Below are 144,179 nucleotides of genomic sequence, written 5' to 3' on the forward strand. Positions count from 1 at the left end.
ACACCGTTTGAGAAGTTTCTGATGTTCGATGACTGACCGGCAAATGTTACATATGCACATCTGCCTGCTACATAGTTTGCCGGCCACCTTTTTGTGTGATTGTGCATGTTTGTGTTGGATATTTTGTTTGTGAGGTTGTGGTGAGGGATGGCATCAAAAGCTTTGCTAATGTCTAGTGTGACTAGGAGTGTTCTGTGTGGTGCTTGAAGCTGTCTCACATGACTTCAGAAATGGACTCTCATGGGAGATGTTGCATTCTGATGACTTGGTATTGATTGTAGAGAATGAAAGGGAGGCAGAGGAAAGAGAAAATGGAAAGACGGAATGGGTACAAGGATTCGAAAGTGACTGGCTAAAACAAAAGTGATGATATCTAGGGCTGGTGGCAGTATGGTCAAAGCAGAGGGAGGGTGGTCATGTGTTTGCCACAAGGGTGTGGGAAGTAATTCTATCTTGTGCAGTGTTTGCAATAAGTGTGTGGATAAGAGATGTACTGGTATTAGAGGTAGACTGCAAGATAATGCTGATTTTGTGTGTGCAGTGTCAGACAGAGCATGTAGAGATTGTCGGGCATGAAAGTATAGACCTTGCTGGTGAATCTCTTGAGTGTGTGGAGGTGTTTTGTTATTTGGGGGATATGTTTGTGTTGGAGGTGGGGCTAGTCCTGGCTAAGGTAAGGGGTGGTTGTAGGAAATTCAAGGAGCTGTTGCCTCTCCTGACATTAAGGGGGCTCTCCCTTCTTGCTAAGGGATCTTTCTATGCAGCATGTGTTAGTAGTGTAATGCTGTATGGTAGTGAGACCTGGGCATTAAAGGAAGAAGATATTCATAGGCTCAAACATACAGAAATAACAGTGGATGTATAATGCATCCTTGAATGTGAGGAATGGGGGATCTAGGATTAAGGTTGAAGAGTTGAGAAGACTGGAATGTATTGGTGTTGTGATGAAGAGAGAGAGACTGAAATGGTTTGGGCATATTGAGAGGATGGAGGATGACAGTTGGGTGAGGAAGGTGAGAAATGTAAAGGTTGGAGATAGGGCTGCAAGAGGTAGGCCAAAGAAAACCTGGAACTAGGTAATAGAATGTGACCTCAGGGATGAGGGACTCAATAAGAATGCTGCCAAAGATCGAGCAATGAGGAGTACCACAATTACGTGACCAAGGGCAACACAGCATTCACGTTGGAGCTTTTATAAACGATACAAATCATACAATGATTTCTCTTCTCACTTTCAAGATTGCTCATAGGTATACCCTAATACTATTTTTTATGACACTTTTTTCATATCCATTCTCTTTCTGTAATCATACTGAGCACAATCTCCTGTCAATAGAACACTTGAAGAAGGATAGAATGGACTCTGGTCCATAAGAATGTTCAGGAGGGAATTAAAAAAAGGATAAGAATGTTCAGGAGGGAATGAAAAAAAAATGGAATATGGAACAATTACAAAGGTGATGAGAGCACTGAGAAGGTTATTGAGAATATTAAGAGAAGTCATAGGCACCTGGTGGCCTAATGGTGAAAATGCCTGTTAAAGTGATGGCCTTGATAAAAATAAAGGTTCAATCATGCAATGCCATCAAGTGAAGTAGCCAGTCATCCGTCCCTAAAAGTACAGGACCACGGTACCCTAGCCTCAGACCCCTAAACCTTACAGGGGAAATATGGCATTGGCTGCTAATGTAAATGGAAGCACTTAGAGTGAATAAAGAGTAATGAAAGAGGAACAATGAGGACTGAGGGAGGGATTATGGAGGTATGGGGGAAGTGGTTGGTGAGTGGTTAATGAGATTTTTTTTCTAACAGAAGATGAACAGAGGAAGGAAAAACAAATAAAAAAATAATCCATGCACCAAATTATGGGTGTCCTCCATTCATAAAAAATCTGTAACATTTGGACATGAACTGGTGTAGGTTGAAGGCTGGGGGGGAAACTATTCTGGGGAAGCAAGTTCCAAAGAGAAGCAGTTCAGGGAGTAAAAGAATTATGATAGGCAGTGATTCTACATTATGGCAGTGTGACAGTCCAGTCATGAATGCTACCAGATACCTGTGTAACATGAAGGAAGGCATGGAGAGGTGGCACAGTGGATGCAACATCGTCTGAGCATTTACCATACAAGTATCTGTAAAATAATGCAACCTTACTTGTAGGGGTGGTAGTTCATTTGTAGCTGCTGGGTTTTTAATAATTCTTATAGTGTTGTTCTGATTTCTGTCCAATTGGTATGGTGCAACCTCTCCACATCCATTCCACAAGAATGAGCAATATATATGCTGAGAGTGCACATGACTCTTGAAAATTTTAGCTATCTGCCCACAGTGAAGTTACAGATTCTATGCTATAGTCCAAGTTTCTTTGCAGCAGAGTTAGCAAGTGATCTAATATGAGAAGTACAATTGATGGTACTGTTAAGTGAAACACCGAGAATATCAATACTTTTAGAGGTAGGAAGAAAGGTTGCTGGTACTTTGACAGCAGTGGTCAGTAACAAGGAAGTGAGCATGGAAGTGAAAATGTTACTGCATGACAGTCTTGTGATACCAACTCTAACAAATGGAAGTGAAGCTTGGACCTTGGTGAAGACACAGAAGTCAAGAGTGAGAGCCATGGAAATGAGTTATTTGAGAGGAGCATGTGGAATCATATAGAAAAACAGACTGACACATGAGGAAGTGAAGGAACATTGTGGTGTGGATGTGGATGTGATAGGAAGTATTAGGAGAAACACACTGAGGTGTTTTGGCCACATGGAGAGGATGGAGTGAGAAACTGACGAGGGGAGTGTATGTGAGTGAGGTGGAGGGGGGGAGAGGGAAGGGGAGGCCAAGGATGAGTTGGAGGGATGGAGTGGAGAGGTATATGAGAGAGGGGTGTGTGAGCAGGGAGCAGGGCAGTGAAATGGTGGAGGACAGGGTGACATGGAGGTGATTTGTTTGTGGCCACCTCTTATGGGATTAAGGCATCTGGCAATAGATAGACAGATAGAATATTGGTTGCACTGGAGGTAATATAGGAATCAGGCAGTACCTGTCTATTAGTAAATTGTGTATATTTGGATTTCCCTGCATTAAATGAGACAGTGGTATTTTGTCCCCATTCAGTGATCTTAGATAAGTCTTGATTTATGGAGGTTGCTGTACTGAGTTGGGGGTTAAAGATATCAAACTTTGTGAATGGGTGTTTAAGTGCAAAGGAATTGTAAAGCACTGTGTTATCTCCTATGAGTGAATGTGATTATGGTTGACAGACAAGAGAACATCAGTATTATGTAGGAACAAGGTCGGATCTAGGACTGATCCTTATGGCACACTGGCATTAACCAAGTGGATGTATGTGGAATAACTGAAACAAAATGGAGAGGAGAAAGTGTGAGAGAATGGGAGTATGGATGGGGTATATGTGCAGGAGTAGGTGAGAATGAGAGGGCAAAGGAAGGAGTATGTATAGTTGTGAGTAAAAGATGGAAGAAGAGCATAAGACAGTATGGATCAGTTGGGTCAAGGATTGTGTGGGTAAAGTTGAAAGTTGGAATACAAATGTGGGCGATTGTGTGTGTGTATGCGCCAACGCAAGATCGTGCTAGCAGAGTGAGAGAGGAGTTCTGGACAAATGTGGAAGTGTGCATGGAAAAGTTTGGAAGAAATGAGAGAGTGTTTTTGATCGGTGATATGAATGGTAAAGTAGGGAATGTGAAGGTGGATGGAACAGTTGGTGAGTGGGGTGTGCCTGCTGAGATAGATGAGAATGGCAGTGCGTTAGTGGACATTTGTGCTGGGAGGGGGTTGGTGATAGCCAATACCCTCTTCAGGCATAAAATGATCCACAGGTATACATGGCGAGTGATGAGAAGGGTGGGTGGTGAACTGAATGAAAGGAAGGCAATGATTGAATATGTGTGTGTGGATGAAAGGATGCGAAGATGTGTAATGGATGCAAGAGTTTATAGAGGTTGGGGGAGTGGACTTTCTGACCACTACTTGGTGGTGGCCAGAATTAGGATTCAAGTAAGATGGAGGAATAGAAGAAGGGAAAGACGAGAGGAAGGAGTAGTTGCAAGGAGAGTGGAAAGGTTACAGGAGGATGAGAAAAAGGCAGAGTATTAGAGAGAAGTGGAGGAACGATTGGGCAAATATGAATTGGAGCAGATGGGAGACGTGGAAGGTGTGTGTAGGATATTTACAGAAGAAATATGTGCAGCATGTGATGTGGTGTGTGGAAGGAAGAGAAGATGGAAGGGGGTGCAAGGAACAGCGTGGTGGACTGAAGAGGTGAGACAGGCTGTAGCACGAAAGAAGAAAGCATACAATGAATGGATGAGAAATAGGGGCGTGGAAGAAGTTGAGAGGCGGAAGAGAGAGTTATATGTAGAAAGAAAGAGAGAGGTGAAAAGATTAGTAAGAGAGAGAGTAAGAAGAAAGTGGATGAGGAATTTGGAAGGAATTTGAGTGTAAAGTGGAGGGACTGTAAGAAAATGTTCTGGAAAGAGGTGAAAAGAGTAAGACAGGGTGGAAGTGAAGTTAGCAGGGGAGTGAAAGATAAAAATGGTAGATTACTAGTGGAGAAGGGAGAAAAAGTGAGCAGACGGAGAGAACACTTTAAGGAATTGTTGAACATAGAGGATGGAAGTAATGCGAGTATAAGTGGCTGGGGAATGGCTGGGAGAAGGAGGGAGGTGAGAAGACAGGAAGAGATCAGTAGGATAGAAGTTGTGGAAGCAATGAAGAAAGTTAAATCGGGGAAAGCCCCAGGAATTGATGGAGTGTGTGGTGAAATGCTGAAGCATGGGGGAGAGATAGTAGTAGAATGGATGTGGAAGATGTGCGGATTGGCCTGGGAGGAAGGTAGAGTCCTGGAGGATTGGAAGTCAGGTATAATTATTCCCTTGTACAAAGGAAAAGGGGAAAAAGAAGTGTGTGGTAATCATAGGGGCATTTGTCTTCTTAGTATAATAGGAAAATTGCATGGTAGGACACTTATTGACAGAGTTAGAGAAAGAACAGGGAGGCTTTAGGAAGGGAAGAGGTTGTGTAGATCAGATATTCAGTCTTAGATCTTTAGTGGAAAAGTGTCTAGAGAAGGGAAAGAAGTTGTATGTGGCTTTCATGGATTTGGAGAAAGCATATGACAGGGTGGATAGACAAGGATTGTGGAAAGTATTAAGAGTATATGGAGTAGATGGGAAGTTGTTGAATGCTGTGAAGAGTATGTGTATGTATGATGGTGCGAAGGCTGCAGTGCGTGTGGATGGTGAACTAAGTGAATTTTTCTTCTTGAAAGTTGGGTTGAAACAGGGATGTGTCATGTCTCCATGGTTGTTCAATCTGTACATGGATGGGGTAATAAAAGAGGTACAAGGTAGGACAGTGGATGTTGGAGTGGCCCTGGTGAGAGAGGATAGTGTTTGGAAACTCCCTGTACTGTTGTTTGCAGATGATACTGTGTTGTTGAGTGAAGACGAAGGGGAGCTGCAAGGCTTGGTGGATGAGTTTGGGAGAGTGTGTAAGAAACGAAATCTAAAGGTGAATGTAGGGAAGAGTAAAGTCATGGTCTTTGAGAGAGGTGAAGTCAGTGAATGTACAGCGAGGTTGGATGGTGAGGAATTGAAAAATGTGAGTATGGTTAAGTACTTGAGTAGTGTGATGAGTAAGGATGGAGGTTTGGAGGGTGAAGTGCTTGAAAGGGTACAGCAGGGAAGAAATGTTGCTGGTTCTTTGAAAGCAGTGATAAGAAACAGGGAAGTGAGCATGGAAGTGAAAAAGTTACTACATGACAGTATTGTGATACCAACTCTAACGTATGGAAGTGAAGCTTGGACGTTGTTGGAAGGACACAAGTCAAGAGTGAGAGCAGTGGAAATGAGTTATTTAAGAGGAGCCTGTGGAGTCACATGGAGACAGGCTGACGAATGAGGATAGAAAGGAGCGTTGTGGTGTGGATGTGGATGTGATAGGAAGCGTTATGAGAAACACACTGAGGTGGTTTGGCCATGTGGAGAGGATGAAGGGTGAAAGACTGACGAAGAGAGTGTATGTGAGTGAGGTGGCTGGGGGAAGAGGGAGGGGGAGGCCGAGGATGAGATGGAGGGATGGGGTGGAGAGAGATATGAGAGAGGGGGGTGCGAGTTGGGAGCAGGGCAGTGAAATGGCAGGGGACAGGGTGACTTGGAGGCGATTTGTTTGTGGCCACCCCAAACGGGATTGAGGCGTCTGGCAATAGACAGATAGATAGAAATTGGAATATAGATCATCTACTTTTACTCTTATCTTTCTGTTGCTGAGATATGAGAAAATCAGTGGAATAAAAGATGGTAAGCCATGGCAAGGGAGTTTAGATTGCAGGGAACAGTGCCACACTCTGTCAAAAGCTTTAAAAATATCGAGGGATACTGCATAGGTTTCTCCATGTTGGTCAGTTGACTGATGGATGGTATGAGTCAAGACACTGAGTATGTCAACAGTGGATCTTTCATGGCAAAAACTATACTGTCTGTCGCTAATTAAGTTGTTGGATTCAATGTGCTTATAATAAAAATCTCAAATGCTTTACCAAGAGAGGATGTGATCGCTATTGGTATGTAATCAGTGGGGTCCGAGGAGCTTCCTTTCTTCGGAGCTGGGTGAATATTGGCTTCTTTCCAAGAATTAGGGAAAGAAAAAGTGCATATGCATAGTCTGAACAATTTAGCTAAAACAGTATCAAGTTCTGGTAACACTTTTTAAAAATGATTGGAGGAATTCCATCTGAACTTGGAGCTTTTTGTGGTTGATAAATTGTCTAAGATGGATTTTATACATCTAGTCTGTATCTTTAGTGAAGCAGTTTCAGGAGTGTCAAGTTCTAGTACAGGAACGTTCTGATTGATTTCCTCTACGGTAGAATTTCTGGCAAACGTAATAGCAAGGATATTTGCTTTTCCACGCGGGTCATTTATAGTGTTTCCATCTGAAGGTGGGAATGGTGGTAGACTTGTTAAAGTTTACTGAAAGAACTGATGGTTGACTAGAACATTCTACTGTCATTAGGATTATTTAATAGTTACTGTAGGATGCTTGGCTGTGAAAAAAGTCTGATGTGGCAAGATATTTTACTGCATTTGCATGGTTTGTAGCAATTTTAAATTGACTGAGGGATTTGGTTGTTTTTTATTTTAAATAAGAGTTACATGCTAAGAACATTTTGGATAATTGCTGTGGCACAGTTACTGTCAGACCATTTGAAATGACATGAATTTGACACCAGACTGAAATTGGAAAGATTTGATGAATTTCTTTAAAACAAAATTTATTAATCTTTCACAAGATCGACTGACATGTCATAAATGCAACCCCTGCAAATACCAGTGCACTGGTCCTGAATGAGATAGCCCTAGCATATGTTCAATATTTACACCAGGTATTAGTGTCAAAGTGGTGACATGTAGGAGAACTGCTGGGTGTCAGGGAACAGGATGTTCCCAGAGTCGGACATATAAAAAAAAGTCGGGGGGGGGAGGTTCAGAATTTCCGAGCAAAAAGATTTTATCAATAAGGACAAATTTGTAAATGCAAGCACAGGAAATTATACTGTATGGTGTTTCAAGATTTGTGGTGGGGATGGGGGGGCAGGTTCAGAATTTCCGAACAAAAAGATTTATCAATAAGGACAAATTTGTACATGCAAGCACAGGAAATTATACTGTATTGTGTTCCAAGACTTTTGTATACTCAATATAGATATGTATTGGCTGTTCATACTGACAAAAGTAAATCTGGTGGCCTGTAAGAAACATGGCACAGCTGAAAAAAAAAAAGAGTTCAGACTTCCTTCCTGCATCACCACTGTAGAAAGTTGGTAATCATAATGATGATGATCCATCCATCCATCCATCATCCAATCCTACGTTGCCCCATGAAGAGCGTAGGAGCCCGGGGCTAGGCAGTTGGTCTGGACATTTAAGATGAGAGTGACCAGCCTCACTCATCCCTGAGTGGCATTACATGAGCAATCAACCCCAACCATCCCTTGGATATAAACCTTCACCGGCTCAAGCCGACTGGTGCCAAAATTTGGTTATATGGTTACCACCCAGCATAGTAAATGGTTTCCTGGTGTACAGGAAACCATTTGGCTTGTCACTCAGTGTAAAGTCACCCGCAGGCAGAAGGAAAAGGAAAGAATGAAGGAAATAAAGACAGAAGAGGGAGTGTACAGTCACCCATAGGCAGAGGGACAAGGAAAGAATGAAGGAAAGAAAGACAGAAGAGGATGGAAGGAAAGATGAATGGAAGAGAGGAAAGGCCAGACAACCGAAAGCAGCACTACATCGAGTGAGTGGATGGTGAGCTTATTATTATTATTGTTGTGGCCTGGCTCATCTGGATCTACCAGATGGACTGCAGGAAACTAGGCATTTCAGCAGAGTATTCCAGGAGTGATATTATTGGCACTGAAGGGTTGTCTGTATTGTGAGAGTGAGGTGCATGAGGTGAATAACTGTATTAAGCTGTGAGGGACTGACTTGCAGAGATGGGATATATACTTTACTTACCATGAGAGACACAAGTTTGAATCTTTACTGGTGGAGGACAGTCTCACACCTCATCCACATATCAGGGCTGGGTCCAGCATTCTACAAAAGGGGTGTGTGATTCCTAGCAGAACTACCACAAGTTTGATTTCATCCTGACACATCATTAAAATGTATTATAGTAAAACCTTACTATAAAAGACTAATTGGGGCCCAAGGCATTTCGAAAAATGCAAAACTCCAATAAAAGTGACACACAGACTTCCCCCTGCTAACCCGGACTTTTTCTGGTATATCAGACATTAGTCCAGATTGCACCAACAGTTTTTAAACTGTTTTCACAACCATTGCAGTAATGTACTGTATTATACATTCACTACAATAATCAAATGGTATATTATATATAATAATACTGTACATTACACTGATAGACACGAGTTTTACTTTATTGTGACGAACATAGCTGAAGTGGTCAGGCAGTCAGGACTGCTTCTGATTTTATCGGACTTTTTCCAATATAGCATATAAGAAATTTGTCCGGTAGCTCCTAGATTCTGATACAAGCAAATTCCGGTCTATTGAAGTCCATCATTTTGAGGTTTTACTGTACCAATGTATTACTAAATGACTCATTCAGTGAGATTACTTTATGATAACATTTCTGTAAGATATTAATTGCATATATTTGGTACGTTTTACTGTAAATAATCATTGGTCAGCCAAAAACAGAGGAAGGGGTGGGGGAGATGCCTGCATATGATTACCAACAAGGCAGTAAGATAAACCTGGGTATGACATTCTGTTAATCCTGAATAGGACTATCGCCCTCTCTGTCTTAAATCAGACTGAGGACATTAACCCCTTCAGTTCAATAACATTTCATATTTCATGACGTGCTTAACGGCAGTACTTGCCTTCATAACTTAAAAGCTTTGAGCCTGTCGTGGGTTATTCACTCACTCTCATGGGATACAAGGCCACTGAATCATGCAGGTTACCACAGTTACCAGTACTTCCCCTTCGATGTGACCTTAGGGTCTCATTTATACTATACCTTGATAATGAACATGTAGATTTTTAAAATTTTCAATGAATAATACACTACAGAAAAAACTATTTAGTAGAAATTATTTTTCTATTTACTGCTGCTCATGTGGTTATTCAGTCAGCCATAGCAATACCTTATTAAACTGACTCATTGTTCAGTTTATGCAATGTTTATTTGGTAGGGCCCAGGTGGTTATTATATCTGAAGTTTGGGTTATAAGATCTAGTACAGCATGACCTTACTGTCTTCTTCTTCTGTCCCGAAACTCTTCTGAATATGAACTGGGTGGACTGCAGGTTGAAGTTACCTTTCTCCTGCAGTCTACCATCCTCCTCTCAGGAGATAAGGATGAAATTGAGGGATGTGTGTGTGTGTGTGTGTGTGTGTGTGTGTGTGTGTGTGTGTGTGTGTGTGTGTGTGTGTGTGTGTGTGTGTGTGTGTGTGTGTGTGTGTGTGTACAGATATAATGAATTAAAAGATTGGCTGTTGGATTCAAAATTCAGGCTATATACTGTATAAAGAGAAAGAAAAGGGAGGAAAGGGAGGGAGAGGACACTGAGAGGAACAGAAGAGAAAGGGAAGGAGAGAACACTGGGGAAGGAAGGGGAAAGCAAGGGAATGAGAGATAAGAGACTCTTGTGAGAGGAAAGGAGTGAAAAGGAAATGTATCTCGCAAGAGAAGAGGTCCATTACAGAAAAAGGGGTAAATGATGGGCACTGAGGAAGGAAGGAAAGTAAAGATGTATTGAATCATGAAGAGAGAGGTGCTAAAATAGGAAGAAAAGGGAGGCTTTGGTACTGAGAGAGGAAGGAATGGAATTTGAGGTGGTACAGAAAAGAGGGAAAGGAAAAGACAATGAGGAGAAAAAAGGAATTAAGAGATGAACACAGGGATGAAAAGAAGGGAGAGAAGAAGAGGGAAGAAGGGAATGGAAGGGAGAAGAGAAAGGAGGGAACAAGAGGGAAGAAAGGAATGGCAGGGAGAAGAGAAGGGAGGGAACAAGAGGGAAGAAGGGAATGGAAGGGAGAAAGGAAAAGAATTGAGGATCACTCAAGGATGAAGAGAAAAAGAGGGAAGGAAGAAAAGAGGGAAAGTCACTGAGAAAGGAAAGCAAATGGAGCAGAAACAGACTGGTTCATTAGATTGGCCTGGGCAAAATTTAATTAGGTCAGCCCACACTTTTAAATGGTGCAAAGCTGTAAGTGTGTGTGTGTGTGTGTGTGTGTGTGTGTGTGTGTGTGTGTGTGTGTGTGTGTGTGTGTGTGTGTGTGTGTGTGTGTGTGTGTGTGTGTGTGTGTGTGTGTGAGAGAGAGAGAGAGTGAGTGCGTGCGTGCGTGCATGCGTGTGTGTGTGTGTGTGTGAGAGAGAGAGTGAGTGCGTGCGTGCGTGTGTGTGTGTGAGGACTGAGTGAGTGAATAAATGATGAATGGGGAGTATGTGAATCAGTGAGTAGGGAGTGAGTCAGGAATGAGTTAGTGAACTTGTGAGTGAGTGGGGTTATTGAGTGAATATGTGAATAAGAAACTGGGCACTGAGTGAGTGTGTGAATGAATGTGAGTGAGTAATTGAGGGTGAATCCCCTGAGCTAGGACCAATGGACCATACAGCTCTTCTGGGCAAGGAGAGATCCTTGGAGAGACTGCTATATCTCTCACCAGAAATACGCTACCCTGGTGCAAGCTCAAACTGCCAACCCTACTGTTGTGAAGCGTGGGTGCTACCACTGAGCTATTCTGATCCCCGGGTGAGTAATTAATGAAATGGGAAAGGAGGTAGAAAATGAGTGCCCACACACCAGAAAACCTTAAGCTAACTGTTCGACCGTGGTTAACAAATCTTAAGCTAATGGTTGGATGGTGGTTAGTCTATGGTTTGGTTAGATTAGATTTAACAATGTGCAGGCATAATGTAAACAATCAGTTTATACCTGATTTTTTGCTGACATGGGGTAGGGATGTCATAGGTGAGCAGTGTGTGAAGAATAATGAAGGAAAGGCAGTGGTGAACAGTGGGAATATTAAAGATGCCTGGAGACAGCATTACAACCGGTTGTTGAGTGAGGAGTTTAACTGGGACAGGGAAGGTTTGGAGCCAAAAGATGCAGTGTCTGACCCTTGGCCTTTGATTGACACTGCTACTGTGAGCAGGATGCAGGTGGGGAAGGCAGCAAGTGTGCCTGAGTTTTGAGTGCTGAAATGTTAAAAGCCTCAGGAGATACAGGAGTGGGGTCAGTCACTGACCTGATAAATACGATTATTGTATATAGGAGTGTGTTGTCCCAAGTGATTGGCTGAAGAGTGTAACTGTAAATGTGTACAAGGGGAAGGGTGATGCCCTGGAAAGAGGAAATTATAGAGGCAAAAAGCTTTTGGACCAGATAATAAAGGTAATGGTGAGAGTTCTAGAAGATATGATCAGAGAAAGAATGACTATTGATGAGATGCAGTTTGGGTTTATGCCAGGCAGAGGGACCACTGATGCCATATTCATTGTCTAACAGCTTCAGGAAAAATATAAAGGAAAGAAACGAGAACTGTACTTTTTTTTTTTCTTGATTAGGAAAAGACTTTTGACAGAGTCCCTAGAGAGGTGGTGAAATGGGCAATGAGAAAGCTTGGGATCGAGAAGTGGCTGGTTAGGATGGTTATATGGCCATATATGTGAGTGATCGCACCCAGGTAAGGGTGAATGAAGATTTGAGTGATGAGTTTTCCATGAATATTGGTGTGCACCAGGGGGCAATTTTGAGCCCACTGTTGTTTATTGTGGTACCTGAAGCCCTCTCACGTGACTTCAGAAATGGACTCCCATGGGAGATGTTGTATGCTGATGATTTGGTGTTGACTGCGGAGAAGGAAAAGGAGCTGGAGGAAAAATTTAGGAAGTGGAGAGATGGTATGGGGCACAAGGGCTTGACAGTAAATGAAGAAAAACAAAAGTGATGGTATCTAGGGCTGGTGGCAGTGCTGTCAAAGATGAGGATGAGTGCCCAGGTACGATTTGCCACAAGGGTGTGGGAAGTAATTCCATCTTGTGCAGTGTTTGTGATAAGTGGGTGCATGAGAGCTGTAGTGGTATTAGAGGTAGACTGCAAGACAATGATGATTTCATGTGTGTCGTGTCTCGGAGAAAGCATGTAGAGATTGCCAGGCATGAAAGGACTGAACTTGTTCGTGAGTCTCTTCAGTGTGTGGAAGAGTTTAGTTATTTGGGAGACATGTGCTATGCTGGAGGTGGGACTGGAGCTAGCTCTGTGGCTAGAGTGAGGAGTGGTTGGAAGAAGTTCAGGGAGCCATTGCCTCTCCTGACACTGGGAGGGCTCTCCTTCCATGCTAAGGGATCTTTGTGTGTGGCATGTGTTAGGAGTGTAATGCTGTATGGTAATGACCCCTGGACAGTAAAGGAAGAGGATATTCACAGGCTCAGACATACAGATAAGGCAATGATTAGGTGGATGTGCAATGTGTCCCTCAGTGTGAGACCTGGGGGGGGGGGGCTAGGTTTACGATGGAAGAGTTGAGAGGTAGGATGGGACTGGAGTGTGTTGGCGTTGTGATAGAGAGGTAGATTGAGGTGGTTTGGGCATGCGGAGAGGATGGGGGATGATAACTGGGTGCAGAAAGTGAGAAGTGTTAATGTTAGGGGTAGGGAAGTGAGGTAGACCACAGAAGACCTGGGACGAGGTCACTGAGTGTGACCTCAGGGATAAGGGACTGAACAGGGAAGCTGCCAGAGATAGAACAGCACGGAAAGCCGCCATCAGGTGACTAAGACCAACGCATGCATGTTGCAGCCTTCAAAAATTAAATGAAATGAAATGATCTCTCGTGAGAAATTCTAGGTGATTTTCTCACTGCTGAAGCCATGCTTCATACACACCTGTCTTTGCAAGTTGCACAGTTTGTCCTGACCTACCTCACCATCTACAAATATTCCAGTCTATTCTCTCCACTTTCTCCACCCCCACCCCTTTTTTTTTTTTTTGCTCCTTCATTGAACATCCTGTTTCTCAGTAATCATTGGGCTAAGCAAATGTTAATTCTGCTCATGGTAGCAGAACCTGTTGTTCGACTCATTTTGTTTACACTGAAAGATTAGCTTTGGTGGCCACAATGGTTTACGTGAATTGTTTTCTTAACCCCTTCAGTTCTATGATCTATTAGTTAAATAAGACCACCGTCAGACTATTTTATTCATCCTAGGAAAGAACTCTTAAGTTTATTAAAATGTAAATGAGTTTTATATGTAACGCCACAGTTTCGAGAAAGCCATTTCTGTGCAGTATTCCAAACTGAGCTAAAGGATCTGGGGATATTTGAAGAATAAACTATATGCATCATTATAGTGAAAGGGTAAAGGTTACACATCCAACATTTCTGGGGCCATACTCCATCCCCACTTCATGTATGCAACTGGTCAACTCTGGAACTGTCTTCCTCTCTCAGCATTTTCTTCTGCCTATGACCTCCAGTCTTTTATGCGCAATGTGTGGTGGCAACCATCATCCACTTACTTGATGTACTGTAGTGCAGCCTACTTCTTCCTTAGCTTTTATCCTTCTTTTTCTGTGCCTGCCCTCCTCTCTTCCTATATCTCCCATCTTTCCTGTCACTTTTCTTTCCTTTACAGGTGGCTTTACATTGAGTGACAAGCCAAATGGTTTCCTGTAAGCCAAGAAACCATTTACAACGCTTGGTGGTAACCATATAACCAAACCATACATGCTTCCTACGTGTCAACAAGTGGGTTGGTGTAGGTGTAGTGCCCCTCTCCGTAAAACAAATAACTTAGAGTCAAATGGCCATCCCTTACGGGATTATGGCATCTGGCAATAGATAGATAGATAGATAGTGTCCAGACATAGTGAAATGAACGGATTCTGATTTTTCTTCTTCCATGGAAAGAACAATTCTGCATTTTCTCCTACCTTGGAAAAAAAAAAAAAAAATTACCCTGAGGACCCCACATCCGGTGCCTTGCTTATATTCATCTTGTAGAGGCGCTGACGAGGAACCTACACATACAGTACATACTGGCACTGTGCATCCTGGGTGGAGCAAATGCAGTGTCCACCCAGGAGCCAACCCTCATATTTCTAGGCACCTTGTAGGGATAAGGTCCCACGCTGGCACTCAAGGTTCTGTATACTACTAGGGTGCTGGTTCCCTGCACGTTGTACAGGTACGTACTGTACTGTACCTGCATAACGGGCCCGTAGAAGCAGCTGCTTACCTGAGGTTGACGGGTCTGCTTGGCCAGACATACCGGCCTGGGTTAACAACTCTTGCTGATATTTTTGCAGGTGTTCCTGAACATAGTCAGTAGACCAGGAACAAGAAATGATCTGGTAAGAATGTGCTTCTACTGTCTCAAATAAAGCTTATATCTACGGTATATTCTTATGTTTTAAGTTACTTTTCATTTAAACTTTCAGCCGCCACTTCATGATTTTACTTACTAGGCAGAAATATTAATTTTGTAACCTTATCCCTGTACTTAATACCAAAGATAGTGTTATAATGAAGTGCTGCTTAGAGTAGCGTATAGGCCAAGTTTATGAAAAAGTGTTTCATGCACCATAGCCATGAATACCGAGGAGTGGTTTATTCTAAACACTAATCTCAAATAACATCCTGCTCTGCGGTGTTTGTAATAACGAGGTGGAGATAGAGAGGCATACGCCACCGATTATATCGGTATAAGTTACTCTAGGACAATGAACGGAAGTGAAGTATACTGAATGCTGCAGTGTTTGTAACATCCTATATCATTATGATATGATATGAAGAGTGGTCCGCATACACCTTCATCGACTTTAACGCTGTATGTACATAATGCTTGTAAGCTATGCAGACACGAGATCTTAGTCGTTTTGCAGATACATCATTCTCTGATTATTTATGGTTTACTGGGGATCACATGTGTTCTTCTATACAATGATTGATTTACGTGTATACACAGGTGTTCCTAATAAAAATACTTTGAATGTGGCGGTGTTGGCGCCAAACTAAGTGTAAAGCCGTGAGTGGCTGGCGTGGCACGAGCGAAACCAATGGTGGCCGGCCACCACAGAGAGATAGCTGGATGATTACTGTAGAATTTGGCAGAAAATAATTAATCTCTCATTGCTTCCATGTTCGTTTTTAAATAACCTTATATGCATGTAACGAACAACTGATTATATGTCTTTGCAATTTAGTATATTGTTAAAGAATGCCCGTTTAAGTAATGAAATATGGATCTTTTATAAATGCACCGGCATCTCCAACTCTGGCTCGCCATCCTAGGCCGGCATTTAAACAGTCGACGTACTGAAGCGGAGAGGGAGGGACGTACACCTGGGAAAATGACTTCAAGATTGCTAGTCCTTTTGGCCCTGGTGGCTGCAGTTTTAGCCGATGATGTCCCAGAGTACGAGGACAGTGATTTTGACCAGAAAGTTGGGAGTCATGAAACAGTTTTAGTAATGTTTTACGCCCCCTGGTAAGTTATATCACGAATGTTTGTGTAGGTGTTTTGCTTCTCAAGCTGCGTTTATAGTCTCTTCATATTAAGGAACTTTGGAGTAGTTAATGAATGTTGGCTGGAGCCGTAATTGGCAACGAAAACCTCTGAAGGGATTTGTACGAATACGTTCGGGTGGTAAAAAGGACAAAGTTAAGTGTAAACATCCTTTCGGAGGACAATTTTCTAGTTTGTTCCTTAAGATTTCTACCAGGTTTTGATAATTTTTTGTCTCTAGTAAGAGGGGATGCATGACTGCCTGGATATTTGCAGCATATGACATCGTTGAGGATTAGTTGCATTAACTGAATGCAGTTTGAGCTTGAGGTTTGTGCCGTATGAGGTGTGCAGTTATTAGCGTTTGGAGTAACAAGGCTCGTGACACTTTGAGCTATAATTTCACTGGATATAATGAAACATTGAGAAGTGTAACATGTGCAGAAAACTGAATTCTACTGTAGTTAGACAGTTTAAGATTAAACATAAGTTGCATCTCTTAATATTGTATGCGGTCCTTGTTATTGTTTAGATATCACACAAAACCGAACGGGATCAAAGATGGGAAAGCCACATCCTTTTTTAACCTGGGCATTCTTTGGCCTTTACCAGGACATGGATATAAAACTTAGTCATTATTTTGATCTGATATCTTAAAACAGATTGCAGCCCCTAGATATTATTTCCTTCATTTTTCTCCCTTCTGAATGTGCAAAGTACCGTAAAGATTGTTAAAATGAATTGTTTACAACCTATTAGCATTTTTTTTTTTCCCCCACTATCTCGGTTTCATTTGCCTAACCTTTTGATGAATCTAGATTTTATTTTGTATTGGACGTAAGACAAAATAGTACCAGTAACGTACCTGTACTTTTAGGTAGTGACAGTTAAACTCCATTAGCCTCTTCATAATCAGTACCTTCCCGAAGTTGAATAACATCACCTGAAGATATCAAGAACAAAAATATAGGTAGTTTGATTATTGCTGTAAACATTGTCATTAAACTTGTTAATGGGTAGGCTTTGCAGGTGTATTACCTCTTCCATGCCTCATCCTCATGCAGTGCCAGTCTGTGTTCAAGTCCCACCCTGCCCCATCACCTTCTTTTTAACTCTACCCTTTTCTGCACTCGCACTGAGTAGGACTTGTCATCTGCCAGTGCTGCCACTACTGCAGTGACAGTCTGACTGTCAAGGGTGTAGTAATGACACCCTGCTTCACCCACAGTTCTCAATCTATCCTACCCATTGGGACCCACTCCTCACCCCACATGGTCTTTAAAAAAAGAAAAAAGAAAAAAAATGGCCAGGGGCTGGATTCTGTTCATAAGCTTTGGTACCTAACTTAGATCCTGTATGGTACACATTATTAAAACACCATAACAAACTGCAGTTTGGTATTCACTAAAGTTTTTAATGGCTCCTTACCCCTGTTCATAAATTTGGCCCACCTGATGTGGCTGTTAGCTACAAAAGCATCTTTGGCACAATTAGCCAGTCATAAAGCCCTCTATCGTCAGCTGTTTGGCATCGTGTAAAAACGATGTTTGTGTCCACTAGCTACTGTAATATTGGAAAGAACACAACTAGATCAACAGTTAAACCAGTGGCAACATGAAGAGGGAAAGAAATATTCCCAGCCCAACAGAACCTTTCCCCTTTTTTCTGTGATGGACTAGTAAACTGCTATGACACGGAGTTTTTTTTTTTTTAATGCCAACATGTTTATTCTCTTCAGGTGCCTTGATGAATAGCTGTAGTTCCAATCAGTGCTACTAGTTACCCCTGGAAATATACTTGAGATATTCATCATTCTAAATTATCTCCTTCACTGTTCTGGTATTCTTAATTCTAGCTTTTGTGTACAGCAGAACTCCTAGATGATTACACAACACTAGAATGGGTTAGTCCTGTGGAAGAACCAGCAGCTAACCTAAGCTGACATAACTTTACATAACCCAACCAATCCTGACAGAACCTGCAATATTAAACGTAGATTCCATACCAGGGACAGAAAACTTAACCTGACTGTCCAGACCTGTGGTACTTAATGCAACTTTAACTTATTTGACAAGGATTTAATTAAATATAATCAGACCTCTACTGAAATTTAATGTAGCTGCTGTAATAATAACCTAATTTAATGTACAGTAAATGCAATATCAGGGAGTTAGCCTAACCTAACCAGACCTATTTATCTTTAGCCAGATGCCATAATCCTTTAAGGGGTGGCCGTTTGAGTTTTACAGGAAGAGGCATAAACCCTCCACCACCCACTTATTGACACGTAGGGAACATGTATGGGTTGGTTATGTGGCTACCACCCAGTGAAGTAAATGATTTCCTGGCTTACAAGAAAGTTAGGCTTCTCACTCAATGTAAAGCCACCTGAAAAGGAAAAGGTAAAAAGTAACAAGAAAGATGAGAGAAATTGGAAAAGAGGACAGATAGAGAAAAGGAATGGTGAAAGAAGTAGGTAGCACTACATTAAGTGGATGATAACCAGACCTGCCTAACCTTACTGTAACGTAGGTACCATGAGAGGGAGATAACTTAATTAGTTTTCTATCTATCTATCTATTGCCAGACGCCTCTATCCCGTTTGGGGTGGCCGCAAACATCGCCTCCAAGTCGCCCTGTCCCCTGCCATTTCACTGCCTTGCTCCCAACTCACACCCCCCTCTCTCATATACCTCTCCACCCCATCCCTCCATCTCATCCTCGGCCTCCCCCTCCCTCTTCCCCCCTCCACCTCACTCACATACTCTCTTTGTCAGTCTTTCACCCTCCATCCTCTCCACATGGCCAAACCACCTCAGTGTGTTCCTCATAACGCTTCCTATCACATGCACATCCACACCACAACGCTCCTTTATATCCTCATTCATCAGCCTGTCTCTCCATGTGGCTCCACAGGCTCCTCTTAAATAACTCATTTCCACTGCTCTCACTCTCGACTTTTGTCCTTCCAACAACGTCCAAGCTTCACTTCCATACGTTAGAGTTGGTATCACAATACTGTCATGTAGTAACTTTTTCACTTCCATGCTCACTTCCCTGTTTCTTATCACTGCTTTCAAAGAACCAGCGACCTCTCTTCCCTGCTGTATCCTTTCAAGCACTTCACCCTCCAAACCTCCATCCTTACTCATCACACTACCCAAGTACTTAAACGTACTCACATTTTCCAATTCCTCGCCATCCAACCTCGCTGTACATTCACTGACTTCACCTCTCTCAAAGACCATCACTTTACTCTTCCCTACATTCACCTTTAGATTCAGTTTCTTACACACACTCCCAAACTCATCCATCAAGCCTTGCAGCTCCCCTTCGTCTTCACTCAACAACACAGTATCATCTGCAAACAACAGTACAGGAGTTTCCAAACACTGTCCTCTCTCACCAGGGCCACTCCAACATCCACTACCCTACCTTGTACCTCTTTTATTATCCCATCCATGTACAGATTGAACAGCCATGGAGACATGACACATCCGTTTCAACCCAACTTTCAAAGAGAAAAATTCACTTAGTTCACCATCCACACGCACTGCAGCCTTCGCACCATCGTACATACTCCTCACAGCATTCAGCAACTTCCCATCTACTCCATATATTCTTAACACTTTCCACAATCCTTGTCTATCCACCCTGTCATATGCTTTCTCCAAATCCATGAAAGCCGCATACAACTTCTTTCCCTTCTGTAGAAACTTTTCCACTAAAGATCTAAGAATGAATATCTAATCTACACAACCTCTTCCCTTCCTAAAGCCTCCCTGTTCTTCTCCAACTACTTTCTCTGTTCTTTCTCTAACTCTGTCAATAAGTATCCTACCATACACTTTTCCTGTTATACTAAGAAGACAAATGCCCTTATGATTACCACACACTTCTTTTTCCCCATTTCCTTTGTACAAGGGAATAATTATACCTGACTTCCAATCCTTCCTCCCAGGCCAATCTGCACATCTTCCACATCCATTCTACTACTATCTCTCCCCCATGCTTCAGCATTTCACCACACACTCCATCAATTCCTGGGGCTTTCCCCGATTTAACTTTCTTCATTGCTTCCACAACTTCTATCCTACTGATTTCTTCCTGTCTTCTCACCTTCCTCCTCCTCCCAGCCATTCATATTTACTGATATTTTTTCCATCTTTATTGAATATTTTTTGAATGTTGAAGGAGGTCAGGAACTTAACCCCCCTATTTCTTAACAATCTTATGAGGAAAAATTGGTTCGTTATTCAACCACTTTTTATGGAATGCATCCCTGTCGAATAGTGGGGGAGAGGTTTGGGTCAAGTGGAATTGCTCACGACACATGCTCAGCCTGTAATATAGGCCCACGTGATAAGATAATGTATTGCACAGCACAGGTCCTACCAGTAGTAAGGTGTAGACATATTAGCAGTACAGTATATGGAACGTGTGGGACGGTCCTATAGGACATGCATGTGACTTCACCCATGATTACAATGGTGTTTATCTGCCTTACTGGACAGTATGAAGGCAGGTTTTGGGCTTGAATGAATGGCTGAATATGTATTAGTGGGGGAGTGGGTATTCCTTGCCCATGGTTATTTTGTTTGGCAATCTGTCGTACAGATCTTTAGGATAAACCTTGGTAGGTAGTGTCCTTGTCAAAACGTAGTTGTTAGGTTTTGGTCGGATGCCCATCCTTTATGCTGTAGGAACATTCTCATGTACTTTAATTTATTGAATTTGATAATGATTATTGTGGGGCACTACTATAGCAGATTTTGACAATCTTGAATAGCTTGCATGACCTTAGCGGGTCATTCCCTCTCAACGTGTGGTTAGGTTAGGTTGTGGACGATTTCTTGTAATGCACTTTATGAACATTTACCCGTTATTTCATTCTTGCGTTCTAATTTAAGAAATACAGTAAATATGATAAAGAATTAACATGGGCACAGCTAGAGCTGGATTTTTACATTCTTCAATAATTACCTGCATCACCCAACCTCCACTGGCCCTGTTTTCTTGTCAAGGGATGGATGTTCCTCAACCATAGGCCTTAAAGACTTTTTCCTGTTATACATGTACTCTGTTGTTCAGAATGATTGTGTACCATGAGGCACAATTTTTATTGATTATTACCACAAAATTTGCCGTGAACTGCTTTGACGACCTAACCTTGACGAGTTCTGTATGTCCCCAAGAAAACATGGTTAGGGTATGGTTAGTTCTCCATTTTGCATGCATTTAAGACATTTATATATTTTGTACATATACTTTAGTTTATTGAGTGGATGTACGAAAGAATTTGTGTGACACTGCTGTGGCTAAATTTTAATTAATTGTTTTTGCTACAAGTCGCACAAGAATAGTGTAGCTTATTCTGAAACTGCCACTTTGTCATTTGCAAAACAGTAAACATTTGCAGCCATAGAACTCAAACTGTGTATTATTTGTTATTTGGCAATAAATAGGCTCGGATATATACAGTAGCCTCTCGGTTATGTGTCACAGTGTCCGTCATATTGCACTGTTGCATCTTTATCTCATATATCACTGTTTCAATGGTCACTGCCCCTCTGAACTGTCGGCTTGCATCCCTTCACCACAATGGCAGGTGCATAGCACCCCTCTAGCAACAAACTCATCCCTTTTCTGTCTGACTGTCTAATGCAAGAATTAACCGTTACTCCCAGTCCTTCATTTATGCAACAGATCAACTTGGGAAATGTCTCCCTCCGTCTGTATTTCCTACTGTCAACAATCTCCGGTCTTTTAAATGTAGTGTGTCCAGGCATCTCAAAATGAACAGATCTTGATTTTGGCTCTGTTATCCTGTTTGTTTTTTCATGGAGGGAACAATTTTGCAGGCTCTTGGCCTTTGGTTCATTCTTCCTTGCAAAAAAAAAAAGGGGGGGGGGCTCTATTAAAACAGCATCCGGCAAAATTTGGCAATATCCAGTTCAAAAACGGGAAGCAGTCGGCAGTACAATAGTTGTGATATAAGACAAATGGAAGCGATGATCTTACAATAATACAAGCATTTAGTTTCTTCTTTAATTATTCAGTAACACGTTAATCACTTAATTGTGTGGGAAAAGCTCAGTGGTAAGTGGGTGCATGTAGGAAATAGTTTAACAGATACAGGTAGCTGCATTTGTTTTACAATTCATGCGTTTTACTTTTGTCGTTCACTGATGAAGTGGTTCGACAGTGACCCATGTCCCATACCTGCCACTGCCTGCCTCAGTTGTTGTTGTTGTTGTTGTTGTTGTTTAGAAGCAGTTACCTGTTTTTATTTACTCGTTCATTTCATATCAGCTCTGAGCACGTGGTTCCAAACTAACTTCATTTGTGCAGAAGCAACCTGAAAGTGTTAAGAATGCAAGAAAAGCATTTATTTGTTTTGTTTAGCTTCGTTTGTAAAGGGTCCGAAGAAAAAGTAAAATTGTTGGACGAAGTGGCGTGTGATATGGGAGCTTAATATGAACAAGAGTAACATTGTCAGATAAAATGAGTCTCATGTTTAGAGAGAAAACTGAAAATGTTCGTAACAAGGGAGCAGTAAAACTCAAGTTTTCATGTTTAGTGCAATGTGTGAAAAGGGATTTGTGACTGAACTTTATGAACTGACGGACGCAGGGCTAGAAAATTTGGCTCTTATGGTATGTGAAGACTACGTTGACTTAAGAAGTTTGGTAAGATAATTGCTAGTTCAGTTATTTTGCACTAAATCATACAAATTAAACTGCTTGACTGGCTTACTGTTCAGGGTGACTGTAGTTGTTTGTATCAGAAGAGTGGTATGCCATTGCTCCATGCTGACTTTTGGTATATATTTTTTATTTATTGTCAGTGACTAATGATACTTCAAAAAGTTTCACATTGTGCATTTTTTTAATGACTGCACCAAAAGTACATCTTGGTGATGTAAGCTGGGCAGCAATTTTTCAAGTGTTGATTAGGTTAGAAGTTTTTGCCTGGTTGGTACTGGGTGCTTTCAAGGTTAGGCATAGTAGTGGTAGTCCATGGTGGTTGAAATTATGGGGTGTATTGGAGGGCAAAACTTCTTGGTTAGGCTAGGTAAGGATGCACTGATGTGTCCAGTCAACGAGATCATAATTATGTTAACAGACTGTAATGGGTGTCTTAGGCCAACGGTAGGTTAGTATGATTAAGATTAGATTATGTACTGTACTGTACTGTACATACTGTATGAATGCTAAATTGTATTTTATGCTTGATTTTAATCTTTTACTCATGGGTAACATTGTTGGAAAGTTTTTAGGAAAGAGGGTCGAACTGGATAGCTTAAGGTGATTATGTTATCTGGCTCAGTGCCGAATGGGCATCCAGTTTTGGGTACCTGTGCTGTATCTGGCATTTGCAATACAGTATCCAGTGGGGGGTTTAGCTGAATTATACCAGATAATTGAGATTACTGTAACTGGACAATGTCTTGCTGTAAAGTCTTTGATTGTGGAAACCTTTGCTTTAAAGGGGCATTGTAAATCTGAACATGTGAAGAGATAAGAGATGAAAAAAAGTTGAGGACCATCACCATTAAACAGCTGTATCTTTTAAGTATCCAGTTATAGTAGACCTTTGATTAAACCTACCTGAATGCACCGGATATTGGATTTAACCCGTTAACTGCTCTATACAGCCTGGGCTGTTCCGAGTGCGACTGCTCAATACAGCCCTGGCTGCACAGATGAATTTCGAATATAGTGCCATGGTGACCAAGGCCGACCCATACAAGCATGTTTGAACCTTCAAAACCGAAAACGAAAACGAAAACCATACATTCCAATAGGGAATCAGACACTTCGATGTTCATCCATGGCTTTACCAAGGTAAATATTGAGCTAATATTTCGCTGCTATATACTTTGGCATATGTTCTCTCAATTCATAAGACAAAATTTGGTCTTTGGGAAATTTCATTTTTACCCCTATGTCTGCGCACCAGACACCTCCAAATAACCGCCATGCGCAGTTAATGGGTTAATGGACACTAAGGAGCCACCCGATTTTCTTTGGCTATAATAGTGATGGTTAAATTGGGTGCAGTGGGTCGCAGTACATGTTTCGTACTCTTTTTACTCCAACCTGGCCTGAAATTACCTTCCCTTTGTGATTGCAGTTGTAATATGACTATAGTAATACTGTACTAATCATGAAATGCAATGAGTAGGATGTGAAAAACTGCTAAAGGGCAAAATTGTGGGCCAGGTTTGTGTAAAATGGGTATAGAATTCATTCTTAATGGTAGAATATACTGTTCTTATTTTTAAATGTGCTTGAAATCCCACATCAAGGGGGGACCATTGGAATTAACAGATCATTGGCTTTACTAGATCAGGCTTACCCCCTGGTAGTCAGTTGTAGGGAGGTTCTACTGAATTGCAAAAATTCAGTTTCTGCACCAGTAGTCTGGCATGTTTCTCTGTGGAATATTGTTCTTCCTAGACGGTTTAGTCATGACATTAATTGGCTCAAAATAGTTGAATGTTTAGAATTTTTTTTTTTTTTCCCCCGTTTACCAGTAATTTATCAGTCTCCATACTGTATTTTCCCATGTTTTTGTTGTGTGGGCATTCTGATAATAAAATGAAACACTGCCATTATCTCATTGGGGCACTTTAAGTTTTTCTGTAAAATGTACTGTACGTAATGTAAGTTGTTAGGTATAGCTTGTAATCTTTCGAGTTACGTTACTCACGATAAATCTTGTCTTCTAAGTGTACTTTTGCACGAGCATGTATTTTTGTAGACGGGTTCCAGACCTTGGAACTTTCCACATGAGATCAGTGACCCATCCCTCCGTGAACTGCTTGTAGGTTTCTCAGCTTTTATGTGGCTTAATTTCCTTCTATATAATAGAACTGCTTGTATTTGAGGTAATTACACACGGCATAAGGGAAGTCCAGCAGATCTTCAAAGGTCAGGGTAGGCCAATTTTGACAGATCTTCAGTTTCATATTCCCCCAGCCATTTTTTCTGGAACAGTTTGGAGGCAAATTGTAGGGTCTCATCACACCCAAGTACTTTTTTCTGAGTAATGACACCTCATTTCTAAATGTTCCAGGATCCTGTAAAGCTGAGCAGTTGACGCACACATCACGTTGTTTAGTTTGCAGTTAAATGATACTCATATTCGAAGTTAGTGCTCATGTTTCTGCCATCCAGCATTGAGTCATACACAAACCCTGGTCATGTGAAAGCAATTCTTTACAGGGGCAGTTGCTTATCTGCAGTTGATGAGTCTGCTTAATCACAGATTGGGTTTGAGCAACATTAAAAAATAATGTATCAGGCCTATTTTGGGTCTTGTATCTTAGAGTGACAGGTACTGTAGGTACTTGATTGATGAATTGCTCTGTGGTACAGTGGTAGAATGTGCATTTTTGTACATGGGAAAACGAGGGTTCTCGCCCCGCCAGGGTAATAAACTTTGGGAGTGTTCATTCAGCCAGGCACTGCTTTGGCGAACATAAGGGGTGCTGTGGTTGAACCAGTGTTGCATACTATAAAGTATGCTTACAACCAGTTGGCTTGCACGGGCTGATTACACTTGGTTCACAAACTACATATACACACACTCTGACATTAGTCACACTTACAAGCACTTTTCACCCTATATACAATCTTGACCAGACAGCCTGTCACATGGTAGAGATACATAGGCTGTATCGTCCCCACTTCGGGTTGGGATAAGCCAGTCCTGCAGTGGACACTTTACGGTTGATGATTATGGAAAAAAAAATGAGTAGACAGTTGCACCAGTTGAGCAGGGCAGTATTCCCAAAGTGGATGGAAAGCTGATGACAGGGAGAGCTGGTGCTTCCGTTATATCAGCCTTCGGGACTAGTACCCTTTGCTGAACTTTCTCATTGTTTCAGTAACACAGAGAGCAGGCCAGCATGCTCTCCAATACAAGTTTCTCTGTCAACAGCAAACTACATGCACATTACACATTACACTTCCTTTTCAAAAAAAAAAAAAAAAAAAAAAATAATAATAATAATAAAATTGCATTTAATAACAAGCCTCTGAGTCTGACGGGGGAGGGGGGACCATAAATGCCCCCACCTTCTGCCCCTCTCCTGGTGATGACTGAACAAGCTGCCTGGAACTACTGTCTGATTCGCTTCTTCATTTCTGCAACATTTGCTGCCTTTCCTCTAACTTTCTGTTGAGCACCACCTCTCTTCCTCTAAACCTTACATTCTCTTCTTAACTGAGACTTAGCTCTCTGATCCAACTGATAGCAAACTCTTTTCTGTATCTTCCTACTTTCTCTATACAGTGCTCATTTCAATGCCAAAGGTGGCTGTTGTATATACGTACGTAACAACTTATCCTCTCATGTTCCTGAACTTGACTCTTCTGAATTCTCAACTTTTTGTCTTTGGACTTCCTGTCATTCCCTGGCTAAATATATCTGCGCTTTTTACTTATCCCCTAATTCTGCTGACTGAAAAATTCCTCGACTAAATTCCTCGACTATCTTCTACGATGGAACACAACCTATCCATTTCTCATTTCTCTGAAATCTCCATTCTAGTAGATTTCAGTGTTCACCACCACCTTTGGCTTTTCACTCCATTCACAAATCCACCTGGTGGACAGGCCTACATCTTTTCTATCTTTGATGACCTAGAGCCGCTAGTACAGCACCCTACCCGTATCCCTGACCAGCTTGAAGAAAGTTCCAACATTCTTGACCTCTTCCTTACAACTAATTCTTCTGCTTACTCTTAATCTTTCATCTCCGTTGGGCTCCTCCGATCACAACCTTGTTCACCTTAACCTGTCCTGTTGCACCAGTATGGCCTGTTGACCCTCCAAAGAAATGTCAATTGTGGCACTGGAGCTGCTGATTGGGAGGCCTTCAAGCAGTACTTCTTTGATTTCCCCCGGAATGATTATCGCTTTCATGGCCAGGAGCCATCTGAGCTTGCCTTGCGCATTATGGAAGTTATTCTCATGGGCATGGTAGCATACATTCTCTCATATCCATTTAACTAATGCAAAAAAGCCTTGGTTTAATCATGCTTGTTCTAATGTTATCCACAACAAGAAGGCCTACAAAAGGTACCAGAGCTAACCCACCCCTGAATCACATTTTTTTTTTTTTTTTTTTTTTCTGCCTTGAATCAAATTAAGTTTGTTCTTCGCTTTACTGAAAATAATTTCATCCGTACTAAATGCTCTCAACTCTCCTGCTCTAACTCTTCCTGCTCCTTCTGGCACCTTGCCAAAAACTTTCCTAACACCATTGCTGCTTCATCATCCTTCCCTCCTCTTTTCTACTCTGATGGCTCTGTAGCTACTGATAATGCAGAACTCTTCACTCGGACTTTCTCCTCCAATTCCACCCTAGATTACTCCGGTGCTGTTCCTCCATCACTTCCCCCCTTCGACTTACTCATGACTGATATTAAAATTTCCTGAATGGATGTATTTTGTGCCATTAATCGCCTCAATACTGCCAAGGCATATGGGCCTGATGGGGTCCCTCCTGTTGTCCTCAAGAACTGTGCTTCTGTGCATACACCTTGCCTAGGTAAACTGTTTCGCCTTTGTCTTTCAATTTGTACACTGGAAGTTTGCTCTCATTCAGCCAGTCCCAAAGAAGGGTGACCATTCCCAACCTTCTAACTATTGTCTGGTTGTTTTAACATCCTTTGTCTCAAAAGTTTTTGAGTCTGTTCTTAACAGAAAAGTTTTCAAGCATTTTTCCTATCACAACCTTTTTTCTGATCATAAGTATGGGTTCCGTCAGGGTTGCTCCACTGGCAATCTTTTCACCTACCTCTTGGACTCCTGGTCATCCTCCTTTTCGGACTTTGGCGAAAGCTTTGCCGTTGCACTTGACATCTGAGGCATTCGATCCAGTCTGGCATAAATCTTTAATTTCCAGACTGCCCTCTAAGATTTCTGTCTTATCTGTGCCATCATCTACAGCTTCCTTTCTGGTTGTTCTATAGCTGCTGTTGTAGATTACCACCATTCTCCTGGATCTATCAACAGTAGTGTTCCTCAGAGCTCCGTCCTATCAACTCTCTTCCTTTTATTCATCAGTGACCTAAGCTGTACATCAGACCCTACCCACTCATATGCTGACGATTCCACCCTTCACCTTTCCATTTGGTTACTGCAATGTCCATCTCAGCAGTTACTTCAACAAACAAGGGATGAGGCTATGGCACACCTAATGTCTGACTTGGTTTGTATCTCTGACTGAGTAAAAGTAATTTTGTTGTTTTTAATGCATCAGAGAGACTGTTCTTACACCTACCAACTACAGAATCGCCCACAGGAGTAACCACTAATGTTTAATAATATCCAGCTCAATCCTGCATCATCATTAAACATAGTTGGGGTTCCATTCTCTCGGGACTTATCTTGGAAAGTTCATGCAACATCTCTTGTAAAATCTGCTTCCAAGAAATTAGGTGTGCTAAGCTGACTCCATACCTTCTTTACCCCTGCACAGTTGTTGACTTCATACACAGGTTTTATTCGCCCTTGTGTAGAGTACAACTCTCATGTATGGGGAGGCTCCCCACATACATCCCTTCTCGAAAGGGAGTCAAAGGCTTTTAGTCTCATTAACTCTCCTCCTCTTACTGGCTCCCTTCAACCTCTGTGTCTTTGCTGCTCTGTTGCATCTTTATCTATTCTGTCACTGCTTCAATAGTCAGTGCTTCTCAGAACTGTCTGATTGCATCCCTCCACCTGTGCAATGGGTTTGTAGCAACTGTCTTGCAACAAACTCTCATCCCTTTTCTGGCCAACTCTTTAATGCAAGAATTAACTATTACTCCCAGTCCTTCATTTATGCAACAGGTCAACTCTGGAGCTGCCTCCCGATGTCTGTATTTCCTACTTCCTCTATCTCCAGTCTTTCAAACTCGGTGTGTCCAGGCATCTTGAAATGGAACGAATCTTGAATTTGGCTTTTTTGTTGTTGTTGTTGTATTGTTTTTGCTTTTTTCTTGTAAGGAACAGTTTCTGGGCTCCTGGCCTTTGGTTCCTTCTGCCATGCATTAAAAAAAAAAAAAAAAAAAAAAAAAAAAATCCTGCGTTCTCTCCCTCCTTCAGAGACATGAAATAACATTTGAGGCGAATTGAATCGGTACAGTATCAAATGATTCTTTCTCCAAAGTTGTGACTGAAGATTGTTAGGCAAAGCAAAAAAGAGGATTTCGTTTTCATATTACTGTAGTTTATGATTATGTATTGGTGCACTTTGTGCAAAATAGACTGGCAAAAGAGGATAGATGTCATGTAGTTTTGTCCAGTTTGTGATGGCCAGTATAGCTTAGTGACATTTGTCATGCATAGTATATTTATTAGTCACATGAAGAAGTTATATACAGTAATAATTTTCTGTAGGCTACTCCTTTATAACTTCTTTAATAGTGTTGTAGCTTGGAATCTTATGTATAGTCGTTGGTCTGGCACATCTGAAGGTGAGAAGGGGGGTTTGGAAGATTGTCAGTATAATGGTAAATATACAGTGATAATTGGTGTTACAAATGGAATGGCATAACCTAAGTTACTATATGAATAGTTCTTTCTGTGCTGTTTGGGGCAGCTTTGTTAATGTTTTTGAAGTTTAATCACTTGCATATAATTGTACTACCGGTAGCTTTATTAAAGTGTTCATGATAGCATTGTGTTGGCTTATGAAAGTTTTTACCATACATTTGTAGAGGATAACTTGTTAGCTTATACAGATTTCAGCCTTACATTTGTCAAGATAGAGACTTAACATTCATCGTTCAACTTAACAGGTGTGGACATTGCAAACGTTTGAAACCAGAATTTGAGAAGGCTGGACCCATCCTGAAGGCCAATGATCCTCCAGTCATCTTAGCAAAGGTCAGAATTGCCTATGTATTTCATGAAATTGCCATGTACTGTGTGACCTTGATCAATCATCATTCATCATTCATTGTTCATCAGTCATCGTTCATCATTAGTCATCGTTCATCATTCATCATCACTCATCTTTCACAATAATTCATCATTTGCAGTAATTCATCATTCGTCGTAAGTCATCATTCATCATTCGTCATCATTCATTCATCATTCATCATCCATAATCTTCATTTTCATCATCCAACATTATCATCCATCCATTCATCATCCATCATCCATCCATTCATCATCCATCATCCATCCATTCATCATCCATCATCCATCCATCCATCATCCATCCATTCATCCATCCATTCATCATCCATTCATCCATTCATCATCCATTCATCATCCATCCATTCATCCATTCATCATCCATCCATTCATCCAGTCATCATCCATCCATTCATCATCCATCATCCATCCATTCATCATCCATTCATCATCCATCGTCCATCCATTAATTCATCCATCGTCCATCAACCGTAATCCATCAACATTCATCATCATCTAATTGGTACAGCTAATTATTGTGGTGTGGGCTGCCAGGAATCTAAATTGTGAACATGAGATTAACCATACAGTACCAGTGTACAGTATACTGCTCTGTGTCTGGTACATAGAAGGTGGAAATATTTTTGGTATCAGGTAGAGTGCAAGATAATGCTGATTTCATGTGTTCAGCGTTTCAGGGAGAGCAGGTGGAGATTGTCAGGCATGAAAGGATTGAACTTGCTGGTGAATCTCTTGAGTGTGTGTAAGAGTTTTGTTATTTGGGAGACATGTGTGCTGGAGGTGGGGCTGGAGCTAGCTCTGTGACTAGGGTGAGAAGTAGTTGGAGAAGTTCAGGGAGCTGTTGCCTCTCCTGACATTGAGAGGACTCTCCCTACGTGCTAAGGGGTCTTTGTATGCAGCGTGTGCTAGGAGTGTTATGCTGTATGGTAGTGAGACCTGGGCAGTAAAGGAGGAGGATATTCGCAGGCTCAGACGTACAGAAATGACAATGATTAGGTGGATTTGTAGTGCGTCCCTGTGTGCAAGGTCTGGGGGGACTGGGTTTATGATGGAAGAGGTGAGAGGTAGGATGAGACTGGAGTGTATTGGTGTTGTAATGAGGAGAGATAGATTGAGATGGTTTGGGCATGTGGAGAGGTTGGGGGATGATAATTGGGTGCAGAAGGTGAGACGTGTTAATATTGGTGGTGGGGTTATGAGGAGTATACCGAGAAAGACATGGGACAAGGTCATTAAGTGTGACCTCAGGGTTAAGGGACTGAATAGGGAGGCTGCAATAGATCGTGAAGCATGGAGAGCCGCCATTAGGTGACCAAGATCGACGCATGCAAGCATGTTGGAGCTTTTAAAAATGAAACTAAACGAAACACATTTGTACACCTCAGGAGATGTATTGGTGAGCTTATTGTTTATATAATGGTTGTTAAGGATTGGTTACTTCAGTATTTAGCTCTTAAATGACAGAATTAGGACTTCCTACCCTACCCATGGCATATGAAACCCATAATTTTTCTAAAAAATAATTTCACCATGTTTAAGCATGAGTATGGTAGGTTATACGAGGCACTTAAAATAATGTCTCTAGTGCAGTTTTTTAAACAAGAAAAATGTCGAGGAGACTTTTAAACATCTCAGGAACTTGGATATTGCATTGCTCTTTGTATCTAAATGTAGTGCAAGGTTTCAGCTATAAAATATCATTTACATGAGAGAGAGAGAGAGAGAGAGAGAGAAAGTAAATTTTTTCACATACACAGGATACACTACAGTTTCAAACACATGCATAGACTCAATTTTACTGTCATTATGAACTTTTATCACCAAAGTCATTATAATAGTTATCATTATTACTGAAATTTTTGTCATGTTCCCATTATGTGCTTATTATTGCCTATACAATAATCCCTCGATTATCCAAAGGTATGTCCGGAAAGTAGGTCAGTACAGATAATAGACTTCTTCCCTGGCCCCCCTTTGTACATAACCTAACTTTTAAGTCATTGTAAAAGGCCACTGCAGTACGTCATACAACACTTGTTCCTTTTGTTTACCATTGTCTGGTTAAGCAGACCTATAAACCACAGCCAAGCAGTTACCATGGTCAAACAGACCCATCAACCATAGACAAGCAGTAACCACTGCATGACCATACCCTGCAGGGACATGAAAAAAGCATGAAAAAAATTGCTACACAAGAAAAATGCAGTGGGCACTCAGAACATAATGGTAAAATGGTCATAAGTGGTAGGTGGGGGCACTCATCATCCACTCACTCGATGTAGTGCTGCTCTCGGGTGTCTGGCCTTTCCTCTCCTCCATCCTTCTTTCCTTCCATCCTCTTCTGTCTTTCTTTCATTAATTCTTTCCTCCTCCTTCTGCCTGCAGGTGACTTTACACTCCCTCCTCTGTCTTTCCTTCCTTCAGTTTTTCCTCTTCCTTCCACTTATGGGTGACTCTACACTGAGTGACAAACCTAATGGTTTCCTGTACACCTGGAAACCATTTACAATGCTGGGTGGTAACCACATAATCAATTTTGGCGCCTGGTGGTTTAATAGGTAATTACGGCACTCAAATCAGATTGAGCTGGTGAAGGTTTTTATCCAAGGGATGGTTGGGGTTTATTGCTCACGTAATGCCACTGATGGATGAGTGAGGCTGATCACTCTCGTCTTAAATGTCAGGACCAATTTGCCTAGCCCTGGGCTCCTATGCTTCTCATGGGGCATCGTAGGATTGGATGGATGGATGGAATAAAATCATGTTAAAATAGTATAAAATCATGGCACAGTACAGTAAGCTAGAATGAAATCAGCACTGAAGATTCTTCGCTGGGCGTCTTGCTGAATAACCTGCTAGTACCATGACTGACTGTTGCACTGCGGCAGGCTAAGCTGTTGCACTGCACAGTACATCCTGTGTGGTCTTGTGGTGTAACCAGGTGAGCCTGAAGCAGGTAAGGAACATCCACAAAAGCCACCACATATGCTGCCATAACTGTCATAGAGGAGCTGTTCACTACATGGACGCTGGGTGGGAACTGGGAACGACTGAGGGGCTCTCTAGTGGACGCTGGGTAAACTACAGTAAAAGTCTTGTACACCTCTCCCCCACTATTCGTCAGGGATGCGTTTCATTAAAAGTGGTTGATTAATGAATTGGTTGAACAACAAACCTATTTTTTCCATTAGAATAAGAAATCGGGGGGTTAGGTTCCTGACCACCTTCATCATTCAGAAAATATTCAGTGAACAGAAAAATATCAAAAATGGCACAGGGATTTGAGCTGTTTTCCTATAGACTTACTTTCTCAGGGAAAATTATTTTAGTACTACATAAATCTCGGATGATTGACATTTGATTTTTGATTAAAAAAACAAATATTGGAGAACAAACGAATTATACCTACTTAACGATATTACAGAAAGCCACTTGAACTCCTCTGATAGCGTGTGTACTGCCAATCCTGTGAACTGGACATGGTCACCACACCAAAACAAACTCAATTGTATACAATTTAAAACCATAAATAGCAGTGGAAGCCTAACTGGAAGTACTAAAACTTAACTGGGGGGCTTTCCCCCAAAGACCCCCCAGTGACTATAACCTACCTAACCTAGTGCAAACTAAGATGTGAATTATGTAAAACTGGCATCAAAACAGTATCTTGCATTAAGAGCATTTATTAATCATTGGTGCAGTCATCTCTGACCATGCGATGGCAAAACAATCAGGTTGGTGTGCATGTGACTTCACTTGACGGGCAAGTAGGGGTCTTGGGTGGAGCCATTGTGGTGCTGTAGTATTCCATGTGGACAAACAGAAATGTAGATGGATGAAGAGGCAAGCGATCAGCAGGGCAGAACGCAGGAGATTGAGGGAGCTCAGTCCATCTGACTGTGTGTGGTTTGAATTGTCGAAATGGCGGGAATAATCATGTTGAACAACGAAAAAGGGTATAGATTTATAAATGCCAAAACAACCATTTGTCGAATAATGATTGGTCAAAAAATGATGGCCTGGTGTAATCCAAAACAGGGGACTGAGGGTCTTTTGAACTTTTTTTTTTTTTTTTTTTTTTTTTTTTTTTGAGGGACCTCTGAAAACATTAGAAACATGTACATGACCATTAACACTTTCCAGTTTGCTGATACTATTTTAATTCATGAGAAAATTTGAAAACGACCAAAAAAACACATAGAAAAGAAAAAGTGGGATAAAAATATTTAGGTGCTCTTTCAACATGAATTAGTCACATCTGTTTTACTTCATGCAGTATCACTTTTTTTTCCATTCATCTTGTTCTACAAAGCCTCAGCTTTCTAACAGTGTGAAAACAAATCCGCTAATCCAAATATGTCAGGGGGAGAAAATGATTAGAAAAGAAAAAAAAAAAAAATCATGAGCAGTGGCAGGGTAGTAGGGAGGGAGTGGGAAGGGAGGGAAAGTAGGAGGGTTCTGCTGGCTGAAGGGGGGTCAGGCCTGTTATCACTTACTGTGTTACATGCATTTGTTTAGCAGTTTTTTCCACCACTACTTGCAGGTGTGGGAGCCATTGTTGCTTTGTTGTAGTCTGTTGTTGGTCCAAAAATAGAGTGGAATTATCGGAGGAGCGTCTGACTGGGCACAGATTTAATCTGAAAATGGCTGTCCTCCCCACATGCTTCCACTCTGTGCCACTAGCGGGACTTTGAAGCCACCTTGAAAAATTTGGAGTACAGTATTGGGTTATACGGTTATTGGTGGTCGGATTAAAGGACTTTCACTTTACCAAGCCAGACAACGCGAGCCACTGGGCTGTTCTCACCTGTGGGTGGAAATATGTGATGATAATTTCCTCCTGGACGCAAGCATTCTTTCCGGATAAAATGGAAAAATGTACATGTAATGGTTTAATAAAGCCAGATCGGTGTTTGGGTAATGGATCGTCAGGATAATGGACATACGAATAATCGAGGGTTGTGCATGTGTAGATGCCTCTACGTGAGTTTGTAACCATGTGAGTTATAATTGTGTGTGTGTGTGTGTGTGTACAGTAAAAGTCCTCCACTCCAATCGCCTAAAATCCTAATATCCCAGTGCTCCAGACTTTTCAAGGCGAAAGTCTTCAAAAGTTTTTTTTTTTTTTTTTTCTGGGCTTTTCATTTTTTTCTGGGCTTTTTTATTGTTTTATTTCTGGTCTTTTTTTATCTTCTCTGGGCATTTTTTTATTTCTTCTGGTCTTTTTTCTATTTCTTTTTGTCCTTTTTAGAGTTTTTCTAGTCCTTTTTTTCTGGGCTTTTTTATTTTTATGCTTTTTTTTCTATTTTCTGGGCCTTTTTAGATTTTGGGGGTCTTTTTTTTATTTTATTTTTTTTTCCAGGCATTAAATTTTTTTTTTTTTTTTTTTCTGATTTTTCTGGGCTTTTTTTGATATTTTTTCAGGGATTTTTAAAGATTTATCTGGCTTGGGCCTGCCCTTGGACTTGGATGTACAGGCAAACCCTGTTTTAATGATGCAACTGGTTGAGTATAAGCCCGCCTCTAGGCGGGGTATCGTATCTCGGTGTGGACCCAACATGTTAAGTACAGTATAGTTCTGCATCTTTGAGCCTTGGGTTTCCCCCCAACCAAGTCCTAAACCCACCCAAATGAGTCCAAAAACAAGTTTAAAGGCAATCTAAATGGCCTTACAACTGTACAAGAAGCTAACCTAAGCCTAAAACCAGTGCCTTTCTCATTTGTACCCTGCCCAGGTCACTCGAGAGGGCGATCTCCGACTCTTATTCAAACTAGCAGCAGCATTGTATAAAGTATAATCCCACCATCAGATGGTCCTGGGACAATTTAAACAAACATCTGTCATGCATAATGTATGAATGACACAGAATCATCCCAGATACGAATTGTTGTGACTGAGAATCGTTGGTATTTTGATGGGGAATTTCTTGATGGGGAATGAGATTGATGATGCGATCAGGATAGCCTTTTCAACGGCCCTTCTTTGTCGTTTTAGTTACTGTTCTGGTTGCATTGCACCTTTATTTTCTTCACTTATTTTCCAACATTTATTTGGAAATTCCTTTGTAGTTTCAAAGTGTTTTGCCTTGAACAGTCCGAATGTAAAAACAATTTATCGATCGATGCTGCAACCTGGATAACCTTTTTAATGGCACCTCTTTGTTTTAGTTACTGTTCTGGTTGCTTAGCTCCTTTATTTTTTTTATTTTCTAACATTAATTTAGAGATTCCTTTGGATTTCCAGAGTTTTTCCTTGAACAGCCTGAATGTTATTTTGTGTGTGTGTGTGTGTGTCCAACTCTGGGCAAAGGCTTCAGGGCCTATTCCCAAGTCCCAGTAATCCTCTTTGGGGCCCAGTAGTCCTCCTACATCTCCATATGTCACCACTTTGGCATTAACACCCACCATCCATATTGAATACATGCTAGGACTGTCTCATACAGGGCTGGTGTATTGGTATTAGCGGGGGTATTTTTACGACGTGTCGGCGGGTCGTCTGGTAGATCAGGAAAGTCTGCTTTTAGGAAATTCAGTTCCTTAAACTGTTCCCTGCCCCAGCCGGGATTCAAACCTGGGTCCATTAGGACTGCAGGCCGCCTCTCTACCGATTCAGCCACCACTTTCATAATTGTTAATATTTATTTAAAATTAGTATTCCATGATAGGTTAGATGTTTAAAGGTCAGACACGAAATATTCTTTGAGTTGCCTAGTTGTCCACACTGCTTGTACCTCATCTGATGGGCAAGAATCCATACCCCAAATGAGTGTTCACTCCACCTATGACTAAAACATATTAATTTTAGTCAAAAAACAGTCTATAAATCAACCAAAACACAAAATTTGTCTAAAATATCAAAATCTGGAAGAAAAAAAAAAAATCGTCAACCATTGCAAAACCGGGGGTAGGCCTGCGATAGTTTGGGTAGGGTGTTATTTCTACCCCCATCACTATTCTTGGGTATCGTATCTAGGGGTATCGTAAAGTGGGGTTTGCCTGTACCTGCCTGCAACTATTCAGCTACTTTTCTATGCATTTCTGGTGTCAAACAATAACCCATATCATCATATATTTATGTAATGATCACGTACATATTTCTGTTTTCAAAGGTCCCCCCCCCCCAGTAGTCCAAGAACAATAGTCCAAAAGACCATTGGTTCCCTGCCATTTGGATTACAGGACTTTTACTGTGTAAGTGAAATAAAATTTGTTTCTCCATATCGTGAAAATGATAGGATTCTTTAGCTCAGACCTTACACTACATTTAGAAACAAAAAGCAATGCAGTATGTCTTACTTCCTGATATATACGTTCAGTATTTAAAAGTTGCTGGACTTTGAAGGCATTTTTCTTGGTTTTTAAGAAAATGCAAATGGGACATTCTTCGAAGAACCTCATATCTGATACTAAGAGTATCTTTGTTTAATCATAGTTGTTCCAGGGATATTGTTCAGTTGAAACAAATGGTGAATTATTTATATCATGAGAGCTTATTTTAAAGTACAGTATGTATGTATGTCAGTTTTTGGTTGTCTACCATAGTGTGGTCAGGGGGGCCTGCAAGACTAGAACAGCAGGAGGAACAACTTAAAAATACATGGTGGAGGTGGGGGGGGATAGATTTAGGGAGTGCCTGGGAGCTCTAGATGTCCGTTATTTTTAAAAAGTTAACTGTTTGCACTAGAATGAATCACAGAAAATTATTCAGACCAAGTGATGTATGTTGGGTCTCCCACTGGGCATCAAGCGATGAATGTTGCACTTCTGTGGTTAAGATGTCTGGAAAAAACATTCTATACTTTTTAAATTGTGATCTGATCATTCTTTCCCAGTGTCCTGTAATGTATTCACTAAAAACAAATTCCATGACAAAATTTATTAAATGCAGGGATTTGAAGTATACTCATAGCATATGTTAGGTTTCAAATTTGCTTTGTATGTATGCACTTCAAAGCACAAGATAGCTTGGAGCCTGGTTGCAAGTAAGCTGTTAGTTTGTCAGTATTGCAGCATCAGTGTATCATATGAGGTCTGCTCAGAAAGTATCCGACTTCAGGCTTAAAAAAAATAAATAGCAATAAATAGCTAACCTGTTTAGCTAGGACGCTAATTCCCCTCACAGTGGCCCATTCTGAGTTGACACGTAGCCCATGGTTCTTTCCACTCCCTGACGCGTTTTTCAGAGTTGGTTTTCAGTATCTCCTGCAGGTGCTTTGTTGCATTCATCATGATCACTTCTCTTGGATGAACATTGCTCAAGACATATTGGAGCATGCAAATCGGGATCCAGACTTTCTGAAGACTTATCACTGGGGACGAGACTTGGGTGTACAGGTGCGACCTAGAAACAAAAGCACAGTCGTCCCAGTGGAAGCATGCAAGAAAGCAGGATCGGTCCACAGCAAAGTGAAGTGCACTCGCATTTTGACAGTTTTTTTGTTTGACCACCGTAGTGTTGTGCATCACGAATATGCATCAGAAGGTCAGACTGTTAACAAACATTACTACTTCACAGTTATCAGTCTTTTTTGTGACAGTTTGGTGGAAGAGACCAGACCTTTGGAAAGTGGCAGGTTGGAAGCTGCACCATGACAGTGCCTCTGCCCATTCTTATCAACTGATTCAGGAATTTTCGGCCAAGCACAACATCCTGCAGGTCTGGGAGGTGCCCTGTTTCTCAGACATGGCATTGTGTGACTTTTGGTCATTTCCGAAGCTCAGAGCTCTGCTGAAATGTTCTCGAACTGAAACTAGATCATGAATGTGATGAAGCGCCTACAGGAGATAACAAAAACAGACTTTGAGAAATGTATCGGGTAGTGGAAAGAATGCTGGCCTGAGTGTCAAGTCAGAAGGGAGTACTTTGAGGAGGAATTAATGTCCTGGCTCAGAAAGCTATTTATTTATTTATTTTTTTTATTTATATATTTTTTAAAAACTAAGGTTGGATACTTTCTGAACAGACCTCATACATGAGGATATTGATTAAGGATGTAAGCTTGAAAAAATACTAAGACATTTTTTAAGCGTAAAAATCCAGTGTTTTACATGGTAAGCACTCTAATCTTAAATGTCAGGACTAATTTGCCTAGCCCCAGGCTCCTGTGCTCCTCTTGGGGCAACATAGGATTGGATGATGGATGGATGGATGTCCATGATGTACAGCTTATTACTGTACTGTATTGTTACATCATTAGAATGGCCTATGTAGGAAAGATGTTAGTTAAAATTTTTTTAAATCCCCAGGTTGACTGTACGAGTTCAGGAAAAGACACGTGTGGTAGGTTTAGTGTGTCGGGCTACCCTACGCTAAAAATCTTCAAAGGTGGGGAATTGTCTGCAGACTATAATGGGCCACGTGAAGCAAGTAAGTATGGAGGAGTTTTGTAGTACAGTAATACCTCGATATGATACCCTGCCTTAACGGGGATAGAAATACCACCATACTCAATCTAACGGCCAAACCCTGGTTTAACTATGGGTTTATTTACTTATTTTTTATTTTTACCAATTTTGATGATACTATAGACTAAAATTGTGTGTTTAGATTGATTTATAAACAGTTTTTAGACTTAATGTGTTTCAGCCATAGGTGGAGTGAACAGTGTCTTTTTGGGGTACAGTTTACTGTTTGATTTTTTCCAGACTTATATTTTGATTTGAGATATGAATGGAAAAGTAGGGAATGTGAAGGTGGATGGAGTAGTTGGTAAGGGGTGTGTGGCTGCAGAGATGGATGAGAATGGCATTGCTTTAGTGGATGTTTGTGCCGGGAGAGGGTGGGTGAGCGCTCATACCCTCTTCAGGCACAAATGATCTATAGGTATACATGTCGAGTGATGAGAAGGATGGATGGTGAACTGAATGAACGGAAGGCAATGATTGATCATGTGTGTGTGTGTGGATGAAAGGATGAGAAGGTGTGTAATGGATGCAAGAATATGTAGAGTTTGGGGGAGTGGACTTTCTGAAGTCCAAATGAAATGGAGAAATAGATGAAAAGGACAGGAGGAAGTAGTTCATACAAAGAGGGTAGAAAAGTTACAAAAGGATGGCAAGAAGGCAGAATATATGAGAAGTGGAGGAACAATTGGGTAAGTATGGATTGGAGCAGATGGGGGACATGGAAGATGTGTGCAAGGTATTCACAAAAAAATCTGCGCAGCATGTGAGGTGATGTGTGGGGTGAGTAGAAGATGAAAGGGGGTGCAGGGAACAGCATGGTGGAATGAAGAGGTGAGAGAGGCAGTGGCACAAAAGAAGAAAGCACATAGTAAGTGGATGAGAAACGGGCATGGAAGAAGTTGAGATGGAAGAGAGAGTTACTGGTATATGTAGAGAGGAAGAGAGAAATGAAAAGATTAGTAATGGAGAGTAAGAAGAGAGTGGATGAGGAATTTGGAAGGAACTTGAGTGTGAATTGGAGGGAATGTAAAAAAATGTTCTTGAAAGAGGTAAAGAGAGCTAGACAGGATGCCAAAGAAGTTGGCTGGGGAGTGAAAGATAAAAATGTTAGATTACTAGTGGAGAAGGGAGAAAAAATGAGCAGATGGAGAGAGCACTTTAAGGAATTGTCGAACATAGATAATGAAAATAATGCAAGTATAAGTGGCTGGGGAATGGCTGGGAGGAGGAGGAGGGATGTGAGAAGAGAGGAAGTAATCAGTAGGATGGAAGTTGTGGAAGCAGTGAAGAAAGTTAAAATGAGGAAAGCCCCAGGAATTGATGGAGTGTGTGGTGAAAGGCTGAAGCATGGGGGAGAGATAGTAGTAGAATGGATGTGAAGATGTGCAGATAGACCGGGGGGGGAAGATAGAGTTCCGGAGGATTGGAAGTCGGGTACAATTATTCCCCTGCACAAAGGAAAAGGGGAAAAAGAAGTGTGTGGTGATCATAGGGGCATTTGTCTTCATAGTGTAATAGGAAAAGTATATGGTAGGATATGGTACTTGTTGACAGAGTTAGGGAAATAACAGAGAAAATACTTGAAGAACAGGGAGGTTTTAGGAAGGGAAGAGGTTGTTTAGAGAAAATATTTGTTCTTAGATCTTTTGTGAAAAAGTTTCTAGATAAGGGAAGGAAGTTGTATGCAGCCTTCATGGATTTGGAGAAAGCATTATGACAGGGTGAATAGACAAGGATTGTGGAAAGTATTAAGGATATGTGGAGTAGATGGGAAGGTGTTGAAGGCCGTTACGAGTATGTATGAGGGTGCTAAGGCTGCAGTGTGTGTGGATAGTGAACCGAGTGAATTTTTCTATTTGAAGGTTGGATTGAAGTATGGATGTCATGTCTACATGGTTGTTCAATATGTATATGGATGGAGTTATAAGAGATACAAGGCAAGGCAGTGGATGTTGTAGCAGCCCTAGTGAGAGAGGGCACTGTTTGGAAACTCCTTGTACTGTTGTTTGCAGATGATATTGTGTTCAGTGAAGACAGAGGGGAGCTGCAAGGCTTGGTGGATGAGTTTGGGAGAGTGTGGGAGAAACATAATCTAAAGGTGAATGTAGGGATGAGTAAGTTATGGTCTTCAAGAGAAGTGAAGTCAGTATGTACAGTGAGGTTGGATGAGGAGGAAATGGAAAATGTGAGTGCAAAAGTACTTGGATAGTGTGATGAGTAAGGATGGAAGTATAGAGGGCTAGGTGCTTGAAAAGGTGCATCAGGGAAGAAAGGTTGCAGGTTCCTTGAAAGCAGTGATAAGAAACAGGGAAATGAGCATGGAAGTTAAAAAGCTACTACATGACAGTATTGTGATACCAACTGTAACATATGGAAGTGAAGCTTGGACGTTGTCGGAGGGACAGAAGTCAAGAGTGAGAGCAGTGGAAATGAGCTATTTGAGAGGAGCATGTGGAGTCGCGTGGAGATACAGATCGACAATTGAGAAGTGAAGTGTTGTGATGTGGATGTGATAGGAAGTGTTAAGAGAAACGTTCTGAGGTGGTTTGGCCATGTGGAGAGGATAAAGAGTGAGAGACTGATGAGGAGAGTGTATGTGAGTGAGGTGGAGGAGGGGAGAGGTAGGGGGAGGCCAAGGATGAGATTGAGGGATGGAGAGGAGAGGTATATGACAGAGGGGGGGGTGAACTGGGAGCAGGGCAATGAAATGGCAGGGGACAGGGCGACATGGAGGAGATTTGTTTGTGGCCACCCCTTACGGGATTAAGGTGTCTGGAAATAGATAGATATTTTATGGTGTTCAGAATAATATTTGTTGGTTTTAGTGAGTTATTTACAGGTGTTAGGCTTAGGTTAGCTTCTTTTACAGCTGTTAGGCTATTTAGATTGACTTTGAACTTGATTTTGGGCTCATTTGGATAGGCTTTGGAGTTGGTTGGGGGCAAACCCAAGGCTGAAAAATGCATTCCATAGCTTTACATGTTAAAACTACCCCGATATACGATAACCCACTAACGATGGGTTTTTTACCTAACCAATTGCATCGTTAAACCGGGGTATACCTGTAGTACTGGTACTTTAAAATTGCTCAATTGTTTTATTTTTTATCATTTTTTTTTTTTGACTGACCTGTAATTTATTCCATGACAGATGGCATTGTGAAGTACATGAGATCTCAGGTTGGACCAGCATCAAAGGAGCTGTCGTCGGTTGATGTTGCTGAGGCTTTCCTCGCAGCGCCTGAAGTCAGTGTGGTCTTCTTTGGAGAAGAATCAAAGCTCAAAGGTGAATAGAATTGGAAGCTGAAGAGAATGGCTTAGCTTTGTTGTTCCTGGCCTGAGAGAGAGTATGTGTGTGTGTGGGGCATGCATTGTGTGTGCTTGCACACATGGGTGCATGTGTGGGTGTGGGTGTGCACATGTGTGTGTGTGTGTGTGTGTGTGTGTGTGTGTGCATGCATTGTGTGCATGCATGTGGGTGTGTGTGTGTGCGTGTGCACGCATGCGAGCAACTCTGGGCAAAGGCTTCAGGGCCTATTCCAAGGCCCCGTAGCCCTTCTACACACCTCCACATGTCACCACTTTGGTGCTAACACTCACCTTCCATATTGAATACATGCTAGGGCTGTCTCATACAGGACTGATGTACAGGTTTACTCCTAGATGCGATACCCTGGCTTAGCGATGGGGGTAGAAGTACCACGACACCCTGCATAACGATGGCAAAGTCCCAGTTTAACAGTGGATTTTTTTTACCTATTTTGATGGTATTTTAGACATCAGTTTTGTGTTGAAGTTGATTTATAAGCTGTTTTTAAATTCACTCGTCTTAAATGTCAAGACCAACCGCCTAGCCCCGGGCTTCTACGCTCCTCATGGGGCAACAGAGGATTGGATGATGGATGGATGGATGGATTTTAGACTTAAATTGTGTTTTAGTCATAGGTGGGGTGAACATTGTCATTTTTGGGTACAGTTTGTTTTATTTTTTCCAGACATATTTGATGATTTTGAAATTTCATTTTTTTACTCTCTCTCATCATAAATGTCGGGACCAACTGCCTAGCCCCGGGCTCCTATGCTCCTCATGGCACAATGTATGATTGGATAATGGATGAATGCTTTAGGTGAGTTATAAACTGCTTTAAGACTTAGTTTAGCTTATTTAGTTTGGGGGTTTAGGTTAGCTAGATACTTGTTTTTGGACTCATTTGGGTGGGTTTAGGGCTTGGTTGGGGGTGGGGGGAACCGAAGACTAGAAATCGCATCCCTATACTTTACGTGTTAAATTAGCCCTGAGATACGATACCCCTCCTAGCAGTGGGGTTTTACTTAACCAGTTGTCATTACATAAGAACTGAATATATTGAGAGCAAGAAGCATGTGAAGACTAGTGAAGAGGAAAACAGAGGAGGTAAATGATGATCTAGGAAGAAAAATGAAAGCGAACTACTCTGAAATAGGAAGTTATTCTGGAAAGAGGTGCGGAAATGTAGAAGTGAAAGTGGAAAGAAATGTGAAGGTGTGAAAGATGCAGGTGGTAGAAGATTGACCCATAGGGATGAAGTAAGGACAAGAAGAAAAGGATATTTTCAAAGCCCGATGGATGGGAATAGAGAGAGCAGAGCCACTGTAAACTTGATTGGTTTTGGGAGTGTGCAGAGAAGGAATGCAGTGTCAGGAAATGTGACTCTTGCACATGGGAAGAGTGCTGTGAAGTGGCTGAAAAATGAGAAAGGAGCTGGGGTTGATGAGGTGTATGCAGAGATGGTTAAGCGTATTGGAGAGAGTGGAATGAAGTGCTTGTTGGAGATATGTAAGAAGGCATGGATGAGTGAAACTGTGCCAGCAGTGTGGTAAAAGGCTGTGATTGTACCCATGTACAAAAATAATGGTGAGCGAAGTGAGTGCAAGAATTGTCGTGGCATAAGATTGAGTGTGGTAGGGAAGCTACATGAAAGAATCGTGATATAGAAAGTAAGAGATATATCAAAAGTCCTAGTGAGCGATGAACAGGAGTGGCAGAGGATGTGAGGATCAAATATTTGCAGTGAGACAGATAGTAGAGAAGGCTTGTGAAAAGGACTATAAGGTGCTCATGGCATTCGTTTTGTTTCTTTTTTCAAGGCTCCAGCATGCTTGCATGCTTCGGCCTTGGTCACCTAATGGTGGCTCTCCATGCTGCACGAACTATTCCAGCCTCCCTGTTCAGTCCCATAACCCTGAGGTCACACTTGATGACCTCGTCCCATGTCTTTCTCAGTCTGCTTCTCTTAACCCCACCACCAATATTAACACTTCTCACCTTCTGCACCCAATTATCATCCCCCATCCTCTCCACATGCCCAGACCACCGCAATCTACCTCTCCTAATCACAACACCAATACACTCCAGTCCCATCCTACCTCTTAACTCTTCCATCGTAAACCCAGCCCCCCAGACCTTGCACGCAGGGACGGACTACACATCCACCTAATCATTGTCATTTCTGTACGTCGGAGTCTGCGAATATCCTCCTCCTTTACTGCCCAGGTCTCACTACCATACAGCATTACACTCCTAGCACATGGTGCATACAAAGACCCCTTAGCACGTAGGGAGAGTCCTCTCAATGTCAGGAGAGGCAACAGCTCCTTGAACTTCTTCCAACCACTTCTCACCCAAGCCACAGAGCTAGCTGCAGCCCCACCTCCAGCACATGTCTCCCAAATAATAAAACTCTTCCACACACTCGAGAGATTCACAAGCAAGTTCAATCCTTTCACGCCTGACAATCTCCACCTGCTCTCCTCGACACGCCGTACACATAAAATCAGCATTATCTCAGTCTGCCTCTGATACCAATGTATCTCTTATGGGCCCATTTATCACAAACACCGCACAAGATGGAATTATTTCTCACGCCCTTGTGGCAAACTGCGCATGGCCACTCTCCCTCGCCTTTGACAGTACCGCCACCAACACTAGATATCAATTTTTTGTTTTATCTGCATTTCCCTTAAGCCTTTGTGCCCAATACCATCTCTCCACTTCCTAAATCTTTCCTCCACCTCCCTTTAGTTCTCTGCAATCAACACCAAATCATCAGCATACATCTCCCACAGGAGTCCGTTTCTGAAGTCACGTGAGAGGGCTTAATGTATCATGATAAAACAACAAGGGGCTCGAAAATGACCCCTGATGCACACCAACGTTCACGAAAAACTCATCACTCAAATTCCATTCACTCTTACCTGGGTGCGAGCACCCTCATACATAGCCATAACCACCCTAACCAGCCACTCCTCCAACCCAAGCTTTCTCATTGCCCACTTCACCACCTCTCTAGGGACTCTGTCAAAGGCCTTTTCCAAATTAACAAAAACAAAATACAGATCCCATTTCTTCCCAATATATTTTAACTGAAACTGTCGTACAATGAATATGGCATGAGTGGTCCCCCTACCTGGCATCAACCCAAATTGCATCTCGTCAATATTCACTCTCTCTAATCATACCTTCTAAAACTCCATTACCTTCATTATCTGATCTAAAAGCTTTATACCTCTATAATTTCCTCTTTCCAGAGCATCACCCTTCCCCTCATACACATTTACAATTACACTCTTCAGTCAGTCATCTGGGACATCACACTTATTAATAATCATATTTATCAGGTCAGTGACTAACCTCACCCCTATATCTCCTGAGGCCTTCAGCATTTTGGCAGTCAACCCAGACACACCTGCTGCCTTACCCACCTTCATCCTGCCTATTACCTCACTCACAGTAGTAGCATCAATCAAAGGCCAAGGGCCAAACACTGGATCTGCTGACTCCAAACCTTCCTTGTCCCAGTCAAACTCCTCATTCAACATCCAGCTATAATGCTGTCTCCATGCATCTTTAACCCCTAAAACGCGGCTGTGTACGGGCGATCCCCCCGCTGTGGCGGGGTTGTAGCGGGGTCTGAGTACCTGTGGAAAAATATTTGCCAAAAATCATAGATTAACCCTAGAGCATTAAAATTTTTATGGCATATAGTACTTACATTCAGCTTTCTCCTGAGCCACATGTTGAGCCTTCGTTGACTACCAAAGGACTTGTGAAGACTTGCAAAGTTGGGTAACAAAGTCTTCACTCTCACACCTCCAGAAACCCGGTTTTCTTTCTACCACAGCCTCAATCTGTCACAGTACACTTTATACAACAACGTACAGGTTGTTTGGAATCCGTATTTGTAAATAAGCACTGAAAATAAGGCTAAAATGAACGGAGCGCACGGCTGACATGCAGCGCGGTGGCGATCTTCCCGTCAATATTGTCACATTTGCCTTTTCTCGGCAAAAAACACGTATACTACATTTTTTTTCATCATAGGACTTCGCAAACGTTTGCCTGTCACTATTACGGCCATAAAAATCACTGTCACTGCCAGTATTGTGGATTGGGACTGAGGAAGACCACCGCGGCGCGAGTTTATTCAGCCTTACAGCAGGCACTTTATTCTCGCTCCTGTCGGCCACTCGCACTTCATTTCTATCGCTCACTTTCACTGTATCTGTTCTTTTTTTTGCCTTATTCATCAGTGTCACTGTCCAGTGTTATAAAAATAATATTTTCTACACAGCAAACTGTCACTGTCAGAACATAGAATAGGAAAATATGCTTTCATCTTCTTACACTGGAGTGACTGTCACTCGCAATACTTATATTATTACTATGTACAATTATTTACACCAAAAAACACTGTCACTGTCAGCGCTTTTACAAGTACATACACTAATTTACACTCATCAGGCTGTCACTGTCAGCACGTAAAAGAAAACTAAACAATATTATCACTGTCACTCTCAGTATTATTTCAAAGATTCTTACCCTTATTTTCAAAATCTACTTAGGCTGTGGTAGTCAAAGAAACACAGGTAAGCACAGAGGGGAACTTTGCACTCTTTGCACTGCAAGGAGGTGCGCCTAAAGGTTCTTTCCTGCCTGGTAGTGTGGCAGCACACATGACACCTCCTCAGTGCTTTCTCCCTCTTTGCAGTGGCTGGCAGTGGCTCCAGGCGGTGTCGCTGAAGGTAGGCCGTACACTGTAGGCGGTTTGGAGGTGTGTGAGGGTGGCGTTTGGGACCTGTAGAAAGAACCTGGCCGTAACGCTGAAGCAGCTGGTAGACACAAGTCTTGGAAAATCGTCTGAGAGAGTAGTTGGCTGGCTTCCTGTTCTTGATTTTATACAGGATGAAGGCGTTCAACATACACATATCAATCAAGTGCAAGAACACCTTCCTGTACCAACGACGATTTTTCCTCAGGCAGTCAATCTCTCCAATCATCATATCAGACTTGTCCACCAGCCGCATATTGACATTATAGTCTATGACAGCATCAGGCTTCTTCACAGGCTCGCCAGTCCTTCTGTCGACCTTCCCTGTTGCCAGCATTTCACCCTTGTGTACTGTGGTGAGCATGTTCACGACTCTCTTATCATGCCACCTGATCGCAAGCATCTTGTCAGATTTCTTCAGGTGCACGTCTCCCCGCTTTGACTTTTCAGCCTCGGGGAAGGCAGGGTAATGTGCCCTTTTACTTCTGACAGTGCCACAGGAGCCGACGCCGTGTTCAGAAAGGTACTTGGCGAGTTTAGGAGCGGTATAGTAATTGTCCGTATACAGGACATGATTCTTGCCAAAGTACTTTTCCAAAAGCACTTTCACCACAGAACCAGAGAATCCAAGGGGGTCAGTCTTATCCAGATCGACATTGCTGGCGGTGTAAATGACGAAGTCAAGGATGAACCCCGTCTTGCAGTCGCACAGCACGAAAAACTTGATTCCAAAGCGGTGGCGTTTGCTTGGAATGTACTGGACGAACCGAAGACGGCCCCTGAACAATACCAAAGACTCGTCAATCACGACTTTCTTGAACGGGCGCAAGAACCTCGTAAACTTATCCTTGATCATGTTCAGGATTCCCCTCACTTTCCTTAATGGGTCAGTTTGGGAAGGCTCATCATTGTTCGCGAAGTGAAGATAAGTCATCAGCTGCCTAAAACGATCGCGGCTCATGTATTTATTGAAAATGGGTGTTGGGCACAGCTCATCGGAAGTCCAGTATTCTTCTAACTTGTGTTTCCAGTTGTGCGGCATTAGCAACATCAATCCAATAAATACAAAAAGCTCGCGGATCGTAAGAGGCACCCGTGCTGCCATCCGCTACGTGGATGGCGTGGCCGCCTCACCTTCTCCTTCGCGAACTGGAGCACATTGCCCCTCGTACCTGTTTGTCTCGGTACAGATGCGCTCCACAACCTTGTCGTCAAGGAAGGCCAACAGGTAGTCAAGGCATTCACCATCCTCATCCACAGGGAAGTCAGCCTGAAGTCCACACTCACTGTCGTCAAAGGGCAGATCCTCAGGCACAAAATCTGATCCCTCTGACCACACGAAGGCATCCAGCGTTCCCTGCCTAGGCTGGGAGGTGCTTGGGGCGGCGGGGGGTGAGGCAGGTCGTGTGGGAGTGGGTGAGGCAGGCGGGGCAACAGTAGGTGAGGCAGAGGCTATCCCAGGTCGTGTTGGTGTTGTGGTGGTGGTGGTGGGAGGGACATTATCACTGGGCTCAAGGTCACTCGCGGTGGCGTGACTGCTGAGTTGCCTAGTGCGAGTAAGCCTTATACTAGGGGACTTAACTCTAGGGGACACGAACACTAGGCCTACGAAAACCTCTCAAACGTAAAGATGCTCGTTTACTTCCCTTTCTCGGTGGTGAAGGAGACTCCGACGACTCAGGAGACAGGACAGCAGAGGAGGAGGACGAGAGAACAGGGCTGGGAGTACGTGGCGGGCTTGTGGTGGCGTGACGTGGCGTAGGGGACAATGGCGGTGAGCTGGGGTCACCGCTCCTTTTCCGTTTTTCCCCCTTCCCATACTCGAGGCCCCTTCTCACCGGAGCCTTCCCTGCTGAGGTGCTGGGCACTGACACAGTCTCCTCTGGTACAGAAACAATCACTTCTGGCCCGGGCTCTGCACTGGATTGTGTGTCAGACTCAGCCAGGCTCGACCACACACCGACGTCACTGCCATAGTCCATTGAGGCTTTCAAAAGTTCTGAGGCTATTGCAGAGTCACTTAGCCCCTTAGTAGTTCCTGGTAAGGTTTTGAAGGGGGTTGAGGTCACAAAACCCTTTTTCGGAGGGCTAGAAGGCACAGACTCGGAAGAGCTCGAGTTAGACATGGTGTCACCGTGGCAGATTTGCGTGGACTGACGCTATTCTGGGACAAACCGCGCGAAAAAATGACAGTGTGACAACTGGGGAACAAGCGTTTCCCAGTAGCAAAAAGTGCTTGCGAGATGACGGCGCAGATTGACACGTATCAGCCGTCCACGCGTTGCTATATCGCACGACGAGGGAGGGCCGCGCATCGGTGCGTCGGTGGGTAAAAAAAATGAGACTTGGCAACAACCGAGGTCAGTAGTACAAAGGTCAAGCGTGCTAAACGTAGCTCACGGGTGGCGGGACTGATAGACAATACCAGCTGGAGCATGCTTGCCCGCAGTTATTCAAAATTAACTCAAATCGCAAACGCAACGACCCGCCGTTCTGCCCTTTGGGCCGACCGTCGCAAATGCGACGATCCGCGTTTTAGGGGTTAATATCCTCACTGTTCACCACTACCCTTCCTTCATCATGTGCAGTGTAAATGGTAAGCTACTAGGTGCCGTCAAGAGTTTTTATGATGGTAATGAAGCATGTGTAAGGGTTAATGAGCATCTAAGTGAATTGTTCACACTGTGTGGATGTGTGTCAAGGTTGTGTGATGTCCTCATGGTTTTTCTATATACTGTATATGGATGGGGTGATAAGAGAAGTAAAAACATGAGTAATGGAGAGGGGGATGGCATTAGTAATGAATGGTGATCGATGGAATATCTCAAATTTGTTCTATGCTGATGATGCAGTACTGTTTGCAAATACTGGACAAGAACTTGGTAGACTAGTGTAAAGTTTTGCTTATGTCGGTGAGTGTCGTGCATTGAGAGTAAGTGTAGAAAAAAGTAAAGTGATGGTTATTGAGAGAAGGTGACTCCCAGTGCAATGTTGCAGTGAATGGAGAGAGAGTTGAATTGGTGAGAGTTTAAATACCTTGATACAGTGATAAAAAAAAAAAAAAGAGGAAAATGTGCTAAAGAAGTGGAAAGAGTGACACAAAGAAGGAAAGTGGCTGGTGCAATGAAGGCCTTGATAAGAAACAGAGGCTTGAGTGTTGCAGCTGCACGAGGCTTGCATGAAGGAGTGTCAATGCCAACTTTAACATATGGATGTGAGACTATGGTGTGGCATGAAAAGAAAAGTCAAGAGTGAGGCCAGTGGAGATGGGACTGCTGGGGAATGTATCTGGAGTACAGAGTGGATAGGATACAAAATAGTGTGATTGGTGAAAGATCTGGAGTGAGGAAGTCTAAGGACAGCAGAATCAGAAAGTGTGTACTGAGATGGTATGGTCATGTGGAGAGAATGGATAACAATAGAGTGGTGAAAAAGGTATATCTGAGTGACTTTGAAGGAGGGAGGAGCGGAGGTAGGCCAAAGTGAAGGTGGAGGGATATGGTGGGTGAGTACACGAGGAAGAGAGGTTTGAAATCGGTGAGGCTAGGGGACTGACGAGATCGAGCTGGCTGGATGAATGTTGTGAGGAGAAGTGCATGATCAGGGATTTGGCACCCATTTTTAATGTGACAGCGTCTGGATTGACCGTCTGATCCCTGTATGTGAAGCTGCAGAACGTGGTGAATGTTTTTGGCGAATCAGATAGAGCTAGGATTCTGAGGGCTTGAATGGTGAGTGAATGGAAGTGTGGCCCATTGGATTGGTCAAATTTGGGCTGTCTGGACATTGCTACTCCCCACCCTGCCCTAAGGTGGGAAAGGAGATCTGGATTATGATGATGAATGATACCTGTACGGTATTGGTGGGGGTATTTTTGACATGTCAGTGGTCTTCTGGTAGATAATTAGTCATGCTTTTATGGAATTCAAATCCTTAAACTGTTCCTGCCCCAGTCGGGATTTGATCCTGGGTCCATTAGGATTGCAGTTTGCTTCTCTACCGGTTAAGCCACCGCCTCTCCCAAATATTAACCTAGACTTGCCATGAGCTTGAACCAGACTGGTTACTAGGGTTGAAGGACCAAAATCTCTAGGTCATGACATGAGCTTCTAGAACAAGGTTCTTGGGGAATTAATGAGCCTGGCAGTGATCATGCTTCTCCGTGGGTGGCATTGTGAGCAGTAATATCCAACCATCCCTCAGATTGTAGTAATCATGGGCCACATCCAGTTGGAGTGCCTTCACCCACTACATTAGACAGACTGAGGAGGACATGGAACAAGCTGGAGTGTGTTCATCTTACATCCAAGTGTTTTAATAGAGCTGGTGCAGAGCAGAGCAAATTGGTGTTATCCATTGAATCTGTTTGACTATTTGTACATGGAAAATGGACTTAAATCTGAATGAAAGGTGAACATAGTCACTTCAAAGTAGCACTGAGTGAGTGTATGAGAGGTGCCCCCACTTTTAAGGCTATAGGACCTTCATGTGGCAGTGTGCTAACATGAAAAATACAGGTATTCTCTAACCCAGGCAACTATGTACTGAAATGAGTGAGAAAGGTGTATGGAGTACGAAAGAAGATGAACAGAATTGTAGACAGTAGATTAAATGAAGGTTGATTTAGAAAGGGGGCACTGTAGATCTGAAGTTTATATTTTTAGGTTGTAAAAAGAAATACGTAACAAAATAAAGCTTTGAATGTGGAAAAGGTGTATGATGGAATGGCGTGGGATAGATTATAGAAGTTGTTGAAAGGTGATTGGTTATTTGGTAGCAGTGAATGAATTATGAAGAAATAGATTTATGCAGTAGTAGAGCTGCATGTGAGAACAGCAAACCATCCATCCATCATCCATTCCTTTACAACCCATCAGGAGTGTAGGGGCCTGGGGCTGAAAGACATTTAAGGTGAGGGTAAAATAGACATCAAACTGAATTAAAGCTAGAAGGGCACTTCATCTGTCTGCTTGTGCAGTAGTTGAGAGATGTATAAGAGAGATTGGGAAGGCTTCTACAAATATTAATGTTACGTAACTTAAAATTAAAGGGAATCTTAAAGCAATTGGTCTGCTTAGTAATATAGTTATTGCTGAAAGATATGCAGGTGAGGAAAGGAGAGGGTATTAAGAAAACTGAATTCATCCATCGTTCAATCCTACGTTGCCCCATGAGGAGCGTAGGAGCCCGGGGCTAGGCAAGTTGGTCCTGACATTTAAGATGAGAGTGACCATCCTCACTCATCCCTGAGTGGCATTACGTGAGCAGTAAACCCCAGCCAACCCTTGGATATAAACCTTCACCGGCTCAATCTGACTGGAGTGCCCTAATTACTCACTAAACCACCAGGTGCCAAAAATTGGTTATATGGTTACCACCCAGCATAGTAAATGGTTTCCTGGTGTACAGGAAACCATTTGTCTTGTCACTCAGTGTAGAGTCACCCACAGGCAGAAGGAAGAGGAAAGAATGGAGGAAAGAATGACAGAAGAGGCAGTGTAAAGTCACCCGTAGGCATAAGGAAGAGGAAAGAAAGAGGAGGATGGAGGAGAGGAAAGGGCAGACACCTGAGAGCAGCACTACATCGAGCGAGTGGATGGTGAGTGCCCCCTACATCGAGTGAGTGGATGGTGAGCGCCCCCACCTACCACCACTAAATGCAAGTAAATAAAAGTACTTTTGTGTAAAGGAAAGTGACATTTGTCATACGGGATACAGGTCATTTGCAGATAAGATTGCTAAGGTACTCTGCGAACCTAACAGCAGTTTTGTGTGAACATGGTAAAAGTGTAAAATAATGCTCAATTATTCAAAGGGGAAAAAGTTGTTGTATAGTGATTGTATTCAGAATGAACGATGGTTGGTTTTAGAGACTGAGTGGAGACTTAAAATTAGTGAAGGTGAAATTGAGCACACAAGTACAGTGGATTACTTCCTTATAAAATGATGTCAGGGTTAAGGGACTAGAGATACCAGAGCTTGTTTAACGTGAAGTGGAGTCAAGTGAACAAAGCTGGCACAAGCATGTAGAGAGCATTTCTAAACAATTGAAGACAGTGTGGAGATGTGCTGCTTCAAGTACCAGGTGAAACATGGAGAATAAGAAGTTACAGGGTCTTGATTTACCGGTATTAAAGTTTGGCAGTTTCCAACAGTACCTACTATATTTGGTATACATGTGATAGAACTTTGCACTCTGGTTGGAGTAGTTGTCACTGCCACACCTTTTATTTCCCTGCACCCTGCCATGGGAAGTAACCTTTTCTGAGCTTGGTGAGATGATGTCTACCACAAGGGACACTGAATCCTATATGGTTTATGTATTTCACTTGGTGGTAGGTGGTGGCAAGTCATCCACTCTGTAGTGCTGTTTACTTCTTCCTTCTCGTTTCTCACTTTGTCTGACCACCTCTCTTAGGTCTTCCTTTCTTTTCTGACCACTCCTTTCACTTGTTACTCTTCCTCCCACTTCAAGTGGTTCTAAACTGAGGTGACAAGCCTAATGGTTTCAGTTAACCCAGGAAACAGTTTACAATTTGGGTGGTAACCACGTAGCCAACTTACAGGGCGAAGTGGCACCCCTGTTAAATGGATGGAGACAAATGAGACGTTTTCAGGAACCAGACCTTTGTACTATTCCCCTCACATTACTGGAGAGGAGTAGTCTGTTGCAAGGGAATGGCTGCTCACTGCATCAGTCTGCCTTGATGTGGCAGTTGTTTGCATATGGTTGATGGGTCTGCTTGTCCAGACTGGGGTTGACAAGAACTGCATCTGTAAGACTGCTCCACAGCAGTTGCTCACCTATGGTTAATGGGCCTGCTCAGCCAGACTGAGGTTTTACAGTGCAACCTATTGTATGGACTATATTTTCTTTGCTGTAGAAAGTGATGTAAAATACTTTTTGCTGTAGTTTTTTGTACCTGTATTGTGTAATACAGCTTATCTTTCAGAGATATTGCCATATGGATTTCATTCACTCACTCACTTATCTTCCAGAGGCATTCCTGAAGGCTGCCGACAAGCTCAGGGAATCTGTAAGATTTGGACATTCTGTGGCTTCAGCAGTGAATGAGAAGTATGGCCACAACAATGCAGTGGTGCTTTTCAGGCCCAAGAGACTGGAGAACAAGTTTGAACCATCTTCTGTGGTGTATGATGGAGCAGAGGACAAGGCTGCTATTGAGGCATTCATAAAGAAGAATTAGTATGTAATGTGGCTTGGAAATGAGTTAATTACTAGTTTAATTGGAACTAATGTATTTGATACTGTACCATGGTTCATCATGGAAATATAGGAAGGTAAAAAGTAGTTGGATGATTACACTTTATCCATTTCCAGTATATACTGTAATTGTTTTTATTTATTTTTTTAATAGCCATGGTCTGGTGGGTCATCGTACAACAGACACTGCACAAGACTTCAGTTCCCCACTAGTGGTTGGCTACTACTCTGTGGATTACATCAAGAATGCCAAGGGCACTAACTACTGGCGCAACCGTATTTTGAAGGTTAGTATGTTATAGCCCTGAAGGCAAAGAACCCTGTTTAGTGTCTGGATTGAAACTACTGCTGTAGAGTAGTGTGTGAATACTGTACTGTACAGTACTTATAATTGGCATAATTTATGTAATTATAAATGGAGACTTTTATCTTTGTCCTCCTCCCCTCCTCCCACTCCATTTAGTTGGTCACTGAAGATAGCTACCAGTAACTGATTAACCCGCCCCATCCCAACGTTCCCCCCCCCCCTCAAACATCCGCTTTTGGTGAGAAACATCGAAAATTCATAGAAATCGCTCACCTGAGGTTTAAAATACCCGATTTAGGTACGAGTAGTTCCTTACCTGACTGGGTTTTCTAACAGGCTGGCACCAAAGAAAACGAGTTCTATGGGAGGGTAACTATTTTATCCACTCATAAACAGTATTTATTTATTTACTTGGTACGAATTTATATGTAGTACAATAGTATATTGGTTTTCAAACAGTAATGTAGGCATTATAAGCATTGTTTCACTCACTAACGCATCACCATTCATGACCTTTTTTTTCCCACATTACCTGATCATCATTTCTGACTGTTTCTTCATCTAATGTTATGTAAACTTTGTCCTCCACATTGTCATCGATTGGGGAATCACTCTGGCCCTGAATGTCTTTATTGGCCATGTCACTGGTAACAGGTGAATTGCTGAGACAATGGCGTGCAGTGGGGGGGGGTGGGGAGGTTATGTGGTGTAAGGCATTGTTCCTGCTTGGCATCTTGTAGAGGAATAGAGGAAGGTGTCCCGTGTATACGTGCCAAAAATCACTCGCGAAAATTGAAAATTGTGCAAATTAGGGACCTTGCAATGTTGCTGCGTTAATTCACGTTGCCGGGACGGCGCGGGTTAATATTAACAATGAAATATTTGCTTAAGTGAAATTTTTGCTTTAATGCTAAAACAGGGTAGATTGGAAAAATACAGTAAATCGAGGCTTAGTTAATTTAGCTATCATTTAAGACAATGGAAGTTAAAAGTTATTCCAAAGCAGGGCCAGATCCAGCATTTTATTAAAGGGGAGTTGTGATTAGCATTTTCATATACGGTATATATATGGAGCCTCTGTGGTACTGTGGTAAAATGTGCGTTTTCGTACACTGGAGAGCGAGGGTTCACACCCCACCAGGGTAATAAACTTTGGAAGCGTTCTCCCGGCCATGTACTGCTTTGGCGGACACCAGGGGTGCTGTGGTTGAACCAGTGTCGCATACTGTAAAGTATGTTTGCACCCAGTCGGCTTGCGCTGGCCGATTACACTTGGTTCATAGACTACACACTTATCCAAAGCCACTACAATCACACTTAAAAGCATTTCTCACCCTACATACAATCTCTACTAGACAGCCTAAGCCACTTGGTAGAGATACATAGGCTGTATCATCCCTACTTCGGTCGGGATAGGCCGGTCCTGCAGTGGATACTCAAACGGCTGACGATGATGATGATGATGATATACATATAAATATATATATATATATATATATATATATATATATATATATATATATATAAACAGTAATCACTCCAATATCCGACGTAATAGAGCCATAGGCAGGTCCGGATAGTGGTCCTGTCCGGATATTGGGCCCCAACTTATGAACTTGTACTTATGGACCCTGACTCAGAGAAACACCTATACAACTCCCTCTGGACATTCATAGCACCTATTTAAGACCCAAATCACACCAATAAGGCACATAAATGACTGAAATAAATGCAAAAGAAACATAAAATGAGGGTTTAGAAGTAGGTTCATACAATAATAAACATTCTGGTGACTGGCTCCTGGACTGGTACTTATGGACCCTAACCTAGCCTAACTCAGAAAAACACCTTCCTGCTGCACATGCATAGCTCCTAACACCCTATTTACACCAATAAAGGACATTAAAGAGTGAAATGAGGTAAGTATAGTATGGAAATCGGTACAGTATGAAACATTCTGCCTACTTACAGCAAGTCCATGGCCACCTCGATGAATAACCGCCTCCTCTCAGACTCTGACAGTAAGAAGGATTTCCTGAAGCACATGCAGTACACTGTTCCTGAAGTCTTGCACTGAACTTAGTCAATCGCACTCAGAAGTCCGTTCTCTTCACAGTGCGCACTCTTGTCTAACTAATGCTCCATTGTAACTTACTAAGTGTTGCACTTTAATTTTTCCCATTCTTCTAATAATTTTTCAAAGCCAAAACAAACAAGTCTATTTACGTTAAATTTTGTTTCAATTGAGTCTTTTCTCTCACAACACTGTTTTTTTTCCTTAACACAACACACTGTCTTTTTCACTGCACAACACTCTAATTTCCCGTGTGGTCTAGTGGAGAAGTTCTTGCTGTTTATTCACTGTCAGAGTCCGAGAGTATCACTGGCAGATGACCTAGGGGTGCATCGCTGGGTCGTGGTGATGCCGTGCCCACTGCAGACGACTCTGAAGACAGCCGCAAACTCACGTCGAGCGGTGACTCCACTGTGGCTGATGTGCTGGGCTGTGGCTCGGAGCATGAGGGCCTGTCTTGGGGAGGCTACGGAATGGAGCCAGGGCTGGGCACAGCGGGGGTCACGGCCCTGAAAAAACTGTCAGTGGTTGATTGACGCAATGACCGACGATTCTGACAATTGATGATGCGCTGCCTGAAAGCATGCACTTCCTCCACGAGTCCCAAGGGCCCCATCTCCCTGTCGCAGTCCGGGTGTTCCAGGTAGTCTAGGACGAACCCTAGATGTTCCCGGAGTGCGCTCAGCTTGGGGGTGGCTGGAGTAGTGTCCTGCTGAGAGGAGTCCGCATAATCGTCGCCTTCCTCGTCGGAATCTTCAAGTTCGGTACTGACACCTGCAACTGAAGACGCAATCTCGATATCAGATGATGTCTGATACCCAGGATCACCCTCGTCATCATTCAACCACTCACGAACATCGTCCACATCAACATCGTCACCGTGCATAAGTAGCCGTGCATGGAAGTCATCCACGTCAAACCCTAGAAATCGTACTCCACATCCGTTTCGAGAAGCAGACGAGACCAACCATTTTCCAGAGTCTTCACAGGGACTTCCTTCCATGCACTAGCCCAGTTGTACAGCACAGATTTGATGTTGTAGTGGTGAAGGTTTTCCAAAGTTTGCTTGCCTTGTGTGTCCCGTCCCTCCCTGCGCTCGTCCTTGTCCTCGAGAACAACCATCACCTCGTCCAGGAACTTCTGACGGTATAGGCGCTTTGTTGCCACGATCACTCCTTGGTCCATTGGTTGGATGAGAGCAGTCGTATTGGGTGGCAGAAACATGCACCTAATCCGGCTATTTTCAGCAACCAAGTCCTTGTCACACGGGTGGGCAGGTGCATTGTCGAGGAGGAGGAGGGCCTTTACCTGGTCGCTCGCGGGATTCCCAGTGTCTTCGTCTGGTAATGGATGACCTCCTTGACAAAGTGGCGGTGGAACCAATCTTTGAAGATCTGGGCTGTAAACCATGCCTTCAAAGAATGGTACCAGATGACAGGAAGGACATCCATCACCCCACGAAGACACCGAAGCTGCTTTGCACGGCCAACAATAACGGGCTTAAGCCGGTGCATGCCGTTAGCATTGGCACAACACAAAGCAGATATCCGTTGCTTGGAGAGCTTGCGGCCAGGTACACGCTTCTTCGTCTCCTCGGCTAGAGTGTTAGTTGGCAAAGAGCGATAGAATAAACCAGTTTCGTCAGCATTGTAGACTTGACCGAGAGTGAGGCCCTCCCTGTTGATCAAGCCCTTCAACTTGTGCCGAAACTCAACTCCATCCTCGTTAGCGTCCAAAGCTTTGCCATGAGCTTTACGGTTGGTAAGGCCATGCCGTAACTTGAACGTGAAGAGCCAACCCTCGGATGCCTTAAAGTCTAGGGCGTCGTGAAGCCTGGCGAACTTCTCAGCAGCAGCCTTCAGCTCCATACCACGTACCATCACACCAGCAGCACGTTGCTGTCCATACCAAATCAACGTGGAGCTGTCGATTTCGGCAAACTTGGGAGTAAACATCACCTTCCTCTCCACGTTGCGTTTGCTTCTCGACGAGAAGTCAGCCGTGTACTGCATGAGTTTGTCTTGGGATCTCTTGATATCGAACAAAGTAGATCGGGCCAGGTTGAACTCTCGGAGGATGCGGGAAGAAGACCACCCCGGATCTACTTTCTCCAATATCTCCCATTTCTTCTCCAGAGTCAACACCACTCTCTTCCTCTTCTCAGGCGGCGGGGCCATCATCACATACACTAATAAGAGGCACAAGAGCAGCAGGAGTGCCTGCAGCAGGTAAGGAACCACCACAAAAGAGAGCACGTGGGCAGCCATGACGACGAGCGTGCACTCGTGAGGAGAAACAGGCGGAAAGTGGGGAGGATGCAGCGGCGTTCTATTGGACGTCGGAGGAATGACGTGCCACAACAAAGCTGTCCCGCGCTGCGCGTGCCAAGTTCAACTTACGGGTGGGAAAAATCCCCCCCCCCCTCAAATTTTTTGCGGTTTTCGGACCATTTCAGGAATATTGGATCCCGGGACAATTATGTCCGGTTAGTGGGGATGTGCAGATACTGGGCGTTCAGATGTTAGAGGGATTACTTATATATATATATATACAGTATATATATATATATATATATATATATATATATTTATATATACAGTAATCATTCTAATATCCGGACGCCCAATAACCGTACATCCCCACTAACCGAACCTTATCGTCCTGGGATCAAACATTCCCAAAATGGTCCGAAAATCCAAAAAAAAATTGGAAAAAAAAAATCGATTTTTTGCCGTCCGTAATTTGAACTTGCCGCGCGCGCCGCGTGAGAGCATTGTTTTGGTTCGTCATTCCTCCGACGTCCGATAGAGCGCCGCTGCATCCTCCCCACTTCCCGCCTGTCTCTCACTGCGACAAGACCTGCGCTGTTCGCCATGGCTGCCCACGTGCTCGCTTTTGTGGTGGTGCCGTACTTGCTGCAAGGCCTCCTGCTGCTCTCTGCCCTACTCTTAGTGTGTGTGATGATGGCCCCGCCTCCTGAGAAAAGGAAGAGAGTGGTGTTGACTCTGGAGAAGAAACGGGAGATATTGGAGAAAGTTGATGCCGGTTGGTCTTCCTCTCGCATTCTCCGCGAGTTCAACCTGGCCCAGTCGACTTTGTTCGATATCAAGCGTTCCCGAGACAAGCTCATGCAGTACACGGCTGACTTCTCGTCGAGAAGCAAACGCAACGTGGAGAGGAAGGTTATGTTTACCCCCAAGTATGCAGATCGACCGCTCCACGTTGATTTGGTATCGACAGCAACGTGCAGCTGGTGTGATGGTACGTGGAACAGAGCTGAAGGCTGCTGCTGAGAAGTTTGCAAGGCTTCACGACGCCCTAGACTTCAAGGCATCCGAGGGTTGGCTCTTCGCGTTCAAGTTGCGACATGGCCTTACTAACCGTAAAGCACATGGCGAAGCATTGGACGCTAACGAGGATGGAGTGGACGAGTTTCGGCACAAGGTGAAAGGCTTGATCGACAGGGAGGGCCTCACTCTCGGTCAAGTCTATAACGCTGACGAAACTGGCCTATTCTATCGCTCGGTGCCAACGAACACTCGCCGATGAGACGGAGAAGCGTGTACCTGGCCGCAAGCTTTCTAAGGAACGGATATCTGCTTTGTGTTGTGCCAATGCTAACGGCATGCACCGGCTTAAGCCCGTTATTGTTGGCCGTGCAAAGCAGCCTCGGTGCCTTCGTGGGGTGATGGATGTCCTTCCTGTCGTATGGTACCATTCTTTGAAAGCATGGTTCACAGCTGTGATTTTCAAAGACTGGTTTCACCATCACTGCGTCAAGGAGGTCATACATTACCAGACGAAGACACTGGGAATTCCTCGCGACCAGGTAAAGGCTCTCCTTCTCCTCGACAATGCACCTGCCCACCCGTGCGACAAGGACTTGGTTGCTGAGAATGGCCGTATTAGGTGCATGTTTCTGCCACCTAATACGACTGCTCTCATTCAACCAATGGACCAAGGAGTGATCGTGGCAACAAAGCGCCTGTACCGTCGGAAGTTCCTGGACGAGGTGATGGTGGTTCTCGAGGACGAGGACGAGCGCAATGAAGGACGTGACACTCGAGGCAAGCGGACTTTGGAAAACCTTCGCCGCTACAACATCAAGTCTGCGCTGTACAACTGGGCTAGTGCATGGAAGGAAGTCCCTGTGAAAACTCTTGAAAATGGTTGGTCTCGTCTGCTTCTCGGAACAGATGTGGAGTACGATTTCCTAGGGTTTGACGTGGATGACTTCCATGCACGGCTACGTACGCACGGCGACGATGTTGATGTGGACGATGTTCGTGAGTGGTTGGACGACGACGAGGGCGATCCTGGGTATCAGACGTTGTCTGATATCGAGATCGCGTCTTCGGTTGCTGGTGTCAGTCCCGAACTTGAAGATTCCGACGACGAAGGCGATGATGATGCAGACTCCGCCCAGCAGGACACTACTCCAGCCATCCCCAAGCTGAGCGCACTCCGGGAACATCTAGAGTTCGTCCTAGACTACCTGGAACACCCGGACTGCGACAGGGAGATGGGGCCCTTGGGACTCGTGGAGGAAGTGCGTGCTTTCCGGCAGCGCATCATCAATCGCCAGAATCGTCGGTCCTTGCGTCAGTCAACGATTGACAGTTTTTTCAGGCCCGTGACCCCCGCTGTGCCCAGCCCTGGTTCCACTCCGTTGCCTCCCCAAGACAGGCCCTCATGCTCCGAGCCACAGCCCAGCACATCAGCTACAGTGGAGTCACCGCTCGACGTGAGTTTGCGGCTGTCTTCAGAGTCTTCTGTAGTCGGTACGCCATCACCACTACCCACCGATGCACCCCTTGGACGCCTGCCAGTGATACTCTCGGCCTCTGACAGTGAATAAACAGCAAGAACTTCTCCACTAGACCACACGGGAATTTTGAGTGTTGTGCAGTGAAAACGGTGTGTTGTGTTAAGGTTTTCAAGTTGGGAGAAAAGACTAAGTAGAAAAGAAATTTAACATAACTAACCTTCTTTGTTTTGGCTTTGGAAACTTAAAAAAACTTGGGAAAAGTTAATGTGCAACACTTAAATTTAATGGAACATTATTTGGACTAAAGTGAACACTGTGAAAAGAACGGACTTCTGTGTGTTATTGACTAAGTTCAGTGCAAGACTTCAGGAAGAGTGTAGTGCAAGTGCTTCAGGAAATCGTTCTTACTGTCAGAGTCCGAGAGGAGGCGGTTATTCATCGAGGTGGCCAGGGACTTGCTGTAAGTAGCCAAAATGTTTCATGTTGTACTATTTCCCATACTATATTTACCAGAATGTTTCATATTGTATTTTTTCCCATACTATACTTACCAGAAAGTGTCATACTGTACTTCTTTCCATACTAAACTTACCTCATGCATGTGCAGTAGGATTGTGTTTTTCAGAGTTCGGTTAGGTTCGGTTAGGTTAGGTTCAGTTAGAGTCCATAAGTACCAGAATGTTTATTAATGTATGAACATACTTCTAAACCCACATTTTATGTTTCTATTGCATTTATTTCAGTCATTTATGTGCCTTATTGGTGTGATTTGGGTGTTAAATAGGTGCTATGCATGTCCGGAGGGAGTTGTATAGGTGTTTCTCTGTGTTAGGGTCCGTAAGTACAAGTCCATAAGCTGGGGCCCAATATCCGGACGAAACCAATATCCGAACCTACCGATGGCTCTATTGATCCGGATATTGGAGGGGTTACTGTATATACTGTATATACATACAGTATATATATACACACAGTAAAACTTCGGTTTAATGGCATTCATTCTAATGGCAACCCCAGACTAATGGCACAAATCTCCCAAGGAATATTTATGCAAAAAAAAAATTTTAAATTCCCCCAAAATGGGTAAAAATTAGAAAGAAATTCAAATGTGTCGGGTGCCTCATGCATCTCGATCGTCTGTTTACAGTTTCCAGCCAACTGGGTATGTTTATGCTTACCCAGTCTTCCTCCTGCCTAGCCTGACCCCAAAGTGAAAATCACACGGCACTACATACGACGTTTGCCAAGGATATGGGGGTAAATCGGAACGGTAACGTGGTAAAATTGCCGGCGGTACCACGGGCATTTGGAATTCATCTGGATGGATTCCTGCCAAGGATACGATGGGCAGAACAGTGTGACCAAAACCCAGGCGAATCGACAGAGAATATATCGTACTACAGCACTGAACATTTGGCCTAACACTGAATACTTATTAATATTTTAGAATAAATATCAATCATTTTGAAACCCTTACAAAGCATTAATATTTCCTATACCTAGGAAACTGTGATGTTGATAAAATACTCACATGTTTACAACTGAGGACTCCACTGCAGCTAGACGTACTGCTACCAGTCGCCACCAGAAAACATCATAACAACAACAACTGGATAATGTGATGTGATGTATACTTCTCATCGGCATGTGTACCTGTTTGTAAACAAAGTTGCTTCTCTTTATTCTTTACCGAGTCAGCAATAGCGATCACTTCCCACAGTCGCAAGACGGGGCTCTGGCAACAGTGTGAGAAGCATGTCCTTTGCCGAGGATACGAGGAACGTGTGTGATAGCGTCCAAGTTTTGTTCCACTTAAATCTTCCTCGGCCGTTCCTGATACAAGGTACCGTGTGGTACCCCCTAACTTGCCTGGATTACTGTACTGTACTTACATGGATTACTGTACAGTACTTTACTACAGTACAGCACCACACCTACCTGCTTTCTTTCATTCAAAATATAAATTTTTTTTATTGTTTTTGTATGTCTGCATATGTTTATATCCTTAAAAATGTGTTAAAATTGTGTTAACATTAGTTCCGGGGGTATAGATAGGTGTAAGCCACAATCTAACGGAATTCTGTTGTTTTCGGCATGCTCAGGGCCCCCGAGGGTGCTATTAAATCGAGGTTTTACTGTAATCTCTCTCTCTCTCTCTCTCTCGCTGTCTGGTCTACAATCACACTAAAACAAATGACGTGATCACTGATCATTCACTCTGTAATCTATTTCTGGACAGTGAAAATGCCTAGGTTTCACTGAACCCTAATCAATTCCATATTGTAACTTTCTGTAAGGAGTCCCAACAGATTGATGTGTTCAGACACTTATGATACTTAGACAGACAGGGGTAAAGATGTAACAATATGGAAATAGTTAACATACCTATATAAGATTAGTGAGTTTCTGATCAGAATTATTGACGACTAACAATGTGAACTTACCGACTTTTGATAACTTCACCACCATTCGACAAGACCGGGCCGACGGTGGTGGCGGTGGACTCATCACCCTGGTACACAAATCCATCAACTTTGCAGATACCAGTGCACACACAAAGCCACTTCTTCCCCCACATGACACCACAACAGAAATACAATCAATTAAAATACACGCTGGTAACAAATTACACAACAATCGCTAACACATACATTCCCCCCCAATTGTCCCCCACAGTACCACACAATTACTCTCCACAGATACACCACATCACTAACATACCCAACATCATCCTGGGTGGTGATTTCATCTCCAAGTCGTCGGCCTGGCATGTCAACAACCCTGACAGACAGAGGGCTGGTACTACAATCCCAGACAGATCATCTTTTCATACTAAACAGTCTAAACCAACATACCCATATCCCACACCAAGCCCTCTTCCTCCCATCATCTCCAGACATCATCATCTGCTCCCCAAACCTCGCCCCCACTACATCATGGAGAGTGGTCAAAACCCTAGGTTCTGATCACCTCCCATTCATCACTACCAAAACCAGAATCACCCCAGCTGCCCACAAACCACACACTAATTATAAGAGAGCCAACTGGGAGGCCTTTGTAACTGAAACAGAATTACATTTCGAAACACTAAACAGTACTCCCATCACAAACATCAACACTGCTGTGCACACTTTCAATACAATCATACAAAATGCAGACAACCCCAACTTCACGCCAGAAATTCAAGGCCTCATCAGACAACGGGACACATTGTGACACTCCCCAACACCCCATACACAAGACACCATACAACAAATACAAGAACTCAACACTTAGATAAACAATAAAATATCAGAACAGCAAACACTAAACTGGAAAAATTACCTCCAAACACTTGACCACAAACCAAACATCAGCAAACTCTACAAAACACTAAACAGCATCACACGTTCCAACAGCAACACCACACAATCACACGCTGCCATCACAACAACAGACACCATACCCTCAAACAAACAACAAGCAAACACTCTCATCAATCACTTTTCACAGGTCTGCCGTCTAAACCCCCATCCCGAAGACTGACATATCATCAGATGTAAGAGACCGTTCCCCACAGACCCAGACTACACACCTTTCACTTACAACCAGACGAAGCACATCATTAACAACCTCAAGCACTCATCTGCTTGTGGACCAGACAACATAAGCAACTTTCACCTTAAACATCTAGGACCACAAGGCATACAAGCACTCACCAACATATCAGACTACAGCTACTCACACAACATAATGCCCAACATCTGGAAGCATGGCAATATCATCACTATACCTAAACCCAACAAAGACCCCACGTTACCCTCCTCACATCGCCCCATCACACTCCCCTGCACCCCCTCTAAAGTCACTGAACGACTGATACTACAACTAGTCACACCTCACATTCCCCTAGCCCAGTCACACCTCACATTCCCCTAGCCCAGTCACAACATGGCTTTAGGCCACTACACTCCACAAACACCCTTCTTACAGACCTTACACAGAGTTTTCGATGGCATGAATTCAGCTAGGCCACCACACAGAACACTCCTAGTCACACTAGACATTAGCAAAGCTTTTGATGCCATCCCCCGCCACAACCTCACAGACAAAATACTTAACACAAACATGCACAATAACACAAAAAGATGGCTGGCAAACTACTTAGCAGGCAGATGTGCACACGTAACATTTACCGGTCAGTCTTCTAACATCAGAAACTTCACAAACTGCGTCCCCCAAGGATCTGTTTTGTCCCCTACACTCTTTAATCTATACATGCACGACATACCCACACCCCACACACCACAGATACACTTAGCTTCCTATGCAGATGATATAACACATGTATGCACCAAAACGCAAACATAGCTGCACACATCATTCAACCTTACCTCAACACACTACAGGAATGGTTCACCACAAACAGGGTCAAAATAGCCCCAGCCAAATCTACAGTGACTCTTCTCACAAACTGGACAGCAAAACACAGTCACATCCCACACCTCACCATAAACACACACACACACACACACACACACACACGCACACACACGCACACACACGCGCGCACACACACACACACACACACACACCTTGGTGTAACATACAATACATCAATGTCATTTAAACATCACATCACAAACATTAAAAATGAAATAACACCTAGACTCAATGCTTTGAGGTCACTTGCCCATATAATATTTGGACACAACAAAGAAACCACCACCACAGTATACTAACAATACATACGTTCAGTGATGAATTATGCAAACCCTGACCAAAACACACTACAACACTCTACAGACCATACAGAACAAGGCCCTAAAAATAATCACAGGCTGCACAGCTACCACACCCACAGACCACCTATATCAAGAAACCAAAGTCCTCAAAGTCAAGGATCACTTAGACATGAGAGGCACCCAGTTTCTTGCTGCAGCCTCCACAAACCCACAACATCCACTACAGTACATGGCAGCACATCCACCCACACCAAGGAACATCAAAACAGCACCCAGCACATGATACCATACACAAATACTGTCATTTCTCCCCCCTAGCCCACCTCAGACCAGCTTCCAGAAGCATATCCACACTCAGATCACTCGCTGCTCCATTCAGTCACTTAAAGACAACACACAGCTGCATGCACGGCCTCCTGACATCCACCCTTCTGAATCCTATCTTCCTCGTGAGGACTGGGTCCACCTGGCCAGGCTGAGATGTGGGCACCATCCAGCCCTCTTAAGCCACCAGAAGAGGCTAGATGACTCTGTCGCTGATGCCTGTCCAGGATGCAACACAGCACCCCATACTATTAAGCACATTATGGAAGACTGCATTGCTCACGATCACCTACACCAACAACACAACATACACTCTTTGAGAGCTCTGTGGGAAAGCCCAGTCTCGGCCATGGCCTTCCTAAGGGACTCGGGGCTGTTCGGCCAGACTGCCTAGGGAACAACTACTACTACTACTTGCCTTTTTTGCAAGGAAAAAGCCAGTCAGTGAGATTTGGCACTTTGATGACATTCACTAGTAATAATGAGCTGCAAATCACTATTTCAGAAATAAATATCCCATTCAGCCCTGAAAAACAATGTAAAACTTTAGTTACAATTATGATTGATTCCTTTCACACTGAAAGTATACCACACGCAGTGATAACCACCATTACTGTGCTAAGGAATTATAAAAATGCGTGAAAATATATTAGGATTAAAATGCGAGAAAATATATTAGGCCTGACTAAAAGTTTTCGTTGCAAATTTGAGTCATGAATAATAGCAAAGAAAAACTTCGTCTGCAAAACTAAAAATAAAAAAAGGTGTAATTTTGTGTGATAAGCAATATGCGTTCCTCTTCTAGTGTCATTGTCACTGTGGTTATCAGTATACCGCAAAAAAGCTTACATCTGTCACCGTCATCCAACATGACTTTCCAGCTGGCTAATCTCAAAATTTAGTTAAATGACTAAAATCTGCCCTTCACATTATTACTGTTGTAAGCTGCCAACAAGGAAAAATACACTGAGCTTAATCTTTATGAGTTTCTTATATGCAGAGTAAAATTAGTAATTATAAAACTTCTCACAAACCTAAAGAATCGCAAAATAATGCACACACACACACACACACACACACACACACACACACACACACACACACACACACACACACACACTCGTCACCAGACTTACCACGCAACTGGCAACCTCTAGACAGACTGGTGTAGTGTGTACTATATAGATGCTTCATTTTGAGTGTTAGCTGAGAAGCATGGCTGACATAGGCAGCCAATTATGATTTAGCATCCTGGTCAGTAAAATTCTGAGGACTACAGCTTCCCACTGTATCCAAAGCGGGATTTTTAAAGTGCTCAGTATATTATGATCCACATGCAAACTGTGACATATATGTTAATGGCGTATGCCATTGTCTTCTTTACTTCAAGGTATAAGGTTGCCAGTACTAAGTTCGACTTACCCCAGTCAAGTATTACACAATTAGTCTGAAAATTTTAAGAAATTTTGGTAAAGCATGAGAATGGCAGTGTAATTTCAGCCAGAAAATTCAGAAATTGGCATTTTAAAAAATTCAGATCAGAAATGTTCATATTATTTCCCCACCTCTATCTCTGCCTTGTAACATTACAGTAAAAAAAAATATACATATATATTGGCCTTTGAGAATGGGGGAGTGGGCCTACGTCCCTTGCCCCCCCCCCTCCGGCATCCGGGCCTGCAAAGTACAGTCAGGCCTCGCTATAAGTTTTGTGATAACCTGCAAGAATGATGAACTGAGTTATACCAAGTTTTGTTATAATGATGGCAAAATTATCACAAATTCATTAGTACTATGCCTTCCAGTCAACTGTTTGAGTTAAAATGGCCACCAGTTGTTTACATTGTGATGATTTTCCTTTCATTCCATTTTGTGAGTTTAAGGCCATTGAAACCATTGCTATCTCCAAATAAGTGTGTAACATGGAGCAGTTTGCGATATTAAAATTGAAGTTATAAGTTTCCTCTTCCTTCTGCCTATGGGTGACTCTACACTCCCTCTTCTGACTGTTTCCTTCATTATTTCCTCTTCCTTCTGCCTGTGGGTGGCTCTACATTGAGTGACAAGCCAAATAGTTTCCTGTACACCAGGAAACCATTTACTATGCTGGGTAGTAATCATATAACCAAATTATGGCATGTGGTGGTTTAGTGGGTAATTAAGGCACTCCAATCGGATTGAGCCTGAGCAGGTTTATATCAAAGAGGTGGCTGATATGTGAAATATATTCAGGGATGAGTGATGCTGGTCACTCTCATCTTGAATGCCGGGACCAGCTTGCCTGGCCCTGGGCTCCTGCGTTCCTCGTGGGGCAGCACAGAATTAGATGATGATAACATTTGTGAAATACTGACACATGAGACTTGGAAACAGTCTCCCCTGAGTGTATGGTGCCTCCCAGCCAGTTGTTCGAGCCAAGATGGCGGCTCTGTAATTATAGTTGCTGTGATCGTCTCCCTTTTGTTCCATTTTCTGTGTGTGGAAAAACCATTGAAACACCATTATCTCCAAATGACAATGCAGTGTGTGTAACAGTAGTGTTGTGTGCAGTATTGTGGAGTGATAAACTGTGTGTGAAATAGTGAAACTTTACTTGGAAATCATGTTTGGCAAGGATGCTACCCTTGGTGGAAAGTGTGGTGCTGCAGAGGATGCAGAGGGCCTTCCCCCGCCCCCCCTCTCTCCCTCTCTCTCCCTATCCCTCTCTCTCTCCCTCCCTCTCTCTCCCTCTCCCTCTCTCTCCCTCTCCCTCTCTCTCTCTCCCTCTCTCTCTCCCTCCCTCCCTCTCCCCCTCTCTCTCCCTCCCTCCCTCCCTCTCCCACTCTCTCTCCCTCCCTCCCTCTCCCCCTCTCTCTCCCTCCCTCCCTCTCTCTCTCTCTCTCTCTCTCTCCCCCTCTCTCTCTCTCTCCCTCTCTCTCTCTCTCTCTCTCTCTCTCTCTCTCTCTCTCCCTCTCTCCCTCCCTCTCTCTCTCTCTCTCTCTCTCTCTCCCTCTCTCTCTCTCTCTCTCTCTCTCTCTCTCTCTCTCTCTCTCTCTCTCTCTCCCTCTCTCTCTCTCTCTCTCTCTCTTTCTTACACACACATGCACATGCGTACACATGTTTGGCTGATCCATCATCCAATCCTACGTTTCCCCATGAGGAGTGTAGCTGATATGTGAAATATATTAATTCACTGCTGTTCATGTGGCAGAACTACTGTATACCTCATACCAATTAATCTGGCCAGGCATGTATGGCAACACTGTTCCGGCCGAGATTCTTATTGGCTAGAGGTGTTTGTTCGATTTTGTTGTTGCTAAAACTGATACTCTTTTTATTATCAGGTGTGATACTGAGTTTGTCAACAATACAGTCGTCAAAAGCAATGAAAAATCCGTTATGTGCTTATCAACCATGAAATTTTCGTAGGAAGATAGAGATATGAGTCAACAAAGTACAGTACCCTCGCGTCCAGCACGGTAATATTGTCATGCATGGGTCATGTGTTGGACCAAAAACGTGTTGGACTAACAATAGAGCTTATGGGGAAAAATGAATTATGTCAGCAACCCTCGGAAAAGTCACCCTAAATACCTACCATATACCTATACATATATTGGTACTATTGTAATTATAATAAATGGTACTGTGCTATGAATAATAACTAACCTTTTAGGATAGTGTTGGTGGGCTTGCTGGGAATGGAAGGTGGTATCCAAGGCTGTAGTTAGTCCTACTGGGTCCCCGGAGGATGGCTGCTGGCGTCACTAGCGGGTAATGGCTGTTGCTCCTCCTCAACCTCCCTCATAAATCCTTCGAAATCACACTCAGAATCACTATCTTTGTCCACAGCCATGGAAGGTCCTGCTTCTGCCTGTCCTAGCCCTGTAATCCTCGGCAAAGTGCATGCTCCTCACACTGTTGCCAGAGCCCCGTCTCGTGACTGTGGAAAGTGGTCGCTGTCGCTGACTCGGTAGAGAATAAGTAGAAGCAACTTTGTTTATAAACTGGTACGCACGCCGATGAGAAGGGTTTCAAAACGATTGATATTTATTCTAAAATATTAATATGTATTCAGTGTCAGGCCAAATGTTCAATGCTGTAGTACGATACATTCTCTGTCGAGTCGCCTGGGTTTTGGTCACACTGTTTTCCCCATCGTATGCTCGGCAGGAATCCATCCAGATGAATTCCAAATGCCCGTGGTATCGTCTGCAATTTTACCACGTTACTGTTCCGATTTACCATCGTATCCTCGGCAAACCTGGTATGAAGTGCCGTGTGATAGCCTTCAGCTGCCAGGATCTTGTCTTAGGTTTTTTATTATGATCACGTTGGCTTCATTCATGTCGTTGGCCTTGGCAGTGTCGGCTTTCCTCTCCCCTTTCTTCTTCCTATCGATGCTTTCTAGCTTGGTGGCCTGAGGGAGGTGCCAACTCTTCTTGGGGTTCTCAGAAGGCTTCCTAGGCATCTTGAGCAGGGTAAAATTCAGTAACAAGGGCAGAAAATGCAGCAAGAAAAAAGCATCTTCCAATGCAATTATGCGAATGAGTGGCTCTGTGGCGGGAGAACTGTAAACAAAACATCACGTGACACCAGAAGCGTTTTTAATTGGGCGGCATCACGATCACGTCACGATAGCGGGCGGGGAAGACTACTTGATCAGAAGTTTTTCATTGGCTATCGTCATCATGGGAATGTCCAGTATGGCCGTGTTGGACCGGGGGTGATCGTGCTAGAGTGAACTCTGCGGATTTGGCCCACTTCTTGGAGCTCTGTGCGTGTTATGCTAACACACTCGTGTTGCAGTAATTAAATCGTGTTAAATAATACTAATTAATTGCTCACCGTGCTGGAGTAATGCGTGCTGGATGCGAGGGTACTGTATTATAATGGTCCAAATCAAGGTCAGCGTTCGAACAATTCCTTTAAAATCTCCGACACTCCATATTATAACGGAAAATTAAGGAAACCTGCTTAATCTAAGCGTTGGTATAACACTCGTTTAAATTTCAAGATCAGTCCACACCCTTAAATCGTGCCACAACTCTGAATAATTAAAAATTCTAATGAAAAGACGAGTTCTGCGGGGAGGGAGGTTTGAAAAAATCGCGAAAAATCAAAGTAGGCTAAAGGAAAGCTATTTTATCATATATCCTCTATTATCACAGTATGGACTGATCTTAAAATTTGAATGTGTTATACTAATGCTTAGATTAAGCAAGTTTCCTTAATTTTGTTATATTACGGAGTGTCGGAGATTTAAAGGAATTGTTCGAACGCTGAAAGGAATTGTTCGAACGCTGACCTTGACTTGGACTGTTATAATACTTTGTTGACTCATATCTCTATCTTCCTATGAAAAGTTCATTGTTGGTAAGTATATAACAGACTTCTTATTGCTTTTGACGATCGTATTGTTGACAGACTCGGTATCACATCTAATAATAGAGTATCGGCTTTAGCAACAACAAAATCGAACAAACACCTCCAGCCAATCAGAGTCTCGGCCGAAACAGTGTTGCCATACATGCCTGGCCATATTAATTGGTATGAGGTATAGTAAACATTATGTGGTGGGACTTGTGAACTCTGCGGTTAATTCAGATTTTGTTGAACTTTATATTGGATATTTATTTTTAATGCATGAATGTGCCATTTTTTTTTTTTTTTTTTTTTTTTTTTTTTTTTTTATACTGCAACAGTTGACATGTTAAACTTTGTATTCTTTTAGACCTAAATGTATTTGAATTTAGTTTGTAATGGATTGGTAACATTGTAATATGTTCAATTTGTCTCTCAGGTGGCAAAGAACTTTGACGAGTTCAACTTCGCAATTTCCGATAAGGACGACTTCCAGCATGAGCTTAATGAGTATGGACTGGACTTTGTGAGTGGAGACAAGCCAGTGATCTGTGTGCGAAATCTTAAGGGTCAGAAGTTTGTTATGAAGGAAGACTTTAGGTGAGGAATGGTACAGTTTAACCTTTATCAGACTTGTCAGATTTTTCCTTGTTACTGTCGTAAACCTGTTCATTTTGTCATAAATGAATGTTGGAGAAACAAAAACTTAATTGTATTTTAAATTTTAATTCATTAACTTTGTGTACCTTTGCAGATCTGCATCCATTTAATTTTTGAAGTTTTGAATTGTTAGATTTAATTTTATCAGAGGTTGAATATTTGCCAGTGCAATCATTCATTCAGTCAGGTGATGTATGTATAGTTTATTCCTGCAGAAACTAGAAAACTTTTCAGTTCAGGATATCACTGTTGTAGTGAAAGGGTTATTGATGTACAGTATCCAACTGTTCCAGGTATTGGGGGAGAGGGAGGGGAAATGTAGCAAGAATTTGGAAATGAGCCAGATTAACCCATTAACTGCTCTGTACAGCCTGGGCTGTTCCAAGTGTGACTGTTCAATACAGCCCTGGCTGGCAGGTGAAATTCGAATAGGCTATAGTGCCATGGTGACCAAGGCCGACCCATGCAAGCATGTTTGAGCCTTCAAAACCAAAACTGAAAACGAAAACTATACATTCCAATAGGGAATCGGACTTTTCGATGTTCATCCATGGCTTTACCAAGGTAAATATTGAGCTAATTTTTCGTTACTATATACTTTGGCATGTGTTCTCTAGATTCCCAAGACAAAATATGGCCTTTGGGAAATTTCATTTTTACCCCTATGTCTGCACACCACTGACACCAAAAAACTGCCAGGAGCAGTTAATGGGTTAAAAGATTAAATGTTAGTCATTTTGATACATTGATTTGCATGTGACAGGGTGCACTACAGGAATCGCATAATCAGGTACTGCTACATGTGGTAAGTTAACTACACCACATCAATGTACAGTGTAAAGATATTCGCAGAAGAAGTCTGTGCAGCATATGAGGTGGTGTGTGAGTTGAAGAGAAGATGAAAGGGGGTGCAGGGAACAGCATGGTGGAATGAAGAGGTGAGAGAGGCTATGGCACAAAAGAAGAAAGCATATAGTGAGTGGATGAGAAATGGGCATGGAAGAAGTTGAGAGACGGAAGAGAGAGTTATACATAGAGAGGAAGAGAGATTTGAAAAGATTAGTAAGAGAGTAAAAAGAGTGTGGATGACAAATTTGGAAGGAATTTGATTGTAAAGTGGAGGGAATTTAAGAAAACGTTCTGGAAAGAGGTAAAGAGAGTTAGACAGGGTGCCAAAGAAGTTAGTTGGAGAAGGGAGAAAAAGTGAGCAGATGGAGAGAACGCTTTAAGGAATTGTTGAACATAGAGAATGAAAGTAATACGAGTGTAAGTGGCTGGGGAATGGCTGGGAGGAGGAGGGATGTGAGAAGAGAGGAAGAAATCAGTTGGATGGAAGTTGTGGAAGCACTGAAGAAAGTTAAAATGGGGAAAGCCCCAGGAATTGATGGAGTGTGGTGAAATGCTGAAGCATGGTGGAAAGATAGTAGTAGAATGAATGTAGATGATGTGCAGATTGGCCTGGGAGGAAGGTAGAGTCCCGGAGGATTGAAAGTCGGGTATAATTATTCCCCTTGTACAAAGGAAAAGGGGAAAAAGGAGCATGTGGTAATCACAGAGGCATTTGTCTTATTAGTATAATAGAAAAAGTATATGGTAGGATGCTTGTTGACAAAGTTAGGGAAATAACAGAGGAATTAATTGGAGAAGAACAGGGAGATTTGTTTTAGGAAGGGAAGGAGTTGTATAGATCAGATATTCGATCTTAGGTCTTTAGTGGAAAAGTTTTTGGAGAAGGGAAAGAAGTTGTATGTGGCCTTCATGGATTTGGAGAAAGCATATGATAGGGTGGATAGATAAGGATTGTTGAAAGTACAGTGAGTCTTCAAAATACGAAAATCCGAAGTACGAATTTTCAATGGTACGAAAGTGATGAATATAGGACAAATTCCACAGTACGAAAATGTCTTGATACGAAAATTGATACAAAAGGAAATACAGAGATAGCCCGATTATCCAGACTGTATGGTGTGTAGGGGTACCTGAATAGTCCGGTCACGATTAATCCAGCGGAAACAAAGCACAAATACTGTTAGATTGATTTATTTACCGGTAAGCGTACACTTTAAGCAGCAGAAAGACCTTACCAATTCAGTTCATAATCCTCTAGCTTGTTTCTGTAATTTTCTGACAACTTTCAGTTTGGCAAATTACTTCATGCCGAAAAATTTCCTCCCTGTTGTTATTGTCACTTTCCTCTACGATCGTTTCCAGCGCAATGGAAGAAACTCAGCGTGCTCAAAGGTGGATATCTTTTCCCAATTTCCCAACCGGATTATTTGGTACAGATAAGCTCAGTTAGGCCAGGTTTAGTTAAACACTTAGGGAAGAACAGTCCTTTCTGGTACAGTTAATGAAATAAACAAGAGCTGTCACACCAGAACAGCTAAAAATGATGGGGAAACAGATTTAACAAGAAACGTTTATGTACCAGCCCAGAAATAATCAGAAAAATATAACAGACTATCAGGAAGAACTGGTTTGATAAGGTGCTTTTATTGCTTAAAGTAAAGCTTATGTTTAGCCCCCTCAGTGGCTTTGGGTTCAGAAATTTGCGTATTCCCGTGGTCAGCCTCGGGACAGTTTTTTCAGAGTTCTAAAATCGATTTCTTTTTCTTACATACGTGAAAAGACTCGTCTGGCACACCAGGCTTTTTCTTTTATTTTTTCCCCTAAACCCATCCTGTGATTTGTTATGATTTGTGAAAGACTTTATAAAATTAGGATGCGTGCTACATTAGCATGTAAACATTGGCAAAAACATCTGGGATGAAGTGAACTGTAAATGCCTGACTGCTTGGGATGGTATGGTAGGGTTGTGTTAACACACCAGTGACCTTCGTTCCCTTCCCATAATTGCTCAGTTTTTTATAACTTACCCTAACTTAGTGTCACTGACACCAGTACAGTAAAGCATTGTTCAAGGCCTGCAGCTATGAAAGCGATAATAAAATACATTATTGTTTGTATCGGTCCTCTCTCTTTCACACATAAACATAAGAATGAACAAAAGAATGAGCAGTAAATGTACACTGACTTTAAAGAGCAGAAATGACTGCTCAGTCAGTCCAAAATATTTTGGGAAGAGTGATACTGAACGAAGAATGTGGAACTGAATTCTAACCTATGAGAACATGTGGGATGAAAGAGTAATTTTTTTTCTGATTAGCAAACATTTTTGTTCCATATTGTCTCCTAAAATTGTGAAACCCATAATCTTTCGTGTAAGCATACAGCCTAATGACTTTACCAATTCATTTCATATTCTTCTAGTTTGTCTTCTATATTTTTCTGACTATTTGAGAGTGGTAAATTATGTTCTCTCGCTGAAAGAAACTCAAAATTAGAGCGCATGTAACATAAGCATGTAAACATCGGCGAATACATCTGGAGTGAAGTGAACGCCTGACGGCTTGGGATGGTAGAGTAGGGTCGTGTAAACACACCAGTGACCTTCGTTCCTTTCCCATAATTGTTCGCAGTTTTTTTATAGTTCATCACTGATGCCAAAACAGTAAAGTGTTGTTCAAGGCCGGCAGCTGTGAAGGGGTTAATGGAATACTGTATGAAAAAATCAAAATGGGCGCAGTGCACATCGCCGCACTCGCTGACCGAGAGAAAACGAACTAACCCCTCTCTGGTAAAAAAATTTTCGCATGCTTCTCAGATGAGTCCACGTCCCTCCTCTCCTCACAGCTTCGCTGTACGTGAGGATATTTTCAGAGCTCTTCACCCTTTTGTATTGTTTCACCATGCCTCCCAAGCGCCCTTCATCATCTCCAGCATCACGGGAGCCCTCTGCAAAGCAGCAGCAGCATCGTACTCTAACTCTGGAAAGGAAATTGGAAATTATAAGATGTGACGATAAGGGACAGGGAGTCTGAGATTGGGCATGTTTTAGGCCTTGCAGTTTCCACCGTTGGGACTGTGATGAAGAAAGAGGTGTACAAGAAAATGACCACCACCTTCTTTACAATTGTATATAGGTATTGGTTACTTCAAAATGGTGGGGGGGTAAAGTTTAGGTGGGGTGTTCGAGAGGGTCCTGGGATGCATCCCCCCGTTTCTGTGTATATATTCAATGGGAAAAATCGTTCCGATATGAAATTTCGAATTACGAAAGTTTTTTTTTTTTCCCCCTATCCCTTTCGTATATCGAAGACTCACTGTATTAAGAATATATGGAGTAGATGTGAAGTTGTTCAATGCCATGAAGATTGTGTATGAAGGTGCTAAGGCTGCAGTGGATGTGGATAGTGAACTGAGTGAATTTTTCTATTTGAAGGTTGGTTTGAAATGGGGGATGTGTCATGTCTCCATGGTTGTTCAATCAGTATATGGATGAGGTTATAAAAGAGAAGGTAGGGCAGTGGATGTTGGAGTGGCCCTAATGAGAGAGGACAGTGTTTGGAAATTCCCTGTACTGTTGTTTGCAGATGATACTGTGTTGTTAAGTGAAGACGAAGGAGAGCTGCAGGGCTCGGTGGTAGAGTTTGGGAGAGTGTGGAAAAAACGGAATCTAAAGGTGAATGTAGGGAAGAGTAAAGTTATGGTCTTTGAGAGAAGTGAAGTCAGTGAATGTACAGTGAGGTTGGATGTGGAGGAAATGGAAAATGTGAGTGCATTTAAGTACTTGGGTAGTTTGATGTATAAGAATGGAAGTTTAGAGGGTGAAGTGCTTGAAAGGGTACAATAAGGAAGAAAGGTTGCAGATTCCTTGAAAGCAGTGATAAGAAACAGGGAAATGGATGTGGAAGTAAAAAATCTACTACATGACAGTATTGTGATACCAACTCTAACATATGGAAGTGAAGCTTGGACTTTGTTGGAGGGACAGAAGTCAAGAGTGAGAGCAGTGGAAATGAGTTATTTGAGAGGAGCATGTGGAGTCACATAGAGAGACAGACTGACAAATGAGGAAGTGTCAGAGTTGTGATGTTTATGTGATAGAAAGCATTAGGAGAAACATATTGAGGTGGTTTAGCCATGTGGAGAGGATGGAGAGTGAGAAACTGACGAGGAAAGTGTATGTGAGTGAGGTGGAGGGGGGGAGGGGGAAGGGGAAGGCCAGGGATGAGATTGAGGGATGGAGTGGAGAGGTATACGAGAGGGGGGGGGGTGAACTGGGAGCAGGGCATTGAAATGATGGGGGACTGGGTGACATGGAGGAGATTTGTTTGTGGCCATCCCTTATGGTATTAAAGACTTCTGGCTATAGATAGATAGTGATAACATTGCATACCGTACATTCAAAGTTCAGATATGCTGGAAAATGGTCGTGTGGAAATTTCCTCTAAAAGACATCCATTCATATTGTTCTGGAATGATCTGATAAACATTTTTAACTAACACCCATCTTACACAATGAGGTGTAGGGCTCAGAGGCTAGGCCATCATAGTATTGCATGTTTCAGGACATACAACTGCATAAGTTTGTCCAGTAGATAGTTTGTATATATAAATGAGGTTAACAATGACATTTCTAGATCAAAGTAGCTGACATACAGATGTGAACCATATTGGGCATAAGTATTGAGTGGTTGAGTCAAATTTTATCTGAGTCTGAGTTTTTGATTATTTTGTGGAGTGAATTAGGCATGGGATTTTTCCTCCAGGTTTTGGACCCCACCTCACCTCATCTTTTGGTGGAAAAACTTCAGGCTTTTCTCATTAGGTCAGCCATTGCAGAGTACAGTATAGAGTGGGTTGCAGGTCGTCAACCTGTGGATGCTGGATTCCTTTGGTACAATATTGTTTTTTCATGTTTCAGTATGGACAACTTTGAGTCATTCTTGACTAAGCTGCGTGCAGGGGAGGTTGAACCGTACATAAAATCTGAACCTGTGCCAACCCAGGATGGCCCAGTGACAGTAGCTGTGGCAAAGAACTTTGAGGAGGTGGTGACCAACTCTGAGAAGGATGTATTGGTAGAGTTCTATGCCCCATGGTGTGGTCACTGCAAGAAACTTGCACCAACCTTTGATGAGCTTGGAGAAAAGGTAGGTTGTCATAAGTATTATAATGGTTAACTCTAGGAATAAAATTTTCAGCCATGTTATACTTGTCCATTGTGGTAGGTGGGGGCACTCACCATCCACTCACTTGATGTAGTGCTGCTGTTGGGTGTCTGCCCTTTCCTCTCCTCCATTTTTCTTTACTTCCATTCTCTTCTGTCCTTTCCTTCATTCTTCCCTTGTCCTTCTGCCTACGGGTAACTTTACACTCCCTCTTCTCTCTTTATTTCCTTCATTCTTTCCTCTTCCTTCTGCCTGTGAGTGACTCTACAGTGAGTGACATGCCAAATGGTTTCCTGTACACCAGGAAACCATTTACTATGCTGGGTGGTAACCATATAACCAAAATTTGGCACCTGGTGGTTTAGTAGGTAATTATTGCGCTACTGTCGGATTGAGCCGATTTATGTCCAAGGGGTGGTTGGGGTTGATTGCTCATGTAATGCCACTGATGGATGAGTGAGGCTGGTCACTCTTATCTTAAATGTTGGGACCAGCTGCCTAGCCCCAGTCTCCTACTCTCCTAAAGGGGCAATGTAGGATTGGATGGTGGATGGATGAATATACTGGTCCCAAATTAACATCGACAGTGATTTTCATTGAATATACTGACATTTCACCTTGTCTTAAATCCTGATGATAAAATAAACTATGGAACAGAATAAAGATAAATTTAATTTGTGATTGGGTGATGGATGGATGGATGGATATTTTTTATTTCAGTGAAATGTTTGGATAAGTGTTGAATGGCTAAAAATTTTTTACCTCATCCTGTGCTTAGGTGGGAAAAGGTCTGGATAATTAAATCCTTAACATTACCTTAGGACACCTAAATTAGAGGGTGAGGGAAGATGCTTTGAGAACATTAGAATACTGTATATCAAACCTTCACATGACTTCCAAAGACCAAACGAAGTTGCTTAACCATAAATGCCCCTTTTTAAATAAAAAGCTCATTTGGGATTTAAGCTATACTAAGCCATCCCAGTGTTCAAGCTAAGGAAACTACCTATTTTCAGCCTTTGATCTTTACAATTTCTAGAATCTTGGAAAGAAAATGCGCATTATCTAAACAGATTGTCACTCCTTTCTACTCTGCAGTAGGCTAATGGACCAGTATCAAGAATCTCACAAGGAACAGTAGACACTGACAGATATTAGCAACCTGACCAAACAGCATGCATGCTTTCAGGCAATCTTAGGTACCCAGCCATAACCATCCATTCATCATTGTCAGGAGCATTGGGGACCAAGGCTAGGTTATTCATTCCAGACATTAAAAGTCAAAAGATGACCACTAACTCACCCCTCAGTGGTATTATTAGTAGTTAACCCCAAACATATGACTAGTGGTTTTATGTTTAAACGGAATTGTGGGAACCCATTAGTCTCGCTGGACATAAACTAACATGCTTATGCAAATCGTGGAATCCATTTTGGGGATGCCACTTTCGTGATCATTAACCTGTTAACTGCGACATGCATCCAGAGCTGTTCATCAGAGGTGCAGTGCAACGTACAGCTCCAGTGTCAAGTTGAAAATTTAATTTTCAACCCATAGTTTTGGGACAGATTGTTGACTGATGACTTGAAATGTTGTGTGGAGGCATTTGGAGTCTTTACAGCTACTCAGAGTGTACCCCACATGCACTTCTGTAGTCATTATTCTGTGCGATGGAAAGTCAAGGTCCGGCCCACCAAATTTTAAAAATTCACCATGGCTACGCCAAGGTAGATACTGGGTTGATTTTGTTCTATATTTATACGTGCACTGTTTCATGTGTTACTTAGAAAATTACCGTAATAGACTTACGATGTTCCTGTTAGCTGTAGTTTGCCTGAAGTCTCGCCTTCAGAATAAAGGACATATCCCTGATGTTTTTGGTCAAACTGTGGTAGATAATGACCTGAAAACTTGCATACCCATACTGCAACATGCTTTCTTCAGTATGATACCTAGAAAACTGGTCTTGGGAAAAGTATACATGCTTTTATTTTTTATTTATTTTTATTTTTTTCTCAGAATAACCAAGCTTCAAAATGCTGTACTTGTTATAGTGCATATTGACCTGGAAATTGTTATACATATACCACACCCTGTCGTTGGAGAAAACATTTTTTTTTCCACGGAATGCACTTTGGATTTCGTTACCATAGTTTGTGGGTTAAAAGCCAAAACTACTGGGAAAAAATGTGAAGTGCAAGAAGATTCTTCAGTCAGTACAATAGTCCATATAATTTACTATAAAACCACTCTTCGTGTACAGTCGCTTAAGTCTCACCCTGTGGCACAATTGTGACGAAGCATACCAACAAATTGTGGATTCCGCTTGTAGACCGCGCTGGCTGCACTTATGTGGAAAGTTTTTTTTTTTTTTTAAGAATACGACACAGGTCCATTTACCTCACATAACCACGACCACTAATCGTATAAAACTATGGCCAAACAGTATAAGAGATCCACCTCCCAGTGACATGATTATGCTATTTCATTGTCTGTGGCAGTCTGCATTCTCAGTACAGTCACAAAAATACACTCATCGTACACCTTGCTCTCACAGTTCAAGCCTTCAATATAACCAGCATTCTTGGGAGTGCCAACTTTAAGTAGCTGGTCTACAGTAAGATCAGGGTCACCTGCAGATGACTCTGGCCCACAATACATTTAATGGGGTGGGAAGATCATGAGCAAAGATCAGATCATTTTCAGGAGTTAATCTGAAGATTAGATTATTTTGTCCCCCTGTGTTTTAAGAGGTTTGGCACCTGGAACGAGTGTTGAACAATAGGATTGCCGTAGCCATGTACAAGTATGAGAAGGGGACAGTTACTAAGCCATAATCATCCCTTTTTAGGGTGTACAGTAATCACAGAAAAGACATGGCACATGTGGAAAATTTTATGAAGCCAAAACATTGGTACATTTATCTTCTAAAATCCTGTCCTTTTTCTGTAATGATCTCATTTTTCACGGCATGGATTTGACTTGGTCCCAAAAGTTCAGGAGATCTTGTATATGTTGAATCCAAAGCGTGTATTATCGGGTTTGGGGACTTCATAAACTCCTGTATCTTTCATTTAGTTCAGTTTTAAATTGGATTGTCTGAAGTTTCCAGGCCACTCATGTCCTGTTATTCTTATACCATAGCCAGTTTTTCACTTACTTTGCTTTGTGGCATGGGCCCTCATGTATAAAAAAAAGGATTGCTACAGTACTGTACCATTAATCTCTCTGCAGATAGATTTGTAAAAACCTTATGTTATTTTATGTTAATTTTTGGTTTCTGTAAGTCCTTCACCAGCAGCAGCACTGAACCACCTTCATATTTTTACACTGTCAGAATGAATGCCAGTAAAGTCATGATTACTTGCCCACACTGGTTGTTACGCCTTTTGTTGCCCTCCCTAGATATTTTTCTAATGAAATGACATGTTTCTTAGCAAAATAGTCTTGAATGCATCAAAGCTTGGTATTTTGTCTTGAATGCATCAAAGCTTGATATTTGCCCCCCCCCCCCCCCACACACACACAAGGCCATTTCTATGTGAAGGCCTGGGTGGGAGATTGGTGATGTCACAGGATGAGTTGAACTGCCGTGCTGCCACTCGCATGCTACTGTCGCTCATACAACTTATCTCGTTCATCATTTTTCATTTATTGACTACCTCCTTATAACTATTTCTCCGCCAGCATTTACTTTTGGCATATATGATAATATTTTTCATTTGGTTAGGTTTGGCCATGTGGAGAGAATGGAGGGTGAAAGACTGACGAAGAGAGTGTATGTGAGTGAGGTGGGAAGAGGGAGGGGGAGGCCAAGGATGAGATGAGGGATGGAGTGGAGAGGTATATAAGAGAGGGGGGTGTGAGTTGGGAGCAGGGCAGTGAAATGGCGGGGGACAGGGCGACTTGGAGGCGATTTGTTTGTGGCCACCCCAAACGGGATTGAGGCGTCTGGCAATAGATAGATAGATAGGTAACACAGTCACTGTAAAGGAAATTAACCCCTCCCGTCTGGCAGATGATGTTGCGAGCACTCCCCCCAGCCGGGCATTCGCGACAGAAATCGGGAAAATCGTCTGTTTTTAAACCTTGTCTCAGTTACTACTTAGCCAGATATAAAGCCAGATATAACAAACAAGGTCTCATATTACTCAACAATCCTTAGCCTTCAAGCTGATTGCATCAGATGGTCCGTGAAATGCGTGTGGAGAGAGAGAGTGAGTGGGGAATGAGGGCAATTTTTGTTGTTTTTTTGTCCATGTCCATATGCATGGTGGAGGTTTGGTAACGCAACAAAGGCATACACTAGCCCACCACAATGATAACACTTAGATAACACTTCCAGGAGACCAAAATCCATTACAAACACTGTTTCCGTGAATATTTTTCCATAATTGGTCGTACTGGGCGCAGGTAGGCCGGTCGCTGTAGCAGCAACCTTGAACTCTGGCTGCTCACCTCCTCCACCACTGTCCCGCCTTAGACACATTCTCTCTCTCTCATTCACACACACACACACACACACACACACACACACACACACACACACACACACACCCTGAAATGTATGTTTGGTTAGGATTGTTGCTCGATTCTGGCATCACTGAGCGAGTAGAAGTCTGGGTATTACAGATACTAGAAATATTATTATTGTTACTGGAAGTACAAGTACAACTACCATTACAACTACTACTAATACTGCAACTACCACTACTACAAATAACTACTAATACAGCAACTACCACTACCACAACTACAACTATTACTACCACACCTACAACTCATACTACCACTACTACTACCAATACAAGTACTACTACAAAAAAAAAAAAAAAAATAGTGTGAACAAAATACCGGTAGTTATTTACATACTGCCCATAACCGGAAGTACGTACCACTATGACTTTCTCTTTCCTTTGAGTTATACTTTTTCATCATGAAATATGTATAAACAGATGTTTTCAAAATAAAATAAGGCAGCGAGTTTATCGTGAAACAAACTTCCTGCTTCCATTATTCACATAAACATATGCAGAGCAGTAAAATAATTTTGTCTATTTACACAAAAAGCAACATACTGGCATGACAAAACTAAACTAATGCATAATACCTAGATTGCTACCACTCTATCTTTGTGAGGAAATTGAAGAAACAGTCAGTGCACAGTGCCACCTTACATTCAGCACACCACCACCTCATCATACGGCGTTGCTATGATCAGCGCGATGAATTGGCACAAACATAGCAATGCCGGAAGGCTTCTTTGCCTGCAGGTGTACAAGATGGTATTTCCATAAAATGTCTGCTGAGGTAGTCCCTGCACTGCAGGTGGTCAGGCAGTTGCTGCACATTGTGCATCTGTTTCACAGAAGGATTTACCTGTCCATACCTCTCCAGAAGGCCAAAAATTACATCCTTCTTGAACTGTCTGAGGGATGTGCCAGTCTGTGTAACATCCTTGTACAGAATGAAGGCATTCAGTAAGCAGATATCCAGTACATGTAGGAATGCCTTCTTATACCACTTACACCACCACCTTTGACAGTCAATGGTGCCGATCTGCATATCTGATATATTGATGAGTCGCATGTTCACGTTATAGTCGATAACAGCATCAGGCTTGAAGACTGGCTTCCTCATTCTCCTATCGACCTTGCCTGTGTCAATCAACCTACCTTCATGGACTGTGGAGAGGGCATTCACCTTTCTCTTATCGTTCCAATGAATTGCTAGGAGTTTACCTGATTTCAAGGTCCTGCACTCCCCTTTCATGGTTCCTTTGGGAAAGGATGGCCAATGCTTCCTCTTTGCATGGAGTGTGCCACGTGACCCAATTCTGTGTTCTTGCAGGTACTTGGCAAGACGGTGCCGTGTAATAATTAACAGTGTAATGGATATGGTTGCCACCAAAGCACAAGTCCAGCAGCTTCTTGACAACTGAGCCAGAGAAACCATGGGGATTGTCCTTCGACAACACCGCATCCTTCGCTGTATACATAATGAAATCCAGCATGTACCCAAACTTGCAATCACACGCACACACGCGCACAGATGCGCACACACACACACACACACACACACACACACACACACACACACACACACACACACACACACACACAAAATTTATTCCGAAACAGTGTCTCTTTGAGGGAATGTACTGAATTAAGGCAAGATGTCCCCTGAACAAGACAAGCGACTCGTTGATAACAGCCTTCTGGAATGGCCTGAAATTAGATCAAAATTTTCCTTCATCTCCAGGATCGAGTGAATTTTCCACAGCCTGTCATTTGAATGTAGGCCCATATTCGTGGAAAAGTGCAGGTACCTCAGGATGTCTAGAGGGTGGTTGCGTGGCGTTGCAGCAATATCGTACACTAGCCAATAATCGTTTATACCTGTATTATGTTTCCTAACATGAGGCATCAATACTGTCAGTGCTAGTCAAACATACATTTCGCTGACACTCGTCGCACTCCAGTCTTTCATTTTCACGCTCTTTCTCAGGTGCAAGGTCTCAGCCCAATTGCAGCAGAATTCCCTGAAACAATTAATTTCTTTCTCAGTGAACTGCATCACAGCTGTAGTGAAAAAAGCAAGGAAGAAGTCCATTGCAGAAGTAGCTCTGTTACAGGGAAATTATGGCTGCACAACTGTGGTTGTGTCATCAAACACAGGTACCTCAGGCTGAAACCCCTTCCCCTCCTCCCAGACAAAAGTTTCCAACCTACCAGTCCTAGGTTCCTGCCTTGTCTGTCGTGCACGTGGCCTGCCTCGTGCCCTTCCACGGCACTTAGCATGGCAGTGTGGTGGCGAGTCTGCCGACTCACCACTAGGTGATGCTGGTGATGGTGATCATGGTGGTAATGCCATTGGTGAAAGGCGTTGGCGTGCACGTGCCTGCCAGAGTGCACCTGCACCAACATAACCTGATGTGCTATGATGTGGTTATAAGGCATGTGGTGAGGCAGGCCGGTGTGGCGAGCCACGTGATGAGGCAGGCCGGTGTGGCGAGCCACGTGATGAGGCAGGCCGGTGTGGCGAGCCACGTGATGAGGCAGGCCGGTGTGGCGGGCCACGTGATGAGGCAGGCCGGTGTGGCGGGCCACGTGATGAGGCAGGCCGGTGTGGCGGGCCACGTGATGAGGCAGGCCGGCGTGGCGGGCCACGTGTTGAGGCAGGCCGGCGTGGCGGGCCACGTGATGAGGCAGGCCGGCGTGGCGGGCCACGTGATGAGGCAGGCTGGCATGGCGGGCCACATGGTGAGGCAGGCTGGCGTGGCGAGGCAGGCTGGTGTGGCGGGCCACATGGTGAGGCAAGCTGGCGTGGCGAGGCAGGCCGGTGTGGCGGGCCACATGGTGAGGCAGGCTGGCATGGTGGGCCACATGGTGAGGCAGGCCGGCGTGGTGGGGCACGTGGTGAGGCAGGCCGGCATGATGGGGCACATGGTGAGGCACATAGTGATGCAGACTTGCGTGGTGAGGCACGTGGTGATGCAGGCCGGCGTGGTGAGGCACGTGGTGAAGCATGTAGTGACACAGGCTGGCATGGTGAGGCATGTAGTGATGCAGGCCAGCGTGGTGAGGCAGGCCAGTGTGGTGAGGCATGTAGTGATGCAGGCCGGTGTGGTGAAGCATGTAGTGATGCAGGCCGGCATGGTGAGGCATGTAGTGTTGCAGGCTGGCGTGGTGAGGCACGTACTGATGCAGGCCGGTGTGGTGAGGCACGTGCTGAAGCGTGCAGTGATGCAGGCTGGCATGATGAGGCACGTAGTGATGCAGGCCGGCGTGGTATGGCATGTAGTGATGCAGGCTGGCGTGGTGAGGCACGTGCTGATGCAGGCTGGCATGGTGAGGCACGTGCTGATGCAGGCTGGCGTGGTGAGGCATGTAGTGATGCAGGCCGGCGTGGTGAGGCACGTGTGAGGCATGTAATGATGCAGGCCAGCTTGGTGAGGCATGTGGTGAAGCGTGTTGTGATGCAGGCTGGCATGATGAGGCATGTAGTGATGCAGGCTAGCGTGGTGAGGCATGTAGTGATGCAGGCCGGCGTGGTGAGGCATGTAGTGATGCAGGCCGGCGTGTTGAGGCATGTAGTGATCCAGGCCGGCATGGTGAGGCATGTAGTGATGCAGGCCGGCGTGGTGAGGCACGTGGTGCTGCAGGCCGGCATGGTGGGGCATGTGTTGATGCAGGCTGCCGTTGTGAAGCACATGGTGATGCAGGAACCAATGCAGGGGATGTGGGTAAAGGTGGTCGTGATTTTGTTTGGGTGGAAAATTCCACCCTAGGCCACTCTGGTGTGCGGCAGCTCAGCCTGCAGCATTTCCTCCTCCCGCCACCTTCCACCTCCTTCCACCACCTTCCACCTCCTTCCACCTCCTCCCTTCCTTCACTCCCTACCTTCCCTGTCACTTTCTCCACTGAGCGTATATCACCCACATCTGAACCTTCATCATAAGAACAGGCTAATGATCGTGCAGAGGGAAAATATCGCCTCACAGTGGAGAATTCATGGTTGCACTCCTCCTCTGATGTGTACTTTTCCATACTCAGTATTGCGATATCACTTTCCTCAGAGGAGGAGTCACTTTCCCCACTCACTATTAGTGATAATGGTTTATCTAACTCCCTCGCTATTCACACTATCACTTAGGGCTTTCCTCTTAGGGCCTTTTGACTTCATTGGTGTTGAAGTTGGCAGGTGCGGGTGGTCACCCGAGGGTCCGGACACAGGAATATCTATTTGCGTAGGTCTGTCTGTGACTGAGGTACACCGGCAACTGGAGCATGACTGGGATGCGTGTGGGAGGGTTGCCAGCGGGTGCGTGTGTTGGAAATAACCAGCTGAATATTCAAACAATAGCGCGAATTACTGGATGATGCATATATGACCCCCTGATGGCCCCAGGAGGACTTGAATACATGTCACCCTGACGAGATGGGTTAATAATGCTACTGAAGCTTAACATTTTTATGGTAGGAAGTGCTTGCAATGGGTGTATGGCTACTGTACGCTTAATCCTCGTAAATCGCGGCAATTTGGGTCTGGACCACTGCCGCGATTTACAAATTCCACAGTTTATAAATAATATGTGAAAAATGAATTTGGGTCTGGACTTTGACCAACCACCCCCCACAACACCCTACCCATACCTATCTAGGCACATACACAAACATACAAATTTAGGAATATTCAGTGCATGTATTTAATAGAAATAAGCAATGTTAAGGGATCTCACCTTAATCCTATGACATTATTGCTTAAGTGAATGGAGTGGGGTGGCGTTGGGAAGAACTTAGAACCTCTCAGCATGAGGCGGGGGTGCTCCCTTATGCTGTTCTTCCTTCTCCAACTCCTCTGCCTCCCTCAGGAAGCCCTCAAAGTCTGCCCCAGAGATGACAGATGCTACGTCATCCACGTCCTCAGTGTGTGAAGGGCCAGGCTGTGGTTCAGGCTCAGCTTCTGCCCTTACCTGGACAAAATAGTGGGTAATGAGTTCCTGATGTTTCTCATTAACTCTGCTTCATTAGTATGCACACTTGCCACCAGGGACGGGCAGTGATTGGTTGTTGGGTCGCAATTTTCAAATTGAATACCACGGTTTATGATTCTCCTCAGAAAAGGCCCACTTTGGTGCCTAGATCCGCAATTTTCGTGACTTAACAGCGATTTAAGGGTGCTGGCAGTCTGACAGCCAGTTAGTCTTGATTTACAAATCCGTGATTTATTAACACGCGATTTACAAGGATTGAGTGTATGTAGAGAAACAGAACTTTACAAAACAAAAAGTCTAGTCATATATAGTTTAATAAAATAGAACAACAAAAAATGATTTGTCAGTTGATATCATCTAGAACGTATACGGATGCCACCAAATAATTTTAAGGTATTTCGGAAAGATAACCGTTTGGCTCAGTGAACAGTGTAAGTTTACATGTACATTTAAAATGATAATCAAAGCAGAAACATTAGAGGATAGGTTAATGCAGTTAGAGAAGACGAATACTAAGCCAAGAGTAGAAATACCGGAGTACAAAGAAAAATTCTAAAAAATTTAGGGAAGAAGTGTGCTGATTGTTAATGGAGTGATCCATTAATAGTTACTGTAATATTTTTCTAAAGCAATTGACCCTTTGAAAAGGTGCTAACTAATACAAGCTTTAAACTATTTCATGATACACCCAGTGCTAATAAATATTATTAGCAAAGTACATACCGGAGATAGGACTATTGTATATCAAAACTGAATAGTGATACTGAGAAAGAGATATCCAGTGGATTAAAGCAAGGCTGCACTGTATGAACAACATTATTCAAATTAGCTAGTTGCATATAGATATGATTTTATTAAAATTAAAAAACAAAAACAGGATTCGGTGATGAACAATATTATACAGATACATTAGTCTGTGTTGATGATGGCATATGTCACATTCAGAAGAAGATGCAGGAATTAACTTTACAACTATTATACTGTAATACGGTACGTAGTAAGTTCTCTCGCACCTACATTTGCATCAAAACTGTAGAAACATCAGAAGATGGTTAACAGAATATTCGACATAATATTCATATATATTCCTATAATTAGAATAAAAAACCTTTCAAAATAACTAGGTAATGTGAGTCTTCGATATACGAATGGGATAGGGACCAAAAAAAAAAAACTTTTGTAATTTGAAATTTCGGATATCTGAACGATTTCCCTCATTGAAATATACATATAAATGGGGAGATGCGTCCCAGGACCCCCTCGGACCCCCCACCTAAACTTTACCCTCCCCCCCATTTTGAAGTAAGCAATACCTATATACAATTGTAGAGGAGGAGGTGGCCATATTCTTGTACATCTTTTTCTTCGTCACAGTCCCAACAGTGGACGCTGCAAGGCCTAAAGCACGCCCAATCTCCGAGACAACTTCCAATTTCCTTTCCAGAGTTAGAGTACGGTGCTGCTGCGTCTTTGCAGCGGGCTCCCTCAATGCTGGAGATGATGCAGGGTGCTTCGGATGCATGGTGAAACAATACGAAAAGGTGAAGAGCCGTGAAAATATCCTCACGCACAGTGAAGCTGCGAGGAGAGGAGGAACGTGGCCTTAACTGAGTATTTATGCGAAAATTTGTTTACCAGATAGGGGTTAGTTCGTTTTCTCTCGGCCAGCGAGCGCGGCGCTGTGCTCCACACCCATCCTGAATTTTTCATACAGTATTCCATTAACCCCTTCATAGCTGCCGGCATTGAACAACACTTTACTGTTTCGGTGTCAGTGACATTGAGTTAGGGCATTCTATAAAAAATTGCGAACAATTATGGGAAGGGAACGAAGGTCACTGGTGTGTTGACACGACCCTACTTTACCATCCTAAGCAGTGGGCGTTCTCTTCACTAGTTATATTTGCCGATGTTTACATGCTTATCTTACATGCGCCCTAATTTTGAGTAAGTTTCTTTCAGCAAGAGAGCATAATTTACCACCTACAAAATAGTCAGAAAGATATAGAAGACAAACTAGAGAAATATGAACTGAATTGGTAAGGTCTTTAGGCTGTATGCTTACACGAAGGATTATGGGTTTTACAATTTTAAGAGACTATATGGAACAAAAATGTTTGCTAATCGGAAAAAAAATTACTTTTTTGTCCCACAGGTTCTCGTAGGTTAGTATTCAGTTCCACATTCTTCATTTGGTATCACTCTCCCCAATATATTTCGGATTGAATGAGCAGTTATTTCTGCTCCTTAAAGTTAGTGTATATTTACTGCTCATTCTTTTGTTCATTCTTGTGTGTGTGTGAAAGAGAGAGGATCGATACAAACAATAATGTATTCCATTATCGCTTTCATAGCTGCTGACCTTGAACAACACCTTACTGTACCAGTGTCGGTGACATTGAGTTAGGGTAAGCTACAAAAAACTGCGAGCAATTATGGGAATGGAACGAGGGTCACTGGTGTGTTTACGTGACCCTACTCTACCACCTCAAGCAGTCTGGCGTTCAGTTCACTTCGTCCCAGATGTTTTCGCTGATGTTTACATACTAATGTAACTCATCCCAATTTTGTTAATTCTTGCACAAATCATAGCAAATCACAGGATGGGCTAAGGGGGGGGGGGGAATGTGTGCCAGATGAGTCCTTTCAGATATGTAAGAAAAAGAAATTGATTTTAGAACTTTGAAAAAGTGGTCCCAAGGCTGACCACGAGAGCACACAAATTTCTGAACCCACAGCCATTGAGGGGGCTAAACATACACTTTACTTAAAGCAGTAAAACTGTCTTACCAAATCATTTCTTCCTGATAGTCTGTTATATTTTTCAGATTACTTCTGGGTTGGTAAATACAGTAAACGTTTCTTGTTAAATCTGTTTCCCTGTCGTTTTTAGATGTTCTGGTGTGACAACACTTGTTTATTTTAACATAGTGGTGGCAAGGACTGTTCTTCCTTACGTGTTTAACTAAACCTGTCCTAACCAAGCCTATCTGCGCCTAATAACCTACCCTAACCTCCAGTTTGGAAATTGGGAAATGATATCCACCTTTGAGCACGTTGTTTCTTCCATTGCGCTGGAAAAGATTGTAGGGGAAAGTGACGATAATAACGGGGAGGAAATTTTTCAGCAAGAAAAAGTAAAGTCTTTCTGCTGCTTCAAGTATACAATGAAAGACACAAGTATCTTCCCAAAGTCTGACAAATATAGGGTGGAAAAATCAAACCATTTGAAACACGCACTAGTAGAAACGGTTTTCATTGTACAGGTAACTCGCACGGAACACGATCTCACGGAACGCGCTCGCAATTATACACGGTAAGGGCTGGGATACATATAAGACAACTAAGATTAAAAAAACATTATGAAAACTACAAATTAACGAAGGAGAGGCCTTTGAAAGATCAAATCCTCGAACGTCACCGCAGCGCGCGGTTTGTTTTGATTACGTGGCGATCTAGGCGGGAAATTATTCAGTGAGTGAGACATTTCCGAGTACAGTAGCACAGTATTTGTAAGTTAAATATTTACAGTACTGTACTGTTCTGGTAAGTTTATGTGAAACTTAAAGTACTATTAAATAACGTTAAAGCAAGAAATAAAGTCTTATAACCAGTTTACCTGATAGGCGTCAGAATATTGCCTTTTTTATTTGTTCGTTTTTTCCACAGTGCTGTTCAGTATTTGTAAGTTAAATATTTACTGTTCTCGTATGTACTGTACTTGTAAGCACTTAAATAAAGTTAAATCATTAAATAAAGCCTTGTAACCAGATAACCCGAATTATATGATTACCCATGATCGGCGTCGGAATATTGCCTTTTTTGTTTGTTCGTTAAACTCTTACTGTACTGCTTTTCTACAGTACTGTATTTGTAAGTTAAATATTTACTGTTCTGGTATGTACTTGTAAGCAATTAAAGCATTAAAATTAATAAAGCCTTGTAACCAGTTAACCTGATTTATATGATTACCCATGATCGGCGTCGGAATATTGCTTTTTTTTTTTTTTTTTTTTTTTTTTTTTTTTTGTTAAAGACTTATAATAAGAGAAAAATACATTTTTGTCTTGGTATCTTTACCTATTTGCTCAGGTTTGCTGTAATGGTTTGCAACTTGTAGAAAACTGTGAAAACTTTCGGGAAGTGAACAAAAATCTGGGACATGACCTTGACTTCACCCTCTCATGCATCATCTGTCAGTTCACCACTGGCTATCGTAATGAGTGGATGTACGATTTTTTCGCTCATGGCCATGCCTAACCACACATAGTTACACCCATTATCTCAACCCAGACAGAAAATACAACCTTTTTCCTCCCTTGCAAAACACAAACAACCACCCTGTTTATGAGACAGCAATATATACTGCGAAAATAACAAGGTAAAATGATAAAGATGAACGTAAAATGATAGAGAAAGATGAACATGTTATGACGGAAGAAATACGTTTTCCCTGTCTGTAAACGTATTTATTTCTGCTTTGTATCTGTATTCGTAATAATTAAACTTATTGTTAGTTCTGAAACTGCATTACGATTCTATTTTTAGCCATTCTCGTGGTGTGGGAGCTTGAAGTTGTGACACAACTTCCTTGTTGCTAATCGGACTGACCCTCCACTTTATTCTCCCGTGGCAGAGTCTAGCCTTGGAGGACGTGCAGTTTTCTCATTTAGGACTGAAAATTCAACTCTTTCGCTCCCTTTTCCAAGCATGGGCACAACGATAACGTAAAAAATAACTCGAAACTACCATGAACATATATCAAAAAGGTGAAAATGTATTCATAACATTTTTTTTTTTTCCAGCCATTCCTAACAGATTATGTACTGAAATCATTCGATATCACAGTACTGCATTTCTAAGTTAAATATGTACTGTTCTGGTATGTACTTGTAAGTTAAAACACTGGTACCAGTTAACCTAATTTATATGATTACCTATGATCGGCGTCGGAATGTTTCCTTTTGTTTACGTACAGTATTTGTGTGTTGAAGTTTTGCTCAGGAGTACTGTATTTGTGAGTTATAACATTAAATAAACCTTCTAACCACTTAAAGTGCTTTCTAGTGACAGATAACAGCAAAACAACACATTTGGGGGGTCTAGGGAGCAAAATACGGAGTAGTTTAAATATACGCGATTTCGCACCTAACACGGCACGGTAGGAACGAAACCCACGTGTTCCGTGCGAGTTACCTGTATTTTGCCAGGTGTAAATTTTCTTCAGACGGAACTGAGAAGATTGTTGTCTTTCATTATACATTTATCGGTAAATAAATCAATCTAACAGTACTTGTGTTTTGTTTCCGCAGGATTAATCGTGATTTCAGACTATTCAGGCACCTCTTCACACCATATAGTCTGGATAATAGAGCTATCTCTGTATTTCCTTTCGTATCAATTTTCGTATCATTGAGACAAATGTTTTCGTGTTGTGGAATTTGTCCTATATTCATCGCTTTCGTACCATTGAAAATTCGTTTTCGGGTTTTCGTATTTTGACGACTCACTGTACCAGTAAATTTCACTAGGCCTACCAGTAGTAGTCTAATATCTTTATGACTGTAATCCTCAGGTTATCATTAAATACTAGATGTGTAATAATAATAATCATCATCATCATCATCCAATCCTACGTTGCCCCATGAGGAGCGTAGGAGCGCAGGGCTAGGCAGTTGGTCCTGACATTTAAGATGAGTGACCAGCCTCACTCATCCAGGAGTGGCATTACATGAGCAATCAACCCCAACTGTCCCTTGGATATAAACCCTCACTGGCTCAATCTAGATGGAGCGCCGTAATTATCCACTAAACCACCTGGTGCCAAAATTTGGTTATTTGGTTACCACCCAACGTAGTTTATCTTTTCTTGATGTACAGGAAACCATTTGGCTTGTCACTCGGTGTAAAGTCACCAACAGGCGGAAGGAAGAAGGAAGAAGAAAGGAAGAAGGAAAGAAAGACAGAACATGGAGTGTAAAGTCACCTGTCGGCAGAAAGATGAGGAAAGAATGAAGGAAAGAAAGACAGAAGAGGATGGAAGGAAAGAAGGATGGAGTAGAGAAAAGGGCAGACACCCGAGAGCAGCACAGCATGTGAGTGAGTGGATGGTGAGTGCCTCCACTTATCACAAATAATAATAATAATTAATAATACTGTAATAATAGTATGACATTATTGCTCTAAACAAGAATTTCCCTTGTGGTCTTCCATAGGTACAAAAGCTTACAAAGAACAGAAGTTAACAGAATATAAATCATACAAAGAGTAATAGTGCTCTGAATTATTTACCGTACCTCATAAGACTAAGATTCAGCCGAGGGATTCTACTGCACTGGTTATGTCGTATGATTACGATCACAGCTGGGGGACTCCATAGCACTAATTGCATATGAAGACTACAGTTGCCATTGAGGGACTCCATTGCACTAATTGCATATGAAGACTACAGTTACCATTGAGGGACTCCATTGCACTAGCTGCATCCTAAAGCTACAAAGAGCTGAGAGATTCCCCTGCCCCATTACAGCATAAGACTCCATGTCTGGACAGATTTCACTACATGTTTGAAAGTTTTTTGCTTATGCTTATAAATGGGTGTTAACATATGATGGTCCGATTGTCCTAATGGTTTGAGTTTTTTACACACACCCTAGTTTTACGCTGCAGTAACAGTGATCCAAGATAATCTCACCTCTTATAGCAGACTCAGTTTATTGTTGATAATGAGGAATACAGTGCATAAAACATGAGCCATAATTTTTTTTTTTTTTTTTTTTAATAGCATCTGGAGAAGTAGATTCAATGTTGCACACTTCGTCATACAGGTGTTCTTCAGCAGTTTTCACAAATACAACGAATTCCCTTGGAAGATAGAATGGTCTCAAGGATGAACTCATGAATTCAATATTGTCATAATGGCCTCTAAGACAGACATCAATTCAGAATTCTCATAATGGCCTCAAAGACAGACATGAATTATTGTCATTAGTTTCCAACAGTTGTATCCCTGCACGATCGATTGGTCATTTGGACTTAAAAAACACCATCACCGTTTTTCCCAGATTCTGTTGATTTGTCACTTCTAAATAATTTGAAGCCATTTAGTTGATAACCAGTCTTGGCCATTCTCTGTGTCAAGCAAAGTCTCTGTTAAGCAGATAGCTGAGGCTTTTTGGTACGCATAATTCCATTTGCATTGGGCTGCCAGTTCTATCTATCTATCTATCTATTGCCAGACGCCTCAATCCCGTTTGGGGTGGCTACAAACAAATCGCCTCCACGTCGTCCTGTTCCCCGCTATTTCACTGCCCTGCTCCCAACTCACACCCCCCTCTCTCATATACCTCACCACCCCATCCCTCCATCTCATCCTCGGCCTCCCCCTCCCTCTTCCCCCCTCCACCTCACTCACATACACTCTCTTCGTCAGTCTTTCACCCTCCATCCTCTCCACATGGCCAAACCACCTCAGTGTGTTCCTCATAACACTTCCTATCACATCCACATCCACACCACAACGCTCCTTTATATCCTCATTCGTCAGCCTGTCTCTCCATGTGACTCCACAGGCTCCTCTTAAATAACTCATTTCCACTGCTCTCACTCTTGACTTGTGTCCTTCCAACAATGTCCAAGCTTCACTCCCATACGTTAGAGTTGGTATCACAATACTGTCATGTAACTTTTTCACTTCCATGCTCACTTCCCTGTTTCTTATCACTACTTTCAAAGAACCAGCAACCTTTCTTCCCTGCTGTACCCTTTCAAGCACTTCACCCTCCAAACCTCCATCCTTACTCATCACACTACCCAAGTACTTAAACGTACTCACATTTTCCAATTCCTTACCATCCAACCTCGCTGTACATTCACTGACTTCACCTCTCTCAAAGTCCATCACCTTACTCTTCCCTACATTCACCTTTAGATTCCGTTTTTTGCACACTCTCCCAAACTCATCCACCAAGCCTTGCAGCTCCCCTTCGTCTTCACTCAACAACACAGTATCATCTGCAAACAACAGTACAGGGAGTTTCCAAACACTATCCTCTCTCACCAGGGCCACTCCAACATCCACTACCCTACCTTGTACCTCTTTTATTACCCCATCCATGAACAGATTGAACAACCATGGAGACATGGCACATCCCTGTTTCAACCCAACCTCCAAAGAGAAAAATTCACTTAGTTCACCATCCACACGCACTGCAGCCTTCGCACCATCATACATACTCTTCACAGCATTCAACAACTTTCCATCCACTCCATATATTATTAATACTTTCCACAATCCTTGTCTATACACCCTGTCATATGCTTTCTCCAAATCCATGAAAGCCGCATACAACTTCTTTCCCTTCTGTAGAAACTTTTCCACTAAAGATCTGAGAATGAATATCTGATTACACAACCTCTTCCCTTGCTAAAGCCTCCCTGTTCTTCTCCAACTAATTCCTCTATTCTTTCTCTAACTCTGTCGATAAGTATCCTACCATACACTTTTCCTACCAGTTCATCCACGTAATTCCTTATCCCCTAAGGCAGGGGTCAGCAACCTCCGGCCCGCGGGCCAGATCCGGCCCGCAACAGCCTAGCCAACTAAATGAGTAAGTCGGCGCTTCGCGACGTGATCGCGGCGGGTAGCGCGGGGCAAATTTGCATGACTGAGATCTTTACCACAGAGGCACCACGGAAAATTGCCAGGGAGAAAATGACTACATGGCAACACGCGATCATGTCGAGAGGCGTCGACGTGGGACTGGCCACTATCGTGGCATCTGGCAACTCTGCATCACATGTGACGTCACCCTTCCCTCACCAGTCAGTAACGGTCATGCCAGCGGCCAGCCTTCGTGGCGTAGGAGTTCGTACTGAGAAGAGGTTTGCATCAAACTTTCTTAGTCTGAAATGTACTTTTATTATTAGGGAATGTGGATAATATAAAGTGCATTTCTTGCTGCTACTCTCTCTCTCTCTCTTCATCACGCACTTCACCCAGCCTCCAAGTTCTCAACAACATTCACACTCGTTAGTTACTCGTATTGGTAGGTCCTGTCCCGCCCGCCCGCCCAAATCAGACAATGGCTTACTGAGCCTTACTCAAACACTTGCGTGCACACTCACACGCCCATTCAAACGCACACACATGCACGCCCATGCCCAACACAGGGGCGTAACACTGTCACAAAATACTGTGTGGACGTCTGTATCATAATTTTAATTACTGTATGCATTTTTTTTTTAACTATGTAAAAGTCTTGCACTCCGGCCCGCAGGCTACTCCTAGAAGCTTTCTCTGGCCCTCGCACTGAAAAGGTTGCTGACCCCTGGCCTAAGGTATACAATTCCTCCACCCTGTCTGTCCCCCAGAATGCAATTAGGGGTCGATTTTTCAACTTTCACAAAGCAAAATTTTTTTACTTTATTTGAAGAGGTTGATTTTACACACCATAAAATGTATACACTCTACCCTCGATTTGGCGGACCCGTATTTCCCGGATTTCGGATTTCCTGGACATGGGCTGAGGCCGGACAATATTATCAAATGCCAGACAAATCCCCGTACAAGTCCGGGATTCTCAATAAAAGTCCGGCCATTATTCTCTCTACAAAATTATAAGCAGTCTGCTGCACAACGCAATATAATTTTAGCAAGGTTTTGACTCAATAAAGGCCATTTGTAACACACACAAGAAATTATTTTCATACATGAAACATCTTGGCCACCAACCTGCTTCATGCCACAAGCTCCTAACTCGTGGCAATATTCCATTTGCCTCTTACCTTTCTCAAATGCCACAATAAATAGTTCATTGCATAACACAGTAAAGTTTAAGGGAGGCTTGGACACAATAAAATTCATTGGTATTAAAAAGAAAAAAAAAAAAATTCTTATGGACGAAGTCAATGGGATACATTCCTACTCACTTAGCTCACCCAACTCGGTGTGACTAAATACCGAATTGACACTTCACAGGAAAATATTTTAATTTTTTTTTTGCCACAGTGGCTCATACACACCTAATTATCTGAAATCTGCTTAAAAATTTTACTTAACCCTATCAGGTTTTTGGGCCGGGCAGATTATGTCTGTCAGAGTCGGTCACTCACACTGACCCACATCTTTGCGGCCAGATATTTTACTTTGATCGCTCTGTGTAAATACACTTTTCAAGATAGAATGTTGGTTTTGGTGTCATTTTAAAGCTGAATACTTGTACTTTGTCTTAGTATGTTCAAAAATGGAGAACAAAGAAAATAAAATGTCAAAATGATGAGTTGAAGTTAGGCGAAAAGCAAAAATTTTATATCTTGCCGTAAAAAAATATTCGGCAAAAAATGAGTAAAGATATGTAAATTGGGTTTAAACCATGCAAAAATACAATAAATTAGCTTTATAATGATATATAGATTATGGTAATTTTTGTATTTCCTTGTGCAGTAAAGCGAAAGGAAAGAGATGCACAATTTTAGTCGGTCGCATATTCGCTTTGCAATGTTTTTCTTTGATCGGTCAGCGTAAATACACTTTTTATGATAGGATGCTGGTTGTCATGTTATTTTGAAGCTGAATAGTTGTACTTTATCGTAGTATGTTCATAAAAGGAAAACGGAAAATAAAAAGTCAGTGATGAGTTGATGATGTAGTGCTGGCTACTTCTTCCTTAGCCTTTATCAGTCTTTTTCTGTGCCTGCCATCCTTTATTTCTATTTCTCCCATCTTTCCTGTCAGTTGTAATTGCTTTTCTTTCCTTTACAGGTGGTTTTACATTGAGTGACAAGCCAAATGGTTTCCTGTAAGCCAAGAAACCATTTACAGCGCTGGGTGGTAACCATATAACCAAACCATACGTGCTCCCTACGTGTCAACAAGTGGGTTGGTGGAGGGTTAGTGCCCCTCCCTGCAAAACAAATAACTCGGTCAAATGGCCACCCCTTACGGGATTATGGCGTCTGGCAGTAGATAGATAGATAGACGAGTTGAAGTTAGGCAAAAATCAAAAATTTTATATCATGCTGCAGAAAAATATTCACCAAGAATAAAGTTATAAAGAAACAAAGCTATGAGTCAGACCAGCTGTGCAGTACCCCCACACATAGAGCAACCATTCCCTGACAACATGCTCGAGCCTCTTTGTTTTGATGCATAAATGCGATTTATGGTGAATATTTTATGGAAGATTCTTAAAATGACGATTAACCCCTACACCGTGGGCATGTTTACCGATGTTTTGCGTGTGCCGCGGGGTTATTCGGGCTCCGACAGACTCTCAAAAAATATTTGCCAAAAATCAGTTATTAGTCCCAGAATATTAAAATTACATATGCTTATGGCACATACCTCCAGCTTTCTCCTGGGATGTTTGTTGAGCCTTCGTCAGTTACTGTAGGACTTGTGGAGTCCTCTGAAGTTGGGTAACGAAGTCTCCACTTTACACTTCCCGACAACCTGTAATATGATTACCACCGCCAGATATTAACACTATAAACACTACTCTATGATTTTCAAGTAGTTTGGGATCCATACTCCAAAAAAAAACCCACTGTGAAAGCAATGAAAATTACGAGCGCGTCTGACCGTCGCACTTGCACTAGTTCTCTCTTGGTGCTCTGTCATTTATTATTCATAAAACCCCTCACACTTTATATTTCTATTACTATATAACACTTATATATATCTACAGTCTTTATCCATAAGTTTCCTTCAGTAGTAGTAGTTTATTGTCACTGTAGGGATTCAATTTCTTTCAGTAAAATACGTAGCATTCACTTTCTCGTCCTGTATACTAGCATTTAGAGTGAATGTCACTTTCATCTTCACTCTCATAAATCATAGTATTCAGACATGCTAGAGTGAAACTTTCACTTTCATTACTCCTAGGGTATATACTCGTATTCTTATAATACTACTCATTAACATTTCTATTTACGTTCTCTATTTTATTTACGTTATTTACATTTCTATTTTATTTACACTGTGTTATGCACTGTCACTTGAAGTAACTTATAAAACTATTTTCCATTGTTCACGTATATTTACATTCATTACTTTCACTTGCTGTTTACACATTATTTACAATTCCACTTGCACTGTTTTACTCAATAGAAAGATCGTAGTCACTCTTTTATCAATTGTCAGCCCTTTACCTCTTTCCACACGATGTTTAGTAGGGGGTAAAGGTCACAGGGCCCTATGCATGGGGGTGAAAAAGTCCCTGAAGTCAACAAGAAGAAACAGACGTACCTTCACTTCGGAAGATGAGAGTAAACTGATAAGGGAGGGCCGGGGTAGAGGCCTACTTAGGGGATATTCAGTGCTACCAATGTTAGCTCTTGAAACAGCTATGTATAGCACTGAAATGATTGGCAGGAAATTTAGACAATACATTATAAATTAGGTAGTTCCAGGTGAATGTAAATATCACTTAAGCTTCTCCCTTCCCTCCTTAAGTGTATATTTATTACGAAAATAGATTATACGGCATATTTCAAGGGGAAAAAAACAGCGAAAATTAGCGAATGAGTGCACGTGAGGTGTTGTCAGGTGATAATTAGCCAATTCCAGGTGTATGGCACTCTCACTTACCTTATTTCTTTCTTGTATATATTATTTGGTATAAGAATAGGGCATAGGGCTTAATTCAATGGATGAAATCGGTGAAAAATTCCAGGGAAGATTTACTTAGCGTAACACGTCCGGGCAGGCGAGAGGATAGGGTAATGGAGGGGGGGTAGGGAGCGGAGTCAAGAACGGGGAGAAATGGCTAAATTGTCAACAATGGATGGGAGTACAGATGAGATTAGGAGTGCTGACTAGTGTTGGACATTGGCAGTACTTATAGATGATACAAGCCCCCACTTGGAAGCCCGGGTGAATTCAAAATAACACAGAATCACAAAAGCGACGCCCTGCGGTATGATCCCTTCCTCTCAAGCGTCATGAAAGTGACGCCCCGCAGTTAAGGGGTTAAAAGCGTCATCCGAATCTCTAAGATTGGATTTGAAATGACGATCGAAATAGTCATTTGAATCTTAAAGGGTTAATATAACTTAATTACAAAATTAGGTTTCAGGGCTAAAATGCACGAATGTTAGCAAATATTTCCCCTTCAGATCATCAGTGTTTATATCACGGTCAGCTGATGAGTGGTTGGCCAGTGTTAGCAGTATTTCCCCTTCAGATCATCAGCACACCTTGACAGACTTCTATTTTGCATAAATATTTTTTTTTAGTACAAAAAAAATGTATCTGCATTGTATCCATCATCATCCAATCCTACGTTGCCCCATGAGGAACGTAGAAGCCCTGAGCTAGGCAGTTGGTCCTGACATTAAGATGAGAGCGACCAGCCTCACTCATCCCTGAGTGGCATTACATGAGCAATAAACACCAATCACCCCTTGGATATAAACCTTCAGCGGTTCAATTTGACTGGAGCACAATAATTACCCACTAAACCACCAGGTGCCAAAATTTGGTTATATGGTTACCACCCAGCATAGTAAATGGTTTCCTAGTGTATAGGAAACCATTTGGCTTGTCACTCAGTGTAGAGTCACCCTCAGGCAGAAGGGAGAGGAAAGAATGAAGGAATGAAAGACAGAAGAGGGAGTGTAAAGTCACCCATAGGCAGAAGGAAGAGAAAAGAATGAAGGAAAAAAAGACAGATGATGATGGAAGGAAACATGGATGGAGGAGAGGACAGGGCAGACACCCGAGAGCAGCACTACTGTCAGGTCACTTTTTATGTAACTTTAACTACAATTAGAAGGCAAACACAGTTATGTAACAGTTGCATTAACAAAATGTAACTACAATTATAAGGCCAACACAATTATGCATTACCACAATATTATGTAACAATTCATAAAATATTACAATTATGTATTACCACAATATTACTACAATATTATGTAAAGTCATACAATTATACCACAATTCTGTATTACCAGAATAATCTTACAAGTTAGGTGAAATATTAGACATTACTAAAGGGATAACTCAATATGTAATGTAATAACCTAGCAGTATTACCATTGCACAATCATATGCGTACGTCTGTTATACATATACATCTTACAAAATGTCATACAACAACCATTGCATTTGTTCAATTATGTTTACAACTTGTTTAAAATGTAATATTACTTGATCATTGCAATTTACTATGAATATTATATGTATACAATATTATAATCAATATTATGTACTAATAGATTAGCATATATCAATGATAATTGCTGTCGGAGGACCTTCAGCGGCGCGGCCGAGCAATGTCAGGTCTCCATATTATATTTGAAACAGGGATGTGTCATGTCTCCATGGTTGTTCAATCTGTACATGGATGGGGTAATAAAAGAGGTACAAGGTAGGGTAGTGGATGTTGGAGTGGCCCTGGTGAGAGAGGATAGTGTTTGGAAACTCCCTGTACTGTTGTTTGCAGATGATACTGTGTTGTTGAGTGAAGACGAAGGGGAGCTGCAAGGCTTGGTGGATGAGTTTGAGAGAGTGTGTAAGAAACGGAACCTAAAGGTGAATGTAGGGAAGAGTAAAGTGATGGTCTTTGAGAGAGGTGAAGTCAGTGAATGTACAGCGAGGTTGGATGGTGAGGAATTGGAAAATGTGAGTACGTTTAAGTATTTGGGTAGTGTGATGAGTAAGGATGGAGGTTTGGAGGATGAAGTGCTTGAAAGGGTACAGCAGGGAAGAAAGGTTGCTGGTTCCTTAAAAGCAGTGATAAGAAACAGGGAAGTGAGCATGGGGGGGGTAAAGTTACTACATGACAGTATTGTGATACCAACTCTAACGTACGGAAGTGAAGCTTGGACATTGTTGGAAGGACACAAGTCAAGAGTGAGAGCAGTGGAAATGAGTTATTTAAGAGGAGCCTGTGGAGTCACGTGGAGAGACAGGCTGACGAATGAGGATATAAAGGAGCGTTGTGGTGTGGATGTGGATGTGATAGGAAGCGTTGTGAGGAACACACTGAGGTGGTTTGGCCATGTGGAGAGGATGGAGGGTGAAAGATTGACGAAGAGAGTGTATGTGAGTGAGGTGGAGGGTGGAAGAGGGAGGGGGAGACCGAGGATGAGATGGAGGGATGGGGTGGAGAGGTATATGAGAGAGGGGGGTGTGAGTTGGGAGCAGGGCAGTGAAATGGCGGGGGACAGGGCGACTTGGAGGCGATTTGTTTGTGGCCACCCCAAACGGGATTGAGGCGTCTGGCAATAGATAGATAGATAGATAATAGATAGATAGATAAATAGACAGGTAGACAGCTCTATGCGAGCCTGGGAAAGGGAAATGATCTTGCAAGTTAACTGAGGAAATGCTGACGACTGATTAGGAAGTAGCAATGTCAGGAGATGATGCAGGTAGTGTGTCAGCGAGATAGCAGGGGAACAAAGCCTAGTGACATACACACATACTCACACACAGGTTTCTGGAACTTTCCAACCACAGTGTAACACACGTGACACGACCCCTGTTTCACCAGAATTTAGGAAAGAGAGCTCAGAAGGAGAGAGGCCATAGAATCAGCAGGTAGTAGGGAGAAAGGCTTAGCAGCTTGGAAGAGAGAGAGAGAGAGCGAGACAGGGAGGTAGCTAGCGGGACTCTACTTATACTTCACTCGTGTGTGAGAGACTTTAATATTCCAAGACAAATAAAAATAGTCCCATACTATTCTTTACCTCTCCTGTCACTGAATGACAAAAGGGAACCAAGATTTTCTACTTACAAAACTACTCAAGTATAACAACCGCTCGTCCACAAGTTCAGTATATATATATAACTTCTCTACAAATTTATACAAAGTTTTTTTAAGACACTACATCGAGTCTGCATTGTAAATCTATATTTATCCAAAACAAAAGTCCATCAAGGTGAGTTAGGCTAGAGGGAGAAAATTTGTGCTAACTTCAAGAAATTTTCACTCTGAATCCCGATTTTCTATTAATAATTATAGTAAGCACAAACTTTTGACTGAATTTCAAATAATTAGGTGTGCAAACCTATATGGTGATAGAGATTAAAATATTTTCCAATTAAAATTGCCGATTCGGTCCAAGATTGCATGTTTGTATCTCGGTCAGCTGATCAGTGGTTGGCTGACCATGTGGTGCTCCATTCCTTGCTCATTTTCCTCTTTTTCCTCAGCTTTCTGATCTTCTGTCATACCTTCCACATTCTCATCAACAACTGTCTAAACAACCATTCTTAGGGTTGTAGCTAGCAAAATACAGGTATTGTGCCTGTTATTATTATTGTTATTGCATCAGTGTTATTATTTTATGTGCTGTGTGTGTTAATTATGTTGGTATAGGTAGCCTACATTCCAGAATGCACTAGATTATTGGAATAATTGCTGGACAATATTGGAGAATTCGGACAAAGTATGGTAATAGTCCGGGGAATGGTATGTGGGGCCGGACTTTTGCCATTCCTGGTCTGGTCTCCCCCTCCTTTTAGTCGGACAGATTGAGGGTCAAGTGTATTTCATTTCCATATGTCAAATACTAACCACACTGTGACGCATCAACGCAGAAAATAGTTATTGCTCACGTATGGGAGAAATGGAGAACAACTGGAAAAGTTTTCCCAAAACGTAATTTTTGCAAACACCTCACAGAAAGTATTGAATGCATTATAAATTCATAAAAATTTGTGGTAGGTGGGGGCATTCACCATCCACGCACTCGATGTAGTGCTGCTCTGGGGTGTCTGCCCTTTCCTCTCCTCCATCCTTCTTTCCTTCCACACTCTTCTGTCTTTCTTTCCTTCTTTCTTTCCTGTTCCTTCTGCCTGTGGGTGACTACATTGATTGACAAGCCAAATGGTTTCCTGTACACCAGGAAACCATTTACTATGCCGGGTGGTAATCATATAACCAAATTTTGGCACCTGGTGGTTTAATGAGTAATTATGGCACTCCAGTTGGATTGAGCCGGTGAAGGTTTATATCCAAGGGGTGGTTGGGGTTTATTGCTCAGGTAATGCCACTCAGGGATGAGTGAGGCTGGTCACTCTCATCTTAAAGTCAGGACCAACTTGCCCGGCCCTGGGCTTGTACGCTTCTCATGGGGCAACGTATGATTGGATGATGAATGAATGAATGAAAAAAAAAAAAAAAATTATTTGGTAGAAGGAATGCACTTAAGAAATAAATAAAAGTGAAGAAAATAAACAAAAATGGAAAATCAATCTGCATCAAGAAAATATATATATGTAAAGCATCTTATAAGCAAAAACACACTGTAAATGAATAAAAAAAAAAAAAATTGAAGTGTAAGAGAGGGGAGGGAGGGGTAGGTAAAGATAAAGGACAGGGGGGGGGGTTGAGCAGCTCTTGTGACATAAAGAATCATGATAAAGGCATAAAATGTATTTATTTGGTAGAAGGAATGTGCATAAGAAATAAATAAAAATGGAGAGAGAGAGAGAGAGAGAGGGGGGGGGCAGGGGGTAGGGTAGAGAAAAAGGACAGGGAGGGGATGAGCAGTGCATGTGACACAAGGAATGAGACGCAGTGGGGTATGGAGAGGTGGAGAACGAGGGGTGGGGGTCACTCTGTGGGAGGTAGTGGCTGAGCCAGAGTTGCTAGATGGGATTTTATACTTAAGTTTAGGCTCCGTACGTCCCATCCCAAGCAGCCTTGTGGTGCGGAGTTTGACCACAAGTTTTTTACAGAGCTTCCACGGTTGACGTTCATAGCACTCCGCTCACCAAACAGCACCACCATCGATTGTCGTCCATAGCGCCTTAGGGGTTAAAGAGCGGACATTGCCTGACACACATTGATAGGGGAAGTTTTGGGCCCCCCCTCCTGCATCGTACTCCTACTCCACTGCGTCCTCCTCGCTTTCTTCCATAACCAGTACATCTGACCATCTCAGATTCCATTTGAGGCTGTCATGCCAAGGGAAGCCAGAGACAAGTTTTTCATGCTTCCTGTCGTTGTTTATATTCAACCCACCATCTCTGCCAGCCGACAGGGATGCCTTGCTAAAAATTATACCTCCCAGCACAAACCAACCAAATAATGTGACAGAAGTCTTGCTCAGTGTGATGACTAGTGACTTATGTATTGACAGGTATATAAAGAGACCTCTAGCCATGAAAAATTGCGTATAAACTCGTAAAAAAGGAGAGCTGGAAGATACACTGGTTACCTTATGTTTGGCTCCCCTCCGACTTCGACCAATTGACTCCTCGTGACGTCATCGTCAGCTGGCACCAGTACACCCAGGCCATCACATAGAGACGGCATTGTGCACACACACACACACACACACACACACACACACTTTCAAGTATTATCCGTTGACATCTATGAGGGACTGAGAAATGTGCTGTACGTTTGGGAGCTTTATTTGCAATGTCGGTTGTAATTTTGAATTGACTTGGGTGGTTTTTCTTGGCCCACCAGGCCCTGGTTTGCTTGGTATCTGGGGGCAGGTGGAGATGACTCTAGTAGGAGCAAGGACCCACTTAATGGGGGATCATAATGACCTGTGCTTTTAGCAGTGTTGTACCTACATTTCCACTGTCCATGCAGTAATGCAGGCCGTCCTTGTCATCTCACAACTCGACATGTTAAAGTTATTGGATCAGAGACCAGGGTACATAAAATGAGGTGACAGAATTTGAGCAAGACTTGTTACCACATCACTGTGGAGTGGTTGGTAGGATTGGGAGTTTTGCAGATACCTTGCTGAGGAGTCACAGGATAGACTAGCTGATCCATTATAATATGTCTGATATTGCAAGTAAAGATAGGCAAAATAATTTGATTTGAGGATGGTCTTTCCCTCTGTGGTCACTATGCAGATCTCCCAGGGATAGTAAGGTAAATTATAATTAATTGAACAAGGAGTCCTGCATTCAAAATATATTTTTTTTATGAAATGTTGTTCATTGTAGGAAAATATCCTGTAGGTATTAAAAATGTATTGATCCAGTTTAAAATTTAATAGACTTCCTTGTAATGAATGGGTGACCCAAGGGGTTTTTCCATAAATGTCATAAGTAACCCCTTTTGCCAGTTATTAGGTAACATAGGATGAGAAATGGCTTTACTTTTCATGGTGGGAAGGTCTGCATTATGGACTTAAGTGCTCATTTGCTTTTCTAGACAGATATCCAGTAAGGTGATTGTTTAATTCTTTAGTGTGTTTGCAGTTAGTCACTTTTGTCACTTAGCCACCACTTACCTCATCCACAGATGAAAGAGGAGGATGTAGCTGTCGTGAAGATGGATGCCACTGCAAATGACGTCCCTCCAGACTACAATGTACGAGGGTTCCCCACACTTTACTGGAAGCCTAAAGGAAGTGCACCAGTTCCCTATGAGGTTAGTTACTTTTGATTATGTAATTGGTTAACCCTGTTATATACAACAGTTGCTCATTAGTGAAAAGACAAAAATGTTGCAAGTACTTTCCTTTAAGGTTGTTGCTTTGGATGTAACTAGTAAGTTTGGGTTATTGCATCTGCAGTCAGATCCAGCTGACTGTTGCTTAAAGTGATGTGATATTCACAACCAACTTTGCATTTCATTTTTGTAATTGCAGAATTTGATATATATATATATATATACATACCTGTATATACCTGTATATATATATTTTTTTTTCTGGAGTGTAATAGAAATTGAACTTGGGTTCAAGCAGTATGTTACTGAAGTGCTTGGGATAGATTAAAAGCATCTACTTGCCCAAGTGCCAGGGGGTTAACTCATCCTCTTGATGCCCACAGTGGGGGCGGAGGGACGTTGGTTACAGATTGTGACAATGTGACTTAACTTTTACCTGGTCGTGGTGTAGTGGTATGCTGCCTGGCTCTCACCTGAGAGTCCCTGGTTCGATTCCCAGCATATTGGTAATTTACCAGATGTTACTGAAGGTTAAATCTGACAGATGATGCATCAGATTTTCAAGTTGCATTGTTAGCTGGCTTTGAATGTTGGCTGGAGAATATTTCTTCCTAGTCTGAATGGTTGTTTAAATGAAAGTACTGGTAGGAACCAAAGACTTTCTTGTTGTCTAAAAAAAATAGATAAATAAATGAAAAATAAAAAGCTGGAATATATCCCATTGGCGCCCAGTGTCCGCAATACAGGACAGAACTGGGCGTTTTCAAAATTTTCAAATAGAGGAGGAGCCCCCAGGTAGGGACCCACGACAAGCTTCACGACTATAAGCCGATGGTGCGGAGGGCACTATGCCTGGCACCCTTCCAGCAAAATCCCCCGCACATGAAATCTGGGAGCCAGTGGGTTAAACACTGGCAAATCTACCAGTTCCTTTAACCCATTGGCACCAAGTGTCCTCATTGTAGGACAACTGGGCATTTTCAAAATTTAAAGAAGGGAACCTCTAGGTAGGGATCTATGATGAGCTTCGCGACTGAGCCGACGGGGCAGTGGGTGCTATGCCTAGCACCCTTCCAGCACAATCCCTCGCACAGGAAATCTGGAAGCCAATGGGATATATAGATTTGGAGATGTGCTTGAGCAATGTAAGTACATAGATCATTTGGCTCTGTGGAGGAGGAGAGATTGACTGTACTCTGCACCAAACAGCTTGTCTGTAGAGTCACACCATTTTAATCAAGTCATGGAAGGCCAGGGTGAAATTTTACTAAATAATTTTGAACATACTGTGTGACAGATGACATGCAGTTGGGGGGGGTGGAGAGAGAGAGAGAGAAAGCCAATTAGGTGACTTAGGAGTGAAATTACTGACAAGTTGACTAGTGCAAAGTATGGAATACAGAGGTAGAGGGGAGGGGGAGACTGAGGATGAGATTGACTAGATGTAGAGCCATATTAGTGAGGCGGTGGAACTTGGAGGGCAGTCTGATATTGTATTGGTGTGACCAGGCCTCCTGCAGTTTAAGGGATATGACACATTTAGAGATGTCTGATCATTTTGTGAACATTGGTAATTAGGAACTTGAAAGTTCAAGCATTGTTGTTAGTGTACAGCTGTCAGATGTGTGTGTGAATTTTATACATGATTTTTTATTAATTATTCCTTTTCAGAACCAGTCAGTAACTGGGAAGTTGTTAGTCACAGTTTTGCATCATAGTGGCTGATCATACTTCTGAAATTGACACTGAATTCTACTCTGATATATTCTTGCAGTTTCCAAAAGTGACATGGCACACACCATCCACTCACTCGATGTAGTGCAGCTCTCAGGTGACTGCCCTTTCCTCTCTTCCTTCCCTTTTTCCTTCCTTCCTATTCTGTCTTCCCTTCATTCTTCCCTCTTCCATCTGTCCATGGGTGACCCTACACTGAATTAGCCAATTGGATTCCTGTACACAAGGAAACCAGTTACTACACTGGGAGATAACCATATAACCAAATTATGGGTTCTGGTTGTTTAATGGGTCATTAAGGTGCTCTAATTGGATTGAGCCTGTGCAGGTTTATATCCAAGGGGTGGTTGGGGTTCATTGCTCATATTATGCCACTCAGGGGTGAGTGAGGCTAGTAACTCTCATCATAAATGTCAGGACCAACTTTCCTAGCCCTGTGCTCCTACACTTCTCATGGGGCAACACAGGATTAGATGATGATGATATTCACACACACACACACACACACACACACACACACACACACACACACACACACGACGCCTTGCATTATAGGGTGAAAAGTGCATATTACGATGTTTGAGTAGATGTGATTATACAAGTAGGAGGGATTTCAACAAGGTAAGAATGTTGGAAGTTAACCTAAAGTTGAACCACTTTATTATGGTTCTGAGTATTTACTGTATTTACAGGGTGGCAGAGAACTGGATGACTTCATTAAGTACATTGCCAGAGAAGCCACCAGTGAGCTGAAGGGCTGGGATCGCAAGGGCAAGCCGAAGAAGACTGAACTCTGAGCAGTATATTTGCTCGGGATGTTGAGGCTGCCTTGGAAGATTTTTTTCCCCCCTCCCTTGGGTGGGTGGATGGGTGGGTGGGCGGGACGGTGGGCGGGTGGGTGTGTGGGTGGGTGGGTGAGGGGAAAATTGTAAAGTGACATTTTCTAATTTATAAAAATTTAGAAATATTCAGAAAGAAATACTTAAATTAGGGAAATCTCCATAAATAGTAAATCAGTATTGTTAGGAACAATTGCATTTTATTACTGTATTGTACCAAAAATTGATTTTGACTTAAGATTTCTGTTGAGTGAATGTGGGTGTGCATGAAATCTCGAATAATCCAGTGCTTGAGGTTTTGACGTTGTTAAAATGTGGTTTCCTGTTTTAGTAAGGATGAGTGTTAATGCTTTTGTTTTCTCCATGCAATCATTCCTGCTCTACTGAGTGCACAATTTTCAATCTGATTAAGTTAATAAACTTTTGTATCATAAGGTTGCTTTCTGCAAACCTTACAATGTACTTCAGTGCATTAGTCTCCAGAAGGTGGTGCTAGTGCATTGCAATGAATATACCATGTCTTGAACTCTTACCAGTTTAAATAAAACAGCTGATTGACTTGGGAACTGCGTATGTGCAGGCACAGCTGCTCAGAGGTGCATGAAGACATAATAGCTCCAGCATTGGGTTGATAATTTTCTGGAAGTTTTTGGTTGGAGTGTTGATTTAATGACTTCATATGTCATATGGAGGCATCTGGAGCCTTCTCAACTGCTCAGCCTACCCAACACGTCTCAATAGTCAGTGTTCGGTACAGTGAAAGGTGGAAGTCTGGCCCACCAAAATTTTAAAAATCACCATGGTTAACCAAGGTAGATACTAGGATTTTTTTCCCCATATTATTTATGCATGCTTTTTCGTGTGGTACTCGTAAAATTTATTTGAAATACTTGGTAGCTGCATGCCCACACTGCAGCATGCTCTTTGTATGGTAGGTAGAGGTGCCCATCATCCACCCAATTAGTGTAGTGGTACTCTGTTTTTAGTGTAGCTCTGCACTGAGTGGCAAGTCAAATGATTTCCTGAAAACCAGGAAAGTATTTACAGTCCTCGGTGGTAACCATATAACCAACCAACACGTGTTCCCTACATGACAACAAGTGGGTTGGTGGAGGATGAACACCCCTCCATGGAAAACGACTAAAAATACTAACTAGTCCTCAAACCAGGACTGACCAACGTTTGACAACTAAGGACTGAGCAAAGGACATGATTTGGATTGCAACATGGAATGTAAGGGGTGCAAATTTTGAGGTGAGAAAGAGATTGTCCAAGTGCTTGAGGGTGCAAAAGTGGATGTATGTGGATTAACTGAAACTAAATGGTGAGGTGAGACTGAGAGAATGAGGTGGATGGGGTATATGTGTGGGACTAGGTGGGAATGAGAGGGCAAAAGTAGTGTATTGTGAGTAACAGATGGAAGGAGAATATAAGGGTATGGATCAGTTGGCTCAAGGATTGTTGTGGTAAGATTCAAAGTTGGACTACAAATGTGGGTGATTGTGCACGTGTATGCGCCAATGCAAGATTGTGCAAGCAGAGTGAGAGAAGAGTTCTGGACAAAGGTGGAGGCGTGAATGGAAAAGTTTGAGTAGAATGAGTTTTTTTTTATTGGAGATATGAATGGAAAACTAAGGAATGTGAAGGTGGATGGAGTAGTTGGTGAGTAGGGTGTGCCTGCAGAGATGGATGAGAATGGCAGTGCTGTAGTGGACATTTGTGCTGGGAGGGGTTGGTGATAGCCAATACCCTCTTCAGACACAAAATGATCCATAGGTATATGTGGCGAGTGATGAGAAGGGTGGGTGGTGAACTGATTGAACGGAAGGCAATGATTGTGTGTGTGTGTGTGTGTGGATGTTAGGATGGTGTGTAATGGATGCAAGAGCATATAGAGGTTTGGGGAGTGGACTTTGACCACCACTTGGTGGTGGTGAGAATCAAGGTCCAAATGAAAGGGAGAAATAGGAGGAGGGGAGGACAGGAGGAAGTAGTTCATACAAGGAGGGTGCAAAGGTTAGAAGAGGATGGAAAAAAGGCAGAATATAAGAGAAGTGGAGAAGCAATTGGGTAAATATGGAGTGGTGCAGATGGGGGACGTGGAAGGTGTGCGAAAGATATTCACAGCAGAAATCTGTCCAGGATGTGAAGTGGTGTGTGGAGTGAAGAGAAGACAAAAGTGGGTGCAGGGAACAGCATGGTGGAATGAAGAAGTGAGACAGGCTGTGACACAAAAGCAGCAAGCTTTTAATGAGTGGATGAGAAATGGGGGCGTGGAAGATGCTGAGAGACGGGAGAGAGAGTTATATGTAGAGAGGGGGAGAGAGGTGAAAAAATTAGTAAATGAGAGCGGAGGAGAAATTTACAAGGAATTAAGTGTAAAGTGGAGGGAATGTAGGAAAATGTTCTGTGACAGTGTCAAAAGAAGTTAGTCCGAGAGTGAAAGACGAAAATGGTAGATTACTAGTGGAGAAGGGAGAAAAAGTGAGCAAATGGAAGAACACTTTGAGGAATTATTGAACACAGAAAATGAAAGTAATGCGAGTATAAGTGCCTGGGGAATGGCTGGGAGACAGAGTGGTGTGAGACGAGAGGAAGAAATCAGTAGGATGGAAGTTGTGGAAGCAATGAAGAAAGTCAAAATGGGGAAAGCCCCAGGAAGGAATGTGTGGTGAAATGCTGAAGCATGGGGGAGAGAGAGTAGCAGAATGGATGTGGATAATGTGCAGATTGGCCTGGAAGGAAGGTAGAGTCCCGGAGGATTGGAAGTCAGGTATTGCTACTCCCCTGTACAAATGAAAAGGATAAAAAGAAGTGTGCGGTAATCATAGGGGCATTTGTCTTCTTAGTGTAATAGGAAAAGTATATGGTAGGATACATATTGAGAGAGTTAGGGAAATAACAAAGGAGTTGGTTGGAGAAGAACAGGGAGGTTTTAGGAAAGGAAGAGGTTGTGTAGATTATATTCATTCTTAGAGCTTTCGTGGAAAGGTTTCTAGAGAAGGGAAAGAAGTTGTCTGCGGCCTTCATGGATTCTGGAGAAAGCATATTGTTATACTGTGTGTTCAAGGGTCAACTTCTTGCCCTCTGAACACGAGCGACTGAGCTGGGGTTCCCTTCGAGACCGGGTCTAGAGCATGCAACTAGAGGAACAGGGCATAAAAACTCGGGTCAACCAGTCTTACACGTATGTTGCCTTAGTTATAATACTGAATACAATATTAATATTACACACTGTACAGGCAAGAGTCACAATAAGACAGGTGGACTCTGGTTCGGGCTGCTGTGGACATGGGCTGCTCACAGGTGTCATCCAGGTATGGGAGGAATCTCATCAGGTGTGCCCTCCCGCAGGAGGCAGAGAAGCACTGCCAGGGGCTGGTACACCCGCAGTGGTCTACTGGGCATCGTGGAGGGAGGCCCTTCCCTAGTGGGGGCTCGATGGGGAAGGCAGCCCTCAGGACTGGGACTGAAGAGGGCGAGCAGGCGCGCTTGTTTACGCCTGCTCCTGGAGGAGGACTGCTTGCTGATGGGGCTGGGGAGGTCATGCCCTGCAGTCTTGGGGGTGCCTCTGGGTGACTGGGGGCTGCGGTCTCGCTCAGGTCGAGTCACCGTCAGGGACTGCCTGTGGTGTCCCTTCCTCCTGGAGTCTGACAGCGAGGGGCGTCACCGGGGCGCTGGCTGCAGGGCATAGATCCCCAGACTCACCACGGGGCCTCGTCAGGTCTCCTCCAGGTGCAACTCCGCCTGGGAACTGCCTCCGTGGGGAGAGAGAGTAGAGCGTCCCACTCGGTCTCTGGGTGGATAGTGAGACAAGCAAGGGATGTCCTCCGTGAGGGTAGTCACAGGGACAGCAGATGAGGGACGTACTGTGGCTGATTCCTCCCCAGCACGGATGGTGGTCATCGCCGTGGTGCTCTTCCCAGTGGCTGCAGGTGAAGGGCGTTCGGTGGCCGTCCCTTCCCCGGCGTGGATGGTGGCCATCGCCGCAGTACTGCAGAGGGTAGTACCTGAAAAGCATACGGTGGCCGACTCTTCCCCGACACAGACAGTGGCCATTGTCGTCCTGCTACCTGGGACTGTATTGCTAAAAGTCCCACCCCAATCCTGGCGAGTGCTGGTCCTGCTGGAGAGTAGTCTGTTAGGGCGGCGTTCCTGTGTCTGGCTCCGTTGAAGGGAAGAGGGGCACAAGGTAGTAGGGGACATAGGCCAGTCTTGACTGGGCCCTTCGCGCTCCTATGCGCCTCCCTGTGGCCTCCGCCTGGGGTGGGTGTTGTGACACCCTGTTCACGGCTCCTCCATGAGGTGGGTGTTGCGCCACCCCTTCCGTGGTCTCCCGTTGGGGTGGGTATTTCACATATGACAGGATGGATAGACAAGGATTGCGGGAGTGATAAGAATATTATGAAGTAGATGGGAAGTTGTTGAATGCCGTGAAGAGTATATATGAGGGTGCTAAGGCTGCAGTGCATGTAGACAGTGAACTGAGCGAATTTTTTTCTATATGAAGGATTGAAACGGGTGTGTGTCATGTCTCCATGGTTGTTCAGTATATATATGGATGGGGTTATAAAAGGGATACAAGGCAGGGCAGTGGATGTTGGAGCGGCCCTAATGAGAGAGGGCAGTTTTTGGAAACTCCCTGTACTATTGTTTGCAGATGATACTGTATTGTTAGGTGAAGACGGAGGAGGCTGCAAGGCTTGGTGGATGAGTTTGAGACACTGTGTAAGAAACGGAATCTTCTGTAAAGGTGAATGTAGGGAAGAGTAAAGTCATGGTCTTCGAGAGAAATGAAGTCAGTGAATGTACAATGAGGCTGAATGGGGAGGAAGTGGAAAATGTGGGTACGTTGAAGTTCTTGGGTAGTGTGATGAGTAAGGATGGAAGTTCAGAGGGTGAAGTGCCTGAAAGGGTACAACAGGGAAGAAAGGTTGCTGGTTCCTTGAAAGCAGTGATAAGAAACAGGGAAGTGAGCATGGAAGTGAAAAAGTTACTTCATGGCAGTACTGTGATACCAGCTCTAACGTATGGAAGTGAAGATTGGACCTTGTTGGAGAGAGAGAAGTCTGGAGTGAGAGCAGTGGAAATGAGTTATTTGAGAAGAGCATGTGAAGCCACATGGTAACACAGACTGACAAATGAGGTAGTGAAGGAAAGCTGTGGTGTGGGTGTGGGATGTGATAGGAAGCGTTTGGAGAAATACATTGAGGTCGTTTGGGCATATGGAGAGTGAGAGACTGACGAGGAGAGTGTATGTGAGTGAGGTGGAGGGGGGGAGAGGGAGGAGGAAGCTAAGGATGAGGGGGGGGGATGGAGGTGAGAGGTATATGAGAGAGGAGGGTGTCAGCTGGGAGTAGGGTAGTGAAATGGCGGAGGACAGGGCGACATGAAGGCCATTTGTGGCCATGCCTTACGGGATTGAGGCGTCTGGCAATAGATAGACAGACAGACAGGAAGCTGCACCTTCGCCTTCCACAATAAGGAAATATCAAAGCTCTTTCAGTTAAACTATGGTAGATATTGAGCTGAAAATCTGCACGCCCATCTGTAGCATGCTCAGTTAAATGTTATAGCATACCCATAAAACTGGTCATTAGAAAATGTGCATACTTTGGGGGGTGGTCCGAAATTACAATGCGAGGCCGGCGGGGGAGGGGGGGCTAGGTTTATGATAGAAGAGTTGAGGAAGGATGAGACTGGAGTGTACTAGTGATGTGATGAGGAGGGGTAGATTGAAGTAGAGAGGATGGGGGATGACAACTGGGCGCAGAAGGTGAGACGTGTGGACGTTGGAGGTTGATTTACGAAAGGTAGATAAAAAAAAGACCTGGGACAAAGTCACTGAGTGAACTAGAGGATAAAGGATTGAACAGAGAGGCTGCCAGAGATCGAGCAGCATGGACAGCCGCCATTTGATGACCAAGGAAAAGACATGCAAGCATGTTGGAGGCTTTATGAATAAAATGAAACTGAAACAAGCAGCTGAACTATGGCAGTAAAGAAAGGATAGGCTTAAGGGAGGTAACCCCCATCCCACAAGGAGACAATGGGGAAGTATTTCCGCGCTCCGAGCGGAAGCAACATACATCCCCCGTGACCCGACGCCCCTTTTCCACGCAGCCGGACCACCAGGCAGTATTCAGTGTGAGTGCGTTACACTCAGACGGAGCAAGCACTCGCCAGACTGGGGTGGGACTTGCAACAGCCATGTCCCAAGTAGGCCCTCGGACGCAGTGGCCACCGGATCTGCCTCTAAAAGAGGAGGGGACTCCACCGAAGCTTTACGTCCTACTTTACCCCAGGGGAGCAGCGACACAGTAATGTCCTCCGGATCAACTGTAGGAGGAGTGACCACCGGTTCTCCTTCTACCATCCACCTCCAGGAGCCAGCACGTCGGCACGTCACCCAGTTGACCTTCGCTGGTACTCCCCAGGAGGGCGGTGGGCCCAGGGGTAGCATCCACCAGATCTACCACCGGGGGGCAGACCACCGGTCGTCTTCCAGCTGCACCATTCCCCGACGGCAGGAGGGCAGTGTCCACCGGACCTGCGGCGCCCGCCAGGAGACCCTACGGACTTCCCCCTCCAGTCGTCCTCGGGATGAGTGGTCACCCGAAGGAGTGTCTACCGGACCTTCTTCGGCTGCTACCCTGGGCAGAAGCCTAGGCAGTATCCACCAGTTCTGCCTGGCCGAAGGGGAGTCCTCCGGACCTCCCTCTTGCACCCTAGCACAGAGCTCCAGCAGGGACCGACAGGCCCACCAGGTAGGGGAGCATACCACCGGTCGTTCCCCCTCTGTGACTCCAGAGGTTCCCTTTGAGGGCAATGACTCTTGCTTCGCCCGCCCTTCCTGTGGCAGAGCGAGGCACCCCTCTCCTCTCCCCTCCTGTATGGAGAGTGGAGACTGTTCCCCCACAGGTACCCCGCCAGAGACCAGACAGGGCGAGACCACTCCGAGGCCAGGCATCTTGTCACTGCAGCACCACACTCGTCGCCTACACCCACTGAAGGACTCCCCCAGAGTGAGCGGCTGCAGACCACCCCTGATGGCCTTCTCCCCTAGGTGAGGCAGTAGTCCCAGGCATCGGCTAGCCACCCCTGACACCCACCGCAGCTGCCAGACTTCCCTCAACGCAGGTGGTCGCAGCCATCCCCTGACAGCCGCCTCCCCTAGACGAGACCGCAGCTCCAGGGAGGCGACAATAGTCTTGCCGCCGACCCTTGGCCCAGACCTGTCAGGTCTGCCCCTAGGACGCCCACCACGACTAAGGGCAGGCGCCGTGCTGCACGCCTCCTGGCCCTGTTCGGTCCTAATCCTGAGGGCCACCACTCTTCCAGGGCTCCCACCAGAAAAGGGTTGCCCACCACCCAGCCCTTCAACTCCACCCGGACTCCAGGCGACCCCAATAGTGACTTCCATCGGGAACGCACTCCTAACAGCCCGCCCCATACTCCCGGCCGCCATCTGCGGCTGCCAGCGTAGTGGGCCCAGGCGCGCTCTAGCGCCACTCACCGCCTATACCCGTCAGTAGAAGTGCTTTGAACTGTGTCTATGCCCCCCCTGTCAGTGTTCCCCCACCCCCTTGTGTTTGCATACTCCCCTGTGGAAAGTGACCCCCCCCCCCTTTACCCTAAGTGATATCCCGGCTCCAGCATATACTAAGTTGTAAACCCAGGGGAGAGCCTGTGTTGAGTGCTATCATTGGTACAGAGACACCAAATCTGGCCGTCTCACGTGTGTCTTCCCCCTCGTGCGATACACAATTCAGCAGATGTATAAGTGTTGCGACCCCACCCCGTAGGCTATTGTGTGCAATATACCGTATCCCATGATGATATCCCGTCTATGTCACGCGAGTGTAATGAGAGTAATATTCTGGTGCTTTCATGTCACGCTAGAATACTGTGAAATAGTGTCACCTCCCGTCCATGTCACGCGAGTGTATTACAAGTGATATACCGTCACGCTCATGTCATGCGAGTGAAATATAAGGCTGCCTATATCCCGTCTATGTCACGCGAGTGTCGTATGAGTGATATAACGTTGCGTCCATGTCACACGAGAGTGCTGAAGTGAGGTAATATCCCTGTCCATGTCACGCGTACGTGTTGATACCGATATAGACTGTTAAAGGTTCTATTGTGCCCTCACCCCTACGTGTGTTATAACGAGACATATCCAGTGTACCGTAAGTGTCATATGTGTATTGTATTGTGGTGATAGTTAATGTGTGACCTATATTACTCTCTATTGTTTAATATATTTGTACTGTGTAGGATTGGTCATGCACTGTTGTTTATATCGTTATCTGTAATTTTTGTATTTTGTTCCTTGTTTAATACACGTGTGCATTTGATCAGTTTGTGTTTGAGCCTCCCCTCCTTGTCTGCATACTCTGTACCGGTCGAGAACAAAGAAGCCAAGGCCCGCGCCGTATCTGAAACCGAGGAGTCGGGGTCAGAATACGCTGCATAACAAGAGGGATATGTAATATCCCTGAAGTTAAGGCCTGGGGGATGGGGAGGGGAGCTAGGACTGAGACAGAGAAGTTGAAAGAAAGGATGGGACTAGAATATATTGTTACTGTAATGCTAGGTGTTTAAGGTTCGACTTCTCGCTCCTTGAACACCTAACGTGGAGCGGGGTCCTCTTTCGAGACCGGGGGTTAGGACAAATAAGAGGGGCAAGACACAAAAACTTCAGGCAATAACCTTTACACGTGTATTACTTAGTCAGACAAAGGACAACAGCAGATGATACAGCACAATATTTGGTCAATTACAAACTCTTATAACTAGATTCTCTGTATTTCGCAGGATACTACAGTAGTAAGTACGTGGGATAACACTCCAAGGGTAATGTACAGGATTAGTATAGTCCAGGGTATTGGTGCACGTGGAGGGGTGAGTGACAGGGCTCACGAGGGGAGGGTATAAGGGCTAATTGTATTTATGGTAGTATGAGGCAGAGGTTAATGACAGCATGTTCACTTTATATTTTCTAAGTACAAAGGGCTATTTGTTAATTATCACAATACGATCCAAGGTGGTGGCGCGCGTGGGTCGAGGGGAAGGAGAGTTTAAGGTAAAGCTTACTAGGGGAGGGTGTAAGGCACTGGAGTCTAATTATGTTTATAGTAATATGAAGTGGAGGGTATTGATAGCATGTTCGGTTTATTATTTTCTAGGAGCAGGGGACGTCTGGATCAATTACTAATCTGAGTTCCACGTCTTTGTTGCTACACAGAGGATAATGTGGAGGGAGGCGTACACGAGTCTTATGCACTGTCACTTGGGTTTCACAGGGATTGCTCACTACTCTGCCCTTTTTGTATTTGAGGTCTTCATTTCCCCATCACGTAAACACTTGGCCTGGTGCTAAGAGAGTACACTATCACCTTGTCACTGTTCCACTGAACTGCGGGCAAAGTCACTGTCTCACAAGTTACTGAGGGGTGGGGAGACACGCCGGCGACGGCTCTGCCGGGGCAGGGGCACCGCCAGGGGAGGGCGTGCCGAGAGGGCACGGTTTGGTGCTCAAGGGCGTCTTCTCTCGTCCGGGGCTGCAGGTGGCGAAGGGGCCCAATTCCTCCGAGCTGGGGACAGGAGTATGGCCCTCAGGACTGGGGCCGAACAATTCCCTGAACCTCGCGGTCAGGTCTCGGCCAGATTTGGAGGTCCTCCGTCGTCGGGGCGTGGGGAGGTCCCGCCCGGGAGTTCTGGGAGGGGCCTGGAGTTCCTGAGGGCTGCGGCCCCCAGAGTCAGGCGGCGCCATCAGGGAGGGGCTGCGGCACCTGTCTGCATCAGGGTCCGTCAGGTGGGTTTTCTTCAGGGTCAGGCGTAGGGAGCAGAGGCCAGGGGAGACGATAGGGCCTCTCCAGTACTCTCTCACGTCCACTGCATCAGGGGACAGGACACTCGTTTCACACTGGGGCGGCAGGACTGCTCTCTCCTGGTTCCAGCTGTGGGGCCCGGCTACTGGCCGTGGCTTCCCAGGGGCGCGACCATAAGGCGCCGAGGCCCGCCTACTGGCCGTGGCCTCGGGACACCTTCGGAGCGGCCACCAGCCGTCTGACGAAGGCGGGAGCAGCTACAGGCCGACTCCTACAGGAGGGGTGGGGAGCGGCTACAGACCGACTCGAGGGTAGCACCTTCGGAGCGGCTACCGGCCGTCTGACGAAGGTGAGAGTGGCTATGGGCCGACTTGGGGGCAACACCTTCGGAGCGGCTACCAGCCGTCTGACGAAGATGGGAGCGGCTACAGGCCGACTCCTGCAGGAGGGGTGGGGAGCGGCTACAGGCCGACTCGGGGACAACACCTTCGGAGTGGTTACCAGCCATCTGACGAAGGTGGAAGTGGCTACAGGCTGACTCCTGTAGGAGGGGTGGGAAGCGGCTACAGGCTGGCTCAGGGGCAATGCCTTCAGAGAGGCTACCGGCCGTCTGACGAAGGTGGGAGCGGCTACCGGCCATCTCCTTGAGGAGGGGGTGTCGAGCGGCTACTGGCCGTCTCCAGGACACCTTCTGATGAAGGAGGGAGTGGCTACCAGGCGTCTCCTGATTACCCTCAGGTCGGTGCTGGACCGATTCCTTTACGAAGGGCGGGCGGCTACAGGCTGTCCCAAGAGGGAAGACACTTTCGGAGAGGCTACTGGCACACTCCTGTAGAAGGCAGGAGTGGCTACAGGCCAACTCCAGAGGGGCACTGATCGGAGCCGGACAGACAGCTCCACCCTGATATGGTTTGGTGGAACCCCGCCCGGAAGGTAGTGCCAGATTCCTGCTATGGTGGCGGCGGGGCGGTTACGGGTCATAGGGGCGTAACGGCCCGGGCCGGCTTGTGCCGTTGTCGCGCCAAGTCTCGGTGTGCTGCTGCTGTTCCTCCGTGGGGTCCTTGTGGGGGTGTCGGTGAATTTTCAGGGGCACTATGCTGAAGCTCTGGTGTGGGGGATTGAGCACTCCCGGGAACACTATGCTGTATTTCAGTTACGTCCCTGTCCCACACCGCCACGGGCTTCAACAGCAATAGTATAGTATAGGAAGGACGTTGCCCAGTGAGTTGTTCTTCCTATGGTCAGCCTTTCTGTGTACAACATACAAGATCAGCTCAGGTGTTGTAAATAAACACTGGCTTCCTAAAGCTCGAGGTCTTTATTCACCAAATAATTACACTTAATGCTTGCCAACAGGGCTGTTTCTAGCCTTTTGGGGGCCCTAGGCAGCATGCTGTTTGGGGGCCCCTATCTTATGAAACTATGGTGGGGGGATTCCAAACCATCTAAGGTGATCAGGGGGCATGCATTTAACATTTAAATACTTCAATTTGAGGCACTTTATGAGGTAAAATAGGCTAGGTCGGTGACAAACTCTTAATATCTTTAATTTTAACACTCCAGTTAAAAAAACTCAAGTTGACCCAACAAAAATGCTAATAAATGTGACACACTGGGGCTCCCCTACAGCCAGGATTTACTGAATCTGCATTGTAACATCTCCCAAATGCAAATAAATTAGACAAGATGATGTTTTTTCCTGAAAATGTTATTTTCTAATCTTAGGAAATGTTAAACTTGTTAAAAAATCTAAATTAGGCAAACATTGCAACTGAAATTCTAAACATATAAAAATATCCCACATTTTTCAGGAGGCTGGTATTCCCTCAGTAACACAGATCTGCATGATCAGTCTTCAAAACTTCTGCCTTCTGGGTTTTTTAAAAGCAAAGTCATTGATGACATCATCGTATGATAGCTGCTTGCCAATCTCGTGATTGATACTGATGATTGCAAGTCCACTGAGGCGATTCTGTCCCATGGATGACCTCAGGTAGGTCTTAATGAGCTTTAGTTTTGAAAAGCTCCTCTCTGCTGAGGCCACAGTCACAGGAAGAGTGTAAGCTATTCTCAGAGCAATCCACAGATTGGGGTACAGTTCCTTCAACTGCTTTTTGTGGATGTAGGAGAGAAGCTGTAGTGCAGTCATGTCACTTGAAGGTAGGCTTGGCAAGTTGCTGATTTCAAGAGCCAGTTCTTTTCCATCAATGTCTTTTTCATCCTCGGTACTTAATGTGCTGCAGAGCTCGTCACACTGGTTGAACAGTGCCTCACCATCCAATTCTTTAACGTTAAGCAGCACTCCAAATCTGGATCTCATTTCACCCAGGCTTTCAAACCTTTCTTTTAATGACTCAATAGTGGTGTCCACAACCACATTAAAGAACGCAATTTCTAGTCTTTTCATGGCATCTCTGATAGGCTCGTCTGGGGCTTCATAGGCAAAGTGTTTCCTTGTGCTTCTAAGCCTTTTCTCCTTAAGTACAGCCTCCACATTCATCTCGTCACATACGTCTTTAGCAGAGGCCTGAGCTGCAGAAAAGCCAGTGTCTCTGTATCTTGTCAGTGAGGTTTTTGACTTCATGAGGAGGTCAACTGCTACATCAAGTAGCATTGTGGCAGACTTCAGGAGCTTGCTTATATGGTTTACTTGTTGGAGGATATCATACCATACCACTGTACAAATGTGGAAACGGTATGACCCAACCTCCTCGGCCAAAGCTTGTGCTTCTACCTTGGCCATGGCATCTGTGGCTTTGTCCCTGACCTCCAGCAGTGCCTCCCTTATGTTAGGGACCTGGTACGGCACAGCCTCAATGCTGTTAATACGGCTCTTCCACCTCGTTTCACTCCAGGATTTCAGTGTCAGAGTCACATGGTCCTTCAAGATTGCGCATCTTCGTGGTGCTACTGAGAACAGGTTATATAGTTTTTATATATTGCCAAAGTAGATAACGGCATCTGTGGACCCTTTTGCTGCATCAGCCACTACCAAGTTCAGTGTATGTGCCCCACATGGAACAAAAAGTGCGCGAGGATTTTTCTCCAGCAGCCTTGCTTGTACACCTTTGTTCCTCCCTTTCATGTTGGCCCCATTGTCATACGACTCTCCTATGCAGTCGTCAAAAGGAATATTCAGCTCCTCAAGCCTATTCAAAATCAAAGAGGATAAACCAAGACCTGTTGTTTGGGAAGCCACAAGAAATCCTAGAAAGTGTTCCTTGATTTCCGGTGCTTCATCATCGTCCATTCTAACAATCCTTATGATGACCGACTTCTGGTCTTGGTGGCTTAAGTCAGGAGTACAATCTAAAATGACTGAATAATATTTGGACCGCTTAATTTCGCCACCACTGTGTCCAATATTTTCCCACTGATTGAAGCAATCAGCTCAGTTTGGATCTCATTTCCAAGATAGCTGGAATGACTGAACTGCCCACTTTCCACACGATCAATGTGCTTCTTCATCACAGGATCAAATTTGGCAAGCAGCTCCACCTCTTTTAAGAAGTTTCCATTGTGTTGCTGGTGTAATGTGTTTGTAGACCCCTTCAGTGCAAGATTTCTCTCAGCTAGAGATTGCATGATACAGATTAAGCGGGTCAGGACATCTCTCCAGTGCTTCTTCTCAGCTTCTAAAATGTCCTTTCGGCTTGATCTATGGTCGTGGCTGTTTGTAGACGCAGTTCCAAATCCTACCACGTTGCCATATGGGATGTGTGCTCTGGACTGATGCTCTGGTCAGTAAAATGAACGTATTTCATATTTTCCATTGGTATAACACAATAATACAAATCAATCAAATATAAAACCTCGTAATTGTGAAGTTAATACAAAAGATTCAATGTCTCATGAATACCTTGTGGTGAGCCCTGGTGAAATCATTGGAAGAAAAATAGAATAACTCAAATAATAAACTCAGAACAATGGAATAACGCTTCTTCTTAGTTCTTACGTTCATACATCACACGTGGTGTCATTGACGCCGGTGAGACCAAAAAAAAAAAAAAAAAAAAAAAAAAAAAAGGAATGCCAGACGAAAAGGCGCGAACAAAAGCCAAGAGAGCCAAGAAATAGCCAAGCACCACAACCTCGAGTCACTTTACACATATTTTAATTTCTTAAAAAGCTAATATTGGCAGCTTGGGGGCCCCCTAGTGGCATCGGGGGCCCTAGGCAACCGCATACTTCGCCTATAGCAAGAAACGGCCCTGCTTGCCAACTAGACTTCACTGTTTCCACATGTACCAGGGCTATACAATCTTCTATCTATCTATCTATCTATTGCCAGACGCCTCAATCCCGTTTGGGGTGGCCACAAACAAATCGCCTCCAAGTCGCCGTCCCCCGCCATTTCACTAGCCTGCTCCCAACTCACACCCCCCTCTCTCATATACCTCTCCACCCCATCCCTCCATCTCATCCTCGGCCTCCCCCTCCCTCTTCCCCCCTCCACCTCACTCACATACACTCTCTTCGTCAGTCTCTCACCCTCCATCCTCTCCACATGGCCAAACCACCTCAGTGTGTTCCTCATAACGCTTCCTATCACATCCACATCCACACCACACCGCTCCTTTATATCCTCATTCGTCAGCCTGTCTCTCCATGTGACTCCACAGGCTCCTCTTAAATAACTCATTTCCACTGCTCTCACTCTTGACTTGTGTCCTTCCAACAATGTCCAAGCTTCACTTCCGTACGTTAGAGTTGGTATCACAATACTGTCATGTAGTAACTTTTTCACTTCCATGCTCACTTCCCTGTTTCTTATCACTGCTTTCAAGGAACCAGCAACCTTTCTTCCCTGCTGTACCCTTTCAAGCACTTCACCCTCCAAACCTCCATCCTTACTCATCACACTACCCAAATACTTAAACGTACTCACATTTTCCAATTCCTCACCATCTAACCTCGCTGTACATTCACTAACTTCACCTCTCTCAAAGACCATCACTTTACTCTTCCCTACATTCACCTTTAGGTTCCGTTTCTTACACACTCTCCCAAACTCATCCACCAAGCCTTGCAGCTCCCCTTCGTCTTCACTCAACAACACAGTATCATCTGCAAACAACAGTACAGGGAGTTTCCAAACACTATCCTCTCTCACCAGGGCCACTCCAACATCCACTACCCTACCTTGTACCTCTTTTATTACCCCATCCATGTACAGATTGAACAACCATGGAGACATGACACATCCCTGTTTCAAACCAACTTTCAAGGAGAAAAATTCACTTAGTTCACCATCCACACGCACTGCAGCCTTCGCACCATCGTACATACTCTTCACAGCATTCAACAACTTCCCACCTACTCCATATATTCTTAACACTTTCCACAATCCTTGTCTATCCACCCTGTCATATGCTTTCTCCAAATCCATGAAAGCCGCATACAACTTCTTTCCCTTCTCTAGAAACTTTTCCACTAAAGATCTAAGAATGAATATCTGATCTACACAACCTCTTCCCTTCCTAAAGCCTCCCTGTTCTTCTCCAACTAATTTCTCTGTTCTTTCTCTAACTCTGTCTATAAGTATCCTACCATACACTTTTCCTATTATACTAAGAAGACAAATGCCCCTATGATTACCACACACTTCTTTTTCCCCTTTTCCTTTGTACAAGGGAATAATTATACCTGACTTCCAAACCTCCGGGACTCTACCTTCCTCCCAGGCCAATCTGCACATCTTCCACATCCATTCTACTACTATCTCTCCCCCATGCTTCAGCATTTCACCACACACTCCATCAATTCCTGGGACTTTCCCCGATTTAACTTTCTTCATTGCTTCCACAACTTCTATCCTACTGATTTCTTCCTGTCTTCTCACCTCCCTCCTTCTCCCAGCCATTCCCCAGCCACTTATACTCGCATTACTTCCATCCTCTACGTTCAACAATTCCTTAAAGTGTTCTCTCCATCTGCTCATTTTTTCTCCCTTCTCCACTAGTAATCTACCATTTTTACCTTTCACTCCCCTGCTAACTTCACTTCCACCCTGTCTTACTTTTTTCACTTCTCTCCAGAACATTTTCTTACAGTCCCTCCACTTTACACTCAAATTCCTTCCAAATTCCTCATCCACTCTCTTCTTACTCTCTCTTACTAATCTTTTCACCTCTCTCTTCCTTTCCACATATAACTCTCTCTTCCGCCTCTCAACTTCTTCCACGCCCCTATTTCTCACCCATTCATTGTATGCTTTCTTCTTTTGTGCCACAGCCTGTTTCACCTCTTCAGTCCACCACACTGTTCCTTGCACCCCCCTCCGCCTTCTCTTCCTTCCACACACCACATCACATGCTGCACATATTTCTTCTGTAAATATCTTACACACACCTTCCACGTCTCCCATCTGCTTCAATTCATATTTGCCCAATCGTTCCTCCACTTCTCTCTTATACTCTGCCTTTTTCTCATCCTCTTGTAACCTTTCCACTCTCCTTGCAACTACTCCTTCCTCTCGTCTTTCCCTTCTTCTATTCCTCCATCTCACTTGCATCCTAATTCTGGCCACCACCAAGTAGTGGTCAGAAAGTCCACTCCCCCAACCTCTATACACTCTTGCATCCTTTACACATCTTCGCATCCTTTCATCCACACACACATAATCAATCATTGCCTTCCTTTCATTCAGTTCACCACCCACCCTTCTCATCACTCGCCATGTATACCTGTGGATCATTTTATGCCTGAAGAGGGTATTGGCTATCACCAACCCCTCCCAGCACAAATGTCCACTAACGCACTCCCATTCTCATCTATCTCGGCAGGCACACCCCACTCACCAACTATTCCATCCACCTTCACATTCCCAACTTTACCATTCATATCACCAATCAAAAACACTCTCTCATTCCTTCCAAACTTTTCCATGCACATTTCCACATTTGTCCAGAACTCTTCTCTCACTCTTCTAGCACGATCTTGCGTTGGCGCATACACACACACAATCGCCCACATTTGTATTCCAACTTTCAACTTTACCCACACAATCCTTGACCCAACTGATCCATACTGTCTTATGCTCTTCTTCCATCTTTTACTCACAACTATACACACTCCTTCCTTTGCCCTCTCATTCTCATCTACTCCTGCACATATACCCCATCCATACTCCCATTTTCTCACACTTTCTCCTCTCCATTTTGTTTCAGTTATTCCACATACATCCACTTTCGCACCCTCAAGCACCTGGACAATCTCTCTCTCTTTCACCTCATCATTCGCTCCTCTTACATTCCATGTACTCATTACCAAGTCCTTTGTCCGGTCCTGGGTCGTCATCGTTTGGTCAGTCCTTGTCCGAGGCTTCTTGTTTGTTTTTTTAGTTAGTTGTTTTCCGGGGAGGGGCACTAACCCTCCGCCAACCCTTTTAGTCGCCTTTTACGACAAGCAGGGATACTGGGGGAGTATTCTTGACAACCCCCCTACCCCCAACAACGTTTCACTGTTTTCACAAGTACGGGAGATATACAGTCTTCACTGACACTGCACTAACACTCAAACTGAACCGAAACTGACTGAAACTGCTCTATTTCCTTCCCCATCCTTATATAACCCTTCCATTACTCTCGAAGCTTCTAGTATACTGTAGCACCTACAGTTGTCAAATCAGGGACATCCAGAATATCCAGAGTTTACTTACACCGCATAACACTCTAAATTATTTAGCATAGGCTACAAACTGAGATAAGATTACATAATTTAGCAACCAGTCAGATAAATAAAGCATTATATAGAAAAAGCGCACAACAATTAATGTACAATTAACAAAATAACTACGTTCTCCAACAGCAAGGTAACTGGCAACTCTGACACGCCACGAAAAATTCGATAATCGTCGGGAATGCTCCAGCACTACCTTAAGTAGCAAATCCCGCATCTCAACAGTAGGCTATTGTTGTGATGGGACGATTGAAATGGTTCAGGCATGCCGAGAGAGGATGGAAGATGGCAACTGGGTGCAGGTGAGAGGTGTGAACATTGAGGGTAGGGTTGTGAGAGACCAAAAAAGACCTAGGACAAGATCATAGTGTGACCTCGGGGATAAATAACTGAATAAGGAGGCTGTCAGAGGTCGAGCAGTGTGGACAGCTGCCATTAGGTGGTCAAGACCGATTCGTGCAAGCTTGGTGGAGCCTTTATAAATACAGTAATATGAAATTATTGTTTTCTTGACATACGAACTCCTTCGACTGGGATCGGGTGTAATATTTGCACTTCTTTTCTACAATCACATGTGTAAATTAGAACAAATTGAGAGGTTGCTGAGGCCAGCTGAGAACAGGCCTGAATTGTGCCTGGGTCCTGAGCAGGTACAGTATCCAAATCATAGATTGTCCGGACAGTCATTAGCTTTAAGAGGGCAATGGGATTCCTGATCCTCCCTACACTCTACGTCTTCCGGTAAATTGACTTGAACTTCTGACTTCTCGCTGGGAAAAGAAATTTGATTTTTGTGGGGATGCAGGAGGAAGGAAGCAAATGAGGAAGACGAGAGGGTTATAGATGCAATGGGAGGTTAAAAGTAGTGAATGAGAAGGAAGATGAGAAAAGTGATAAAGGAGCATGGGAGAAGAACAGGAGTGCAGAAGTATTTCCCCAGACATTAAAATCAGTTATCGAATTACTCTACTTGTTTAAAGAAATGCGCTATCGTCCTGTTGAATCGCCTAATTTCACTATGGGCTTTCAAAATCAATTCAATGAATACACTAGCATTGAAAGTAATGTAGCCATATATTTTCATTTCCGTTAAAGAAAAGACTAGTTTTCAAAACCTACAGAAAAAGCAGGAGAGGAAACAGAATTTTTTTTTACCAGCAGTTGGCAATCGGTAGCAGTCATTATGAACATTAACCACTAACACAATCAGACAGTATTTAAGGGCTACAACTATATTCCCAGAAGTGACATCAAGCAAGTACAAAATTACCTCTGAAGCACCTGGCTGCTGCTCAATCAAGTTTCAGCAGAACATAACTATGGTGCTTGAGCTTGATTTCTAAGCACCTAATTCAAAAGTTTTTAATTAATAAACTACTTAGTGATGGAGATTTGGAGCTCATATATATATATATATATATATATATATATATATATATATATATATATATATATATATATATATATATATATATATATATATATATATATATATATATATATATATATATATATATATATATATATATATATATATATATATATATGCAAGTTGGTCCTGACATTTATTACAAGTACAATGTGAACAGCTAGAGGCATTACAGGAGTAACAGAGGGAGTTACAACTGAGGATGCAAGGACGGCTAGATGCTTTCATGGGGGAAATGAAGGAAGAACAACAGAGGAAGTTTACGCTGAGCTACAGCAGCAGAAGTGTGAGTTAAGCAATTGTGTGATGGGGGTGTAGGCAGCATGTAGACGACCAGTTGAAGCATCTAGACGGCCATTTGAAGATGATTTGTGAGATAATTGAGGCTGCAGAGAAATGTTGCACTGCTGAGCCTCAGGCTAGTGTACAGTATAGCAAGCACATGGAAAAAAAAAAAGTGTATTGCGGATCTTGACGAATTCCAAGCATCTAAAGGTAGCATTACAGGGCCGAATAATCAGAATGCAGAAGTTCTAAGTCCTGGACTTTATTGTTATGCCCCAGTTTTTAGGCCCCAAACCAGTGAAGTGCATGGCTATAATGGGGTCCAACTGAAAAGAAACCTCAGAAATGTGATGATAGAGTATCTTGGGAAGCTTACTGTGCGCAGTTTGAGCTACTTGCTGATCAAAATGGTTGAGATGATAGGCACAGGACAGTGCAGCTGGCTATTAGCCTCAAGGGTGCCGCAATGGAAGTTTTGGGCCAGATGTCAGTAGAGGAGAGGAACAATTACCAGTCCGTAGTAGAAGTACTGGAGCGCAGATACGGACCATGTACCAGACTGAGGTTACAGAGCAAGATTCCAGAGCCGTGTATGGATTCAAGGTGAATCCCTACAGCAGCTTGCTCTTGACCTGGAGAGTATGGCACACAAGGCATACCCTGAAGCAGCACCTAACCTGTTGGCTATTCTTCTGAGGGACCAGTTCATCGATGCTCTTGACAGTGCAGAGTTGAAAGTGTAAGTGAAGCAGGCACAACCAAGAAGCATGCAAGAAACACTAGCCAGGGCTCTAGAATTTGAGTCCTATGCCAGGTCCAGTACGTCCACTTTTCAGGCAGGTCGTAGTGCAGGATTCAAGGCAAGAAAGGCGCAGATACGTGAAGCGGAAAATTTTGAAGGATGTTGCTGGTACTGTGAAAAGCCAGGACATAGGAAGAAAGACTGCTACAAGAAGGTGGATTGCTACAAATGGAAGAAGGAGCATGAACGGAACAGTGCAAGGAAACCCACGATTGCAAGAAACGGATGTTGGACATTTGGCAAAGTGGGTCACTTCAGCTATGATTGTCCAAATGAGACGGACGGCAAGAAGAAGGCTGCAGAAGACGAGAAGGATGAGAGTAAATTAGTAAAGGCTGGTGACAAGAGGCAACAACCAGTCAGTTTTTCCTAGGAACCCCCACCATTGAGGAAATGCAAGAGAACCTTGATTGACAGTGTGCGAGAAAACGAAAGAAGAGACGGCAAGCAGTGTAGCAGGAATGGGAATCCTAGCAAGAAATGCCGCTGTACTGTAGTGACAGGGCCAGCGTCAGCTGAAGAAGACCTGAAGAGAATGCAGATTTAGGACCAGCATTAGAGTGGCTGCAACGGAGTACAGTGCAACAATCTTGGGAAGAGGTTTCCAGGTTCAGCCCTGTGACTAAGAGCTACTGGAGTAGGTGGGACCTTCATCATTGGAACAACGGACTACTGGAGCGTCAGTGGGAGACACCCGATGGCCTCAGCAAGTATTGGCAACTTGAGGCTCTGAAGAAAATGAGGTCCGAGATCTTGGATGAGTCCCATAATCATATCACTAGTGGGCACCTGGAAGTGAAGAAAACTCTAAGCCGGCTGCGACAGAGGTTCTACTGGACTGGCATGCGTCAGGACGTTGAAGAGTGGTGTCGGGCCTGTGATGTATGCTGTGCCAAGAAGGGTCCCAAGAAACGTGGTGCACCCCTCTTCATCTGTACCAAGTGGGAGCACCAATGGAAAGAGTCGCGGTGGACACTGCTGGACCTCTGCCACTCACTGAGAGAGGAAACCGGTATATACTGTACAGTATGTGTCGCCATGGACTACTTTACAAAGTGGCCTGAAGCCTATGCCACTCCCGATCAAGAGGCATCTACTGTTGCTCAGGTGTTCGTTGACTAGTTTCTCTGTCGTTTTGGAATGCCAAAGGAGCTTCATTCAGACCAGAGTAGAAACTCTGAGTCTGCTGTGTTCCGTGAGTGCTCTAAGTTACTGGGGATCAAGAAGACCAGGACGACCCCACTAAGGCCACAGTCAGATGGGATGGTGGAGAAATTCAACTGAACCCTGGGACAAGAACTGGCCAAGTACTGCATAGAGGGACAAACAGAATGGGACCAGAAATTACCTGTGCTGCTGATTACATGGTCTGCATCCCACGAATCTACTCCCTACACCCCTGCAAAACTGATACTGGGCCACGAGTTACATTTACCTGTTGACTTCTTAATGGGAAGACCACCTGGTGAGGAGCTGCCTACTGACATCTCCAGCCATGCGAAGCATCTTCAGGAAAGGCTGGCTGAGGTACATCATCAAGTGTGAGAAGCTCTATAAGTTTTCAGGTGAAATAATGAAGTGCAAATATGATGCCAAGGCAAGTAAGTTGAGCTTCAACTGTGGTGGCAAAATTTGGTTATACAATCCTCAGCGGAAGAAGGAACAGTCACCAAAGCTGCAGAGCCCCTGGGACGGGCCTTAGACTGTGTTGGACCGCCCATCAGATGTAACATACTTCGTACCAGATTCGGGGAGGCAGGCAGTCTTGCCCAAAGGTGGTACACGTGAACCATTTGTGGCAGTACCAAGGGCCAGGACAGTACAGATGGGACGTCTTCAAGGAATCGTGCTCACCCACAGCCGAGGATGTTGAGGAGGACCACGGAGCTGAAGTACAAGAGGATGGTGACAGTTTCCCGAGGGAAGAAGTGATTGAGGAAGAGGACCAGGACATTCCAGGAAGAGTGGACTGTGTAGATGAGCAAGAACGTCGTTGGAAGCAGCATAGAAGACCTAAGAAGTTGAAGGATTATTTTGTGTATAATTTGAAGTTTCATTAGGAGTTATGATTATGTTTGTAAGTACTGTGTAGTTTGGTTGGGACGACAAAGGACTAGGGAGGGAGTAGTGTTGAGAAATGGGATTCGCCATTTAGGTAGTGCTGGAGTATTCCCGACGATTCTCGAATTTTTCCGTCAAGTGTCAGAGTTGCCAGTTAGCGTACTATTTGTTAGCGGAGTTATTTTGAAAAGTGCATTAAATTTTATGCTGTTTTTTTCTCTTTAACGTTTTATTTATGTGATTGTTTATTAAATTATGTAATTCAGTTTAAGTTTGTATGCTAAAGAATTTAGAGTGTTATGCAGTGTAAGAATACCTTGGCATGTTTTGGATGTCTCTGATTTGGCAACTGTGGTTGCTGGAGTATACTCGAAGATACGAGTGTAATGCAAGATTATTTAAGGATGGGGAAGGGACTAGAAGGTTTTCAGTTCAGTTTGAATTTAATCTGATTTGTGGCCCTGCGAAGTTAGTGTAGCTCTGGTACTTGTGATATCTGTGAAGAGTATTTGGCGGGCATACCGTGTAAATCACTTGATAAAGACAACGAACGTGAGAAGCTTGTTTACATTCTACGCCTTCTCTGTGTTGTTGTACACCAAAAGGCTGCTTCTAGGAAGAAAACTCACTTGGCAACGTCCTTCCTGTACTGAACTACTGCTGTTGAAGCCTGTGGCCGTGTGGGACAGGGACAAAACACTTTTTTGATAACTGACGTTGATAATTGTGTTATTCTTATATTTGCTATATTGACGTCAGTTTCATTCTTTGTTTCTCCATTTGGACTTCTCCAGGTCAGTTATTTCCCTGTTCTTTTGCAAGAGAATGTGTTCATTATTCTCATTTTAAACTTTTCTGCAAAATTTACAACCATTTCACCTCTGTCATTCCTATCTCCAACCCTGAATTTTTCCATTCATGTTTCTCCATTTTTTTTTATTTGCCAACTTTTGCACTGAGGTCTTCCATGAGTGTAGTACCGGGTATATCAGGTCTTTTCTTCTTCCTAAATCTAGATGTGGTCATAGAATGTTTCTATTTCTTCATCTGAGCTTTTAGAAGTCGGCGCATATAGGCTACTTGTATTACTTTTAGGGTGCAACTTTTGCCTATTCTTAGTACAGTCAATGCTACTCTGTTATATAAACTGCGGAACGTAACAATGTCGTCTGGAAGATTTCTGTTAAGTAGAAATCCTAGGGTACACCAGGAACCCTTTCATTTTGTCTTTCTCTTCGGTAAATTTGGTGATAGCTGTCTTCGAGTAAAATGCGTGACTTACAGAACAGTGCCCCAGAAATATACCATAGTGCCCCCGACAACGGGGCAAGCAAGATACAGCCCAGTATGCCCGGGAATGTGCCGACACCCCCACACGGACCCCACGGGGTAGCCGCCACCAGTCGGAACAACTCCCGGCAACAGCGACATATGTCAGCCTGAGCCGTGCGCCCCTATGTCACGCAGCCACCACGCCGTCGCCGTCGTAGGAGAAGGACACTACCTTCACGGAGTGGGATTGTTGAGCCAGGGACTTTGATGCATGGTCGTGAGGAGTGTAGACGTGTTTTCTGTTGCGCTCTTCTCTAGTTTTCAGGGCTGCCTCACCGGCATTAGCTTTTTTTTTCACCCTTCTGGTGACACTTAGGATTAGCTAGTACTAATTTTCCTCCCTACCCTTGCTAGAGATATAGTAAGTGTCTATATCTATTTACTAAGATTACCTTTGCTTACTCGCCCACGGAGGGTCCCCCCCACTGATCGCTCTGGGGTGTGAAGTAACACGGTCGGGCCTCCCTGGAGTGGTTTGAGAGGGCAATCTTAGCCATAGGTGTGTTGTCCTGTTTTTTTTGTCCCTTGTTTGTTTTTTCTCTTTCTTCCCACTTCCCCCTTTAGGGGGAAGTGGTCACTATGGCGGACGCCACTGCTGCCTCCCCCCCCTTCAGGGGGGGAGGTAGTCCTGACCGACCCCCGACTGTCTCACGGACGGACTACCCCCAGACTGAACGGCCACAGACCCACCCTCTGCTAGACATTAATATTAACAATACCAGTTTTGTTTTGCTGCACGCGGTTGGTTCTACTCCCCTGTCCAGCCTCAATCCCTTCATTATCAAGAAGGTGATTGATGGATGTGCAGGAGAGGTAGAACAGGTCAAAAAACTTGCTAGCGGAGATCTCCTAGTAAAGACTGCAAACTCGTCCCAGGTTAAGGATTTGATGAAGATGAGCAAATTCCATTGCTATGATGTTGTGCCGACGATCCCTCACTCCATGAATTCCTGCAAGGGAGTCATCACTTGCAGGGACCTCATGGTCATGGAAGAGGACGACATCGTACGTGAACTTGCTCATGAAGATGTAATCGAAGCCCGTTTCATCACGAGATTTTCCGAGGGCAGGAGGACGAAAACGGCAACGGTTATATTGACTTTTGGTAAAGTGACTCTCCCAACCCATATCAAAGTGGAGTATGAAATTGTTAACGTAAGGACATACATCCCTAACCCACTTCGTTGTTTACGATGTCAGTTATATGGACACCATGAAAAGTCTTGTCGGGCTTCTCAATCAGTCTGTGGCAAGTGCGCAACGCAAGGTCATGATGCTGACCATTGCACATCAGAGGGTGTCAGCTGCTTTCACTGCAAGGGTGCTCACTTCACTTCCTCTAGGGATTGTCCCAAGTGGAAGGAGGAGAAAGAGGTCTGTGCGGTGAAGGCAACTGAGGGCATCTCTTTCTACAAAGCAAGGAAAATGGTGAAGGAGTTGCATGCAACTCCCACACCGAATAGGTCCTATGCTTCGGCAGTGATGTCCCGCCCTGTGATGTGCACTGTGGAGACGCAGACTGATCTTGTGCTTGTTAATCAAGTCACTCACTCTACCTCCACCTCCACCTCTAAACCTCCTGTACGATCCAACTCTCTAACTGACCTCCCTAAAGCTTCTTCATACTCACAGGCCGCTGCTGCTTCTCAGTCAGTCAAGCCTAAATCGAAGCCTGACAAGACTGTAAAACATAACTTCACCACCCTTTCAAAGCCACGTCCTCATGTCCTCCCTGCTCCTAGCCCACTGAGGGAGAGGAAGAATAGCTCTTCCTCGGTGGAATCTGGGAGCCTTGTTATTGCCGATAATATGGAGGTTTCCGTCAGCAAGCACCGGGAAAGGTCCCCTGGTAGCCACTCGCCTGGTCGCGGGGGGCATAAAAAAAACAAACACACTGGCCCCCCTCGTAAATCTTAAACTGCCGCATTCACTATACTACAGTGGAATTGTAGAGGTATTGGGAATAAGTTACACAATATAGCAATCTTGCTTTCTATACACAGGCCAGACGTTGTTTGTTTACAGGAGACGCGCCTGGAGGATCACCCTGATCCTCCACAGTTAAAACACTACCACTCGTATAGAAGATATGAAGGTCATGGAGTAGGCATATACACACACAAATCACACCCACAAACGGAAGTGATTCTAAATTCTACTCTGGAAGCGGTCGCGTGCAGAGTAAAATTTAATAACACGTATCTGTCTATTTGCTCTCTGTACTGTCCTCCACATGGCCCCATTGATAGTGATGCTTTAAATTCACTAGTTAAATATCTCCCTGGGAATAAGTTAATGCTGGGCAATTTTAACGCCCATCACTATCAATGGGGTAGCTTGAGGATTGATGGTCGTGGGGAGCAAGTAGCCGACCTAATACTACAGTCCAACCTCTGTCTTCTGAACGATGGTAGAGCGACTCGTGTAGATGATCGTACTGGTAACTTTTCGGCCATTGACTTATCTTTGGCCTCCCCTGGTATACATCAAGATCTCTCATGGGACCCTTACGACGACTCCTTGGGAAGTGATCATTTACCCATCTGTCTTTCTTATACACGTGACATCATTTCGGACCCTCCACCTCCAAAATTTAACTATAAGAAAGCAGATTGGGGATCCTTCTCAAGGATCGCCAATTTAGATATATCTGGGGAGACCATAGATGTTAAGGTAAAAAATATAACTACTTCCATATTACACGCAGCTGAGGCTGCTATTCCCAAGACTTCTACAGTTTATGCGAAGCATAGAACACATTGGTGGACGCCGGATTGCCGACAAGCATTAAGAAAACGCAATAGGAGATACAGGATTTTTGATAGTCAGCCCACTGAGAAAAATTTTATTGCATACAAACAGGCATGGGCTGAGGCAAGGAGAATAATAAGAAGGGCCAAACGTGACTCCTGGCGCTCCTTCGTGTCCACGGTGACTCGTACAACACCATTACGTAAAGTCTGGTCCACCATAAGAATATTAAATAATAAAGGCCCATATTTCCCACTCACCACCTTGCAAGTAAATAATAACATCTGTGACGAGCCCGTGGACGTTGCTAACATCCTCGCCAGGAGTTTTTCTCATGTAAGTAGCTCAGCTAATTATGACCCGCGTTTCCAACATCATAAACGCACGGCTGAGCTACAGATATTAGACTTTGCCACAGAGGACGTAAACTCCCCATACAACCAAGAGTTTACGCTAGATGAAATGCTCCTTGCCCTTAAATCCTGTAAAGACACCAGCCCTGGACCAGACACCATCACGTACGGTATGATCCAGCATCTTAATCAGGACAACCTGATTAAGATGTTAGCATTGTACAATGAGATTTGGGCGTCTCGAACGTTCCCAAACTCATGGCACTTTGCGCACGTCATACCGATACCCAAAGAGGCTGGTCGTCTTATGAATCCCACTTCATTTCGTCCTATTGTGTTGACTTCTTGTCTATGTAAGGTCATGGAACGTATGGTTAACAATAGGCTTCTTTTTGTTTTAGAGTCGAAGAATTTGTTAAATGATCAACAATGTGGCTTCCGTAAATACAGAAGTTCACTAGATCATTTAATGAATTTGGAGCATTGTATTGCAGAGGCATTTGCCAATAAAGAATTCATGATAGGGGTGTTCTTGGACATCCATAAAGCCTATGACATGACCTGGCAACATGGTATACTAATGATGCTCTATGCTTATGGTTTAACAGGAAATTTACCTGTTTTTATTTCAAATTTCTTAAGGGACAGAACTTTCTCTGTCAAATTGCCCCGTAACGTAACATCGGATATATTTATCCAGGAAAACGGGGTGCCACAGGGAAGTGTGCTTAGTCCTACTTTATTTAGTATTATGATCAATGATATTCTGTCATCAGCTCCCATCCCGAGGAATCTTAAATACTCGCTCTACGCTGACGATTGTGCAATATGGCACTCTTCCCGTAATGCACAATTTTCGGCTGGGCGGATTCAAGCAGCCCTTGACTCCGTCCACCAATGGGCCTTGCAGTGGGGATTTAAGTTTTCCGTACGTAAGTGTGCCGCTATAGTTTTCACTAATCGTAACGTACCTAATTTGTGCTTAACTTTGGGTAATCAGGCAGTACCTTTTCAAAATTCTGTAAAATTTTTAGGAATACATTTTGATCGTAGAATGAATTTTAAACTTCACGTTAATACTTTGCTTGCTCGTTGTGATAAACCGTTAAATGTCCTCAAGTACCTGGCGGGTACTACCTGGGGTGCCGACAGAAAATCTTTATTAATGGTGTATAAGTCCCTTATTCGATCGAAGCTAGACTATGGCGCACAGGTGTATGGCTCGGCATCCGATGCCACTCTGAAAGGATTGGATGTGTTACAGAATAAATGTTTGCGAATGTGTCTTGGAGCCGTCCGGTGTACCTGTGTGACTCGTATGGAAGTGGAGGCGAATGTGCCTCCCCTCCGCATTCGCCGTGACCACCTGGCCTTGTCCTACGGCATAAGGACGTTAAGGAAAAGTAATATCGGCAATGTGGCCTGTACCCCCCTGCGTCAATACCATCACCTTCTGCGGGGGGTGCGTCAGCCACTTGCCGCTCGCCTCCACTTACTGACTCAGGAGCTTGATGTGGACCCCAGTGACTGTGACAAGTTGGTGCTTAAAAATATAGCGCTTTAGGAGCCACCCGGCTTTACAGTCGATGTCACATGGCTCCCAGCACCAAAGGCCAAGGCGCCGGAGGCGGAGGTCCACCACTTGTTTCGTAACATCATTGTTCGTCACTTGGGGTCCCATCAGTTGTACACCGACGGCTCCAAGTCGAGTGAATGTGTGGGTGCAAGTGTGTGGTCGACTGAATGTGCCCTCAGGTATCGGTTGCCGACTCATACATCTGTGTTTACTTCAGAACTTTTTGCTATTGACAAAGCCATAGACTATGCTCTCAGTTCTAGGCATGACTCATTTGTCATATTTTCAGATTCAAAATCACCCCTTCAGGCAATTGCATCTTGCACTACGGACTCTCATGAGATCCAGGGCCGCATCGTTAATAAGTTGCATTCATGCAACAAGTCATTCACGCTGATCTGGGTGCCTGGTCATTGTCGTATCTACGGCAATGAGCAGGCTGACTTACTTGCAAAGTAGGCTGTAGAGCTCGAGGAGACTTGGGACGTTCCTCGTGATCTACGGTCGAGTCTATCTCTCGGAAAGAAATCAATAAATCTTCTGTGGCAAGGTCAGTGGACCAGACTAAATATTCCAACTTGTAAGCCGTACCTGGGCGACTGGGACACTGACAACCGTCCCAGTCGCCTAGAAGAAAAAGTGTTGGCACGGTTACGGCTTAATGCCACCATTTTAATCCACATAAAACCATATATGGAAAGACGCTTCCCACCGCACTGTGACATCTGTATTGCGGTGTTATCTATCAGTCATATCATCCTGCGCTGTCGGCGATTTATTCGTGAACGTGCTTCACTTATAAATTACTGCGGCGCAGTAGACGTCCCCTTCACCCTTTCCACCATCCTGGGTGATGGGGACATTGTTATGACTGATAAATTGATGGCTTTCTTGAGAGAGACCGGACTGATCAGAGTGATGTGACTTTTTTACTGCGTGGTTATGGTTTTTATGAACAGTAAATATGTATATATTGTAATATTAATTAGGGTTGACAGTTGACATATTTTAAATAGTTCCTCCTCCCACCGATCTATTTCTAATATAGATGTCCCCTACATTAAGCCAAGTTCCTCGCCTGACAGTCACCAGCTGATGAGTGCAAGTGTGCAATATAGGAAGGTATTGGGCACTTGCAGTCGATGGTGATCTGCTGGGCGAGGTTCTTCACTTTTTGTACAAATTATGTAAATATATTATATTATCTTGCTTAAGTTATTCAAATTAGGGACGACAGCTGACGTATATGGAAATGTTCCTGACTCGTCTGGTTCCCTTTCATATATTGATGTCCCCTATATTAGGTTGTGCCTCGACTGACAGTCACCAGGTGATGAGTGCAGGTATGCCATGTAGAAAGGCATTACATATCTGCAGTCGATGGTGTTCTGTTAGTCGAGGTATTTTTACCATTAGTGTAGGTCTAGCTATTTGTCTCTGTAGGATTTAGTATAGGTTAGCGATTTGTCTGTTAGGTGATTAGTTTTAGTGTCTTTAGATTAGTTTTTCTTTATAAAATAAGGTATAAAAAATATAAAACCAAGAAAAAATGAAAAAAAAAATACAAAAAAAAAAAAAGATTAAAATTATTATATATATATGTACGTTTGCATGAAAGTGTGTCTGTATGTATGCATGGACGTGTGTGTGTGTGTGTGTGTGTGTATGTATGTATATATATATATATATATATATATATATATATTTATTTATATATATATATATATATATATATATATATATATATATATGTATATGTTTAAATGTATATACATATATATATACATGGCCTTAATAACCAGGGGCTTCGGCCCCAATGGTTGATAGGCCGAAAAAAAAAAAAAATGTTGAGCCAGCTAGGGGTGGAGTTGTTATAGACACTCCAGATGGCGCCCCTCCTCGTGCGATGGCCTATTGTCGCTCCGAAAGTGCTCCGGTAGAGACGGCCTATTGTCGCTCCCGCCCTCGTGAGACGGCCTATTGTCGCTCCCCTCCTCGTGAGACGGCCTATTTTCGCTCCGAAAGTGTTCCGGTAGAAAGTGTTCCAGTAGAGACGGCCTATTGTCGCTCCCCTCCTCGTGAGGCGGCCTATTGTCGCTCCCGCCCTCGTGAGACGGCCTATTGTCGCTCCCCTCCTCGTGAGACGGCCTATTTTCGCTCCGAAAGTGTTCCGGTAGAAAGTGTTCCAGTAGAGACGGCCTATTGTCGCTCCCGCCCTCGTGAGACGGCCTATTGTCGCTCCGGAAGTGTTCCGGTAGAGACGGCCGATTGTCGCTCCCACCCTCGTGAGACGGCCTATTGTCGCTCCGAAAGTGTTTCGGTAGAAACGGCCTATTGTCGCTCCCCTCCTCGTGAGACGGCCTATTGCCGCTCAGAAAGTGTTTCGGTAGAGACGCCCTATTGTCGCTCCCCCCCTCGTGAGACGACCTATCGTCGCTCCGAGGGTGCACAGAAAGAGGCAAGGAGCGAGACGTCACTCCGGCAGGAGACAAGAGCCCAGACCTCCCATCCTAGAGTGGCCCAGACAGGCCTCAGCCTCCACTGGCCTCCGCTCCCTACGTTTGGCTCTAGAGCAGACGCACCTGACGGGCCCCAGTGGAAGTCGATGCCGCAGTCCTCCTCTGTCGGCGCCCCTAGACGCTGGAGTCCGCAGTCTCTCTCGATTCTCCCCAGGACACCCGGGCGCGATCTCCATACGCCCCTACGACGACGTAAGGCTCCCACTTCCGGCCGAGACTTACAACAGAGGTTCCTGGAGCTATTCGGCCCCAGTCCCGAGGGCCACACTCCTGAGCCCAGCCCGGGAGCCACGGGTAGCCCAGGACGCGAGAGGACGCCCTTACGAGTTGTCCCGTGCCCTCCTGGTACGCCTTCCCTTGGCGGTGCACCTAGCCCGGTAGGATTGCCGACGGCATGTTCCCGCCTATCCCTACGATGAATACGTGTGATGTTACAGTGCGAATGATTTGAAGTTAAGTATTGTGCAGTGACTTAATATAGCGAATATCGGGGCGAGCAAGATCACAGTGAGAGAATAAAGGACGAGTGTGTGGAACAAGATCTGATGAACTATATTTATGGGTGACGTCCCTTATATACAATTAGTAAGCCTGTGCTGCCTGGAGATTCCTCCTTAGTGACATACCCCTACTACTGTGAACTCTAAAGAAATATTACGAGAGAGTATTAGTGACATTCCCCAACTCACGCTGTCCGTAAATCTTGTACGCCACTCTCTCATCCCAGTATCTAGAGTAAGTGTAAATCAAGAATAAAATCAATTACCAAAGTCCCTTTGCTAGTGGAAAACGTGTATTCCTCATTGTTAATATTCACCTCTCTCCAGTATTACCATAACTCCCCCCTAGCCGTCACAAGTCACTCCCCGCACCCCTTTCCCCCCCCCTTGTGAGACTCCCCCCCCCCCCCGCGCCTCCCGCGCGCGCCTATATTCGCTGCACCCTTAATACACTACGATTGATTGTGTTGTCATTAATGTCAGATAAATAAGTATCCTGCGAGATACCCATGTCCTAGATAAGGTTTTATATTGTTATGTATTATGCTGTAATATCTGCTGATTTGTCCTGTGTCTGATTGTGGTAATATACGTGTAAAGGTTATTGCCTTGAGTTTTTGTGTCCTGCCTCTCTTTATTGCACTAAGCTCCGGTCTCGAAAGAGGACCCCTCTCCTCGTTAGGTGTAGTAGGAACGAGAAGTCGAGCCTATTTCCACCTAGCATTACAGTAATCATAAAATCAAATGAACTCCTGATGGTCTAGTGGGTTAAGACGCTGCAACCAGATGGGGCCCGTAGGGGTTTCCATCTGAAAAATAGCTGGGGTTTATTGATCAGATTAATCCCATTCAAGGACAAGCAAGGCTGATCATCCTCACATTAAATACCGGGACTGAGTGGCCTAGCCCCGCGTTCCTAGGCAGCTGTTATGGCAAAAAAGAGATTGGATGAGAATTATTATACATAACAGTATGTTGTATACATCTCTGAATGGCCTTCGTCGAAATCGTTTCCCAAACTGTAGTAAATGAATGTGAACTTGAGAGTAAAGAAATATTAATATTAACTATACTCTTCACCTTACCTTGGCCCAGATTTCCGTCCTCTTGCAGCTTACGAGTATTTCATGTAACTTTGTTGAATAAAGCAGTCCCACAAATGTACCATCCCTCCCATAGCTCTTCTTTATGACTAGCATCATATTCTAAAGCTGATCCGTTGTTACAAGTCAGCAGTTGGATATTGAGAGGGAAACCTAAGGACATGTTAGAGCGAAAAGAGCAGCCTGTAGTTCATACCTAAGTCTACTAATACAGTGAAGACAATTAAGTGATCGTGGGTATTACACAAGTCATTTAAAATCAGCGTTGTTGAACTAATTAACTGCGAATTGTCTGTCGAAAGACACGAAATTATAGAGGGTTGGATGAATGATCATATTCGTGGACAACGTGGTATGAAGGATGCTCGGAGAGCATTAGGGGAACATTGTAGTATGGTTTGGTCATGGGCTAACCGAGCGAACAAAAAGAGCAGTGTAGCCTATAGTGCTTCATCCTATACAATTGTATGAAAAAGGGTTGACTGGAAGGAAAGGTAGACCAAATTCAAGAGAGAGGGACAGGGAGACTGCAGTACGGATGAGAGTTTTGAAGAAGTGATCGTTCGAGTTTTTGTTCATAGCCACCCAGCTCACTATGCCATGTAATATATAAACATATCAGATCATATATAAGTACAGTATATCGGGATTTGTAGCTTTTTACTTTCAAATCCATAAATGCGTAAAATTCACTGAACGAACTGTTGCTATTAAAGGAGATTAGGCGAAGTGTAGGAGATTTCTCCAGAGCGCGTCAGTGTTTGCGAGTAGCCGTCTCACCCGACCCGCCCTCTCCCGGCCGCCAGTTGCACCTTGACCAGAGCAGAGTGAGGTTGTTGGTGTAATGTTCCTGGTATTATTCAGTAATTGCTCACCGCCTGAATCAACAGTTCTCCCACTTTATCATGGTGAGTATTCTGAAGGTGTGATACAATATGTAACGTTGCTAGAACGTGCTGAGAGGGCTTCAGGAAGGAGGATTTGTGAGTGAAAGTTACGTCGTCTGCTGGGGTAGGTGAGGAGGTCTTGGTCCCTTGGATGCTGCTGGGCGCTTTTGAAAAAAAAAGAAAAAAAGTGCCTGAAACTTTTTGAAATTGAATGAAATGGCATCCCCCAATGGTGCTAACATGTATTACATGCTTAAGAGAAACGAGAATATGGTAAGCAGTGCGTCGTTTTGCTTGTGTAGCCCCTCGTCTCGTGATGAAATCCATGTTGACTTTCACCGTGAGTGTTGCTGCAGATAGCAGAGTTAAATTGCAAGGTAGAGAGGGACGTGATCATCTTGTCAGTGTTCCCATGCCCACTTTTCCCTCTTCCATATTTCTGTGTGTTACCTGCCCAATCATTCGGCTTTTCATACCAGTTTCATCATCGCTGTTACTGATCCTAGGTAACTTGCAGGCTTCCATGTAGTTCCGTTGTGTTATCAGTTATCAGTGTGTTTATATGATTTGTAAAGAATACGGCGTATGTAATCCGCGCCCTTGGCTTCCAGTCTTGTATCTCGCTAGATGGAAAAAAAAAAAAATGTTCTGCATAAAACGTATAATACCGTTTACATATTAAT

At 43.6% G+C, this 144,179-nt stretch overlaps 1 protein-coding gene across 1 annotated transcript; it reads left to right on the forward strand.

Annotated features, from left to right (window-relative positions):
* The first annotated feature begins 15,880 nt into the window (after positions 1–15,880).
* On the forward strand, positions 15,881–110,395 carry ERp60 (disulfide-isomerase A3). Its single transcript, XM_080283281.1, has 10 exons — positions 15,881–16,048; positions 29,865–29,952; positions 39,253–39,373; positions 42,562–42,696; positions 54,497–54,704; positions 54,877–55,009; positions 72,702–72,862; positions 78,690–78,918; positions 107,660–107,788; positions 110,236–110,395. The coding sequence occupies exons 1-10, from the start codon at positions 15,912–15,914 to the stop codon at positions 110,338–110,340; spliced, it is 1,446 nt and encodes a 481-aa protein (XP_080139407.1). The 5' UTR covers positions 15,881–15,911; the 3' UTR covers positions 110,341–110,395.
* Positions 110,396–144,179: the final 33,784 nt, after the last annotated feature.

The sequence above is a fragment of the Coenobita brevimanus genome, chromosome 97 (genome assembly GCF_032717465.1).
Source record: "Coenobita brevimanus isolate Jiangsu-jjx chromosome 97, ASM3271746v2, whole genome shotgun sequence".
NCBI classification, from domain to species: Eukaryota; Metazoa; Arthropoda; class Malacostraca; order Decapoda; family Coenobitidae; genus Coenobita; species Coenobita brevimanus.

What these genes read in the sequence shown, in the direction of transcription:
- ERp60 (XM_080283281.1), top strand. Translation starts at nt 15,912, where the DNA reads ATGACTTCAAGATTGCTAGTCCTTTTGGCCCTGGTGGCTGCAGTTTTA. An exon ending in GTAATGTTTTACGCCCCCTG is followed by an intron (nt 16,049 to 29,864) that starts GTAAGTTATATC and finishes TCAACTTAACAG; the next exon opens with GTGTGGACATTGCAAACGTT. An exon ending in CTCCAGTCATCTTAGCAAAG is followed by an intron (nt 29,953 to 39,252) that starts GTCAGAATTGCC and finishes TTAAATCCCCAG; the next exon opens with GTTGACTGTACGAGTTCAGG.